At 45.1% G+C, this 144179-nt stretch overlaps 1 long non-coding RNA gene across 1 annotated transcript; it reads left to right on the top strand.

The window, feature by feature from the left end:
- Positions 1-83893: 83893 nt before the first annotated feature.
- LOC125393632 (uncharacterized) lies at positions 83894-86568 on the top strand. The gene is made up of 3 exons (XR_007229879.3): positions 83894-84224; positions 84973-85109; positions 85270-86568. It is a non-coding gene; the product is annotated as an uncharacterized LOC125393632 (long non-coding RNA).
- The last annotated feature ends 57611 nt before the right edge of the window (positions 86569-144179 follow it).

Genomic DNA, 144179 nt, shown 5'->3' with positions numbered 1-144179 from the left:
CAGAAGTACAAGCGGAGCAAGATCTGGTAACCTGCAGCATATGGTCTTGAAAATCGGAAGGTAATAAAGATGCTGTCGCCAGATTCAGCATTCACGCACAGGAGGAAACTGGGTGCAAATAAAAGAACAGGGAATTCCACGGTCCTATCCCAAGGTCTCCAACCCCTACCACAGTGAAGATGTGGGAAATCCAGTTAAAGGCAAGTGGAGACACCAGAAGCTATCACTGGGCTCTCTCTAGAGATGCTGGCTGGGACCCTGGTCCTTGCAGGCACCATCAGAAGAATCCACATGAGGCTCACAGAGCTTAGCATGGAAGGCAGGCAGGGGTTATTTGGGAGAAAAGTGGAGGTCCCTCAAGGGGTGAGAGTAGACTGTCACCAAAGGGACTATTGCAAGCAGAGCACACTAGAACGGGGTGAGGGTGGGCAAGAACCAAAGGGAATCAACATCCTGTTCACTTCTCTGAAGCAAATACCCCCCCCCCTTTTCTCATCTTGGAATTCTGTGCCAGACCAATGACAGAAGCTCTGAGCCATTTCCTTTCAGTGCTAAAGTAGAACCTAGGGACTTGTTCGTGCTAGGAAAGCCCTCCACTGCTGAGCTATACCCATCTTATTTCCATTTTGAGAGAAGGTCTAGCTAAATTGCTTAGGCTGCCTTAGCCCTTACCCCACAGCCCAAATGCTACTTGACCTAGTGATGCCTCAGTCTCAGGCTCCTGAGAGACCACGGTTCCAGGCCTGCAGTACCAGGTCTCACTTTCTTTCAATCAATTTTTTTAATGATTGAATGAAATCATTCATTAAACAAAATACTGAATTATATATATGCTGACTTAAAAGTGTTTTTTTAAAGGATCGTGTGGCCATGAGAAAGGGGTTCAACCTTCCTACACCTCAAAAGTAATGATGCTGATTCTTTGGAAATTCAGTCCATAAACTCTTCCATTTCAGGAAATAGTGGAAGACTTAACACGTTCATAAGAGCATTGTTGGGGCTAGAGAGCTGACGCAGTGGGTAAAAGCACTTGCTTGGCCTTACCTCTTACAGTGCGAAGATCTACTTTGTTTTGACTTTAAATGTATCGGGAACTGTTAATGAGAGCGGCTGTACCCACCCATCCCCGTCTCCATACTACTGATGTGAGCACCATTTCTGCCCCTGAATATTACAAAGACGGACAGCCACCTTTGTCATGTTTGCTAACCATGCTCTGATTCTCACGCAGCAACAGGCACTGGTTGGAGTCATGTGGGCTTCAAAGCAAGACCAAGCTGCAGTAAAATGATGAAAACTAGGTTCTTTCTGGCAGCCCCCATTAAACGCTGTTGGGAAAATCCACACCCTTGAGTGTTTTATGATCTCAATTTGACTAGTACTTTGTCTCTTCTGATTCACTTCGCCAGGGGCGTTGCTTTTAAGAAAATGAAAATCAGTTTGGCCCAGAAAATGCAGCGATCACAGAGCTTGCTGGTGTTGGACAGGCAAAGTCTAGTTACAGGTTCTCCGCCCTTCAAGCTCAGAGCTCTGCAGAACACATTCCCATACAACATTCAAAGCTTAGAATACTTTCACATAAGCACATTCTCTCCCTTTTCTCTTTCCTGGCTGGAGCATCTTCATCCTTTCCAAAACTATAGTTCATACTGAGAAACCCTCCTCCCTTAATTTAGTCTTCAGGATAAATTATATACAAACAGAAAATCCATCTTATTAATAGATCGTGGTGTAGTGCCAAGAAGGAGTCAAGATAGGCACCAATGAACACTGACCTCGACTTCCAGAATCTCCAGTGTTCCCGGGGGTTGTACCCACCACTGAGATGTTCATAATGTAAAATTTATGCATGATGAGCTTCAGCGGTAGACACTTGCAACACATGTCATCTTAAAAATAAACTCTCTGTTCTTCAGGCAAAGGTGTCAGAGGCAGTGTTGCTTGCTCTTCTGACAAACAAGGTTAAAGGAGAAATGGGTGCAGAGACGCTAGCTCAGAGCCAAGCCTGGTGTGGGCTCTTCACAGCCTCCATCCTTCCCTTTGTCTCCATCGCAGCACTCAGTGCCCAGCAGCTCATATCCAACCAGCTACTCGAATATCAAGTCCACCACTGCAATGGTCAGCAGGGTCCAGGAGTTCCTCACTCTGTGGGTTGTAACTGTGTCCATGATGGTGCAGTAAAACAAACCGAAACCCAACTGAATGGAGTTTTGTTTTTTAATTTGATGTTGAAATTGCTTTACTTAAACAATATTCATACATGGCTACATTTTGTTTTTCCTTTCCCGGCTTCCTGTTGACTCTCCCCCATGAGATGCTCATGTTCCTCGTCTCACTGTTCATGTTGTTCTCTTGTGTCTTACACTGGTGCATTGGAACACAGGTTACACCATAGCAGTGTTCATGTTACTTTAAGTTGTGGGGAAGAAGGGGGTCAGAGACAATCTTAGGTGGTCTTCTTTAGGCAGCATATCCCGTTCTTCTAGTCTGGCCTGATGCTCACCAAGTAAGCTAGGCTGGACAGTGAGCCCCTGGTATCTGCCTGTCCCCACCTCTGCAGTGCTGGGATTACAAACCCCCAAGCCTGGCTTTTTAAGGACCTGGGGCTCACACCCTGGCCTTCAGGCTTGCAAGGGGTGTGCTTTGCCTGTGCTATCTCCCCAACCCTGTGCTACTGTAAATCTCTTTTATAGCTGAGTCGTGGAGAGTCTGTGCTAATGTTGGTTTCTCTGTACAGAGTCTTGCTTCACTACAGTTAACAGCAGTCTTGTTTGCTATTGGTTGATTGAGTGAAAGAAAGCATTACATCAATCCTCATTCACTCTGTTGATCATTGAAGTCTCCTTGTAATGTTTGGACATATGTAGCTCTTGCCATCTTCTTATTGCTATAGAAGAGTGTAGAAGCAGAAGCTCTAGTCCACTTACCTATGGAAGTCCTCTACTGTGGAACTCACAGCTGCAGTCCTCCTCTGTGCACCTGGGGTCCTCCACTGCACAGCTCACAGCCGTGGTCCTCCACTGTACACCTGCAGTCCTCCACTGCACAGCTGTGGTTCTCCTCTATACAGCTCACATCTGTGGCCCTCCACTGTACACCTGCAGTCCTCCACTGTACAGCTGCGGTCCTCCACTGCACAGCTGTGGTTCTCCTCTATACAGCTCACAGCTGTGGTCCTCCACTGTACACCTGCAGTCCTCCACTGCACAGCTGTGGTTCTCCTCTATACAGCTCACAGCTGTGGTCCTCCACTGTACAGCTGCGGTCCTCCACTACACAGCTGTGGTTCTCCTCTATACAGCTCACAGCTGTGGTCCTCCACTGTACAGCTGCGGTCCTCCACTGCACAGCTGTGGTTCTCCACTGTACAGCTCACAGCTGCGGTCCTCCACTGCACAGCTGTGGTTCTCTATACAGCTCACAGCTGTGATCCTCCACTGTACACCTGCAGTCCTCCACTGCACAGCTGTGGTTCTCCTCTATACAGCTCACATCTGTGGCCCTCCACTGTACACCTGCAGTCCTCCACTGTACAGCTGCGGTCCTCCACTGCACAGCTGTGGTTCTCCACTGTACAGCTCACAGCTGCGGTCCTCCACTGCACAGCTGTGGTTCTCTATACAGCTCACAGCTGTGATCCTCCACTGTACACCTGCAGTCCTCCACTACACAGCTGTGGTTCTCCACTGTACAGCTCACAGCTGCGGTCCTCCACTGTACAGCTCACAAGCTAGGACCCTTCCTCGTGTCTTTTCTGAGTCTGGTGATCAACGTCTTACTCCCATACCTTACTATTCCTTAGCTCACTCTCTTGTTTTGGCCAAGCATATTTTCCAATATCTTTCTAAGAAAATATTTTCAAGAAGTAAATTTGGGGGTGTTGAGCTATGAAAATATTTGCATCTTACTTTCATATTTAATAATGACTAGTTAGATGGATATTGAGTTCTAGATTGAAAATTATTTTCTTTACAACTTTATTGAAAGGCAAGTGTCATAGCTCCTGTCCATAACCCCATAACTCAAGAGTTTGAGGCATGAGGATCATAAGTTCATGGATGTTGGCTTGAACTACCTAGGAAGACCTGTCTTGATAACAAATAAAGAAAATATAAAGCTAATAAATGATTAGACTTGAAGGCGTTTCTCCAGTGTCTTCTGGTGTTTGATTCACAGAGCTCTGTGAAATCCCAAAGTCATGCTAACTATCTCTACTCCCACCGTGTGTGTGTGTGTATGTGTGTGTGTGTGTGTGTGTGTGTGTGTGTGTGTGTATGTGTTTCACATCTCTTGTGACAGTACACCCTTGGGGAGGCTCATTGAATGGACTGTTTTGATCTAGAAAGAAATTTATGTCCTTCTTCCACCAGGAATATTTTTGAGCTTCTTTCCTGGAATAGATGTTATATGGATGGATGAGTGAATGGTAGCACAACCTTCTTAGCACTTCAAGGCTCTGGAAAGTCTCGGGTATGGGATGTTAATAATGGAAGATCTCTACAACGCCCTGTATTCCTCTGTCCCCTACACCGAAAGACCACGAACTTGAGCTTTTACAAAACAATTTTCTTCCTCACAATTTTGGGATCAGAAAAGTTGAAGGCCAAGGAGTCAGCAAATTTGAGGTCAGGTGAAGGTCAGGTTTCTGGTCCTAGATGATCAGTGTTGACTTGCTCTGTGCCCATACATAGAAGGCTGGAGGTCTCTCTTTCGGACCTCTGTACAAAAACTGAGTACCTTTCTGCGGAGAGTCCAACATCTAAACATCAGGAGATGCCGTCTTCAGATGCAATAACTCTCTTTCATTGTTTGTGTTAGATGAGATCGTCTCTAGCATTGAGTGATAGATTTTAAGACAGGGAAGGGTAGGCGATGTCAGTAACAAGCTAGGGGGCTGAACGTAGATTTGACCTTGTTACTGAATAAATCCTGCTGTTATCTGGAGGTTTTAAATGACTTGTCCTTTGTCATCCTTATGGTTACATTTAATCTCACCTGTGAACGATTTTATCCTTTTGAGGGGAAAGAAAATCATTACATTTGAAATAATTGGTACTTTTTTTTCTTTACTGTCTGCTTTTTTGGGTGAAATAATTTAATGAAATGCTTTCCTGTTTTGAGCTTTGCTTCCTGGATGTTCCGTAGGATCTCTAAAACTCTCAGCTCAGGGTCGCTGCAGGGGTTAAACAGCACCTGGCCTGTGGCAGCCACACCCCAGTCATCAGGTACATAGTTCTCTCTTTAGAATGCAACCAAGTAAACAAACACTAATTCCTAATTCCCTGGTCATCGCATGGCATTCTATTATATGTCTCCCTGAGGAATATAAAGGACTGATTTTTTAATAGTTTATTTTAACTTTATTTTATGTGCACTGGTGTGAAGGTGTCAGATTCCAGGGAACTGGAGTTACAGACAGTTGTGAGCTGCCATGTAGGTGCTGGGAATTGAACCCGGGTCCTCTGGAAGAGCAACAACCATTGAACTAACTCTCCAGCCCCCAAAGGCCTGTTTTGAGTTCACTAAGATTTTTTTTTCTGTAGTTAACTTTTTAAAATGACTTTTAAAAAATGCATTGTTACAGAAATCGCTATTCTTAGAGCCAGAGGTGTCCTAGCATGTGACCATGTCTTTATTTATGAAAAATGGCAAAAAGCCACTTGTTAAGTTCATATTCACTGTCAGACTTAACCCAACGGCTTATTTTATGTCTTAAAAATCTCTTATGTAGTCATGCACCCAAATAATGCTTAAATTCTTGTTAATTAATTCTTTCCTATTGCTCAAGAGCCTCAAATACATGCAAAAATATGCACCTTTTCTTTTTTCATTTGTGTGTGCTTGTATATGGGCGCACATACAGAGGTTACACATGGATATATGTGTTTGTTTGCATGTGTATAGGCACACATACACAGGGGTTGCACATGGATATGCATGCATATTTGCATGTGTATGGGCACACATACAGGGATTGTACATGGATAATTGTGCATGTTTGCATGTGTGAAGGTTCTCACATGGGGTTGCACGTGGATATATATGCATGTTTACATGTGTATGGGCACACATACAGGGGTTGCACATGGATATACATGCATGTTTGCATGTGTGTAGGTTCTCACATGGGAGTTGCACAAAGATATATGTTCATGTTTGCATGTGTATGGGCACACATACAGGGGTTGTACATGGATATACTGCATGTTTGCATGTGTGTAGGTTCTCACATGGGGGTTACACAAAGATATATGTTCATGTTTGCATGTGTATGGGCACACATACAGGGGTTGCACATGGATATACATGCATGCTTGCATGTGTGTGGGTGCACACGTGGGGGTTACACATGGATATACATGCATGTTTGGATTGTGTGGGTGCACATACAGGGGTTGTACATGGATAAATGTTCATGCTTGCATGTGTGGGTGCACACACGGGAGTTGCACGTGGATATACATACATGTTTGCCTTGTGTGGGTGCATGTATCAGGGTTGCACAAGGATATACAAACATGTTTGCAGAGGCCCTAGCTTTATTTTGAGAATCTGCCTCTGTTGATCTCCCTCTCACCTTATTTATCAACAAGGCATGCTCTCTTCACCAAACCCAGAACTTGTCAGTGGGTCTCCATATTGCTCCGGAGATCCCCATCTCTGCCATCTGTTGTGGGGATGACAGACTAGCCATCATACCTACATGTCATTTTTAGGGTCTGGGAATACAGTTCCAGTCCTCAGGCTTGCAGGCAAGCGTTAGCTACTGACACTTCTCTCTAGCCTGGGAATAGCCATATTTTTAAAAGGGCAACTAAGGAGCTGAGAACCTAACCTCAATGAAGCGTGAGGTTCCTGACAAAGGCATGTGCCTACCTTACATGCAGAAGATTCTAAGTTCAGAGCTTTGGACTCCTTGGGGGAAGTGACCAACAGATCCCATGTTTCCAGAATTCACTCACGTTCTAGGAATAGAACCACTTTTCTTTTCCATTGCTCTTTTTCTTTTTACGGTGCTAGCTAAAATCTCCAGAACTGTTTGGAAACGTAGCCTGCCCGCTAAGATGCTGTCTGTGGTGCACTCTGGCTTTGGTCGCGCTAAGGTGGTTCCTTCACTGAGTGTTAGAGTGTGAACACTGAGGATGAAGTGGTGTCCTTGCCCTTTGGGTTGGTTCCTGGCTGCTACTGTAGAACTATGCCAGAAATTTGACGGCTTAAGACAATGCAAATGCATTTTCTTGGTGTCTTTGTACTCCTAGGGTGGACTATTGGTCATGGTTAGTGTATTGGGGGAAACACAAGCAGGAGAAAAGATGGATGGAAAGAAAGAAAGAATATGGGATGAAAACAGATGATGGATGAAGATGGATGAAGAGTAGATTAGATAGATGACAGACAGACAGTCAGATGGATAGATTCACTGCGATGACTGATTCATATGATTATACGAGGCTTATACAACTCTCCACAGCACATCTTCTCCACAAGCAGGAGGAGCAAAGGGCCAGGTGAAAGCCTCCACCCGGTTGGGAAGACCTCAACTCCAAGGAATCTGATGGTGTGGCTCTCTGCTCAAAGACCTGAGGATCTGTGGCACTGCTGGCAAAGGTCCCAGAGTCCAAGAGCAGATGGGCAGGGCATCCTAATCCATCAGAGACAGAGAAAATTAGCTTTTTTGTTGTTCCAAGCAGCCCTCGCTGACTGGATGGTACCGGATCACACAGGGTGAGAGCGAATCTTCCACACTCGGCCCAATGATTCAGATGCTGGTGTCTTTTGAAAACACACACCAAACCCAAGGCAGAAATGTTACCTTGGGAACCTTGTCAATACTCCTAACCCAGACAACGGGCACAGAGTTAACGAGCACAGTACCACAGTATATTGGTCTTTCGTACATTATTTAATTTTTTTCATGATGTTGCTTAATTTGGTTTGTTCTATATTCATAGTTTATGCTATCTTCAGGTGTGTGTGTGTGTGTGTGTGTGTGTGAGAGAGAGAGAGAGAGAGAGAGAGAGAGAGAGAGAGAGAGAGAGGATGGAATGGCTTGCTGGGAAGCTGAAAACCCACAACTACTGCAATCATCTTGTGTCAGCTGTGTTCAGTGTTCCCATGATCACCCACGGAAGAGGTGTCGACAGTGCCTGCTTTCTTCAGTTTGCATAAATGTTGGGATCTTGTTTGTTCTCCTCCCCCTTCCCCCACCTCCTCCTCCTTGCCCTTTCTGCCTTCGTTTTTCTTCTTTTCCCATCTTCTTCCCACACTCTTTTTAGTTTTGAACTACTCTGGCCTGTATGTGCTGCTTGGATTTTGCTTCAGAAGGTAAAAAAGTGTTTCAGAGTTAGGCTTCTGTGAGCACACGGTAGCGCAAAGAGAAATCCCACCATCATGGCAGCCTGTGGCCTTGGTGTCTTGTTTGGTTTTGCTTTTCACTTTAAAAACTATTTGTCTCTCTTTCTCTCTCCCTCTCCCCCTCTTTCACACACACACACACACACACACACACACACACACACACACACACACCACATTTTCACTGACTATTGAGAAAGGCTTTGTCAGGAACTCTTAGCATCCCAGTCGACACCAGTGTCCTCGTATCTTTCCCTAAAGGACGGAAGTCCACACTAATCTCCACTGTAACCTCTCCTGTTTTCCCATTCTCACACACATGCCCTCCACACACACACACGTGTTCCCTTGATTGCATTAACTGTGACTAACAGTGCATAACATTAGCGCTTCTGTAGTGTTTGATAAATGTGATCAGTTTCAACCGGGGCAACACAATACTGGGGAATTCTTCAGTCAGAATTTCCCTCTTCCATTCCACGGTTATCTTAGAGAGTTGTGAGATGACAAGGTGCTTCTCCAAGGAAACTCCCTGACAGGTCGAACTGAGGAGCTGGGGAAGAGGAAAAGACAAGTCAGGTTTCGGCTTCCGGCTTCCATTCAACAGGCGTTTGTTTGTTTGTTTTACAGCTCCTGGTACAACTAGCACTCTACAAATCTGGGGGAATGACTGTAGACCAGAATGAACCCCAACTTCTGTAAAGAGAAGTCAAACATGTATACCTTAGCGGACCGGAACTTGAGCCAAGTGATGGAGTTTTTACATGGGGCACTAGGTTGGAGATGCACATTTTAGAGTGGTCAAGTCTTTAGGGCGACCTTGAAGACTTCCTAAGCTAAAATAAGAAATGTAGAGAGGCCAGCAAAGCGACTTTTCACTGCTGTTGACATCAAGTAGCCTGGAGTGTGTGTGGCCGGAGTGGGGGTGGGGGGCTCTGTTATTACCTCAAATACTGAAATAAGCATGGATTCTGAACCAATAAGAATGTATGTAACACATGTGTGAACACACACACACACAGAGAAAAGAAAGAGACAAGAGTGTATGCTAACAATATACTTATTGTTGATTTTTTTTTCTATGATGCCCTCATAACAGCTATGGGTTAATGAGAATATATCTACAAGATTTGGTAACAATGTACTTTTTAAAAAGACCTGTCTTTAGGTTTTGTTTTGTAAAACTCATCTATATTGAGTTATGATTCATTTAGTCATGCGTGCTGGGTAGTTCAACCCAGTTGGGGGAAATGTGACCCAGAAATGGACTTTCTCAGCCTCTCATAAAAGTAATTTGTCCCCTGTGCCACCCTTGTGACACTTACACGAGGTCCCCAAGTCCGCCCACACTGTCACAATGAGAGGAGCTCCTTCAGAGTAGACACATAGTATTCTCTTGTGTGTTACATTTTCTTTACCCAACCCGCAGCCAGCTGATGGGCGTTTAGCACCATCCTATGACAAAGGGAGACCAAAGATGTTTCTCTGACGTACTAACATCCTTGTCTTTAATAAAATTCTCTCTTTTGTAGTGGCGCCGTCTGTGAGGAGCTTCCCAGACTTTAATGAGCACAGGGTCAGAGTGGGAACTCTTGCTCCATGCAGGTTCTGAGGCAGTGCATCTGGATGGACCCGAGACTCAGCATTCTTGGTCAGTTCCCAGGTGACAATGATGTGTCTGCTCTCTGAGCCACACATCCTTACATCCTTCCAAACCCACTCTGCCTTCATCTGGCTATGTGGTCTTGCCTACTCCTTTTTATCAATTTTCCTACCACAGGTACTGACTTAAAGAAAATCCAACGTGGGAATTCTGCAATAGCAATGATAAATTCAGTAGTTATGCTCACTGTATTTGTTTGTTTATGGTATTTTGAGACAGTTTCATTATGTAGATCTGACTGTCCTAGAAGTCACTATATAGACCAGACTGGCCTCGAACTCACATCTCCCTGCTCCCAACCTCTGCCAGGATTAAAGGTGTGAGCCACCATGAACCCTAGTGGCATTTCAACTGTATTTTAATAAATAAAGACTGCTTGAAGATCTGAGAGTAAAACAGTCCCACTGGTCAGACTTACAGACCAGGTTATGGTAACACACACCTGTAATCTCCGTAGCCATAATGACACACACCTTTAATACCAATAGCCACGTTAGTTGCCGTAGAAACTGGGCAGTGCAAGCCTTTAATGACGATGGTGCATGCCTTTAATCCCAGCACTAGAGAGGATTATAAAATGGGGCGAGTTCTCACACACAGTCCTTCTGAGATTCCTGGAGGCAGGATTGCCATTTCAGACTGAGGTCGAGGCAAGAATCAGTATCTGGCTGTTTTGCTTTTCAGATCTTCAGGTTGAACCCCAATTTCTGGTCCTGAGATTTTATTAATCGTGCTTCAGTGAGCCACCTTTGCCCAACAGTTATTCTTATGCTAAAAAGACTTCTCAGGGCTGGGGGTGCGGCTGGTATAGCTGCACTTGCACAGCCGGGTGAGGTCCTGGGTTCTGTTCCCAGCACCATCAAGGGCTGCCTTAAGTAGTAATTCTAACTCACAAGGGGATGCATTTAATATTGCTTGTATATATCACTTCACTGAATTTAAAAGCCTCTGTTGATCCCTTTCTAGGTAAAGGCTTCTTGCAAGGAACCTTCAAAAAAAAAAAAAAAAAAAAAAAACAAACCATGACTCAGCCCTACTGAAGTTTGCCTGTGAAGTTATTATGGGAAATATGTAAAATTTATTACCTAGTATCAGCAAAGTTTTCATGTAAAGATGAAAACTTACATGGAAGAATATGGTTTCTAATGACTTCTAGAACAAAGTAGGAGCTGCTTATTTTGTCCTGTGACACAGCCTATGTTGACCCCCAGCTCACTACGTGATTCAGGATGACCTTGAGCATCTGATCCTCTTGCTTCCACCTCTCTGCCTCCCCAGGTGCTGGGATACAGGTGTGTGCCGCTACATTGTTCTATGCTCTGCTGGGGACCAAACCCAGGGCCGCACATATGCTAGACAAGCGCAGGACCAACTGAGCCAAATGCCTGTCCCCTGTTAGCTATTTTTCAACTTTAGGAGAGGATAGAAACTCCTCCGGCTTGACCAGTTGGCATACAGGAAATCTTTTCCCTGGTAAAATGTAGCCACACCACAACCCAATAAACTCAAAAGCCACAAGAGCCCTGTTTTGCTTCTGGTACCACAGAGCATGTGTTCCGCTGAGCATCAATCGTGTGGCTATGAGTCAGGACAGCTGATAACAGCTCCTGTCTTTGGGCCATGCCAGTGAACCTTGTTGGACTCATCTGTGATCCCTCCTGCCACCTCCTCTGTCAGAGTTCTTATATGTCACACAAGCAGATAATGGGCTGTCTTCGTGTGAGCACATTGACAGCCCTCCCCCGCTTTTGACAGGTCCCTTGCACCCTTCCCCTGGTGGCACTGGACATTCTCTGCTCGGGAGACCCCTTTGATGTCACATGATTACATCGACACTATTCCCAGACATTCCTTTATCTGTCCCACCTAGGGGGCACTTTTATTTTTGAGTTCCTCATAAAAAGCAGCTCACTGTGCTGTCTTGGGTTCAAACATGGGCCAACCTCAGCTCACTCACATCGTCTCCTAGTTCGAGTCTAGCCTTGTCCCTCTCCAGTAAGGTAGTAACTGTCTGGGTTCTGTCTTAAGTCTGCTCCGTTGACAGACATCTCTTCCTAACGTATCTTTGTTCTTTCTCGGGTGTGGATATGAGATTTACCAATTATTAATCTGTTTACTTTTTGAAGGCATCTAGCCTGGCATTGCCGTTAGGTTCACTATTTGCAAACTTGCTTTGTGGTTTTATTGATAGCACTCGGGTGGAGATCTCCCTGCTAATATATGCAAACTCACAGCTCCCAAGAAGCTTTCCAGCCCTGTTAATGAGCGGATTAACAAGAGCGCTGCAATGTATTTAACCTGCAGCACTAGCTCTGTTTCAATAAGACTTCAACAGCCTATTAAATGGAGTGGGGGCTCAATTAACCCACACAAAGGCCACTCTCCCCACCGTGGCAGGGAGGACCACATTTAGCATCTGCCTAGGCAGCTTGTTGGAAGCTGGGAATAAAGAGAGTGACATGTTCTTGCCTGGAGCTATGATACAACTGAAATGGTGATTCTGGTTCATCTGGACTGACTGAATAGGTGACAGCATTGAAACCCACGAGTGTCTCGCCATATGACAGTTTCTAAGAGAAGAAAAAACAACTCCCTATATTGAGTGGTCACTCTGTCCCCTGTGCCTTGTTTCAGGGGACTTCCCTCATTGTCCCTGGGTCAGCTAGTAGGAGACACGGATTATGGATTTGAGGATGGCGGGTGTGAGGGTGTGATAGATTGTGGTTGGGGATGAGGGGTGACACAAAAATAGCCCAGGAAATACATCCTGCTGTGTCCCAAGAGCGTCTCTTTCTGTAGGTGGGAGCTTGGAGCGAGTTGTCATCTCTTGGGAGCATGCTCCTCTCCCAGGTGGTCAAAGGCTGACCATTTCTTTCTGGAAATCAATGTACAAGAAACTCATCCAACTGGATAGCTCGAGCCTGTCCCTTGAATCTTGTCAGGACGGCTGTTCTGTGTGACTGACAGAGTAAGATACCTACCAGGACATCCAAAAAGCCTCAGTAACTGCAGCACGCAAGTCAGAAGCAAGTTGACTAAGTGAGTAGTTAGCCGTCTGTTTGCTTAGGATGGCCTGAGTCTCTCATGGTGATAACACCCACGTCTCTCTCAACTTCCTACTTGTGATTTTTACCCCGTTCATTTTTACCGCACTGTTAGTCTCTTTCCAATGTACTCTGTCACCCTCTGTGACAGACAGCGTGACCATTGCTTATTGCATCCATCCCTTCTTAGGATGCAAATTCCATATGGGCCAGAGTTTTAGTTTTGCTTATAGATAAGTGTTAAGTACCTATAACTAGTCTCTTTAGGTTTCAACAAATACTTAGGAAATGAGTGATAACAAAGAAGAAACATAGCTTGTGGACTGATTTTAGAGCCATAACTAAATGATTCATTGAGGAAAATCCTTACAGTGAAACTACTACCCTCAAAAAATTAGGGAAAAATCGTTAAGTACTAGGAAGACAAGCTACATGAAGTCCCCAGAGTGGAGTGGTCCTCACAGGTCCCTTCTCCATCCTCTTGCACCATTGTTGGCAAGGGAATGGAAGGAGGAATTTCAACACTGGATTAGTCCTGTAGTGTGGACTGCATGCCTACTAAACCCGAATCCTTTTACTTGTGTTCTGGGTGTACTCAAAATTCTATTTTCTTCACCAAAAATTAGAGGCAAAAAGTAATGAAGCATTTGATCAAAGGTACACGCTGGAGCTGATGGGAACACAGCGTGAACACACCACATCCGCTGCCTAATGGGAACACGGCAAGAGCACGCCACACCCATTGCCTGATGAGAACACGGCAAGAGCACGCCACACCCATTGCCTGATAGGAACACGGCATGAGCATACCACACCCATTGCCTGATGGGAACACAGCGTGAGCATGCCACATCTGCTGCCTGATGGGAACACAGCGTGAGCACGCCACATCCGCTGCCTGATGGTCACGGGGCATGAGCACGCCACATCCGTGGTCGTTTTGCACAAAGCATTAAGTATGGACTGAAAGCACAATGGTGGACATGTTGTAGATATCACACACTATGCTGCTGGTTATGTGATTCACTCTAATAGAACACTAACAAACATTTTACTGTGTGTGTTCTTTGCTTTTGCTTCTAGGTCAAAAGCTGCGATAGCAGTGGTCAGTGCTCTATCTCCTTGAATTCTGTCCTGAGAATCCTAATGGTTCTTTCTTCATTTGCATGTTCTAGTAGCCTCAGAGCTAGGATGGAGGCTAAAATTACTTTCCTCTTTGGATTTCTTGGTGAGAAGGTTGGTACCTCTAGCCATTGCTGGTCTTGTTTAAGCACTGAGATTCTTCAGAAAGTGCTATGACAGGAATCACATGACTAGAGCTCCATTCTCACCCTGGCCACCCAGACACCAAGTTCGTGCTGTATTCTCAGAGATATTCCCATGAACATCTTGGTTCATAAAGACACTTGTCTGATATTTTACGTTCCAGATTTAAGTCAGGTAAAGGACTGAGTTGAACCACTAAGTGTCTCACTGGTGCGACTTTTCCAGAACTAACATTTTCCTAGTTCATACCAGAGTGTAGTTGAAAAGATAACTTTTATTTTTTAGTATTTATAGTAGATCTGCCCTGCAACAAACTTTCACAGGACTGGCCTTTTGAATGAAGTCTCCCCAGTCTCTCTGGAGGACTGACCTTATTCTAACTGCTGTTGGGTCGGGGGGGTAGATGGAAAACCTTCACAGCCGCTGTCTAGGGGAATATCAATCACTTTTTACCAACAAGACTTTCCTTGTACACGAACACAACCTCCCGCTCTGTAACATAAATCCACTGCCCCTCGTTTGTTTTGCAGAACTGGATCTCTCTACTGCTGTTCATCTCTTATTTAAAACACAGAAATAGGATGAGGCTCAGTCGGTGGAGTGCTTGCCCTATGGTTCACGAAGCTCTGGGTTTAAGCCCCATAAACTCTGCAGGTTGGTACTCACCTGAGAGCCCAGGATTTGGGAAGCATAAGCAGAGGATCAGCAGTTCAAGGTCATCCTTGACTATGTAGTAAGGTTGAGGGTAGCATGGAATACCAGAAACCCATTTTTTTTTAAAAAAAAAAAAGCATCTCTCAAATAACTAGTGTTCTTTTCCTATATAAACTGCAAAATGTCTGCAAGACATCATAGTGGTAAAGCAAAACAAAACAATACTCAGAAGTCTGAGGCAGGAGGATTGCTACAAGCTTGAGGTCGGCCTGGGCTTCATAATAAAACCTTATTTTGAAAGAAAGGAAGGAAAAAGAAGGAAGATGAAATTGAAATCAAACTCATTGGCATGTAAGCAGTACAAGAGAAATTGAGGCATAAACCTGTCCCAAGAAACCAGCTAAAACCAGAAATAAGGGAGCTCTAACAACCGTCTAGTTGTTTGGAAAATTGTTCAGCATCATCTTTATTGGTTTTAGTTGGGGTAGTGCAGGTCCCAGATTCGACTTGAAGAATAATTAAAAGTGTATGGATCTGCCAACCAGGTGTTGGTGGTGCACACCTTCGATCCCAGCGCTCAGCAGGCAGAAGCACGCAGATCTCTGTGAGTTCCAGGCCAACCTGGAGACACCACATTTAAAAAGAAAAAAAAAAGAGTGCAGGGGGAGTGGATGATGAGGGGGGTGTGGTGCAGGCCTGTCTAACCAAGGTGTGGTTAGAAATACGGGATGCTGTGAAGAAATAAAACCCTTGAGAATTGTGTTCCCTGATAACCTCGCTGCCAGGCACCCAGAGCAACTCTGCAGATTTAAGACAGTAAAGCACAATCGCTGTCCTCATCGGTTGCGGGTGGCCATAGGAGTCGCTCAGACAACTTCAGTGAAGTGCAACAAATACCAAGTTGTGGGGTCCCCTGGCAGTGGGACCAGGCCTTATCCCTGGTACATGAACCAGCTTTTTGGAGCCCATTCCCTCTGGTGGGATACCTTACTCAGCCTTGATGGGAGTGGGGGGGGGGGGGTTGGTCCTACCTCAACTTGGTTTGCCAGACTTTGCTGAGTCCCCAAGGAAGGCCTTACCTCCTCTAAGGAGTGGATAGGGGGGTGGGATAGGGGAGTTGGGAGCGGGAGGGGGAAGTGGGGCTAGTATGTAAAAATTTTTAAATTGTAATTTCAAAAAAGAAAAAGAAAGAAATAGGATCACCCAGTCCCAATGAATACATCCGTAACACTACCTCTGTATCTAAGGCTCAGGGAATGTTTCAGAAGAGGGGTCACAAAGATTATAAGAGTTAGCGAAACATGGAGTTTGCTGAGAGACTATGTCTTCTAAGCATGTCAGAAGCTACACCCATAAAGTCCCTCACATGACTCCCAAAACGTGAGCTAACCAAGGATGAGAGCTGCAGACATGCTAGTGTGAACAGAGAGCACCACGACTTCAGCCGCAGGCAGAGATCGACAGGCACCTAACGTTTAGAGCAGAGGGCAAGGCTTCCCCAGGGAAGAGCACACTATCCAATTATCTGGACCAAGCGGTCCGTCCTGAAAACATAAATACAAGTAACATAAGGCACGCTGAGCAGGTTGCATTTATGTAGTTAAAAGTGTGCGCCCCTGTGCGCATGCGTGCCCGTGCGTACGTGCATGGGTGCGTCCAAGCGTGCGCGCATGCGCATGTGTGGATAACAATGACCAATGAGAAAGGAAACCGTGAATTTGAAAGAGAACAAGGAAGGGTTTATGGGAGGACTTGGGGGGAGGAAATAAAAGGGGAAGATGATATGGTTATAACCTCAAAAAATTAAATAGGTCATTTTAAAATACAGTATTCTTAAAGAGATCAGATCAGATCAGCTCCCTGTGAACATGGGCGGCCCAGAACTGAAGTGGATAGATAACGCCTCAAATGGACTGGGTTTCCGGCTCTCTCTGTGATGGAGCTGCCTTTTCTTTTCTGTATTGTTCTTGTCTGTGTTGTATTTTATGTCTTGGCTCAGTAGACTTTCGGTTCCTCTGCAAAACAGTAGTGGAAACCGCCACACTCTTGGCTTAGTGTTCCAACCACACAGAACTAAAGACTGGGTGCTGAACCCAGGGCCCAATGTGGAGTACCCCCAGTAAACTTACCAAGGTCACCTGTTTCTGTTGTCATTAGGTCCTGGGAACCCCAGTAAGTCATGTTTGCCAGTTACTGTTGTGTTAAGTGTGACAAGCCTGTGACTCACCGGGGCTCGCCTACTTGCTGGTCCTCATTGTCTTCCCTCTCCTCTTCTTCCCCAGCACCTATCTAACCCTTCATTTCTGAACCTTCCTCCCTTCAGGGAAGAGCACAATCCACAGGAAAGCCAGGGGAAAAGCAGCCAAAGCTGAGGTTGAAGAGGACCCCAGGGGACTCGGACGTTCAAGGGCATCACTGACAAAGTTCAGAGCAGCCAGTATGGTAAAGAAGAACCAACTAAGTTTAAGAGCAAGTGAGACAATTCTGTATTTACCTGGGTGCTTGGAAGAGTAAGCATGGCATCTGGAAGGAGAGATAAAGGAGACCAGGACAGGAAAGACTGAAGCATAAAAAGTGATTACTATCTTGCTGTTGTTTTAACAACAAAAGATCATTCTTGAATCAGCCTAGTTTGTAGATACAAGAGATGTGTCTGGAGTCCAGAACGTCACTGAGCACATTTATAAAGCTGATTTTACTTTCCAGATAGAAGTAACTAGTCTAAAGAAAACAACACCTTGTGGCTCTGAGGGAAACAATTAATAAATGGAACCTCCTGAAACTAAGAAGCTTTTGTAAAGCAAAGGACATGGCCAATAAGACAAAACAGCAGCCTACAGATGGGAAAAGATCTTCACCAACCCCACATTGGAAAGAAGGCTGATCTCCAAAATATACAAAGAACTCAAATTGGTCATCAAAAAAACAAATAATCCAATTTTAAAAACTGGGGTACAGACTGAAACAGAGAACTCTCAACAGAAGAATCTAAAATGGCTGAAGGACACTTAAGGAAATGCTCATCTTCCTTAGCCATCAGAGAAATGCAAATCAAAACAACTCTGAGATTCCATCTTATACCTATAAGAATGGCCAAGATCAAAAACACTGATGACAACTTATGCTGGAAAGGTTGTGGGGCAAAGGGAACACTCCTGCATTGCTGGTGAAAGTGCAAGCTGGTACAGCCCCTCTGGATATCAGTGTGACAATTTCTCAGAAAATTAAGAAACAACCTTCCTCAAGACCCAGCAATACCACTTTTGGGTATATATCCAAAGGATGCTCAACCATGCCACAAGGACATGTGCTCAACTATGTTCATAGCAGCATTCTTTGTCATAGTCAGAACCTGGAAACAACCTGAATGCCCCTGGACAGAAGAAAGGATAAAGAAAATGCAGTACATTTACACAATGGAGCACTTACTACACAGCAGAAAATAAGTAATGACATCTTGAAATTTGTGGACAAATGGGTGGATCTGGAAAAAAAATCATGTTGAGTGAGGTAACCCAGACCCAGAGAGACAAATATCATAGGTACTCACCCATAAGTGGCCTTTAGACATAAAGCAAAGAAAAACCAGCCTACATTTCACAATCCCAGAGAACCTAGACAAAAAAGAGGACTCTAAGAGAGACATACATGGATCTAATCTACATGAGAAGTAGAAAAAGACAAGATTTCCTGAGTAAATTGGGAGCATGGGGATCCTGAGAGAGAGAAGAAGGGGAGGGGGGAGGAAGGGAGGGGAACAGAAAAATATATAGCTCAATAAAAAAAATTAACAAAAAAAGACCTTGTGGCTTTGTTGGGAGGTTGGAGAAAGCAGATTATAAGCTCAACTCTAAGGAGGGTTCTTGTTGGGGTTTCTGTCCTGCCTGGTTCCTGTAATCATTAAGTCCCAAAGAAATCAGAGGCCTACATTATTTATAAACTGATTAGCCCCTTAGCTCAGGCTTCTTTTTAACTCTTATAACTTATATTAGCCCATTATTCTTGCCTATGTTAACCACATGACTCAATACCTTATTCAACGAGGCAGTCATATCTTGCTTCTTCTGTGGCTGGGTCAGAAATGTGTCCTCTTCCCAGAATTCTCCTGTTCTCCTTGACCCGCCTCTACTTCCTGTCTGGTTGTCCAGCCTATACTTCCTGCCTGGCTACTGGCCAATCAGCATTTATTTTAAATATAATTGACAGAATACAAACAATTGTCCCACACCAGAGGGTGGTTCTAGCTTGATTTCTGTCCTGTAACAAGCATCATGATCAAAAGCAGCTTAGGGGAAGTCAGGGTTTATTCCATTTTACACATCACAGTCCACCATGAAGAGAAGTCAGAGCAGGAACTCAAGCAGGAACCTGGAGGCAGGAACTGAAGCAGAGACCATGGAGAGCTGGCTGACTTGCTCTCAGACTCACACAGCTTCTACAGCATACTTCTACAGCTCAGGCCCACCTGCCTGGGGATGGCAGCACTCACAGTGGTCTCGGCCTGCCTCCATCAATCATCAATCAATGGCCCCACAGGACAATCGGATGGAGACAGTTCCTCAGCTAAAAGTTCCACCTTCCAGGTCTGTCAATTTGACAACCAAGGTCACCACCACCGGGTTTTTCCATTTGTTTCCTGCCTGTGCTCAAGTACATCTTTCTTCTTTTTGTGTATAACATTCTTTTGCTGTTTTTTAAAAGAAACATATTTGTGCTGAATTAGTACATTTACTGAAAAGTGTGAGTGTTCAGCATGTGGGCTCACTCCTCACAAGGAACAAGCTTGTACAGCCAGTGCCCTGATAGGAGACAGAACTTAACAGATAGAACCTCCTAGAATATTTCTGCTCACTCTTCTTGCCTTGCCGAGAATACTGAATAACAGTCCTAACCCCCTAGCAGGTTAGACCAGTTTCCCTACTTCTGTAGGTTGTTCAGATGGAATCAGTGTGTGTGTGTGTGTGTGTGTGTGTGTGTGTCTGTGTGTCTGTGTGTCTGTGTGTCTGTGTGTAACAGTGGGATGGGGGGAGCTCAGGTTTCCTTCTCTATACTGTGACCACGCTGGTTTTTGACACGGTGTCTCTCTCTTGGCCTGGAACTCATAAAATAGGCTAGACGGACTGGCCAGTAAAGACCAAAAGATCCAACTGTCTCAGCCACCCCAGTGCTGGGGTTCCAGGCACACATTGATAGGCCAGGAGTTTTTACATGTGTTCTGGGGATCAAACTCTGGTCTTCGTGTGTGCATGGCCAGCACTTTGCCAACTGAGCCATCCCCCTAGCCCTTCCTTTGTGATTTTCAGTTAAGAGATGAGTTTGTTTTTTAAAAAGAGAAAGATATAAATGAATCCAGAGACTACAAGGCTAAACTGATGCTGTAGTATCATAGTTCCCTAAATGTGATGTCTGCGTTTATTTAGACAGTATTAGCACTGTCTTCCCTCTCTTTTCTTTTGAACTTTGGTATTTTGTTATTCTTTTTCACTAAATGACTAGATAGTAAAGTTAAACTAAAGAAAATTTTTCATCTTTGCATTTATTTGGGGTTGCTACTCGGTTCTTTTCATGAGAGTACTGAAATAATTTTTGTGGCTAGGATGGTCCTTAGACACGCTATGTATGGGGAAGCTAGGAAATCACTGGAGAAAGCACAGGTGCTCAGGCAACCAAGATGTTGTTGCTCTTGGAACTGACAAGCTGGCCGTGCCCTTGAACTGGCGGGAGAAGACTGGTTTATGTCTTTCTCCAAATGCAAGGGAAACGAGACTGTTAGTATGCCTTCGATTCTGGGATAAAGATGAAAGCAACACGCTCACATGTGTTTTGATAGGTCCATTGCAGCCTGTTCAGCTGGGGACAGAGCTGACCATCTGCTAAGATGGCCTTTGTCTTGAGGTCTATCATTATTCCAAATTGTTGGAAGGCAGTCTTGCAGGAGGTGAGGTTTTGAATTCCTGATGGTGTGTGAATTTTATCCCCAAGGTTTCTTCTCTCAGGGATGAATTGATTTGCTGGCCAGAAATGAGGCTGAATTCCTACGTCGGGTTAAAGGCTGCTGACACAAGGGTGTTTGGTAAGCGGCCTGCCCCAAGGGCTTCATGTGCATACTGACAAAGCCTGCCTCCCTCCCCAGCCCAAGCTTGGCAGTGGCCAGTCGTGAATGCAAGCTGTCTGGGAACAAAGCAGAAACCAATCTAGCTTTCACCTAAAAGTAAGTGGAGCCGAGAAAGAAAGGCTCCTCATCGTCACTGAAGTCTGCTTCTGCCCCATCCAGCAGGCAGACTGCTACCTGAGGGACTTGAGGGAGCTCCCGCTCTCCACATTAACCTTCCCATTTGCCCTGATGCCTAAGACAGGTCACTTTGCTAAGGCTGCCAAAATAAAGCGCCCAACTAGGTTGGACAGATAACTGTTATCCATCTATCCCTGGAGCCTGCAGATCCAAGACTGTGGTGTCTGTGAGGTCGGTGTCTCCTGAGGGACTGTCTTCTTGACTTGCAAGGAAGACATCATCTCACGTTGTCAGCCTAAGGCCTTCTTACAGCACATCAATCACATTGGATTCGGGTCTACCTGTATTACTTCGTCTGACCCCAGCCACCTCTTGAAACCCCAAATACAATCATGAAGATGGCAAAATACAGTCACATTCAGCAGTCCTGGGGTCAGGATTTTAACAACAAATTTAGGGAAAGAGGAATGAGCACACAGTTTAGCCCAGTGCCTGACATTCTAGGTGTTTCTTAAGCCTGATAGTGACATTTCTCATCCCAAATAAAACATCATCTTTTGCCTGGCCTTGGAAAACTTTCTGGATTAAAATAGAGTTTCTAGCCAAGGCTAGCCTTCCACATGCCCTGGATGCAAAGCCAGAGAGAAGAAAAGGCAAAGGGACAATGGCAGCTCAGAATATCTACAAGAAAAGACTTGGGTACGAGGAACCAGAGTCCTGGTCCACACAGAGGACGAGGCAGACAGAGGACAGAAGAGGAGAAGAAGGAAGAGAATGAAATTTTTCCTCTTTTGGCTAGTGGTTGACTCTTGCTGGGCCTGATGGGGGAACAAGGCAGCGGTGGCTAAAGGGTCAGGAGATGGCTGAGAGTCTCCCATGCCACCTTTTCTCAGACCAATAGGACAAAGGGGCAAGATCTAGAAAAACAAATTCTTCCCATTCTGGGAAGCAAGTTAGTTCAGTTTTGGGAACAGTCATTGTTTAACCAAATTGGAGGAGCTTCACCAAACAGGGGACCACTAACACAGGTGTGTCTGCTTTCGATGTCAGCCGCAAGCGTTTTCGTCCTGGTCATGTATTTCAACATGAGTCCTCTAACCCAGGGCTTTGAATTACAAATCAGCAAATGGCTAGTCTAGGAACTCTGGAGGAAAGGTTTGGAAAACAATTATGGTTATGGTTATTTTTAAATAATATCTAAGGTCTTCTAATGAACAAGTGGATAAAGTATGGCAGCATTTTGTAAAGCAAGCCAAGCATTAGGAGATAGAGTTTATTCAATACTCTGTATAGGAGTGAAATGGGAATTATTGATTTGATGACTGAAAATTCAGTAGTTCTTCAAAGAGACATTATTAAGACTTGGGAGGGAGGGGGAGCGCATAGCATCAACATGGACTGTTTGTTTGTGATTGTAGAATTTTCTACTTATAGTAGGAAAAATGGGTAATTTGACTAATTTCTTACAAGACCGTTAGTAGAAGAGCATGCCTGCTAGCATTTGAATGAATACTAAAGAGTGGACATTTCTCCCCAGATGATGTATATTGGGAAAAGAGAAAGAAGTTCTACTCTCTTAAACAAAAGTAATCTAATCTAATGTGAGGGGCCAATGAGGAACAGCTTGATTTTTTTAAAAAAGATTTATTTCTTTTTATTTTATGTACATGAGTGTTTTGAGTATAACACTCTGAGTATATGTAAATTCACATAATAACTACAGAGACTAACTAAACCTACATAATGTACCCTGAAGGGCATTAAACACACCAAAGCCACATAGTACTGGGGCTGTTGAGACTCCCCAAGAGTTGATGCCTGCTGTGGGTGGGAACTGTCTGGTGGGAACTGTTTGGGTGGGAACTGTTTGGGTGGGAACTGTGTGGGTGGGAACTGTGTGGGTGGGAGCTGTGTGGGTGAGAGCTGTGTGGGTGGGAGCTGTGTGGGTGGGAGCTGTCTGGTGGGAACTGTGTGGGTGGGAGCTGTGTGGGTGAGAGCTGTGTGGGTGGGAGCTGTCTGGTGGGAACTGTGTGGGTGGGAGCTGTGTGGGTGAGAGCTGTGTGGGTGGGAGCTGTCTGGTGGGAACTGTGTGGGTGGGAGCTGTGTGGGTGAGAGCTGTGTTGGTGGGAACTGTCTGGTGGGAACTGTTTGGGTGGGAACTGTCTGTGGGAGCTGCAGGGCAGGCACCAAAGGAACTTGCCTGTTAGGTCCATGATGTGATTCCTGGTGCTTGGCCACAGTCAGGAGGCTTAGCTGACAGTGGCAGTGCTCGCTGGGTAGCTCCAGATGTTAATGTTTACCAACCATTCTCTCACATTGCCTCCCAAACTGTTCCTCCAGACACCCCTAAGATCAGGGTGGAGTCAATATGACTTCCCTCGGATCTAGTGGTTAGTTCCTCCAGACACCCCTAAGATCAGGGTGGAGTCAATATGACCTCCCTTGGATCTAGTGATTAGTTCTAGCTGAATGTTTTCAGTCCAAACTGAAACCTTTTCTGAAATTTAGGGTTATATGTTTTTAATAAAGCTCATATGTTGAAGTGGTCATGGATCATGTTAAGCACCAAAGAGGCTAAACATAGCTGATGTAAACATAAATGTAAGCTGATGTTTCTGTTCCTCTTGGTCCCACAGCCGTTCAATCCCAAAGAAACACACAGAGGTTTATATTAATTATAAGCTGTTGGGCCTATTAGTTCAGGCTTATTATTAACTAGCTCTTACAACTTAAATTATTCCATAATTCTTATCTATGTTCAGCTATGCGGCTTGGCACCTTTTCTCAGTAAGGCATTCTCTCTCATCTTGATTCTGGATAATGACTGTGGCTCTGCCTTTCTTCTTTCTAGAATTCTCCCAGTCTGGTTGTCCTGCCTATACTTCCTGCCTGGTTACTGGCTAATAAATGTTTTGTTAAAAACCAATATGAGTGACAAATCTTTACAGTGTAGAAGAGCATCCTCCCACAATTGCCTCCATTATCCACATCCACCTAAGTGTCACCTCTGCCTTCAGGGCACAGCGTGGTCTTCTCACAGTCACCTCATCATCGGTGTTCTTACAGAGGTGAAAGACAAGACATTTCTTATTAAATTAATATTTTGTGCGTATGGATGTTTGCCTGTGGGTATAGCTGTGCTCCATCTGTGTGACTGATGCTCCTGAGGCCAGTAGCAGGTATCAGGTCCCCTGGAGCTGGAGTTATAGATAGTTGTGAGCCACCATGTGGAGGCTGGGAAGCAAACCTGGGTCCTGGCAGAGCAGCCAGCGTTCTTGGACACCAAACCAGATCTACAAAAAACAAAACTTTTATTTTCATTTGTTCCCAGGGCTTTATAGAATAAAACTATATTTAATATGTTTGTCTAATTTCAAAGAATATCCTTTCTGTTATATCACTGTTTTTCAAATGTTCCAGATAAATTTTGTATCCTTAAGCAATCTGATTAGTTACATTAGGTGTAAAATTTCTTAAGGAGTCATAGTTAACATCTGCTGTCAACTTGACACACCATCAGATGGTCCTCTGGGCATGTGTACAGGGGTGGGGAGAGGGCATTTTCTTGATTATTAATTGATAGAGGAAAGTCCAGCCCTCTGTGGACAGTATCATCCCTAGGTAGTGGGCCTGGTCTGTAAAAAAAAGGTAGCTAAGGGGGTTAGAGAGAAGGCTCTGTGGGTAAGAGCGGCATTCTGCTCTTGCAGGGGTCCTGGGTAAGGTTTCCAGCACCCACATGGCACCTCACAAACAACTCTAACTCCAGTTCAGGGATTCTGACAACTCTTTTCAGACCTCCAGAGGTATCAAGTGTGCGTACAGACATGCAGGCAAAATATTCATATACATAAAAATTTAAAATCTTTTTTGTTTTGTTTGTTTGCTTTGTTTTGTTTTTCAGGACAGGGTTTCTCTGCGTAGCCCTGGCTGCACTGGATCTCGCTCTGTAGACCAGGCTGGCCTCAAACTCACAGACATTCACCTGCCCCTGCCTTCTGAGTTCTGGGATTAAAGGTGTGAGTCACCACCACCCAGCTTCAAAAATCTTTTTTAAAAGCAAGAAAAGACAGTGTGGGCAGCCGAGAGAGCGTAGAGAGGCAAGCCAGTAAGCAGTTCTTCCCCACAGTTTTACCTTCAAGCCCCCACCTTGTGCTCCGGGGCTGGGCTAGTCTGTGTGGGTCTCCTATACTGTGTGTCCTTCCTCTCCAATCCCACTTACTATATCTGTATATATGCAGTTGTATTCGTCTCTGAGGCAGAACTCCTTTCTTTCTGTTAGAAAACTTTTGTTAAGGACCTGTTAGAGGCTGGGCAGACAGTAGACAATGTAAAAGTCGTTCTGACTCAGCAGGTTGGAGCTCCTCTTGCAGGTGACCAGAGTTCAGGTCCCAGCCTCTGCATCGGGCAACTCACAGCCACCTGTAACTCCAGTTCCAGGAGATCCAGCACCCTCTCCTGGCCTCTGCAGGTACACAGACACACAGACACACAGACAGACACACACACGCACACACACACACACACAAAAGCAAAGATAAGCTTTTAAAAAATTAGTTATGGCATTTTGGAGAGATTGGAAAAAAAATAAGTGGAAAGGAAGGACCTAGAGAGAATAAATAAATATAAAGGCAAGTATTTTCTCTATTTCACATTTCTCTTCTCTTATTCATCTTCTCAGAATAACCAAGCCTTCACTGCTGAGAAAGTTTGAGCAGATAAGAGAATGAGGTCACAGTCCTGTGTTTTGAAAAATCATGCCCTCCTTGCGGGGGAGGAGGAGAATCTGTCCCAGAAGCTGGCCGGCACAACATGATTTGAAATAACCTGGCAGTGTGAGGTGGCTCTTTCTAAACCAAACAGTTCATTTTTGGCAAGTCTTACTAACAGCTGAGGAGCAATTGTTGGGTTGCTTGTTAGTCCCAGCAATTAAATAACAATCATTTAAGAGCGGTATATGGACCAGTTGGGAGCAGTACGAGGCCGCACGTTGGGTGTACAGTTGCCTGGACCTGCCGCGCCTGCTGTTGATAAGGCAGCAGATGGTCTAATAGACTCCATCATTGAGCAGTTAAATTGGTAGGGTCTTAGTTTAATAATCTTGTGTTCTAATGATTGAGGCAACTGATGAAAGGCAGGGCAATTACTTGTTCTTGTAATAATGCCCAGTTGGCCTGGATGGAAGGGCCACTCACTCCGGCATGGTGTGACATAATTAACTCCCGTTCACCAGAATCATGGCTAGGGAGGTTACCTCGGCAATACACATCTCACCTGGATGCTAAAAATCTAAAAGCATTTTCCGAGTTGAAAATGAGTATTAAGTGTATAAAACACACGGAGAGAGAAAATCTTGTAACCTTATGTTGGTGCAGTATGACTGCTTCGCGTTGAATCATTGTGTTACAGATTCTAAGAACGGTTGCTGCGAATAAAAGGTACTTACGTGATATGAACCGTTTACAAGTGAGGAAGTCGTGCAAGGGCTTCCTGAGTCCCAGAGAAGGTCTGGTGGGCAAGAGGAAGTAAGAGGACACCAAACCTAGGTTGGGGACATGTCCATGATGTGGTCTTCAAACTCATCCTACCAAATATCTTCCTGGTTGCTTGGCAACACATTTCATCAGTGCTTCAACTATGTGTATAACTAATATGATTCATGAACTAAAATTATATCTTATATTGTTCACTTCTTAAACCTTTTCTAGAGATAAATCGAAGAATATGGACATTGTTAAAATATAAATACTACTAATGCTTCCGTGTTCCCCAAGATTTGATGTAATTTAAACAAAGTAAGAGTCTGATGAATATGTTAAGTATTTTCTTCAGAGATCAGTGCATCAATTGGCTTTTTATGCCAACAACAAACACATAGTAAAGAAAGTGTAGCCAGCACAGTAGCGCACACCTTTAATCCCAGGACGTGGGAGGCAGGAGCAGATGGATCTCTGTGAGTTCAAGGCCAACCTGGTCTAGATGGTGAATTCTAGGCTCCCCAGAGCTACATAGTTAGACCCATCTGGAAAAAATAACAACAACAACAAAAATGTAGAACACAATACACCAGCTAAAAACCACTCAAAATAAAGCAAAATACTTAGAAGAATAAACTTTAAGAAGAGCATGTAAAAGGCTCAGAGATGGCTCAGTGGTTAAAGCAACTTGCAGCTCTTACAGAGGACCAGAGTTCAATTCCCTGTACCCACGACAGGTGGCTTACATCCGTCCAGAACTCTAGCTCCATGGAATCCTATCCCACTTCCTGTTCTCCACAGAACCCAAACACACACTCACACAGATGCACATGAATAAGAAGAAATATGTATGCCTTAATTTACTTTTCTCTTTCTGTACAAAGCAACTTAAAGAGGAGAGTGTACCTGGCTTATGCTTCCACATCCCTGTTCATCATTAAAGGCAGGCAGGACTGGAACTCAAACTGGGCAGGACCCTGGACTCAGAAACTGATGCAGAGGCCATGGAAGAGAGCTGCTTATTGGCCTGCTCCTCATGGCTGGCTCACTCCGCCTGTTCTCTTAAGCTCACAGGATCTCCTGTCGAAGGGTAGCACCACCCACAGTGGTCTGGGCCCTCCCACACCAATCATTAATCAAGAAAATGCCTCACAGACTTGCCCCCAGGCAGTCTAAGGGGGGTGTCTTTTTAGTTAAGGCCCCCTCTTCCCAGATGACTCTAAACACTCATCAGTAGAGAGAGGGGACTGGGTTATCCTGCTTAGGCTCCATCTCAGCCCATGAAAGCCAGCTTATGACAGTTCCGTGAGGGGAGTGCCTGAAATAACTCTCCAGTGTCAGAGGCCACATGTAGGCCCAGAGCAAAGTGTTTGCACCACACACTCCTTTGTGAGTAATCAGTAGTCTCCCATTGTACAGAAGTGGGGTGTAGTTTGCTGCAGACAGATTAGCCAAGTGGCTTATGAACCAAGGGGTGGTAAGCTGTCTCACAGCTGTGAGTTGGAAACAGTGTCTATTGAGGTATTGGCTACAATACATGGGTTCTAGCTGACTCCCAGCCATGTGAGTTGGAAATAGTGTTCACTGGAGCATTGGTAACAATACGTGGGTCCTAGCTGAGACTCACAGTGGTGTGAGTTAGAAATAGTTTCCACTGAGGTGTTGGCTACAATACATGGGCACTGCAAAGAAAACAGTGTTTTCTTCTGTCGTCTCCTTACTGCTTCATAGATGATGGGAAGTATCGTCTTCAACACTCACTCCTAGTCTAGCCTGGAAGTGGGCAGTTTATGTTCTTAATAACAAAGAGAACTCTGCCACACTGCCTTCCTCACTCTGCCCCTTCCCTGCGGGGTCTCAGCTTCCTCTTCCCTATTCTCTCAGTGAATTCTTTTTAAGCTTTGTTCTTTATAAACATTTTTATCTATATAAAAGTTCTATAGTGTGAGGCCACAACAATATATTCTCCTGACCATGAGTACTAGGGGTCTGATCTGAATCCTGCCTCCACCAAACAGCCAGCTGTCAATCAAACTACTTACTTTAAAACGTGCAGACGGTTATCTGATAATAGATGAGTTATTCTGACTTGAGACTTTAAACCAAATGTCTGATGATCCCTACAGTCAATGCCGACTCTTCCTTCATCTTGCCTCCTGACCAGACCTATCAAACCTGCCTTGCTGTAGCTTCCAGACAGCTGCAGCAGATGTGGGCTTCAGTTTTCCACCAAGCACTGACATAAATCCCAGCAGGTATTAGGGCTGTGTTGCTTCTGTTTCTATGTGTGTAGCCTCTTGGCTTCTGGTTACAGTGACACATTTGTTTATTTGAAGCCACAACACATTATTTCTCAAACTGGGAAAAACCTTCAAGGCAAAAAGAAAAGCTACTCTTTCTAAGTCTAAGAACATTTTCAACTTTAGCCTTCTTTAACCCAACAAAAAAAATATTCAGAGAAGAAAAACAAAGTGTTTTTAAACAAAAAGGAAAATATAATTGAAAATCTTTTAGGGACAAAGACAACTTCATGGTGTCTCTACCTTTCGTAGCAACTGTGATAATGCTGGGACATTTGCAAAGCCATATACGATCCTTCAGAACTGTTGATGAGGAACCAAAAGGTACTGGGTAGACAGTACTGGTGAGCAGACACTGTCTTTTTTGGGTGCTAATGAAGTCATGTGGATTTGATTTCAGTATTTTCTTGAGAAGTCCACATGAGGGAGTTTTGGCATGCCTCGTGGGGCAGCTGGCACATAGGGGCTGAGTTTGGGGTCAAAGCTGTCTCCTGCCCATGTGGACTTCTCAAGGTGCTGCCAACTTTAATGGCAGCACCAACTGAATTGCATCAGGAAGCAAGTCTCCTATATACTTGACAGCATTCGACCATGTGATTTTGAGTGGGAAGGCATGCTAAGGGGCTTGTTTGCAGAAAGACTGTTCAGAGCTGCTGCCACGCTGAGTAAGCTATGGTCTCTATGCGGAAAGAAATCTCTCACTAAACTCACTTGGAGACATTTACATTCATCTGCAGTAACTTATCCTTTATACTCAGTCTTTTGGGGGGAAGAGAGTTTATTTAATGGGTGAAGGGATTATGAATGAAAAGATAGATAGATGATAGATAGATAGATAGATAGATAGATAGATAGATAGATAGATAGATAATAGATGGAGACACACACACACACACAGAGAGAGAGAGAGAGAGAGAGAGAGAGAGAGAGAGAGAGAGAGAGAGAAGGGGGAAGGAGGGAAGGCAGTAGTTACCTCTTCAGAAGAGTGACTGACAGAGAGTATACTCAATCTTCAGCTAGCATGTTGTATACACAGAGTCTAAGTCACGGTAGAACTTCGCAGTAAATGTCCCTGCTCAATAAGAGGAAGGATGAAGCCAAGTATGGTAGCCTATGCCTTTAATCCCAGCACTTGGGATACAGAGGCAGGTAGATAGATCTCCATAAGTTTAAGGCCAGCCTGATCTACAAAGTGAGTTCTAGGCTAGCCAGAGCTATACAGTGGGACCTTGTCTCAAGAAAGGAAGGAAGAAAACAAAAGGATGACTTGATGAGGAGCTAGAGAGATCTCTTGGTGGTTAGAACTTGCTGTTATTGAAAAAAATTGGGATTTGGTTCTCTGCATTCATGTCTGGCAGCTCATAACCATCTGTAACTTCAACTCCAAGGGTTCTGATGCCTTTTTCTGGCTTTTACTAGCACACACACACACACACACACACAAATAAAAACAATTTTTTGTACGAATGGATAAATAAATGGATTAGAACTAAGCTTCCTACACTGGTTAATAGGATAAATCAGTCAGTCTTTGGTTAAAGGACTCAGAAACCAGAGAAGGAAAGACATAAGCATCAAGCCTTCTTCATTCCTTGATGGGTATGTAACGGACCATCACTGGGCTTTCCTTGTCTTTCATCTACAACTGAGAAGAGTCATAGCATCAACTTCATGGTGCAATCATAAGATTGGCTTCAGTGTTCACATAAACATCACAGTGTCTGCTGTGTAACCAGCAGATTTGCTGTCACCCACATCAATTAAATTCTATTTGCAAGCAAAGTTCCCACAAATAAAATTTGGGCCAAACGACATCTTAGCAAATTCTGCCCAACTTTTAAAGATGAAATAGCATCAATCCTTTCCAAGAATTTTAAAGGGGGAGCGCGTTTGTCAAGTCCCTCTCTGAGGCGAGCATCAGCGAGGGCCCAGAAGTGCATTTATAGGAAAGGAGACTTCTGCTCCTGTTTCCAGAAGGAAAGGCCACTTTAAAAACCTGAACATATTGATGTGTTTAAATCTTTTAGTGAAAAGTTAAATATAGCACAGCCATTCCTCAACCAATGCCAGGATCTCAATGTTAGTTTAACATGTAAAGCTCAGCGATCGTCTGGAGAGACGGCTCAGACATTAGGAGCACCTGCTGCTTCTGCAGAGTGCTGGAGTTCAGTCCCCAGCACTTGTCAAGTGGCTCCTCACTGCCCACAGCTCCAGTTCTGGGGATCCGATCGATGCCTCTGTCCTCCACACAACGCCTTTGTCCTTCACACAATGCCTCTGTCCTCCACAGGCACCCGCTTACACACGTGCACACCCACACAGAGACATACACAGCCATGCACTGTAAAAATAATAAAAACAACTCTTTACAGACCAGTAGCTCACCACATTGTTATTGTCAAAACTCCAACTTTCTCACAGTAGACACAGAGGAAGCAATTTATTCAACAAAAACGGACTTGCAGTCTGAGACCAACAACTGATGTAAAAAAAAAATCAACAAAATAAATAAATAACTTCAAAACAAGTTTAAAGTTAAAATTAATTTTAAAATAAGGAAAGAAGAAAGAATTGGCTAGCTTGATTGAGGAAGCTAAATTTTGTTAAATACTTGAACATAATGGACAAGCCCCTCAGCCTCTCATACTCTAACAAGATCAGGAACAAGCAGCTGCAAGGCACTTCATTAGTAACAGACAACTGGTCTACCAGGTGTGAGAGAGGAGCCAAGAAACCTAAGTAATTACTATATCCCCCTATTCTAGCAAGTACTTAGAAACTATTGTGAAAGGCATTATTGTAGTCAAACATAGATGGAGGAGATGCTCAAGAAAATACTGGAGACCAGTGATGTGGCTCTGTGGGTAAAGGCACCGGCAGCCAAGCCTGATGACCTGAGTTTGGTCACAGGTCCCAAATGTTGCATGGAAAGAGGCAGCTTCAAGTTACTCTCAACCTCCACACCCTTGTGTGCATGGGCCCACAAACACATAAATGAAATATAACGCAAATATTTTAAAAAGGATATAGGGGTGTGTTTGGGGATACACACCTGTATAGACCCAGCACTTAGGAGGTAGATATAGGAGAATCAAAGTCAGTCTCACCTGTGGAGAGTTCAAGGCCAATCTGGGACACACGAGATACTGTGGCCCTGTCTGAAAAACTAAATGCCCATAAAAAGAAATAACAAGACCAAGTAGACCCAAATCCAAGGAGATTAAAGAGGACTTTGTTAGGGATGCCCCATGTGCAAGGCTGCCAGGCTCAGACACACACCCCTCTCTAGACACAGGTGGTAGCAGATTGGTCCCCTGGAGCCAGCATGGCACTCAGATCAAAACTGACTGTAATGATGCTCAAAGGACAGAAGTGGTGAATCATCACCCACCAATGCACATCTAAAAACTCCTAAACCAAACCTCAGTGAATCAAATGCAGAGAAAATTAAAATCATGAAATATCTCATTTTCAAACATGAAAAGATAATAAAAAGCTAAATTTGTTTTCCTACTTCCAACCAGTCTTCATTTTTTTTCTCTTTTCATGGTGGATAAGTGAATTCAATTTTCTAGTATTAAAGAAGCAGGAATCATTAAGATACATAAATAAAGCAATTGATTTTTTAAATAGAGTGTTTCACTTTTGAAAACACATTAACCCATCTTTAGTTCTGTAGTATTTTAAATGAGAAGACATTGTTAACCAAAAAAAAAAAAATGCCAAAAAAGTCAACAAAAATGTTACAGTATCTGGAGAACCACAAGGTTACAAAGAACATATGAGCTGATATTTAAACTGAGACAAGGTGCATTCTCAAAACAGGAACCACTAATACATTTAAAGTGCTCAACACAGGTATCCATTGTTTCATTTGTGCCTCGAATTTTACCTCAATGTACTGACTTGAGGTCCACCTGAGAGAATATGTAAAAGCAGCCAGGATAATTGGAGAAGTAGACCCTTGGCAAGAGATTAGCACTGACAAACGTATTACTAAAGAGGGCCGAGAGACAGGAACACCTGGGAAGTTCATACACGGTAAGGAGACATGTTCATGTTGGGAAGGGCACAGAAGCAAGTTGCTTGAAGGCAACTGGACACCCATACACCAATAAGGATGTTTCTCACATGTAAATAAGCCTGTCTGAATTAGAGACCTAAATGCAGAAAAAGATATGAAAGCTAAGAATCAGAACTAAATGAGTGAGAGAGGCTTGGAACTAGAAAAACGTAAAATACAAACGTGATAGTTATATCTGTGTAAATATATTTAAATTTTTTTTTTGCTTTTTTGAGACAAGATTTCTCTGTTTAATCCTTGCTGTCCTAGAACTCACTTTGAAGACCAAGCTGACCTCGAACTCACAGAGATCTGCCTGCCTCTGCCTCCCAAGTAGACATGTCTGTAATCCCAGCACTCGGGAGGCAGAGGCAGGCAGATCTCTGTGAATTCGAGTCTACTCTGGTCTACACAGCTAGTTCTAGAACAGCAAGGACTGTTACACAGAGAAACCCTGTCTCAAAAAAACAAGCAAATAGAGAAAGATGTGTGTTACCACCGTCTGGTTCTGAAATGTTTTTAAAGCTAAATTTAGGCTACACTAACCTGTTAGAGAGGTAAAGCATTTGCATGGCAAATCCAAGACTCTGGCTCAATTCCAACACACAAGGCAAAAAGGTCCTGGGGCAAATGAAGAGAGAATACAATATATTTCAAATAAATTTTTAGCCAGGCAGTGGTAGCACATGCCTTTAATCTTGGCATTCAGGAGACAGAAGGGGAGGATCTCTGAGTTTGAGGCCAGCCTGATCTACAAAGCAAATTCCAGGACTGTCAAGGCTGCTACACAGGAAAACCCTTTCTTAAGAAACTAAAAACAAAAACTAAATAAATAAACCAAGTCTTTAATATTTGAATGTTTATATAACTCAATATGAAAATATCAATCTAATAAAAAAATTGATTAATAAATCTGAAGAGACAGCTCACACAGAATTAAATACTATTGACCAGTAAATGAACAATGTAACAGTAAGGTTTGGCAGTGGTTAAGGACATGCAATTAAAAGTACTAAGAAATCAGCACTCACACACACAGTTAAAAGTACTTGGAAGTCAGCTCTCTGGAGGCAGAGCCAGTTGGGTTTCTGTGAGTTCAAGACCACCCTGGTATGCATGGCTACATAATGACTTCCAAGCCAGCTGGAGCTACACAGTGAGACCCAGTCTCCATTACCCCCATCAAAAAACAATATACACTAATCAAGACATGGCTGCATATGCTTGCAAATCCAGCATTGGGGACAGAGTCGGGTAGATCCTGGTCACTTGGTGACCAGCCAGCCTAACCAAGATGGATAGATCCAAGCTCAAGACTCCTGAGTGTCAAAGGAGTAGGGCAGGGCATGACATGGGGAAATTCCTACTTCACAGGGATGGGCGCGTGCACATATGCACGTACACAGAGAGCACTTAGAAAATTAAAATAGCAAATGAATAGATGAGAAGCCACCAGGAAGCAAACTGAAGGTGTGTTAGGACATGTTCCATTTGTTAGCTGATTTGAAGTTAAACTAAAACACTCGACTAATAACGAGATGGTTCTCACACCTGGCCGGGGAGCCTGGGTTCACAGCTTCTCCCTCTCCACGAATGCTTGTTTCTCTACCACCACCACCCACACTTAGAGGAAACAGCTGCTCTCTGGAACAGAAAAGGGCCAGTCTTCCCACCTAGGTAGCACCTCCTATGCTTTCTCCATGCACACAAAGCCAAATTTAGACACAGATGAGGGTCTCAGACGGATGTGATGAGACTGGAAGTCAGTGAGCCCGTCACCTGACGCTGGTGGATTAAGGATCACGCAAAAGGACGTTCCTGCCTTCAGAGACCGGTTAAGAAAAGATGTTTAGAATACAAGCGTCTATGGCGAGGTACCGTTTCCAATTCGTTGTCCCCCTGTGGCTGCGGGAAGGGAGCATTTCATTAGCAAAACCCCAGCCCCAGTAAGCGCTGCCATCGTATTGATTCTCCCAGAAAGCCCACTGTGTCCTCAGCACCCTCCTCTGGTCCAATCGATACTCTGCTTCAAGGTCCAAAATGGTTTCCTGGCTTTCATTGTAAGGTCTTTGTGTATGTTCCATTGATTTATCTCTTTAGGGCAATTTAGAGGGAGGAGAAAACCAAAAACAGGGATGACAACATCCAAGGAAGAACCAGTAATGAAGGCTGAAGATGAAGGAAAGGAAGATTTTTCTGTTATCTACTCAGACACGGTCTTGTGTAGCCCATGCAGTCCTCAAATTGCGTAGCCATGAAATACCTTGAACTTTTGATCCTCCTCCTTCTCTATCCTGGGTGTTGGCTTTACAGGGCTTTCTCAGTTCTGTGCTTGATTCTCTAGAAGTTCAGGCCGAGGCTTTCTGTATGCAAGATGAGCCCTCTGTCACCTGAACTACATCCACAGCCCAGCGTACCTGTACATGTTAAGTTCCGATTTCTGTTGTTGTCTTAGGGTTTATTTCTTTGTCTTTTATGTATGTGGGTGTTGTTCCAGCATGGATAGATGCAGGATATGCATGCCGTATCTTCTGCCGCCAGAAGAGGGCATCAGATCCCCTGCAACTGGATTTACACAGCCGGTTGTTCACTGCAATCTGGGTGCTGGAATTCAAACAAGGGTCCTCTGAAAGAGCTGCTAGCACTCTTACTACTGAACCATCTCTCCAGTCCTACCGTTGGCCTTTAATCTGGCTTCCCCCTCGAAGTTTGTGGTGGGACAGGTATTGGCATGGCATTTCACAGAGATAGGGGCTATGCTCAGCCTTGCACAGACCGACCGTCTTGGGCGCTTTAGCTGTAGCACCTCGAGATCCTGAGGTCAGAGTTTTGGACAGGGAGTGCTGATGTTATAATTTCATATGGGTAAGGAAAGGACACCCATGTGTCACTTCCTCCATGTTTATGGCGTTGAGCCAAAGGGCAGGTGACCATGAGACAAGGGTTTCTCAGTTGCTACACCTGGCTTTAGAGTTGGTTCTCTGAGACGGGCAAAAGAGTGTGGTGGCCTGTGCCAATAATCTCAGAATCTGAAGACTGGGGCCAGAGGACCAAGAATAGGCTGAACACATAGCAAGTCGTGGGCTCCGCAAACCGAAGGAACAGCAGACAGGAGAGGAGGGAAGGGAAGCTGTGGGAAGGGTGGAGGGGGAAGGACTTGTTTCTGTGAACACAGCCCTGGTTCCCCAAGACGCTGTTCCCTGCGTGTTGCCAGTCTTCCCTGCTTCGAGGTTTTCTACTACTACTCTGAGGTTTTCCTACGAGTCAGCAACTCTCTGTTAGCAGCTCACACTGAAGCCCTTTTCCTTCTCAGAGGCACGAGCCTCACCCTCAAATGGCACTCAGTAGAGCCTACCCCAGGTTTGGTTAGAAGTTAATTAGAGCCATGCTGCATCTTGTCCCGTCACTCATTAGAACACACTTTTAAGAAAAAAAAATTAAATCACTTAGGAAAGGGAACTTCTGGCCAGAGAAGCTGTGATGTTCGGGATGTGGTACACTCGTCTAACCTAAGAACCTCTCAAGGAGGCATGGAAAGAGCCATGTGCTGCTTCCGGTGAGAGCTGGAAATGGTGGCACCCACATGGAAGCAGTGAAGGTGATGGCATTAACAAGGAAGTCGGGAATCTTGTTTTTCTCAAAGCTTTTTTCCTTCCTTTCTTCTTTCCTTCCTCCCTTCCTTCTATCCTTCCTTTCTTTCTCATTCTCTTTGTAGATGAAGGGAAAGAGAAGGAGGGTACTATCACTGACTCAAGTAAACTTCTGGTTTCCCCTTAGGGATTTCCTGGGCTCTCAGTCTGATTTTCTGCAAGAAAATAGGATGGGGTGTAAGTCAGAGTTACCCCCCAAAGAGTGCAAGTTCCTTAGACTAAGAATATATAAGCTACGTGGAGCCTGGAGGTGGGGAAAGAACAAAGAATCGCTTTGTGCTAACACAGTATCGAGCTGGGCCTAGCTGCACCACCCATCCCTGCTCCACTTTGCCAAGTCTGTTGTAAAGAAAACCAGCTGAAAAAATACCCCCCGACCCCGCACTCACTCAGGAGCGTGTGGAAGGGATGCTTTCTCGTGCTTTGGGATATGACTGTACACATTGTGTTAGTTTTAGTAAGGTACGCATCTCGGTCTGCCTGGGTCTGAAGGGCTTCTGCAGAGGGGTCAGGCACACACTGACTCCAGGCCAGTGGCCGATGATAGCCAGACATCTCCAAAAGCCTTTAAAGGACTCTTCAGAGTGGTTAGCTGGTGCACACATGCAGCCTACAGCGGGGCAGCCGGTCCGCAGGGGACAGGAAAAGAGCTGCCAGTGCTGTGATATTCTAGAAAAGCTGGGGCTGAGATGAGGAGGAGCCCAGTGTCACCAGGGGCTGGAAGGATGGCACGAAGAAGCACAGGGAAGTTTCGGAGGTGCTGCGCAGTGACTCTGTATAACACGACAGTGATGGGCAGCATTATAAAAAGTTATCACAGAATACACAGTGGCCCCTAAAGTAACCTAGCACATGACAAGGCCATGCAGTACAAGCTCCTCCTCGGTGGGGACTTGTGAATCTCTGGAGGCTGTGCAGTTGGTTGGTTTATTTTGTTTTGTTTTGTTTTTTATTCTTTGGGGGCCCGCCATCCAGCTCCCACATAAATACACGGGGATTTATTCTTACTTATGAATGCCAGCACCCAGGAGGCAGAGGCAGGAGGATCTCTGTGAGTTTGAGACCAGCCTGGTCTATGGAGCAAGTTCCAGGATAGCCAGAGCTACACAAAGAAAACCTGTCTCAAAAAAAAAATAAAAATATAAATATAAAAGTATTTCTCCTGGGGCCAAATTATAAAGGAGGAGCCCTGTTTAACAAAACTCCTCGCAGGTCCCTGTGCACCTGGGAATGAGAGGCTCTAGCCTAGTGGTCAGTTTGCTTGCTGTTTTGATCTCAGCAATGGGATCTCCTCTCAATATCTTGCATTTTAAACTTTATCAGGAAGCAGTGGCTCTGGCTACATACAAGGTAACCATGAGATGGCCGATGGGTTCCTTCCCTGCCACATCATGGAAGTTCCATGTACTCTCTGAATTTTTATGTCAAACAAGAAAGAAATGCAGCAGAGATAGCAAAGAGAGACAAAGACATCCAATCCGGCCGATTCTCCCCACTTGCGAGTCCTAAGGCACCGCACCAGGCCAGCCTCCAACAGAGTTGGCACATGCATGTACTCCCAGTCCTTGGGAAGTAGAAGCAGAAGAGGTAGAAGTTTAAGATCATCCTTGGCACACAGAGAGTGTGAAACCAGCCTAGACTGTGTGAGACCCTGTCTCAAAAATAACTAAACTTGGGGTTGGGCAGAAACCTGGTGCTGGGGAAATTTCCAAGAACCCACAAGGATGACCCCAGCTTTGACTCCTAGCAATAGCGGAGTGGGGGCCAGAACTGGCCTTCCCCTGTAAGCAGATTAGTGAATACCCCAACTATTATCATAGAGCCTTCATCCAGCAACTGACAGAACCAGATGCAGAGATCCACAACCAAGCACCAGGCCAAGCTCTGGGGATCCAGTTGAAGAGAGGGAAGAGGGAGTATATGAACAAGGGAGGTCAAGATCATGATGGAGAATTCTACAGAGACAGCTGAATCAAGCTCATGGAAACTCATGAACTCTAGACCGACAGCTGTGGAGCCTCCATGGGAACAAACAAGGCCCTCCAAATGTGGGAGACAGTGATGAATCTTGGACTGTAGGACCAGGATCTATCCCTGGTCCATGCGCTAGCTTATTGGAGCCCATTCCATATGGTGGGATGCCATGCTCAGCCTTAATGCAGGGGGAGAGGCTTGGTCCTGCTCCAACTTAATGTACCGGACTTTGTTGACTCCCCATTCCTTGTTGGGAAGAGTGGTAGAATCTTGTAAATAATAATAATAATAATAACAATTGAACGTAATGGATCACAAAACAACAAAAGTCACAAATCTGGAAAAGGACCTGGTAGGAATGGAGGTAACACAGGGTGGTGTGGGGACAGAGTAATCCCAACACAGTGTATACATGTTATGAAATTGTCACAGGACAAAATTAACTGATGAAAAATTAAAAATAAAACAATAAGTAGAGTCAGGTGTGGTGGTGCATGCCTTTAATCCCAGCACTCAGGAGGCAGAGGCAGACGGATCTTTGTGAGTTCAAGGCCAGTCTGGTCTACAGAGTTCCAGGACAGTCGGGACAATACAGAAAAACCCTGTCTCAAATGAAAGAAAGACAGTAAGTAAACAAAGTATAGAATAAAATTAGCTGGTAAGGTAACAGGACAGGCTGTCCTGTCTGGGGAACAGAAAAGGAAAAAGGATAAAATAAAGACAAAGCCCTGCACACAGCTCACCCTCAACTGTGCAGAACCCACAGCCTGCCCCAGGTCCACTGTCTTTCCATGGCATGGCCAGGATGTCTATGTGAAACTCCTCCTGACAGTCTGGGGGCCGCTGTCCTGGTGCAGACTGCAGGAGAGGAGACATTCCTCTACACCTGTGTGTGGCTGCCTCCAGCCACATCCCGGCCATTGAACCATCGTAATTTGGCTGACCTCCCTGTGGACACCTTTCACTCACAGGACTCACTGGTACCTCAGACAGCATCCTGGTGGCGTTCTTCACAGCCGCTGGCAGTGGCCTTTAATTCATCTGGTATTTACCCAGGGTGAAGCCTCCTCTGGCTATAACACCTTTGTTGGTGTGAGCTGAGCCCGGTTTATCTGCTGCGCCCTCACCTTCAGGGTTTCACACCAATTTCTCAGCACAGAACACTCTCCATCCATTTTCTGTTCGTGCTTTTGCACTTACGCTCCTTGGCCCGCTTCTGTCTGGAGCATCTGGATGTCGGTCTTTCTTGCTCCAGATGTCTTTCTCCCGCACACCCCCTAACCTCACAGCCGGTGGCAGGTTGCCAACGTGGCGAGCTGGTAGCCAGGCTGAGAAAGCACAAGACATTTTATACTAGTATATTTTTGAAAAATATGATGCTTTTAAAATACTCTATTATATATGGCTATGTTTGCAAGCCTTTCCAAAAATCATAGAAGGAGTTCTTGGGGAAGAAGTTGGCGCTCACTGTCTCTGCAGGTACATTTTGGAGTCAAAGTAAGAACATGCTGGAGAGCTCATAGTTGTACGTGAAGAACTATTACCCTAACCCTAACCCTGACTCTTGGTATCCTTGCCTTTCTGACTGGAACCTTTTTTGAGTCACTTAATGTTTGTTGCTGGGACAGTACTCTTGTCTAGACTAGCCACACAAAGCTCCTACTAGCACTTGGGGAGATAATTCACTGGGTAGAGTACTTGCCTCACAAGTATGGAAATGGGAGTTTGGTGCTCAGAGCTCAAGTCAAAAGCTATGGTACGTGTGGCGGCGCGTGTTTTGTAATCTGAGGACTGTGGAGGTAGAGCCAGGTGGACCCCAGAACCTCCCTGCCCAGCCAGTCTAGCCTCCTTGCCTGGTTCCAAGCCATTGAAAGACCCTGTCTCTAAAAGCAAGGTTGGGGCTGGAGAGATGGCTCAGCGGGTAACAACATAATACTACACTCGAAGAGGACCAGAGTTTGGTCTGGAGCCCCTACATTGAGTGGCTTACAACCACTTGTAACTCTGGCTCTGGGGGATCCAATACCTTCTTCTGGCCTCCAAGGGCACCTCCACTCTGCGAACAAATCCACACTCAGACACATACAAATAGATAAAAAATTAAAATAAAATCTTTTTTTTTAAGTCACTGCAGCTGAGGCCCAATGGTTAGGAAGTCCCCAGCACTGTACCACAAGTGGAGTTAGATATCAGAGCATTGGTCCCTACCCTGTACCTCCACATGCCCAAAACAAGACCAAACAGACAGCGGCGGCGGCAGCAGCAGCACTTCTGCTTCTAGGTTCTCATGGGTTGCATAAATGAGTGAGCCAGCTTGAATCTTCTTACCTGCAAAAGGAAAAAAGTCTGTTTTTACTTTGACCCACAAAATCAAAGTGGTGCAGAAGTCTAAGTTTTAGTCAGTTGTGTCTGACACATACACACACGCACACACAACAAATGTGTTCAGAGAGATTTACACCTCGTCTTCAGATCCTCTGAAGCTCAGTTGGCTCAAAGTACTTGCCTTGTAAACGTGGACCGGAGTTTGATCCCAGAACACAACATAAAAAGAGTCTGGCGTGGGAGTATGTGCTTGTAATCCCAGGGCTGTCAGGGCAATACCAGTTGGATCTCTGAGTCTTGCTGGCAAGTTGGCTAGTCTAATGGGCAAGTTCCAAGACGATACAAGACCTTGTCTCAAAAGACAAGGTGGAAGCCGGGCGGTGATGGTTCACACCTCCAATCCTAGCACTAGGCAGGCAGAGGCAGGGATCTCTTGTGAGTTTGAGGCCACCTTGTCTACAAAAGCTAGTTCTGGGACTGATTCCAAAAAGCTACAGAGAAATCCTGTCTCAAAAAAAAAAACAAACAAACAAAAACAAAAACAAAAACAAAAAACAAACAACAACAACAACAAAAACCCAAGGTGGTCAGTACTATCTTCATACACACACACACACACACACACACACACACACGCACGCACGCATGCACGCGCACACTGCACTGAATATACCTAACATGTCCATCGCTCAACAGTAGGTCCACTGCGTAGACTGTCTACACAGTCAATTGAAAGCTGGATTCATTGCCAAGGATCTGGCCATGGAAAAGACCAAAACACAACGTATGGCTTCTATGAAGTCTGTATCACCTCTGCACCATCAGAGGATTGAAAAACTAGAAGTCATGCTACCATCAGTCAAAGACTAGGTGAAGGTGAACTAATTGGTCATTGTCCTTCCTATCTCTTTGAAGTCTAGAAGTCATCCTGCTTCAAATTCTATTGATGCTTCTTCAGTCCTAGCTTCTGCCTGACTTCACCCTGATGCCTGTCTTCACCCTGGCGCCTGCCTTCACCCTGGTCCCTGTCTTCACCCTGGTCCCTGTCTTCACCCTGGTTCCTGTCTTCACCCCGGTCCCTGTCTTCACACCAGTCCCTGCCTTCACCCTGGTCCCTGTCTTCACCCTGGTCCCTGTCTTCACCCTGGTCCCTGTCTTCACCCTGGTCCCTGCCTTCACCCTGGTCCCTGTCTTCACCCTGGTCCCTGTCTTCACCCTGGTCCCTGTCTTCACCCTGGTTCCTGTCTTCACCCCGGTCCCTGTCTTCACACCAGCGCCTGTCTTCACACCAGCGCCTGTCTTCACACCAGCGTCTGTCTTCATACTAGTGCCTGTCCTCACCTGGTGCCTGTCTTTGGAAATGTAAATGAAAGTGGAAACACAAAGTGAAAATTGTTTTAGAATAGCATATTTTCTCATAAAGTATATTCAGTACTATTGTTTTTTCAACTACAAAAAAATCCCACAGTGGTAAAATATATGTGTGTATACACACATACACATATATACATACATACATATATTCCCCCTTTGAGTGACTGTTGGCCACTGTAGACGGATGTGAGAAAAGCACAGCATAGAATAATAAGAGCAACTAACTCCAATGTGCAGTTCTCAGTCGCTTGTGACAGTTATTCTTGGTTTTGATCTGTTCTCAAAGGATGAAGAAACACCGGGTCCATCCCCACTAGACCCCATTCTTTGTTTCATTTGAATATTGATGCAGGCATTGTTTTCTTTCTCCTAGTTTTTCCAAATCTTCAGTTCTTTGAGGAGACAAGCAGGGCCCAGCTAAACCTCCAAGGAAGTACTAACTTCAGTGAGCAGCTCGAAGGAAGTCCTGATTCCACAGGGATTTACTCCCATCACACCCACACCGTATCTGACACCCTCTGCCTCCTCCTTCAGATGCACCGAGCAGACTGGATGCTGCTCTACCTCTACGGAAGAGGCTTTCTGGGAGCAGCATCTGTCTCCCCAAACAGGTCCTGGGGCTGTGCTGGCACGCTGGTCCATGGAGCCCGCCGCCTGGCAACTGTTTGCCTTGGCTCCAGCTGCTCCATCCCCAGGAAAGCAGCCTTCTCCAATCCACCTTTCAGGACGACTTTTTAAACTTTCCTCCATGCAGTTGTCCGTGATAAACAAGTTCATGCCCTTGGTGTGGCGTGCTAAAGAGATGAAGCGGCCCACACTGCCTTCTGCATGAAAACCGTCTAGAATACACTTTTATTAAGTGTAGAGACACTCCTAGTAAGCCAGATTCAGTCTGCTGGGTGAGGCGGAAGCATCGTATTTTCAAAATTCGCAGGCATTTGATTCTGCAACAACTGCTGAACGTCTGATAAGCAGCCACAGTGGCCAGCTTGTCCTCCTTTGTCCAGGAGCTTCCTGGGTTTGGAACTGAAAAGTCTTGAAGGAGTGAAGTGTTAAGTAACAAGAAAGCAGAGGGACTGAGGGGGGGCGACCCAGTTGGTAAAGTGCAGGCCTTGCAAGAATGAGGGTCAGAGTGTGGTCCCCAGCACCAGTTCTTTTTAAAAATCCAGGCATAGCATCATATTCCTGTAATCTCAGCCCTTAGAGGGCAGAGAATGGCAGATCCCTAGAGCTCATTATCCAGCCAGCCTCCTGGCCAGGAAGAGACCCTGTGTCCACAAAGAGGAGGACAGCACCTGAGATACACACATGACATTGTCCTCTGGTCGCTACATGCATGCGTATACATTTGCATAGCATACTCTGAGATGAGCACACACACATACATTTCTACACACAGGAACACATACACACACAAGCCTGCACACACACACACACACACACACACAAGCAGAAGTTGGGTCTAACTGGGAGAAGAAAGGGAAGTAGCTGGTGGGAGCAAGGAGCAGATACATGGGGAACACAGTGAGGGAGGAGACTGAACAAGAGCAGAGTATAATGGTATACACTGAAGATGCCCTGGTAAAAATAATGAATTTGAATGCTAGGCTAAGCACTTTTTAAAGACCCTGAAGGTTTCATGTCCCAGATTTGCCAGAACAGCAGAGCACCCTAGACTTGAAAGCCTTTTAGCTTCCTGGAGCAGGCCTGAGACACTCCCAGACTCTGCAACCATTCTGAAGAAACAGCCCAGGCCCCGGCTCCCAGTCTAAAGCCCAAGCGCAGCCGCTCTTGAGTCGCGGTGTGACTAGACACTGAGTCTCTCAGATCCCATCCCGACACTGCCCTGTCATTGTAGGGATCTTCAAATGGCCTAAGAGGACACTGAAGTGCAGGACAGATGGCGCTACTGGGGTCACTGTATGGATAGGGAGGAATCCCCTCCCCAGTGCCTGACTGTCTTCAACTCCAATCGCACTGCCTGCACTCTGGGAGGGGTTCTCATCACACCATGAGTTTGGGAATCGTACACTCAGCAGAGAGCTGAGCATAGAACCACTCACTAGTCATGTGCTCCCTTCAATGTGTGGATTTTATTGATTTTTGTTTATTTTGAGCCATTATCACATTATAAAATTTATTTGGAAAAACAGCTCAATTTGCCCCAAGTTCTGGCTCCTGGGACTAAGTCCTATACAAGCCTGAGCAGGCACACATGCGCATGTACTCTCTCTCTCTCTCTCTCTCTCTCTCTCTCTCTCTCTCTCTCTTTCTCTCTCCAACTTTCCCTCCCTCCTTCCCTCCAATTCTGTAACAGGGACCAGGGATCTGTTTGTGCCAATGGTCTTTGGGCAACATGTTGAGATCTACCGTACTACATAGATTTATTAATTTTTTTCACATTTCATATTCCTATAGTAAACATGAATACTATATTCAATGTATATATTTTTACGGTATTCTGTTTCTGCTTCCTCCCCAGGCTGCCCCTTAATCCCTTGCATATCATCTGCTGAATAAGAAGAATAATATCCAGGAGAGCAAAATATTCCTTATGGTTTAACCAGCATCTCTGTGAAGATCTACACAGAGACCATGAGGAATCCCTGCTTCCTGGCTTGCTTGCCTCAGACTCACGTACAGCCACCTTCATTACACCTCCCCGGGTCACCTGCCCACAGTGGGTTTGGATCCCCTACTTCAACCAAAAGCCCAGAAAATGCTACACAGACATGTCTACGGACCAGTCCGATGGAAGCAGCTCCTCAGTTAAGGTCCCATCCATCCAGACGACTCCAGTCTGTGTCAGATTGGCAATCACTGACCAGCACAGCATCCTAGCCACCCAATTTAATGCCAACAGACACTGCCACAAACCAGAAAAAGAATGGAGGCCCCAAAACTCTGGGAACTCCTAGAGGAGACAAGAGTTACCATCTTACACGGAGTTGTCTTAGCTCTTTCGGCCATAAACTTTGACTGTACAGTTCATACAGAAGCAGGAGGCAACTGGCACCTTGTTCTAACTCGTGATGGCTTCAGCAGCTTGATAGAAACAGCTTGCCCATCTGGAGGTGAAGGAAAAGAAACGAACAGATTTTTAAAATAATTATTCATAAGATGTCAGCTCTCATAACAGTGTTTCCTGATTATCCACCAACCTGAGGGGTCTCGCTCTGCTCCCAGAATAATGTGTGACACACTGGCATCCTGCTGGCCAGTGGTGACAAGGTATTCAGGGGACAGGAGGGGGTCTGTCAGGCGGTGCCTGACTGCCCTTTGTCTATATCCACTGGGAGGTTCTCAGTATATGTTGGGGTGCGGGGGAGTGTGTAGACAGATGCCTTGAAAGATAAGGATCTGATCCTCAGTACCAAGTACTGGGGAACAGGAGATAGACAATAAATAGCGGTCCAAAGAAATACTGATATTCTCTTGATGGACTTACTTAGACATCAGATAGGATAGAGATTAAGAGACAATAGCTTGCAGGAAGGCATGAATGCACAGACTCCCAGAACTAAGAAGGCTGGGTCATTACTTCAACATGGCACCGGTTGCCTTTCAGGGTCTGTTTGTTCAAGTAGCTTTACCCACAAACCGTATGGCGGAAGTTTATGGCCCAAAGAGTATAAGACGAACAACTCCGTGTAAGACACATAGCTCCTGAACGCCTCTGAGAGTTCCTCGCAGAGCCCCTGGGCTTCAGTTCTCTTTTCCTTCTAAATCAGCTAGAGCTACATTCAGTTCAAGTTCATTGAGGCATCCTACCGCAGAACTCAATCCCAACACACACACTGTGGAAAAAGAAATCACCACCACCAATTCCAGAAGGAATCCCAGAGGAGACCAAGCATCACCTTTTTTACCCCGAGTTATTTGTACGATAGTGTCCTGTTGTGGAATATTACTCTAAGAGTTGTTACATTTGCTTATGCTGTGGAATAGTTGTTTAATAATGCAAAGGTGTTGCACTCTATGTTGCATTTGTTTAATTCTGTAAAGCTGTTCTTTGCCTGCCTAAAACACCTGATTGGTCTAATAAAGAGCTGAATGGCCAATAGCTAGGCAGGAGAGGTAGAGTTGTTAGGTAGATGGAATAAATAGGAGAAGAGAGAGAGGAGAAAGACACTAGGGACCAGTCAGCCAGCCACAGAGCAAGAAGGAAAGAAAGATATATATAGAATAAAGAATGGTTAAAAACCCAGAGGCAAAATGTATTTAAAGAGAAATGAGATAATTAATAAGTTAGAAAAACTGGTTAGAAACAAGCCAAGCTAAGACCAGGCATTCATAAGTAAGAATAAGTCTTTGTGTATTTATTTGGGAGCTGGGTGATGGACCCCCAAAAGAGTAAAAAAAAAAAAAATCAACTACAGTGTCCTGTTTGGTCTTACTGTTGACTTGGCACAATCTGATTCCACCTGATATAATGGTTTCAATGAGAAATGTCCCCTACAGGGCCAGGTATTTGAGGACTTGGTGGTGCAGCTGTCCCCTTGTACACTGGAGGGTAGGCTTTGGGAGACTGGAGCCTCGCCCCAGTCCCAGTTCACTCTGTCCACTTTGTCTTTGCAGTTAAAGACTATTTGCTCCGTTTCCTGCTCTTGCCACCATGCTTGCTAATGGCTGCCATGACTCTTGCCATGAGGGACTCTTATCCCTCTGGAACTAGAAGCAAAAACAAAAACAAAAACAAAAAACAAAAAACAAAAAACAAAAAAACAAAACAAAAAAAACCCCACACTTTTCTTCTGTAAATTTCTTTTGGTCGCGGTATTTTACCACCACAAAACAAAAGTACCTGATACACCTAGGAAGAGAGAGCCTCAGCTGAAAAATCGCCGCCATCAGATCGGCATGCAGTCATGCCTGTGAGCAGTGGTTTGGCAGATGATTAGCGTGGGATAACCCAGTCCACTGTGGGCAGCCCCATCCCTAGGTGGGAAGGTCTGGATTATATATAAAAATGATTAAGCATGAGTCAGTGAGTGAGCCGGTGACCAGCATTGCTCCATGGTCTCTGCTTCCCTCCCTGCTTGAGTTCCTGTCCTGACTTCCCTCAGAGATGGCCTATGACCTGGAAGTGTGAGCTGAAATAAACCTCGTCCTCCCCTAAAGTGCTTTTGGTCGGAGTGGTTATCACAGCAAGAAGAAAGCTGACTAGAACAGACAGTGTGACTGTGTCAAGGAAATGAGAAGACATTGGGGAATTGCAGAAACAGATTTTAGATCTTACCCTGTGGATGTCATAGCTGTGTGACACTGAGGAAGTCACCTAACTCTAAGCTTACTTTCCTTCCTTCTTTCCTTCTTTTCTTCTTTCTGTTCGTCTGTCTGTGTTTCTGTCTGAATAACTTTTTCTTTCTTTCTTACTATCTTTCTTCCTTTCTCTTTTTTTGTTTTTGCTTTTTGAGGGAGTTTTATTGTTGTTGTTGTTTTTAGTTTTAAGACCCTGGTTGAAATGTGTGGTTACAGGACTGGAGAGACAGCTCAGGGGTGGAGAGCACTTGTTGCTCTTGCAGAGGTCTGGAGCTTGATTCCCAGTACACACACTGCATGGCTCACCAGCTCCAGGAGATTCTATGCCCTCTTTTCTGGCTCCTGAAGGCATGTATACACACACACACACACACACACACACACACACACACACATACACACTTTAAAAATACATTTCAAAAAACCATAAATCTATGATTCTCTGTCTCAAAACCTCCATTAAGGAAACTGTATCTACTTAAGACATGGTAAGGACAGTAAGGGTTTCTCACAATGCTTTGTTTCTTAATTCACCTTAGTTACATAGTTATATTCAATGTGAAAAATGTGTCAATGTGAACATGTGTTCATAATTAGAGTGATTAGCTACAGATATTATACATTAAGAATATAAAATTCCTGTTTGTACGATCTCAGCTTAAATTAAAGAAAACGTTTAGACTAAAAAAATACATTTCAATTTTAAGAAATTAAAGGTCAATCTCTGTGATTGTTTCTGTCCTTCTTAGTTAGTTTCTAATAAGTTTCCATCTAATATGGACAGTGTCTACCCCATTGGCTGGTTCCATCTACAAGCAGACTCTGAAGTGGGGGGATCATTTATCTGGGAGGAAATGCTAGGGACCACTAATGAATTTGGAAAGTGACCCAGGGAAGAAAAAAACCATTACAGGCGTGTTAAGGAAGCAGATTTCATCATGCAAACCTCACCCTCTGCCCCCTGGGAAAGCCCTGGAAGATGACACAGACTACTCCTTACCTGGCATGTCTCGTCATGAGTTCAGCAAACAAGGAGCACCTCTGCTAAGAAGGGTCTTGGGTAAGAGCATCACCTCTGAGGGACTCTGTCCCTCTTGCCCTGTCACTCAGCCTGTGGAAGAAGAGGCGTCCCTTCACTCTTGACATATTACACTGGGTGGACAAGAGTCACGTGTTGTGCACACAGTCAAGGAAGAGGACACAAAAAAGTGTGACCCACAGGGAATAGAGTCACTGGGGACCCCCGGGGGTCTCTGCGGCAGATCCACAGTGCACACTCATGAGTACGGATTTGCCTCCCGAGCTTTGAGTCGTCTATTGCTGTGTGTATTATTGCATCACAATCGATTCAGACCAGAATGGAGACTCACAGTGGACCTCACTGGAGGGTTAAGAAATCAACCCAGACTTGACATGTCATGGTGTCGTGGTGACACCACTGTCAGACCACATGACCTGCTTGTGGCTGTCACCCGTTTACTCCAGTGAATGTTATCACGGGCAGGCTGAGCTGATGCTTTTAATTTGGGTTGAGACTAGAGCTGTGCCGATGATCTGGCTGCTGGCTAGGCTTGGGGCTTGAGGTGTCACAATCCCCTACGTTTTTACTACCAAGAGGAAGGCTTTGTTCTCCCGTCATCTAAAACCTTCCAAGCTGATGTATCCTCAGTAGAAAAGACTATCATTGGACACCGGGGTTTTCTGTTTTTGTTTGTTTTTCCAGGAGATGGGATTCTAAGTCAGCTATGGAAATACAGAGATAGGCACCTTCAAGTTCTGGGAACCCTCTAAGTGTTGACTGAAATTTGGGTCTCCTAAGGAGTTTCTGAATTAAAGGGCTCATAAAGGCCCATAGGCGGTACCCTCCATGGTGCCACCTGAGCAGGCAGCTCTTGTGGCTTCCCACCTCCAGGTCCAACCCTGGTGGAAGGAGCTCTAGACATTTTCCTGAGGTTTTAAATGCCTCATTTAGGAAGTCAGACCCTGAGAATTTTGAGGCTAGAACTAGCATCGTAAGACAGACTCCACCCAGAAGCTGATAAAGTCTTATTGTCAACTGTTGTAGATGTGCTTGACCACACCATTGATGGGAAAGACTCAGTTGATTCTAAAACTTAGAGGAGACTTGACTCAAAGGCCACAGGGATCCGTCCCCAATCTTTGTGTAAGGTTGGGAACACCTTGGCAGTACTTGTCAGTGGTCAACTCAAGTATGCTGCAGGTGACAGACCTACAGAATCTCAATTATTGCTAATACAATTAGCCAAAAATTTTAATAGGGAACTGACAAAACTAAATGTAACTATGATCTCTTATTGTCAACCTAATTGAATTAAGAAATGCCTAGGGCATTGGTGAAGCTCACCTTTGCGTGTGTCTGGGAAGGCGTTTACAGACAGCATTGATGGAGGAAAGAAGGGAGAGGGAGTAAGAAAGACAGCCCTGAAGGTTGGTGGCACAATTCTGTGTGCTGAGGTCCTGAAGAAAATAAAAATAGGGAAGGAGAAACCCAGCGGAGTGTCTCAGTTTCCCCCTTTCTCCGCTTTCTGGTCTACCCAAATGTGAGCAGTCAGCCATATGATTCTGGTGCCACAGTCACAACCCCCCACCCCGCTCTCCCCAACACCATGGAGCCAAAGTGAGCCCTACCACTTTAAACTGCTTGCTGCCAGCTGTTTGATCAAAGTGACCAGATCAATCTAGTCCATCCCAGATAATGAAGAACCTTGCCGATTTAGACACGTAAAGTCCACCATGGCAGTGGCTGGCTCCAAATGTCTTCCTCTTACACTTTATTTATTACCTGAGAGATCATTTTGATTTGATTTAGTTAGTAGTTTTTAATCATTTCCCTGTTTTGCCTCTGGTTAGCTTCCAACCTAACAGCTCCCTCCGGATGTTTTCCGGGCCACTGTATCATGTTTATCCCTCCACCCACCAATCCCCCGCGCCCCACTTTCATAACAGTTCCATGCTCTGGTTTGGGTCAATTGTTTCATGGATGATGGAGGAGGTCCTTACTCGGTCGTTGGAGCCTTGTTCAGACATACTGCTGGTATTGCTAGACACCTCTCCCTGCCTTGGAGGCCATGCTGGTGATCCCTTCTACCAACACCAACAGGTAGTGACGGGACAAACAGAATGAGTGGTAGCTTCCTAATGCTTCTGCCAGGCGTTGAAGCAAAGTAGGACCGGAGCTACAACTTAGTGGTAGATCCCTCGCCTAGTATGTGTGAGGTCCTAGGTTCGATACCCACTACCAAAAAAAAAGATGATGTGTCTGCCAATATTTGTTTTTAAAGTTTGGTTCCATTATAGACTTCATCTTGTAGATATCACATCATTAAACACATAAGGAACAGAATCGACTTTTCATGCCGATCCCTGACATAGGCTGGTCCAGGCATTCAAGCTAGTGAGACATAACACAGTCTCGTGCCATAGAATTGCGAAGTTGCTACTTTTTCTTGTTTTCCTTTTTTAAGGTTTTGTTTTTAAGTGTGTGTGTGTGCATCCATGTGTGTGTGTGTGTGTGTGTGCATGTGTGTGCATTGTGCATGCATGTATGCGTGCATGCATGTGTGTGTGCATGCATGCTGTGTGTGTGTGTGTGTGCAGGTATGTGCATATGAATGTAGATGCCCTCAAGGGCCAAACAGGGGCATCAGAGTTTGGGTCCTCAGCAAAAACAGTCTACACTCTTCTCAGCCCCTTGAGTTGGGTTCGATTTGCTGGCCATCACGGAATTTGGAACATTTTTCTGGCATGTGACCAACTTGTCATCAAGAGCATCTACGGTCTCCCACTGATGTGCAGTCAAGGGAGCCCGCCTTCCTTGGAAGTATTCATGGATCTGCGTGTTACACATGGGGCTGTTTCACGGTTGCTTGTTCATAATGATCTGCTCCCATTTGATACACAGTTGAACAATATACTCATAATTTTATATAGAAATGCCGTTGAAAAGTGACAATTTTTCCAATGTATTTATGGACGAGAGGGAGGATTCCAGCAGTGTATGAAAGGGCTAGTCCTTGACTTCACCTGGCCCTGAGGTGAAGTTTGTCTCTCTTACAGGCCGCATGGTATCAATGAATTTAAACTCTCTGAGACTGTCTCCCTATCGGTATGAATCGCTGTAGTTACTGCAGAGATTAAGTTTAAGCAGCCAAGCGAAATGCTAAGCATGAAACAAATGCCTGGTTTTGCTATTCCTGTTACTATTTCAAATAAGCTAGAGATACAAAGCAGGGAAACAGCTGTCCTTTAAGGTTGGTGAGGAGGCGCTGTATGGTAGCAGTGTCCCGGGTGTTTAAATGTTTAGCAGTCCTACTGAAAACAGTAAAAGGAGTGTCTGGGACGATGCCTTAGTCAACAAAGTATGGTGCAAACATAAGGACCTGAGTTCAACCCTCAGCCCCACATTCAACAAAAAAACTGGCACATGCCTGTAATCCCAGCACCAAGGAGCCAGAGACTGGAGGATCCCCAGTGCCTGCTGGGCAGCTCACCTAGCCATGCCAGTGAGTTCCAGGTCCAGTGAGAGACTTTGTCTCATAAGTGGAGAGCAATGGACAGTGATGCTCACTGTTGACCTCTGACCTCCACATACACTTCCCCCCACTCCGTGCACATGTACACATAGAAATACTTTGTACACACAACTGAAATTAAGCTAATATATTCTCTGTACTCCAATATACATGATAATGTTTTAACATGTAGCCAACATAAAAAGTGTTACTAGGTACAGTGTACTTTATAGGCCCTTCTTATTTAAAAAAAAAAAAAAAAAAAAAAAAAAGATTTTGCACGGCCATGGTGGGCGATCGTGGGTGCAGTTTCCACAGAGACCAGAAGAGGGCATCAGATCACCTGGAGCTGGAGTTAGAGTTGGTTTGAGTCCCTTGATATAGGTGCTAGGATTTGAACTCTGGTCCTCTGCAAAAGCAGCCAGAGATCCTAATTGCTGAGCCATCATTCCAGACCCAACATGTCTTTCTTATATTTTTAAAACCTGTGTGTGTCCAATCCAGGTACCTTTTTATTTGGGCCTGCCACATGTAGAATGAGCTAATGGTTTTAGACAGGTTCACAAAGGCGGTATTTCTGCTGTGAGAGCGGCAACTCTGGTCATAGGGTATTAACCAACACCTCTCAAACTTCAGCATATGTCAGAGTTACCTAGCGCTGTGGCTGCCCTTGTCAGCCTGACAGGACTAAGATTCTCCTCGAAGGAAGGCTTCTGGGCTTGCCTGTGAGACTGTTTCCAGAGGGGGTTAAATGAAAAGGAGAACACCCGTTCTCCCATTGGGTGGCACCTTCCAACATCTGGCCCAGATACAGAGGTTCAAGAAGCCAAGTTGTGCGCCCGCCCGCCTCTGTGTCCCTCTGAGCCTCTAGTGTCACAGCAGTGTGCCCGCCTGCCTCTGCGTCCCCCCAGCCTCTAATGTCACAACAGTGCACCTGCCCGCCTCTGTGACCCCCCTGAACCTCTAATGTCACAGCAGTGTGCCCGCCTGCCTCTGCGTCCCTCCAGCCTCTAATGCCCACAGCAGTGTGCCCGCCTGCCTCTGCGTCCCCCCAGCCTCTAATGCCCACAGCAGTGTGCCCGCCTGCCTCTGTGTCCCCCCAGCCTCTAATGCCCACAGCAGTGTGCCCGCCTGCCTCTGCATCCCCTCAGCCTCTAATGCCCACAGCAGTGTGCCCACCTGCCTCTGCGTACCCCTGAGCCTTTATTGTCCCCAGCAGTGTGCCTCCTTGCCTCTGCGTCCCCCCAGCCTCTAATGTCACAGCAGTGTGCCCGCCTGCCTCTGCGTCCCCCCAGCCTCTAATGCCCACAGCAGTGTGCCCGCCTGCCTCTGCGTACCCCTGAGCCTTTATTGTCCCCAGCAGTGTGCCTCCTTGCCTCTGCGTCCCCCCAGCCTCTAATGTCACAGCAGTGCGCCTGCCCGCCTCTGTGACCCCCTTGAACCTCTAATGTCACAGCAGTGTGCCCACCTGCCTCTGTGTCCCCCCAGCTTCTAATGTCACAGCAGTTGCTGTTACCATCTCCTACTAGCGTCCAGCTTCAGCCTCTTTGGCCTTCGCCTGCTTCACTACTAAATGTACTGTTTTCGAACAGAAAAGACTAGATGCGTCTATCTGGACCAAAGAGATAAAAATGAAAGATTTTTCTATGATGCTGATCAGTTCTTACGTGCACTGACCCCACACAATCATGGAGTAGAAACTGCTACTCTGTGATCTACACCGCCATGTTTCTCGTGGGGCAGCTAGACACTAAACCTCACCTCATCTGGGAAGCTTGGCCCAATGGGGCCCTATTGGTTTAACACAAATTCCCTTCAGCCCCGTGCCTTCTTGACTCTCTGTTTAAACAGCCTAAGCTCCGGTGTTACTATATGTCATAGCTACCTCTGTCAACTTGACAGCCCAGGAAGGAGGAATCTCAGTGGAGGGACTGCCTCCATCTGACTGGCCCAGGAGATTACACCGGGTCCTTAAGACAGTCTGACGCGATGGTGTTGAGGAATTTGACTTGTGCTAACACCACGCTAGTCGACTACCATCTTCTTCCACAGACCACATTAATCTCCTCACATTTTTCTGTATGTATCACCCATATTGGAGCAACAGATCATTTGTATAAACAGGTATCTGCAGGTTAGTATTCACTGGCCAGATCATCTTGGTGATGGTTGTTTTTGGTTGTCAACTATATCTGAAATGAGCTGCTATAATCCGGAAATGGAAGGCACACTTGGGACCCGGATCTTGAGGCAGGAAGACTGCATACCTTTGATCTGGACCGCACAGGCATTGGAGCCTACTTCTTCAGGATTCCAGCATATACAGAAGACCAGCAGAGACCCCCAGCCTCGTGGGACTGAACAACTGCTAGATTCTTTCCATTCACGGTGAGCCATCGGCCTGCAGCCGGTAAGCTATTCCAATAGATTCCCTTTTACTTCTATATAGAGAGAGATTCTTTCCATAAATTCTGTGACTCTAGAGAACCCTGACAAACACAATCTTCAAGAGTTCTTGCTTCACTTGCAAGTGGATGATTATGATGGAAACTGAATTCATCTTATGTTCATGGAGTGGGTGTCCACCATCTTGTTTTATTCAATGGTTCCAACACTCCTCCGGCTTCACAGCTCCCTGTGAAGCCTCTTAATGAGTTTCAGAGGTGTTGGAAATGTTTTTTATTCCATTTGGCAAAACTCTTCTCTAAGAAAAAAATTTTTTTTCAAAAGCCAGTTCCATCTGTGCTTTCTTCTAGAAGACAGGCCTGTTTTCTTTGACACAGGCTTTGCTTTTTAAATTTCAAATTACAGATAGGCCCAGTGTCCCAGGCCTGTAATCCCAGCTGCTCAGAAGACTAGAACAGAGGGATTCCAAGTTCAGGTTTTGCTTGAGCTACAGCATCAGTTAAAGGACGGGCCAGGCTACTTATTAAGACCTATGTCAAAATAGAAAATCATAATAATTATAGCAGTAATGATAATAACTGTAGGTTTAGGGATATAGCTTGGTTCCTGCATGTAAGATCAGTTCTCAGTAACTCAAATTTAATTAAATATTGATTACAACTTTTCATGACTGAAATTAGATCAACAGAGAGCAGAGTTCACATGCTATTTCTCAGGGGTAGTGTTTAGTTTGGTTTGGTTTTAACACAAGATCTCACTACATAGCTCTGACTGACCTGGAACCAACTCCCACTTGCTTCTGCCTCCCATGTGCTTCGATGCTTTGTTTTGGGTTTTTCATTGCTGTTATTGTTTGAGACAGGGTTCCTCTGTGTAATAGTCCTAGCTGTCCTGAACCTTTGTAGACCAGGCTGGCCTCAAACTCATAGAGATCCACCTGCTTCCATCTGCTTCCCCAGTACTGGAATTAAAAGCATGAGTAAGTACCTAATGAGCCATTAAACTTGAGGAACAATTAAATTTTTATAGTAAAACTTTTTTAGCAACCAATCAGCAATTTCTGTGATGTCAGCAGAGAGTGTCTTGTGATAGCAGTGAATGACCATCATGTACACGGCAGCTCATAGTATCCGGAAATTCCCAGCTGCGTGTGAAATGCAGCATCGTTTGGTAAAACAAGGAAACGGTGATAGTTGGATGGCAAAGCACAACCCACAGTTGAGCTGAACCTCGCCAAGGCGGATTTCTCCCTTCGATGTTCCGGGCGTTTTCTAATGAACACATGTGACTGTTACATCCAGTCTTGCTTGAAGTTGCTCCTTTTTTTCACAAGTCAAAGCAAAATGACAGGCTTATTCCTGCTATGAAAGACACTCTGCTGGACTGCCCAGAAGACTGTCACAGCATCCAAATAAACACAATAAAAATGTAAAAGATGTCGCCAAGGAAATCAGACGAGCCAGGTATGGAGGGCACCACCTTGGCCCTGCCCTCTGAGACTGGGCAGACATAAGATACGGCAGCCACACCCCATATTGGAGGACACGCTGACATCTGAAACCACCATGCTAGCAGAGAGTAACCAAGACTGTTGGCATTCAGAACCAAGTCTAGCCAGGCATGGTGACACACAGCTTTAATCCCAGCACTCAGGAGGCAGAGGCAGGTGGATCTCTGTGAGTACCAGGCCAGTCTGGGCCTTGTAGTGAAAACTGTCTCAAAAAATAATAATGAAGTAAATAAATAGAACAATACTTGGTCAGTTTTTTTTCTTCCTGAGTCCCTCTGGTGACGTGGCTGTTTAGTTACTGTGTGTGTTCATAGATAGCTCCCATCCTCTTCAAGATTATAGCAGTGACCTATATTTTGCTACTTTTTATGAAAACTCTCTTCAGTTTCATTGGCTTCACTTTAATGCATAATCCATACCAGGAGTCCCTTTTCCCCAAAAGCTACATACATAATCACCCTCTGTGTGATATCTGATAATATGCCTATATAATTTCTATTGATTTTCCATCTATTCATTTATCCCAGACACATAGTTTCACTAATTTGTAGGCTTGGAACAAATTTTCTAGGTTCTTTGCTTTGGTTCCTTTTTCAGAAAATATTTTCTTTCTTTTTTGACAGAAGAGGGCCTATGAGACAAGGTCTCATGATGTAGCCAAGGCTGTCCTAAGATTTACTAGGTAGTGTAGGCTGGCCCAAGATTTATTCTGTAGCTAAGGGTGCCTCCTTGCTCCTCTTGCCTTCTCCCTCCCATGTGCTGGATTTACACACGTGAGCTGCCAGGGTTTACACATGTGAGCCACCTGGGTTTACACACGTGAGCCACCAGGCCCTGCTCCATATGGTTTCTGTCATGTTTTTTTCAGATGTGAAGTATAGGGTGGAAGATGCTGAGATAAAGGGAGAGATTCAAGAGTAGAAGACGGAACTGTTGGGACTGAGTAGGTGCTGATGAGGCCCAGAGCAATGTGGAGTCCCTAAAGGAGGGTGGTCCTCTGACTCGTCTCTCAGATCCTGGGGCTGGACTTGTCCTTGGTACCAGACTATGCATCAGAAAACTAGAGCAGGAGAACGCAGGTAAGGAGCCCACAGAGATGGGAGCTGAGCGTCTTCCACGGCATGCTTACCCTTTGTTTAGTCTACTTTGCTCCCAGAAAACCAGGGGTGCTGCATTCAGCTCTAATCCCGGCACTTGGAGACAGGCAGGGACTGTGACAAGAGCCTGTCTCAAGATAATAGCCAAAAGGAAGGATTTGCCCAGGTAAATGCTAGGTTTTGAAGAGAATTTGAAACGGTAAGATTTTCCTGTTCTGCTGATTTCTCCTAAATCTGTTTTTTTTTTTTTGCTTCACACTGCCCCCCACAGAAACCTTGCCTCCCACCAACTTTTGTGAAGTGTCATGTATTCTTTTTACTAAACTTGAATCTAGATTCAAAGAAGCCTTTGATTTCAAAATTGAGAAGTTTCAGTTTGGTTTCATCTTTAGGCTTGGTGGGTTATAGGAACTCAAAACAAAAAGAAAGCCCTCAATATCCCCAGCCTCCATGTTTAGGACAGAAGGGCTGGAACACCTGCTATTTGCTCTAAAGGAGATTTCCATCATCTCACCTGACCTACGCAGTATCTCGACTTTGGTACACACAAGAAGGACAAGGGAAGAACTTGTTATTTTCCCATGTAAAGGCTTGGGAGAGTCACCCCTAAAGATACTGCAGTATGGCTGCACTTGGCCAGCATTTGCAACTCTAGGTCTATATCACCATGAACAAGATGAGCACCATTCAGGTTCTTAGGACTGGTGCCTCAACAGTCAAAATGGTATGGCAGTTGGTAACATGATAGTCCGAGCCAGAACAGAAAGAAGGTCAAGCTCAAAAATGTTCAAAAAGAAGGCAGCCCTCAGCCTTCCTGCAATTTATGTAGCTGAACACTTGAAAGACCAGTGCCGCTGCTAAACAAGGTGGAGTCCTGGTCACTTACTGACACCCATCTGATTTCCCAGAGATGTCTTGACATCCCTAAGTGTTGTCCACAGGAGCTGCTGACAGTGTCAGCGTCATGGGCGGAGTAGAGCAGACTCCTCTGAGGCCCAAACAGGCCTGGTTAGAGCAACCACAGACAAGCACCAACCAAGATGTGGTCTCAAACTCATCCCAAAACACACACGGAAAACCCGTCCCGCAGAACTAACCAGCAGAATCAACCATAGGAACTATAGTCATATTAAAAAGAAACAGAAGCCAGGTGGTGGTGGCACACGCCTTTAATCCCAGCACTCAGGAGGCAGAGGCAGGAAGAAGATTTTTGTGAGATCAAGGCCAGTCTGGTCTACAGAGTAAGTTCCAGAACACCCAAGGCTACTACACAGAGAAACCCTGTCTCAAAAAAACAAAATATTAAAAAAATTAAAAAAAGAAACAGAATATAAGAGGAAAACTCAGATCTACAGATACATAAACAAAACATTTATAATGGGACTTTTTTCCCATTCTTTCTAGATAAGGGCTCATGTACCCCAGGCTAGCCTCCCATTTGCTATGCAGTCAAGGCTAACCCTGAGCTTCTAATCCTCCCACCTCCACACATAACCACACCCAGTTTTCTTTGGTGCTGAAGAAGGAGCACGGGGATTCACATAGACTAGGGAAGATTCCACAGACTCCAGCCACATCCCCAGTCCACAGAACGTTTAGAACCAACACAGAGAAGGAGAGGTGCGTGATCTGAGCTGCAATTTCATTGCTCTGTTTTTTCTTCAGTTAGTGGCGCCCACCACTAACCTGAGCAGGAGGGGAGAGAGTTTAAGTGAAATTTCTTTTTGTGACTTAACAAATGAAATGCAGGACAATACAACTTTGGAAGTTCAGAATCAGAGACTCCTAGTGCCCTTCTGCCTCTATCAGATCCAGAAACATCCCACGTCACTCACGACGTCTGTCTGACCTACTCCAGTGGAACTATCCCTCTGAGGTAGCGGTCTTTGTTTTCTGCATGGTTCCAACTGTAGAGACATCTTCCAGGACTGACAACTCAATAGGAAACGATTTGTCCTGCAAACCCGAGGGTCTGAGTTTGATCCTTACGACACATTTCAAAGGCAGGGGCTGTGGCTTCTGCTCGTGTTCTTGCGATAGAGAGGCAGACCTCGGCACTCGGCTTGCTAGTCAGTCAGTCTAAGCTAATCAGAGTCCCAGGTCCCAGTCAGAAAATTTGTCTCAAAAAGCAAGGTGGATGGCTCTTGAGGAATGACAGCTAACCTTGCCTCTGTGCACACATGTTTACACACGCACATGCACACGCACACACACACACTATATTTCAGAACTCTGACAGGCAGCCTACTGAGAAGAATTCACAGATCAAAACCCAGTCTGCCTGCTGATTCTGCTACCCTCAGATGTGTGAGCTTAGATAAGTCACTTCACTTCTCCAGCCTCTGTTCCCTCCCTCATAAGCGTCAACCATAGCACCACCAGAGCTCTGGACTTTTGAGACGTCCCAGCAGAGAGGAAGTACTGGGGACCTCAACTCCCAGACTGTACATTTCTGATGATATCACTGTCTCTTCTTATCTGTGTGAACCTCCAATTTGCCAGTTCCTTCTGAAAACTGGATTCTCAGTCTGAACCTGTATATCATGTGTTCCGACTTGTTCTCAGTATGAACCTGTATGTCATGTGTTCTGACCTGTTCTCAGTCTGAATCTGTATATCATGTGTTCTGGCCTGTTCTCAGTCTGAACCTGTATATCATGTGTTCCGGCCTGTATGTTGCAGAACATGAAGCCACTTAGAATCAGCACTGGTTCTGTTTCTTCTAATGTGAAAAGTTTACCTTTTCAATCCCAGATAATAACTTGAAAATTATTTTCTTTTTCTTTTTTATTATTACTTTTTATGTGCATGGTGTTCTGCCCGCATGAGGGTGTCAGGTACCCTGGAACTGGCATTATAGACATGTAATGTGTGAGCTGCCCTGTGGGTGCTGGAAAAGCAGCCAGTGCTCCTCACCCTGAGCCATCTCTCCAACCCCTTCTTTGTTTTTCATATAACTGAATTCAATTTATATTAAAAATTCTTGTGCTATTGAGTGGCAAAGAATTCATCTGAATGAAATCAAATTAAGCTTTCCCCAGAGTTGCTTCAGAATTCTGGAACCATAACCCACAGGGCTCAGAGCCAGGGCTGTGGGGACAGAATAGGGGATGGTGCGTTGTTTTCTGGGAGTGTTCTGCACCATTGCGTACTTGAGTTCCCTGCTCCCTTCCAGTTTTTTACTCGGAGTTTACTGATGGGCCAAGGCTGCATCCCTCCGTTCCACCATGCCATTCTCATCGAGGCCCTATAGCAGCCCTGGTTACATAAACCAAGAACTTGTCTGCTGCATCCTCTGAGCCATTGAGAACTGGGCTGTGCTTTGGAACCCTAAGAAGGTCTGCTGCTGTGAAGTCATGTAAGAACACAAAAGGCTCCTTCTGGGTCATACCACTGACAGGTTAGGCTTCCCCAGCAGGCCCAGGGAGCGTTATCTCTTCATTCCCATCCCTTGGATTCCTTTCTGCTCTCCCATTGCCAAACTTACCCAACATCCTCGCGCTCTTAACCAATGCCCTCTCACCGAGGAAGTCACGGGTATCGGTATCACCACGGCCCCGCTGAGTCCCTCAGTCCTTCAGGACAAGAAAATGCATTCACTTGTGGATTCACCCATCATAAAGGCTTCAAAATAGGCCTAAGCTGGGCTGAAAACTTGAACACATTTAAACACTACTTCCGCCTACGACCCCCTTTCCTTGGGGAGGTTATAGAGAAAATACCTAACGCTGTAAGCTGGATATTAAAAGAAGCAAGAGAAGAGCCAGCAGGGTGGCTCAGTGGACCAAAGCATGTGCTACCAAGCCGGACAACCTCAGGTCAACCTCCAGGATCCACGAAAAGAAGGAGAGAGAGAACCTGACCCCACAAGTTGTTCTTCGACTTCCACACTCTAGGTCTGCATACACTACCACGCACTAAATAAACGGGACTGAAAGTTAAAGGAGAAAATTGTGATAATAAAAAATAGAAGAAGAAGAAAAGTATCAGAACTATAGATTAACTTGAGTTAACTCTACTATGGTCAAATAAAAATTATTTTCTTAATGACTACTGTTAGGATGCAAAGCGACGAAAGAGATGTGGGGTGCATGACAGCAAGAGATGTGGGCCTTATCGCTTCCCACTTGATGCTGTCTTGTCCTCTCTATTTCACCTTCTGCTTCATTTCTTGGGCACTGAGAGGACCACATTACTGTAAGCTTCTGCCTGCCCTGCAGTCTCAGGTCCTTTCCACCTTTTACACTTTGTAAAACAAATCTAACCGTGTTATTTTGCTAAAAACATGCACCATTAAAAACTGATCTTCTGGAGGCCGGGGAGAGGACAGGCATTAGACTCCTAGCACCACACGGTGGCTCACAATCATCTGTAAGACCAGTCCCAGAGAACCTGACACCTGATTCTGAACTCCAAGGGCACCAGGCACACACAAAGTACTTGGATATACGAGCAGGCAAAACACCATAGACATCATTTGTCTTACTTTAAAAAGAAAACTTTCTCCGGGATAAAATGTGAAACCCAGGGGCTGGAGAGATGGCTCAGAGGTTAAGAGCACTGGCTGCTTTTCCAGAGGTCCTGAGTTCAATTCCCAGCAACCACATGGTGACTCACAACCATCTATGATGAAATCTGGTGCCTTCTTCTGGTGTTCAGGCGGAATGCTATATACATAATAAATATATAAATCTTTAAAAAAAATGTGAAACCCAGTATAGTGTGTGAAAACAATTCATTTAGTTCTGGAAACAGTTCTGACGCGTGTCTTTCATGGTCTCAGTCTTACAAAGACAGAAAGAAAGGCACTTTAAGCAGTCTTAAGCCACCATGGCTAAAACCACTTATCAGGGGGAGTTTGGATTCAAATTTGGCTTTCTGGTCTTTAGACCACTAGTGTTAGTAATAATTTTCTAGTCTCACTAGTAAAGCTTTCATCTCGCATGATGGACCACTCTGGAGCAAGACTGCAGCTCCCATCCCTACCTTTCTTAACACCACTGCAGCAAGTAGTGACATTGTGTCCTGTTGTGTTCCTGCAGTAGAGCAAGAAGGCGAGAACATTCACCTGTCTGACCAAATCTGTGAGTCAACCGGGCCTTCACTTCCCACTGGTGACAAAATGCAGGCCATATTACCCTCATCCACAGCACACGGTACTCAAAGACTGAAGACAAAGTCTAAGTGACAGCTTCCTGGTCATGCACCTCGTCCTGAGGAAGTACAGCAGGAATCTCGGCCTTGTGAGTGCTCTGTCCACACACCATAGCATACCCATTGGCAGCAAACATGTGCACACATGTGCGCAAACGCACGCGCGCACACACCCCATCAGAGGCATATCCGCAGCAAACATGTGCGCGCACACACACACACACACACACACACACACACACACACACACACACCATAGGAGGCATATCCGCAGCAAACACACCAAAACCCTGTGATAATTTCTCCAGACGTAACAGGCAACTTCACATGTCTGAACATTTTAAAATACAACAGTTAATCCCATCTCTAGATGTCTGTAACTGAATGGGGGTTCACAGGCCGACCTCCGAAACACCAAGGGCACTTGTGAGGTAGACTTTGCTCGAGGGCTTTCAGTATCTAATTAGAAGAACAGCACTTGGACTCGGTGGCTTTTTCTTATCTTTCTTAAACCGAAGGCCCTTTCCAGCCCTTTTAGCCCATGAGCTCTTCATATAAACTTGAAAATTTTTCCTGACAGCATTTCCTCTGTGGCAACTACCACACTGAACAGTGAGTTTTGTGTGTGTAGAAAATAAACTCAATATCCTGTGTATTAAAAACACAGAGAAAAATATGCAGAGCATTTTATCTTTGAGAATATTTTAAGTAAAAATTATTTTACTTCCAAAAGACAAAAATACTTTTTTTTGCTTTGTTTTACATTCATATCAACCTCTGTCCATATCCCATCTTGGTTCTCCCAGCTACTAAATTTGGGCTATTAAGCCAACTGTATACATTCTGCTATGGTTTATCTTGTTTTGGTTTTGAGTGAGAGTCTTGTGTATCTCAAGTTGTCCTTGAACTCCCTATGTAACCAAGCACACCAGGCTCTCCTGAAATAGTAACATTCAATGTGGGGCTTTAAATGGACTTTAACTATTTAATATGTAAAGCCTTATCCATACACGCCTTCAATACCAGCCCTTGGAAGAGGCAGAGCAACCACTGTGAACTCATGGTCCATCTGCTCTTTACAATGAGTTTCAGGTCAGCCAGGACTGTAAGTAAGACCTTGTCTCCAAAAAACAACCAATAAAATAAAATAAAACAGTGATGGAAAAATCCCACCTGAATAAAAGAAAAGATATACCATGTTCTTAAATTGAAAGTCTTAGTGCAGTTACAATTTTCTGAATGTGAATCACACCATCAATACAACTGTAATGGAAACACCCTCAAAATATTAATAACTATCAACAAACTGATTCAAAATCAGAGTACTAAAGCTACTTGATTATAGCCTCTCACAAAACTACAGTAAATACAGAATGGATTCAAGGCCTAAGTATAGAGCCCTAAACCTAAAGACTGCTAGAAGAAAACAAGGGAAAAGCTTGTTGACAGCAGTCTGTATGAACGTCATAGAAACATGTAGATGACAAAGGCATCGATAGACACGTAAACTCTCACTGAACCGAGAAACTCCTCCACAAGCAAAGGAAATAACCAGCTGAGAGAAGACAGCATAAAGAAGAAAGCTGCAGACCATAGAGCTCATGAGAGGTTGACGTCTAACATGTATCAAGAGCACAGGCAAGTCAACAGTAAAAAATTAATCTAATTTAAATGGATGAAATATCTGCAAAGTTCTAAGAAGGATCATGGAAGAGGAAGATGAGAGAAGAGGAAGAAGAGCAGAAGGGGAGGGGGAAAGAGGATGAGGAAGTCACATACAAATGGCCAACAGGAAGATGAGCAAATGCTCGGCTTCAGCAATCATTTGGGAGGCGCCAATTAAAGCCACAGCATTCTATCATTCTCACACTTGCTAGAATGGCTATTACTGTAAAGGATAAGATGCAACTCCCAGAGAGGTGTGGAGAACAGGCAACTCTTGTAAATTAGTGCTGCCACGTGGAAACAACATGGAAGCTTCTTTAAAACTAACAAATTAAAACTATTCTCCAATCTCACGCTGCTATTACTAGGTGTGCAGCTGAAGAAAATGAAGTCAAGAGGTCAAAGAGATAGCAGCTCTCCCATGTTAATTGCAACATAATTCACAGCAGGCCAGACTGCAATCCACCTATGTGGCCATCAGTGAATAAGCAGGTAGCAAAAAAAAATAAGTGGGTGACATCCTTACACAACAATATACAGCCTCAGAGAAACAATGAAACTGCATTTGCACCAACTGGAAATTCTGGAGGTCATTACGTTGCGCGAAAGAAGCCAAGGTCAGAAAGGCAAATGCCTACAATCGCATTTTCTTAAGCATGGAATCACCAATAGCTGCTGATCTCATAGAGGCAGAGTGGAATAGTGGTTACCAAAGCCTGTGGCAGTGTCTGGGGAGCTGTCAGTCAAATGATGCAAAACTTTAGTTATATAGAATAAATTTAAAATATCTGTTGTAGAACACAGCTACCATAATTTGGTATAGGAAATCCCTCTGTATAAGTGTTGCTTTTATTGGTTAATGAATAAATGTGTTTCAGCCAGTGGCTTAGCAGATTAGGGCAAGGCAGGAGTTCCAAGCAGACAGAGGAGGAGAGAGTAGGCAGAGTCATAGAGAAGTCATATAACTACTATAGGAGACAGATACCTCCAACAGAGCCAACTTTGCCAGTAGGCCACGACCTCGTGATGATGCACAGATTAATGGAGATGGGTTAGTTTAGGTCTAAGAGCTAGCCAGAAATATCCATAAGCTATTGGCCAAACAGTATTGCAATTGATATAGTTTCTGTGTGGTTATTTTGAGTCTAAGCAACCGGGAATGAATGAGTGGCCTACACCAACAACAGTTGATTACCATCACTACATTATCCTTGGAAATTGCTAAGGAAGTAAGGACTTGAGAGATGGCTCAGCCATCAACAACTCTACTCTTGCAGAGAGGATCCAAGGTTGATTCCAAGCACCCACATGAGACTGGCACTCCCATGCACATATCTCCACACAGACTCACTGACATATACACAATTTAAAGTGATATAAATCTTTGTTAAAAAGAAAAAAATCAAGGTTGGTGGCACATGCCTTTAATCTGAGAATCTCTATGAGTTCAAGACCTAATCTCTATAGGGAGTTCAGGAGAAGCAGGGTTACACAGTGAGAGCCTGTCTCAAAAAAAGAAAGGAAGGAAAGAAGAAAGGAAGGAGAGAGGGGGAAAAGAGGAAGGGAGAGAGGAAAGGAGGGAGGGAGGAAAGGAGGGAGAGGGAGAAGGAAGGAGAAAGGAAGGAAAGAAAAAGGAAGGAAAGAGAAAGGAAGGATAGAAGAAAGGATGGGAGGAAAAAAAGAAAAGAAAGGCAGAAAAACAGAGTCAAGTATTTTTATAAGAAATGATTAATTAATATTAATTCCTGGGTTAATTAACTCCATTTAACCATTATAAATAGTATTTTATCTTTCAAAATATTTTATATACAAAACACATAATTTGTCAACACAAAATAAGTTACTTTAGGAGAACAATAATAAAGAGCTGGAGGGTCAACAGTGATCTCTGTCCCGCCTGGTCCTGCAGTTGTTCAGTCCCAAAGAAACACACAGAGGCCTACATTAATTATAAACTGATTGACCTATTAGCTCAGGCTTTCTTATAAACTAACTCTTACATCTAACAGTGATCCATAATTCTTGTCTGTGTAAGACACATGGCTTGGTACCTATATCAGGGAGGTGATCTCATCTTGCGTCCTCTGTGTCTGGGTAACAGCTGCAGACTGAAACTTTCTTCTTCCCAGAATTATCCTGTCTAGTCATCCTACCTATACTTCCTGCCTGGCTACTGGCCAATCAGTGTTTTATTAAACTAATAATACAGATTCAGGGTACAGACCATTGCCCACAGCACTTCCCCGCTTTTTTTCAAAACAAGAACTCTGAATCTAATCTTTATTGCTGACCATTATCCTTAGTAACTTGTAACCAACACTCTAAACAAAGACAAGCATCCATAATCCATTTCTGGGAATGTGGATGTAGTTTTCTAGGCTACTTCCTGCTGATTGGGGCACTGATAATCTTATTGGGACTTAAAGAAAATTTAGGATTATGGTCAAGTCCTGACTGGAATATTCTGTGAGACTTGATCATCTCAGCCAGCAGTCTTGAGGCTGTTCGGGATGCAGAACTCAGAGGAAACTCTAACAGAGGTCCTCTGGGATGCAGAACTCAGAGGAAACTCCAACAGAGGTCCGCTGAAATGTTGGATGATCAGGGCCATCCATTCCTAACGATTTTTCAGGGGATCTTCCTTGATCACACCTGATTTTTCTTAACCTAGAATGGATCTACAGCCTCTCATTTCCTGTGAAAACAAAAGCAAAACCTCTTCTCCAAAGTAACATATCTTTTGACTTAAGTTTTGCAGTCAAGGCATTTTCAAAATATATGTTGGATTAATTTCGCAGCATTTACAATCAGATGTCTTTTAGCAGGTGTTGCTCCTTCCTCAACCACCAAACAATTCAAAGACAACACAACATACAGTATCCAGATTCTCTGTGTATTTTCTATCTTTACATGGCTTTATTTTAAACTCTATTTCTTTTATTTTTATTTTTAATTTTTGGTTTTTTTGAGACAGGATTTCTCTTTATATCTTTGGATGTCCTGGAACTCACTCTGTAGATCAGGCTGTCCTTGAAGTCACAGAGATCTGCCTTCCTCTGCCTCCCAAGTGCTGGGATTAAAGGTGTGTGCTACCATAACCAACTTCTCTCTTTCTTTATTTTTTAAGGACTTTATCCTTTTCCTTTTCTCTTCCAAGCCTACATGTATTTTTAAACACACTGTAAACTGTTTAAAGGTTTTCTTCATCTGAACCTATCTTTACTGTTTACCTCTCTTTTTCTGATCACACGAGTCTTTGATTTGCTAAGCGAGACTGCTGAGACTGAAGCTGTGGCTCTGATATCTGAATCCACTCCATTCCTCAGCTTTCTGTGAGTCTAACTTCACAGCAGAGGTACTAACAGGAGCCATGTTTATTGCCACAACTCTGTGGCGTTTCAAGGTCCCTGCCACCACCAAGAAGCATGATGTCGGCTATTCATAAACATCATTTAAGTGTTTTGTGGCAGGGTGTCTTAAAGAACTGCAAGGTTTTGCAGCTAAAGCTGAGTCAGGAATCCTCTCTTAAATGAGACATACTTGCTTCTAGCAAACAGAGCCCACCTAAGAAAGTGCTGCTACCAAGAAGCCATGTTTACCTCTGTTCTTTTGTGTCTAGAATTACTTCCCAAGCTTTCTCAGGTTTTAAGGGGATTTAGTTGTCCACGATGGCACCATTTGTTGACAGAGGTTTCTATCCCACCTGGTCCCGCAGTCGTTCCTTTCCAAACAAACACAAAGAAGTCTACATTAATCATCAACTGGTTGGCCTAGTAGTTCAGACTTCTTATTAACTCTTATATCCTACATTAACCCATAATTCTTGTCTGTATTAGCCATGTGGCTTGGTACTTTTTATCAATGAGCATTCTCATCTTGCTTCCTCTGTATCTGGCTTCCTCTGTGATGACTGCAGACTGAGTCTTTCCTCTGTTGCGGTCGCCCCGACTATACTTCCTGCCTGGCTACTAGCCAATCAGCACTTTATTAAACCAGTAAAACTGATGAACCTTTACAGGGTACAAGACCATTGTCCCACAGTGCTAGAGGGATGACTTGGTGGTTTAGAGTTCTTCCTTCTCTTCCAGAGGACCTAAGTTCAGTTCCCAGTACCCACATCAAGCAGCTCACAGCCACTTGGAACTTCAACCCTAATATAACACTGTTTCCTGGTCTCCAAAGGCATCCTGAAATATACTGCAACACACATACATACACACACCTACTCTCTCTCTCTCTCTCCCTCTCTCTCTCTCTCTCTCTCTCTCCCTCTCTCTCTCTCTCTCTCTCTCTCACACACACACACACACACACACATACACACACACACATACACACATCTACACACTCTCTCTCTCTCTTTCACACACACACACACACACACACACACACATAAATGTAAATAAATCTTCAGCTCAAACCCCATGGGATCAGTTAGCTAAGAACAGAGATTTTTGTTGCCTTCATCCATCTTGAATACCCAGGGACTCGCATGTGGTATGAAGTCAGAACACTTCAATGGCTGGACACCATTAATATCTTGAGTGTTTTCTCCAAGAACTTGAGAGAATATTGCATCTGAAGTGTTGAGATTTGATGTCATGTGTGGTCAGAGGACAAAGAAGAGGCTCAGATCTCCAAGAAGCCAAAACTAGGGGCTAGAGAGAGGACTCAGTGGTTGAGAGCAATGGCTGCTCTTACAAAGGACCTGGGTTTAGTTGCCAGCACCCACATGGTGGCTTACAACTGTCTGTAACTCCAGTTCAAGGGAATTTCAACTTTTTTTTCTGGCTTCTGCAGGCACCAAGCACCGATGTGGCACATAAACATACATGTGGGCAAAACACTCATACATATAAAATAAAATTAAAATAAATCATAAAAGATATAAGTCTAGTTGGTAGTATGCTAGCTCACCATGCACCAGGCATAGTGAGCGCCTAGAAACTCAGAATGTGAGAGGTAGAATTGAGAGGATCAGAAGTTCAAGGGCATCCTCGGCTTCAGAGTGACTACATGAAACCTTGTCTTTAAAAAAAGAAAAAAAAAAAGATATGTAAAGATTCTGAAAGATTCTGAAATGAGGTCTTTATAAAAATCTGAAATATTTATTGTATCCCCTCTTCTCCTCCAGCTGTGTATCAAAAGCTGGCTAAAACACTGAACAAGAACTCGCTCATGATCAGAAAACACATGCTTTGGGTCTCACAAGGCAAAGCTACTTCAATAAATTGTTAAATTAGCCTCAAAACATCACGATGAAAAGCAAAGCCTTTTGCTTTGGTGGCCCTCTTTAATTAACATCCAGATTATTAGACTAAACTATAGGTCACTGTCATTCTTGTAAAATGGCTAAGCAGTCGTGAGTTCTAATAGTAGCCTTTATCGCTAAATTCATGCTAAATCCATGGCCATTGAGGGCCTCTGAATATTTCTGATTTTCTAGCCTGCAGATCCCAGCAAGGAAGCAATTTCAAATCAGAACTGGTACAATACCTCTAAAAATGTCCCTAACCATGAGGGAAGGAGAAACGCCTTGCCTCAATCCCTTCCCCAGCTGACCCCTGCCCTGGTCCCTGCTTGCCAAATCGTTTGCTGTGGTTTTCTGATGTGAGCTATTATGTGCCCAGGAGAGTCCCAGAGCTGAGATGTGAAGGCAGTCTCGCAGAGCTCCACCAGAATTCCCAGAAGTGAAAGCTTAGCCTGTGACCCACCAAACTCCCTCTTTTTGTAGTTAATCAACTGGCTAAATCCTCTCAAGTGAAAAAAAAAAAAAAAAAAAGGAAAAAGAAAAAGCCGCGCATTTTGTTGTCTGTGACTTGCTGGGACTGTCCGCCCCTCACAATGGCAGAGTCCGCATATTAGGGATGAGTGGGTCCTCACACTTCATCTGCTTCTATCCTCAGCTGCCAAGTGGGTCCACTGGGCCCCGGAACCCAGACACTACACTTCCCACACTTCTTGTCCATTATTTATGGGCCCCTGAGTGCACCGGGGGTCCTCGTCAGCTGTCCCCATTCTCGGCAGCTGGGCTTCTAGAAGGGTGTGAAAGATGTCTGTCCTTGTCATCCTATCACTGGGATGCTGTTAAGAGCACAAGTGAAGGTGCCAGGCTAGTAGCTTAGGAAATGAACAAGAACTGACAACAGGCATTGTAAATTATATACATACTCTACATAGCCAATGACGCCATCAACAGAGAGAAGAGGCGGCCTTCGAAATGGGAGACAAATCATTCCCAGCTATGCATCAGATGGGGGATTAATATCCAGAACATATAAAGAACTCAAAAGTTGAGTTCTTGAAAACTGATTCAGTGGCTAAGGGCTCCACGTGTGCCTGCATTCACATGCACACACATGTTCACAATTTAATTTTTTAGAAGAACTCAGAAGTTTACAGTACCAGGGGCAGGGGTGGGGTTAGTCGTTTTTCTTTGAGGGCTTGGCATGGGCTGCCCATGCTTCGGTGGATAACCCCTGCCCCTTGCACAAACAGGAAACTCTGATTAGACACAGTATGCTGTATAACAAAAAAGATATGAAAGTGATTGTGGAGGGTCTGAGGAGAGGTGGGGGAATAAAAGATTCATATAACCATAATACATGTATGCAACTCTCAGAGTAAATTTTAAAATATTAATTATAGGTGTTGGAAAGATGACTCAAGGTAAGAAAAACAGGTGGTGATGGTGCACACCTTTAATCCTAGTACTCAGGAGGTAGAGTCAGGTGAATTTCTGTGAGTTCAAGGTCAGCCTGGTCTACAGAGCAAGTTCCAGGACAGTCAAGGCTATACAGAAAGATGCTGTCTCAAAAAACAAAAACAAACAACAAAAACAACAACAACAAAAGTTAAAGAACACTGGCTGCTCTTGCAGAAAACCCAAATCCAGGTCCCATTACCCCACATAGTGGCTTACAACCATCTTTCTGGCTCCAGGGGATCTGACACCCTCTTCTGGCTTCTGTGGGTACTGCACACACAAATAGACATATATACAGGCAAAACATCATATACACAAAATAGATTTTTAAAAATCATTTTGAAAAGTAAAATAATAATAGTAATAATAAACAATGACAGAACAACTAAAAACACAAACACAAATAACCCAACCATAATTGGTAAATTAACTGAGCAGGCACTATTCAAATGAGGAACTAGGAGTGGCATATATATATATGTGTGTGTGTGTGTGTGTGTGTGTGTGTGTGTGTGTGTGTGTGTATGTATATATATATATATATACATTCAATATTTTTAGCCATCAGAGAAATGAAATTGAAAATGCCACTGAGAATCCTTCACATGCCAGTCAGAGTGACAATATTTAAGATCCCAAACAAACCAAAGGAGCAAGTGCTGGTGAGGACAGTGGAGGCAACCAGGTACTGTTGTTAGAAGTGTAAATTAGCTCAGCTACTGTGGAAGTCAGTTTAGAACGCCCTCAAAAGTTTAACAATGAGCTACTGTCTCATCCAATCATTCCTGTGCTGGGCTATCCCTGAGGGAACGCAAGCATTCCGTAGGACACCTGCATATCCATGTCTGTTGTGCTGTGTTCACAAGAGCCACACAACGGAGGCCCCAAGAAGAACGAAGCCGTGGAGCTTTCTGGAGAAAGAATGGAACAGAAATCACTGCGTTTGGTGAGATAAGTCACTCTGACGGACAGATAGAAAATATGAAAAAAGAACAGAACAGAATTACAAATGGCTAATAAGTACATGGGAAAACATCAGTATGTTTTGTCATTGGGAGATGCAAATCTAAGCTCCACCAAGACTCCATCTTGGAGTGCCAATGGCTCAGTTGGTTAGGTCAACCTACTTATGAGATTCCATCTCACCAAACCAGGTTATCTTCAGGAAAACTCAAACCAACAAGTGTTGGTGAATGTGCAGGGGATGGAAAGGAACCTTATGCATCCAACTCATCTCTCTCCACAGATCTTAGTACCTGGGACGTGACAGAAACTGTCATTAGAGAAGTGCTCCGCTGGGCATTGAGTCTTTGCCTGCTTAGTGTGGCCTGACTGGAGCTCAGCAGCTGCCAGGTTTATCAGTTTCTTTACGCTCCACTGGGATGGAATACCCGACAACAGAAACTTAAGGAAGGAAGAAGTTGGGGAGCTTATGTCTTGTGGGTATAGGCCATTACAGTGGCAGGAGGATGGGCAGCTAGCCACCATGCATCTTCAATCGTGTGTACCATTATTCTCTATTGTCAGTGTTAGGAATATTTTCCTAACCCGAGCTCTCTGCCGACGCAAATTCCCAATCAAGCCAAATCAAAACAAGCCAAATTAAGAAATATCCAGGTTTAATGGGAGTTCTGCGCTCTCGGGAGGCCCCGAGGGGAAACCAGAGGCCTCAAATGCAACCATTGGGAGGAAAGAAAAGAGACCATGTGTTCCTCTTTTGGGAGTTCATTCAAATACTCTGTGGAAATGGCCTGCTGGGATTTGGAGTCCAGACCAATATAACTCTCAGGCCTGGGATAGATGCGAGGGACTGGGGTCTACACTACCAACTTAACACTCGGGCATTCCCCTCTCCCACTGCTTTCCTCTGGCCTTCCTCTGCACACAGACCCCGCCCAGCCGAGCTGGTTCCTTCCTTCTAATGAGCCCCCTTCTTCTGGCTTATCACGTGTGCTCCATTACCCTCCTATTCCCCACCATCATTGGATTTCTTCTCCACTCTCTCAATCTCCTTTCTCATAGCCTGATAGCCTAAGCGCCATCCTTAAAGATAGTCAGATTTATCTTGTTTATTCAAACCTACTCGTTCTGGGCTCTATGCTGTGGCCTAGTGACAGGATGAGGACAGGATAGGGCTCTTTCCCTTTGATAACTTGTACTCATCCGTCACTAAAAGAGTTACTTGGTTCTGATCGCATCACAGATGCTATACAAAAAAACTGGAAGTGATCTCCTTGTAGTCTGAGGGGGGATTCCTATTAGTGGCTAAAGTCTAGGTTTCTTTGTTTTGCAGTCCTGGGGATGGAACCTAGGGTCTTCCACAGGTGAGGCGAGTGCTCTCCCACTGAGATATCTCCCCAGACTTTTGCTTTTTATTTTACCTTTTATTTTAAGACAGGCTCTCGGGGCTGGAGAGATGGCTTAGCGGTTAAGAACACTGACTGCTCTGACTGAGGACCCAGATTCAATTCCCAGCACCCACATGGCAGCTCACAACTGTCTGAAAATCCAGTTCCAGGGGATCTGACACCTTCACACCAATGCACATAAAATAAAATTAAATAAACCATAAAATAAAAAATAAAAAAAAGACAGGCTCTCACTAAATTGCCCAGGCTGGCCTTGAATTCACTCAGTGGTTCTGGTAGGTCGTGACCTTGATATCCCTCTGTAAACCCCTTGAATAGCTATTGTTATAGGCCTGTGCTACCAAACCCAGCTTAGTGGTTGTATTTAAATGTAGATCCACTTCTTACTTATCTTCTTTCTAACTTCAGACACGAAGACTCTTCCTCCGTCTTTGGTAGGAGAGCCTTCCTCCAGTTCTTCAGCCTGGGAGAGTCTCAGCACAGTGGATGTCCAGCACCCATGGGACGAAGACACAACCTTCAGTTACAACAGAAGACACAACCTTCAGTTACAACAGAAGACACAACCTTCAGTTACAACAGAAGACACAACCTTCAGCTACAACAGAAGACACAACCTTCAGCTACAACAGAAGACACAACCTTCAGCTACAACAGAAGACACAACCTTCAGCTACAACAGAAGACACAACCTTCAGCTACAACAGAAGACACAACCTTCAGCTACAACAGAAGACACAACCTTCAGCTACAACAGAAGACACAACCTTCAGCTACAACAGAAGACACAACCTTCAGCTACAACAGAAGACACAACCTTCAGCTACAACAGAAGACACAACCTTCAGCTACAACAGAAGACACAACCTTCAACTACAACAGAAGACACAACCTTCAGTTACAACAGAAGCACCGGTTCTCAGTGGAGACAGTTGGAAATGTGGGAGAGACTGAGCACCGCCCAAAGTTAGAACTATAAGTAGCTATAAGTATCTGCCGTTTTGTCTTCATCTATGAAGGGTGCAGGAATCAAAAGGACCACAGGGCTGACGAGAAGGGCAGAGGAAGCACATGAGTGCCCCACAGGTCTGCCGCCAACACATCCACAGCAGGACAGTGACCAGAGCCTCCATTTTCTTCCACTACATCTGTAGATCACAAGGCCTGACAGAATCCCAAGCAGAATACAATAGATATTAAACATTAGACTGAAGTTCTGAGAAATCTGGCAAATTCTCCTACGCTGAGAAGCACTGGCATGGGGAGATGAGGGAAACTAAAGGGTTAAAATCCTGTGTCGCCGCTTCCAGGAAGGAGCTCAGCATTTCCTGGTCCCAAATCTGTCCAGTAAACGTCATAACGGCCCTGATATTCAGGAGCTCTGGAATCACGTCTGTTCGAGGAGAGTCTATGACCTCAAGATGGGATTCAATTCTTAGCCTCCTGATGTTGCCACTTTATATTTTCAAAATCTGAATCAAAGGTGGTTTGAAAAATAATTCCGCTTTTCAGTGGAATTAAGAGTGTAATCCACGCCGTGTGGCCTGCAGCCCTTGCAGAGGCTCTGAGTTTTCATCTGCTCATTTTTAAGTGGTTTAATTTTGCCTCTGATTGCCAGGTGCTAAAATATGAACCTTCACACTTGTGAGTCACCAAATTTAACCACGCTGTGGCTCTACCCTCAGAGAGTTTCCTAGGTGTGAACCCAACTGTGCCCTGGACCCACAAAAACATTTTAGTCAAGATTTCCAGGGTAAATTCTAGCCCACCCTTGTCAAAACCACATAGGCTCCCACCTTGCCTCCTTGCAGCAGACCCTGAGTTTGTCGTGAGCTTCTGATCCTGCTGCTCAAAGCTGACTGTGAGAACTTAGGCAAGTGACTTCGCCCTCCTGAGCCTCAGTTTCCTTCTTAGTGAACTGTGTGCTTAAAATAACTCAAAATTAAATGGTGTGTGCAGTGCCTGGTAATGACGAGGCACTCTCATCCCCTCAGAAGGCTTAGAATGCCAATTGGAAAAATAAAATGTGGGACCTTAGAAGCAACCAAAACATATGACATCTATAAATAACAAACGGGACACGGCTCTAGTTCTAGGGTGTGGGATCATCATATCTCATTCATCTAACTTACCATCAACCTGTGTGTTTATGTGTGTGTGTGTGTGTGTGTGTGTGTGTGTGTGTGTGTGTGTATACATGTGGAAGCTGGAGAGCAGCCTCTTGTGTCTTTCCTTAGGAATATTGTCCACCTACTTTGAGGCAGAATTTCCCACTTGGCCTGGAACTTGCCAATTCAGCTTGGCTAGCTGGCCAGGGAGCCCCGGACAACTGCCTGTCTCCTCCCCGGTTTGGTGGCTACAAGTACATGCCACCACACCTGTCTTTTCCTAGGTTCTGGGAATAAAAGTTAAGTTCTTGTGCTTGGATGGCAAGAGCTTTACTGAGTGCCCTCTCTTCAACCTCTAGGATGCCATCTTTTTTGAAAGCATTCTCAATTTCAAAGGTGCAAAATGTACAGAAAATATGGATGTTATGGAAATGGGGGTATTAGAAGTGGCAACTGTGGGAAGCAATGTCCTCCAGATAGGCTCAAGGAAAACAGGAAAGCAGACACACAAAGACCTGCTCCTAGTCTTCCTTCCTCTTTACGTTTCCCTTGTTCCAGTCACTGATGTCTTTGGGGGCCGGGCAGGCACACGTGTGAAGGTCAGAGACAATTTTTAGGAGTCCATTATCTCCTCCCACTGGATGGAACCCAGAGACCAAACTCCTCCATGCTTAGCGGCCTTTATCCTCCAGTGCCCTCTCCTCCTCCATCATCACCCTCACCATCATCCTTCTCTCCTTCTTTGCTTAATGCCGTCCACATCATTTTCTAAAACTCCCTCGGCTATCTTAGGACAAGGTAGAAGACAGCTTTCTGGGTGGAGCAGTGACTTAGCTTGTCAAGCCAGTTTGAGTCCTAACCACCCCACAAGCAAACCCATCAGACTAAAAAGGCAGGGTCCTAGGCTCCACTGGAATATCACATGTGGGTTCACAATCTGAGGGGACAGAACTCACAGCTAAAGCTCCTGCTGGACTAATTCCCTCCTGAGAGACTTATTGGTGGACAGAAACAGAAAATTTACAAGCGCTTCTCAATTTCCTCTCCCTTTATTCCCCCTGAAGAGCAATCACAAGGCAGGAGCACCAGCATCTCCCAAGACAGCCATGGTCATGGCACACATGCAGCTGTGGTGTTGTGCCATCCACTCTGCAGCATCCCATCAGCCTGTGCTTGTGAATAAGGAAACCAGAAATCATTCTCTGTCTAACCCAGAGACACCAAATGTCTCTGAGTTTCAGAAACACTGTAGTTGAGTACATTTTTTAAGATGGAAGACTGAAAGACCTGAATGACAAATGGACCACCGTCTAATCCAGTGAATGATACATTGCAAGGGCCAAGCAAGTTTTTTACCAAATGCATGCATGAGGCCAGGCAAGTTGGAGAAGAAGAAAAGATGCAAACAACTTAACTTTCAAGCACCCCACCCAGAAATTTTTCACAGTTGAAATTCAGAGAAAGCTGGCTCGTCTTCCTTTCACAGAGACATCAATGACTAAAAGTGCTTTATCCTTCAGCTCAGGTGCTTATAACTTAGGTGTCCTTGCTCCTTTTGAATCTTCTCCAAAGGATGAAGTTTTTAATATGGAATCCTTAGTAAGTAGTGATGGTGGGAAGCAGAAATACATGGATGGATGGATGATGGGTGGATGGATGGATGGATGGATGGATGGATGGATGACGATGGATGGATGGATGGATGACAGATGGATGGATGGATGGATGGATGGATGACAGATAGATGGATGGATGAATGGATGGATGAATGGGTGGATGGATACAGAGAAACTTCACCTACAAGTATCTTGGTAGCTGCTCCCAAATAACCATTCAGAGACTTATTATTAATTATAAATGTTCAGCCAATAGCTTAGGCTTGTTACTAGCTAACTCTTACATTTTAAATCTACCTCTGGCATGTGCAATACCTTCTTTCAGCACAGCACGTTCATCTTGCTTCTTTCTACATCTCTCAAGACTTTCCTGACTCTGTCCTCCTTCTTCACAGCATTCTATCTACCCCAAAAATCCTGCCTAGCCAATGGTCAATAAAATTTTTGTTAACAATGAGAGAGGCACATATTTATAATGTACAAAGATTGTTCCAAAGCAGATGATGAATGGTGATGGATGGATGGATGGATGGATGAACAGATGGGTGGGTGGATGGATGGATGGATGGATGAACAGATGGATAGACAGATGAATGATGGATGGTGATGGACAGATGGATGATGATGGTGATAGATGAACGGATGGATGGATGGATGGATAGATGGATGGATGGATGGATGGATGGATGGATGGATGATGGATGGATGATGGATGGACGAATGATGGATGGACAGATGATGGATGAATGGATGATGGGTGGATGATGAATGGGTGAATGGTGGGTGGATGATGGGTGGATGGATGGATGGATGGATGGATGAATGATGGATGGATGAATGATGGGTGGATAATGGGTGGGTGGAAGAATAGATAAATGTTGGAGGATGGATGGAGGATGGACAGATGATGGGTGGAGGATGATGGATGGAGAATAGATGGATGATGGATGGCTTGATTGATACTTGGAAGATGCATGTCTGCCTAGTGTTGTAGAACTCTGCACTGTGGTACTCCTTTCACAAGTCTAGGATGTGAACCCCATTGTCCAGGTCTCTGTACTTTCTGGTTTGTACATGTGAGTGTGTTAGCCAGAGCATGGAAGACTACTATACAGTCCTGTGTTGTTCAAGTAGCCAGAAACAAGGTTAGCAAAGGAACTTTGGTCTCGGTGAAGTGTGCTGATAGATAGCTCGTGGGGGCACGGGGGTGGGAATTACCCTGTACCAAGAGTGACACAGATTGGAACTTTAAATAATAACAAACTTCTCTAGAAGAAACAGGGAACTGAGGGGAAAAGCATCAGAGGTTGTGGTTGGCAGCCGTGTGCACCATAGTGTTCCAGCCTCTGGGCTGTTGGTTTATAATTCAGATGAAGCAGTGGAGAGCTTAGCTGGTATTGGCTGAGCTGTAATAGTCAAGTGATTAGTCAAATGCTAATCTATATGTGCTGCTGTGAATGCACGGCTTACATGTGGCTAACACTCGCCATCTGTTGAAGTCATCCAGGGGACTGACCTTCAATCCAACAAGTAAGCCTTGTCTAATCCACTCAAGGCCATGAGAGGAAAACCTGGGAAAGAAGAAATTTTATCTCAATACTCAACTCTTGAGTCCCAAGCCTGTCGATCTGCCCTACAGACTTCAAACTCGCCACACAGCAGAGTGTGTTGGTGGTGTGTGTAGTGGTGAGCAGAGCTGCCTTCCACACTTGTCACACACCGTAAGACGTGAGCCAGTTTCCTAAAATACATCTCTAAATAAGCAAGAGCTCCTGTGAGTGCAGGGTGCATCACACACACACACACACACACACACACACACACTCAGGCCTCCTACTGGAGGTTTCTCTGGAGACATTTGGATGCTGCGGGAAAACACACATAACTGAAAGGCAGTATGCCTACCTTCTTCGGGCAGTCACCACATCTCTAAGTGCCTACTATGTGTCAGACAGAACAGTTCACCTCGGTATGTGTGCAAAGTCGAGAAAAAGAGCCGGAAGAGTTGCCAGGAGCTGTGGTTTACAGACCGCCCTGCTCTTGGAGGTCTAGCAAGAGACTAAGCTGCATAGCACTGGCCCCACCATCCCCTAGTGTTGCATTTGTTTTAACGGGGAGCTCAGTTTCACCAAGTTAGCAGAGATCTAACTTGTCTATGGGATTTTTTGTTGAGTCATTGCCAATCATAGTTGTATAAACTGGTGCCAATCATAGTTGTATAAACTGGTATAATCTCGATCCGTTCCCATCCCTTTACTCATTATCCACACACTGTGAGGATAGCAATTTCCCTCACGCTTGTGAAACTGGAGTCTGCCTAAATTCAATGGAACAGATTATCAAACACTTTCTGATTTGCACAGCTGAAGCAGCGGAGAGAGCACTGGCTGCCTTTGCGGCTTGTAAGGGAAGAGCTGCTTGAAACCCTCAGGGTCCTGGGAGGAGAGCTACCTCAGGGGGATGCCTGTGGAAGTCAGACTATGTGCACATGGCATGAACAAGCACCCTCGCACAAAATACATAAATAAAAAAGTTAATAATTAGTACATTTTAGAAATTAATTCTTTCAGTAGACCTTTACATGTTTTACCATGCTGGGAAGCAAAATACATGCAATATGAGATTTACCATTTTAATCTTTCTGAATTCCATTTTTAAAAGTTTTTGAGAGCTTCATACATGACTACTATATTTATATCACTCCTCTCCCTCTCCCCTCCCCACTCCAGGTCTACCCATGTGTACCCAATTTCCTCTCAAGTTATTGACTTCTTTAGTTATTATTGTTACACACACAGATGTGTGTGTGTGTGTGTGTGTATGTGTGTGTATGTGTGTGTGTGTGTAACCTGCTGAGACCATTTAGTGTTGCTCATATCAATGTGTGTTTAGGGCTGGCCTCTTGGGGTCTAGATAACCTCTCAGGTACTTTGTTCCCAGCAAAGACAGACTGTCCCTCTCTCAGTAGGCATTAATTGCCTCAGCTGTCATCTAGGAGTGGGGTACCATGAGATTAGCCCGCCCACACTGATCACTGATGTGTCAACTGGTGGTGTCATTTGTTTAGGCAACCAAATCTGGGGGATTTTATAGATTCTGTTTCCCTGTCACACGTGGAAAATGCTGACTAATAGCAGGCGCCCTGGCCTGGCTCTGAGTATTGTCCGCCCTCCCTGGTTTCCTAAGCCTTCGGTGTAGGAGTTGACTGTAGGGTGTCTTTGGGAATAGGCACCCTAGGGTCTGTTGCTCTCTGCACTGTAACTCATTGTGAATTTCTGGGATGGGTCTGCATGTCCTGCAAAAAGAAACTCCTTCTGTAAGGGGTGAGAGCTTCATTAATCTTTGGATATAGTAATAAGTAGCTGGCAGTGGTGGCACACATCTTTAATCCCAGCACTCAGGAGACAGAGAACGGTGGTCTCTGTGAGTTTGAAACCAGCCTGGTCTACAGAGCAAGTTCCAGGACAGGCAGGGCTACATAAAGAAATCCTGTCTTGAAAAACAAAGCAAAACAATGAGAGAAAGAGAGAGAGAGAGAGAGAGAGAGAGAGAGAAAGAGTATTTAGTATTGAGTTAGGAATATGCTAATTCAGCAAAGCGACTGTAGTAGGCTCTCCTCTAGGTTCCATGACGTCACCAGCCACGGGTAACTGGCTAGGTTTACAGCACCTGGCATGAATTCCCTTCTATTAAAGTGTACATTTCTCTCTGGGCATGGTAGTGCACACCTTTAATCCCAGCATCTCAAAGGCAGAGACAGATGAATCTCTGAGTTTAAGATCAGCCTGGTCTAAAGAGCTAGTTCCAGAACAGCCAAGATTACCATCTCAGAAAACCAAAATACAAAATAAAAATTAAAAAGAGTACATTCCAGTATTGTTACTGACTTGCTATGCTACTCAACCAACACATCCTTCTAGAACTTTTTCTTCACTCCTGGAAGGTGGTCCATATTGAATAAGCAATTACTACTCAACATCCAGTCCCCTCTACCCCTGTTACGCATAAATTTGACTTCTGCCTCTGTGGATTAACCTATCATGGACATTTCACAGCACCAAATATGCAGTATGTGTCTGGCTTCGATAATGTTTTCAGGGTTCATCTTCAGGATAGTACAGATCACGACACCATTTTATTTGTGGCTGATCAAATTCTGTGTTTTGGATGTCACACATGCTATTTCCATTCACCCACTGACAGGCACCTTGTTTTCATCCTTTGAGGCCACTATGAACATCCAGGTACAGGTTCTACCTACGGCTAGTGAGAGAGCTCAGCAGGTAAACCCGAATACCCTGAGCTTGACTCCTGGAACCCGTATAGAGCAGGCGTATAGTGCAGTGCTCAGCTCTGTAAGGTCAGCATTCTGCAGGAGACAGGAGACTCAGTGGAAGTGCACACAGGTGGGGCAGCCCAGGAGCCGAGATGATGGGGAGGATCCTGTATCGATATGGGGGAAGGGCAGAACCAACTCCCAAAGCCTGTCTTCCGACCACACATACACACACACACACACACACACACACACACACACACACACCACGGTAAGTCTTTCTAAAACACTAGTGTCATTTGACGAATTCTCTGGGGACTCCCTGGGTCATGTGGTAATCCTATCAGCTTGTTCCATGTGGAGGCTGAGGCTGTGCATTCTCCATCTCCTCTGACAGACTGTCGGAGTCTGAGTGTCCTGTTATGGTGAGTTAGAGTCGCTGTCCAGTACAAAGTGGTCTCTTACATGGTGCTGACATTCACTTCTCCTAACAACTAGGCGTGTTGACCACCTTTTCTTGTTTTGTGGCCATTTGCCTAACTTTGGGGTACAAATATCTGCTCAAGTCTTTTGCCCACTTATTTCCTATTCCCTTTATATATTGGGGGGCAGGGGGGCACTTCATAGCCAAACCACAGCACTTTTCTTTGCATTGGTTGATTTTATTTTATTTTTTCTTTTAAGATAATGTTTGTTTGATTTATCTTTTTATTTTATGTGCACTGGTATTTTTGCTTGCATGTATGTCTGTATGAGAGCATCAAATTCCCTGGAACAGATAGTTGTGAGCTGCCAGGTGGGTGCTGGGAATAGAACCTGGGCCCTTTGGGAGAACAGAACAGTGCTTCTAACCACCAAGCCATCTCTTCAGCCCGTTAGTTTGATGTTCTGTGCTTTCAGTTCAGGTCGCCTGTGTGCTTCTAAGAACTTGTCTACTTCATGTAGATCTTCTGCTCCATTACACAGCGGCTCGCATTTTCTGTCTGTGACGTTTTCTCCTTCGGCAAGGTTGGTAGTAGTGTCCACTTTCACTTCTGACTTCCGGGCCTTGACTCATCTCTTTTTGTTTCCGTCTAAGCAGAGTTTTCGTTCGTCCTTTCCAAGTATCAGCTTCTGGTTCTGCTGTTTTCCATCCTCTGTTTCATTTATTTCCACTACCGGTTCTTTCTGCTGCTTTCAGCCAGTCCTTCTTTCTCCAGCCCAGTGGTTCCCAGCCTTCCTAACGCTGCAGCCCTGTGACCCAGTTCCTCGTGTAGCCGTGGCCCCAACCATAGCATTATCTCATGGCTGTAATTTTCACAACTGTAATTTACTACTGTTGTGAATCATAATGTAAATATCTGATATGCAGGATATCTGATATATGACCCCTGTGAAGGGGTTGTTTGACCCCCCACCCCATCAAAAGGGGTCTCAGCCCACATGTTGAGAATCACTGCTAGCTCTTCGTTGACTAAAGTTGTTTGGTTATTCATTGGCGATCTAGCTCCCTTCTCTTTTCTAAGATTTATTTAGTTTTTGTGCATGGATGTTCTGCCCGCATGTTTGTCTGGGCACCACCTATCTGCCTGGCTTACTGATGGTCGTGAACCACCGGGCAGTTGCTGAAGATCAAGCCCAGGGCCTCTGCAAGAGCACCAAGTGCCCTAAACTCTTGATCAGTCTCTCCAGGGCCTCGCTTCCTTCTTTCTAAAAATTCTTGTTTGTTTGTGTACGTGTGTGAGTGCCTGTGTGTGAAGTGTTCCAAAGTGCAGTCATACAGAAGCATCAACTCACATATGTGAATGACTGATTCTTTTCTCCTTTAGGAAAATGGTTCAGGAAGTCAGGGAAGAGTTGAAGAGGCTCAGGTGCCTTAAGGGGAAGGAAGGGCAGCAGGCATGTTACTGTTGCTGAAGCAGCCTACCATGTTTTGCTGAGGTTTTGCTGCGCTAAGCGTAGTTTATGGATCCTGAGTTCCTGGGTCTTTCTTGGTTGTGTAACAATGATTTTCTCACGCTTGTGTAGCTCTTTGCTGTTTGCGATCCATCAGCTAGGGTTCTCTCCCTTCCCCCTTTCTCCCTCCCCTCCCTCTCTCTTTTAATACAAATTCTCAAGTAGCCCTGACTGGCCCTGAACTCAGGGCCAAACTATTAATCCTCCTGCCTCCACTTCCCAAGTGCTGGGACCCCAGGCACGTCTGTGGTTTATGGGGTTCCAGGGCCTCACGTACACTAAGCAGCCACCCTACCAACCAAGTTACACACCCAGGCTTTGTATTCCTCTTTAACATTAGAAAGCAATGGTTCGGAGTGCCGCACAGGCATACGTGTGCTCAGCTGAAGCTGAGCCCATCCACATACATCTTATGGCCACATGCCTGGCTGTTCTTTACAGTTTGCAAAGTCATGTGACCTTGAAAAAGTCCGAGCGAATGTCTGATACTTTCTCCAGGGTCTGCTACCTTCAATTACTAGTGACAACAGCGCTAGTAACTTAAGCAAGGGCTGCCACTTTGATTTGAAATCTATCTGCGGGGGCTGGAGCGTGGACTCAGCGGTTAAGAGCACTGGCTGCTCTTCCGGAGGAACTGGGTTCAATTCCCAGCACCCACATGGTGGCTCACAACTGTCTGTACCAGGGGATCCAGCACACTCACACAGACACACATGCAGGCAAAACATCAATGTACATAAAATAAAATAAATAAATAAGTTGCTTTAAAAAAAAAAAAGAAAAGAAATCTATCTGCAAAGTGAGTTCCACGCCCACCATACAAGCAACTTCATAACCAGATGCACTGCTTCCGTTTATAACAACACCCCCTTCTGCAGCTCCACAGCCTGTTCTGTTCCTGTGCCATCCATCTCTAAAGCCTCCTGCTTCATACACGGCTCTCACTGGCTGCCGGAGAAGGTGATGCTAGTGCTGAGACCTGCTGTGGTTAAGGCTTGGCTTTCTCCACAGTCAGTCATAAAGAACATGAAACTGGCACTTTCTGGAAAAAAAGGATGAAGTTTGAGACTGTCATATTAAGTGGAGACTAAGCCAGACACAAGAAGACCAATAGTGCATGTTTTCTCTTGCTTGTATAAATACATAGACCTTATATGCACATATGTATAAACTCCAATTTACAGCATAGTTCAATTATCTTCTGAAACTATGAGGTATGTATACAAACAAACACCCAGGCATGTATATGTGTGCATGTAAATGCATGTGTGCATGTATGTGTGTGAGAGAGTGCGCGTATAAGAGACAGAGAGAGGAAGAGGAAGAGAAAGGGGGGAGAGAGAGAAAGAGAAACAGAAAGGAGTCTGGGGGAAGGGAAGAGACCAGTTTGAGGGGAGAAGGAGAAGAAAGGAGGGTTTCTAAAGATGAATATGGTCAGAATACATGATACAGCCGAAGGGAATCTCATCTTTAGGGAACTCATCACTTCATAGAAGGACGAATTAGTGTATCTAAGTGCTGTCAAGAGCAACCTTGGTGTAGCCTCTGCATCTCTCTGAGCCAGAGCCTTCCGTCCGTAAAAGAGCAAAGGGGCAGTTTGCAAGGTCACTGTGAGCACCCAATGTGAAACCTTTAACAATCCGAAGCCTGGCACATTGGTCCTCGGCAAATGGGGTTTTCCTAGAGATGCTTTCTGTCTCCTGGGGTTCTAGCTGCTGCTCCCTTTCAAAGCATCCCCTTCTTCCTTATCTCGTGCCATCCTCACGAGGGGGCAGGCTACGGGTTATCTCTGCAAGCCGACGCGCCAGACAGTCAGTGGAATGGATCCGACAATCAGTCATCCTCTGTGTAAAACACACTTAGAAAGGAAAGATCGCTAGACAGTGCTCTCAGTTGGGGGAAGCGAAACAGAGCAACAACAAAACCCCCACAGGGCTAAGTTGCAGCCATCTACTTTGGTAGATCTGCAGATGAAATGTCAGCTTGAGAAAAAAGTCAACAGCCGTAAAAGAAAGAAGGAAAAGAAAGCATGCACAGAACACTGGCAACGCATGTCACTAAGTGCAGAACGCCGCTGCGTGTTTGTAGCCCTGGGGCAGGTAAGCATTTTTTCCTGTTTTTCGATGTTTGAGTTTAGCTTCTTCCTTTATTAGGTAAAACCTGTGATGCTGGAGGTGAGATAACACACGCGCATATTCATGTTGATGTAAAAATATGTCTGCTTTTCTGTAAATATAAATGGTAGAATTCATTTTCTAGATGAATGGAAGATCATCTGCGATCAGGACATTTACTCCTTGTGGACAAGGATAAACGGAGCTCGAAGCCCAAGCCTAGCTTGATGGCTCCATTTCCTCCCAATTCAGAGCTTCTAAAGGACAGCGTATGCTTGTGATTACTGAAGAGGTTATCATATTGTGCTTTTACAATGGCCAGGGTATAGGGGAAGGAACACACCTTTTTAGTTCCAGACCTGGGAGGCAGAGGCAGGCGGATCTCTGTGAGTTCAGAGCCAACCTGGTTTACATACTGAGTTCCAGGACAGCCAGAGCTACATTGTGAGATTCTGTCCAAAAATAAATTACAACATCCAGTTCCCACACTGGGCCAAATGAATCCACGCCTGAAGGGATGAGGCCCGGCTGCATCAGCAGCTTCTCAAGTTGTCCCACTGTGAGCCGGATCTGAGAACCTAGAGCCATGTCCCTGAAGTCATAGCCTGGATGAGACTGAACCTGCATCTGGACGCTTGCCAGCTTCCTACCAATGTGGACTCTCTTGATCCTTGGACCACTCTGAGTTTAAAAGGCTGTGCAAGAATTCCTAAGCATTTTTACTTTATTTCATTTTACAAAATCACTTTAGGTTCCTCCTGCTATAAAACCAAAAGTTTGGGCTCGAGGGACTTTGACCTCATTGCCTCTGCAGACTTGCACAGATAGTGACCAATTGGGAAGAATCGTCCGTGGTTCTCCGCGAGCCATGTCACTGTCACCTGTCCGTGTTTACTGAAGCTAAGGAAGATGGACGTTGACTCTCCATAGGGCAGAGTGAAGCAGAGCCGTCTGAACCTCTATGTGCACTGAACTTACGGGCATGATCAATTTAAAGATCCAAGAGCTCCAGAGATACCCCTACAGAAACTGAGAGACTTGGGTTCCACAGATTTCCAAAAGGAGACTAGAGTGGGTTGCTGTAACAGTAATTACAGTAATCAGTAAATGGCTCCTGCATGCCCGGTGCTGTTCTGATAATCACATAATCAAAGTCTGTATCGTCTTCGCATCCATCCTGTGGACTAAGGACTTCTAGTCCCAGCTTATAAACTGAGAAAACTGACAGACAAGGAGTCAGAAGACGGCCAGGAACGACGCGTGTGGTGCTGGGCAGCAGTTAAATGTTGGGGTCCTTTCTTCAAACAGTGTGTGACCAGAGAAAGGAAAGAAGAGAAAAATAGAATCAAGAAGGAGTAGGCCTCATGGATAATACATTTAGGATTCCCAGCCTGAGAACCTGGCTTCAGATTCTGGACTTTAAATAAATAGTTTGAATGCAGGAGACTCCTGAGTCGCACTTAAGTTTCCACTGATAGTCTTCAAGGATGGTGTGTGTGTGTGTGTTTGTGTGTGTGTGTGTGTGTGTGTGTGTGTGAGAGAGAGAGAGAGAGAGAGAGAGAGAGAGAGAGAGAGCGCACTCGCGTGATATAGAGAATGAGTAGAAGTTAGGAATTGGTTCTCTCCTTTCATCGTGTAAATACTGGTAATCGAACACAGGTCCTCAGACTTGAAGCAAATACCTCTACCCACTAAACCATCTTGCTAGTCCTTTGGGGCTATCATACTAGTTGAGTTAAACTTTCTGAGGATTTTTTAAAATTTAATTAAAATAAAATTACATCATTTCTTCCCTTTTGTTCCCTCCCTCCAACTCCTCCTGTGTCCTCTCCTCCCCCTCTTACTCCTCAAATTCATGGTCTCTTTTTCTTTGACTATTATTGGTCCATATCTATGCAGAAAGACGTAAATACAAACTGCTGAGTTCACTGAGCATTGCTTTTGAATGTCCATTATTTCAGGGCTGACTACTTGGGATTGGCTAAGCAGCTGGGAGCTGATGCACGAGAAAGACTAATCCTTCCTCTCTGCCAATAGTCTTTAGTTGCCAGTACTTTTTTGTCGAAGGAGTTTGGGGAATCTTTAGTACCATCTCCCAAATACTCTTTATTATGTTATGATATATTTTAGGTCCAGCATGAAGTCCAAGGAAGGACCTACATTCTGACAAGCACACCCCGAGTGGTTCTAATACACGGCCAAATTTAGGCTCGTTTATAGAGCAGAGCCAGAGGCTATCAAGTTGGATTAGATTTCTAGTTCTCCGTTACGTATCTCTATGTCCTCATTCATTCATTCTGTCAGCAATAAATACAAGGACACTACCTATGCTCACTCAGTCTCTAGAAACTTGGCAACACACAGAGTAGATAATAGCCCATCCCTCATGAAGTCTACCTTCAAGTGCAGCCCACAAGGAATGCAATAAGGGGAAATTTTAAATCAGTGTACACACAGAAGTTGCAGCTGTAGAGCAACAAGAAGAACTCCCACCAGGAAGATGAGAGCGGACTAAAGATTTGAAAGAGGCAGTGGCTTATGCAGAGACCCCTGTGAAGGGGACGCCTGCTCCTCAGAGGAGACAGCAAGCCTGAAGGCTCAGAAGTGAGAGTAAGTCTGGTGTGGAGCTGTGGTAAATGCCTGAGAGACAACTTGTGGAGGAGAGAGCAGCTTGGCGCGTTGTTTCAAAAGTTCATAGTTCCCCACAGCAGGAAGGTGAAGAGCCTTGGTCCGTGGAGGTAGGGGCATAAATGTTACACCAAGGACAGAGGCAGACCGGAGGTCAGTAAGTTTCAAAGGACTCATTGCTAGTGATCTGCTTCTGCCATCCCACGTCCTAAAGGCTCCACAGCCTTGAAAATGGTGCCTCCAGCTGGGACCCAGCTTTCAGAAAGAGACCACGGGGGCTTTTCAGAGTCCTGACACCGGATGCTTTAAGAGAGCAGTGAGACTAGCAGAATGTAGGGGAACTAAGAGCAAGAGAAGAATTCACAGAGAACTCTGTAAACCAAAGGATTATGGGAAAGTCCTGGGAGATGCTGGGTGTAATCTCTGGTCTATTTTGTGCCTCGAAGGGTTTCCCAGTTGCTGGGTTGGGAAGCAGTCTCCGAGATGAGGGCAGAAACATGGAGACCAGTCTGAAGACTCTCACAGCTATCCAAGGGACAAAACACGGTGTGTTGGACCCCAGCAATAGAAGTACAGGCAGTGAGAAATGAATATGTTTTGAATAAATTTGGAAAATCAAGAAAAATATGATTTCCTAAAGGTTTGAGCGGTAAGATTAAGAAGTCAGCGGGGGCTGGGTATATGGCTCAGTGGTTAGGAGCACTGACTGCTCTTCCAAAGGCCTTGGGGTTCAATTCCCAGCACCCACATGGCAGTTCTCAACTATCTGTAATGCTAGTTCCAGGAGATCCAACACCTTCATATGGACATACATGCAGGCAAAAACATCAATGCACATGAAATAAAAATAAATACTTTTTAAAAAGAAAAGTCAAAGATCTTCAGTAGTAAAATTTACTTCAATCATTAACTTATTTTATTTGTATTTCTTTTGTTTGGTTGGTGTTTTTTATTTAGTCTTGTGGGTAGGTACAGAGCTCAAAGTGGCTATGTAGCAGGAATACTAGGACTACAGGTATATGTAGCCACACTTGTTTTAGATAGCGTTTGGGGACTGAACCCAAGACTGCGCATGCTCGGTAGTCTTAGCTACAGCCTCGGTTGGTTCATCGGAAGCATAATTCCTGGTTCCCGTGCAAAGCCTTGGGAGGATATTGGTAAGCTTGATTCTAATGACACAGGGACAACAAATATTCACCCGAGTTGTCATGGCAACCAGAGCCTGGTGTATAGTAGGCTACAATTCATAGAGGCATTACAATTATGAGGACCCTTGGCAAAGATGGAAAAGGAGTTAGGCCACACGGGTCTGTGTGAATGAAATACAAGGTGTTAGTCAAGATGGAGTGGAATGGAAAACTCTACTTAGTTTTCATCACCATGATTTCCCAAACAGACTGACATTCTTGGTTTGTTTCTTTCTCTACCATTTCCTTATTGTAGATGGCGCAGTAACCTGCTACAGCATCGGGGAGTCATAGCCCGGAAGCGTGGACCTGACTCTAGGAAAGGTTTAGCAGTGTCTTTGGGGGTTAGGATGCTATTGCTTTTAAAGGTGACATTTTTGTTGGGATTAGACTCCCCCATCCCCCAGAGGTGGTTTGCAACTTCTGGGGACATTTTTGAGTTGTCATAGTGAGGCTGGGAAAGGGATGTGCAGGGTCATCTGATGGGTGGGTGTCAAGGAAAGTAGTTAACTGTCCTGGAAGGGCCAGAACATTGCTATCTCCCCCTGCCCCGCCACTGCTGCAGAACCCTCCAAGGGCAGCCACTCCTGAGGCTAAAAGCACAAGATAAAGGAAAGGAATCACCTCAAACCAAACAATAAAGTGGGCCACGTGAGAGAACTATTGTCCCCATCCACGAGGGTCACGGCGTCTTGCGCCTGAGCAGGGTCACTTGGACTTTGCTCCAGAAATGGTGCTCCTTGGAGGCGGTCGTCCATTCTTCCCGGTGTCTTCACCAAAGAGGGAGGACGCCTCTTCTCTTCTGGTTGAAAAGCCTTGACCGGGGATGGATGTTCTAGAAGCAAGCGAGGAGAATCTGATTGAAGACGTTTTATTCTGGGAAAATTAATGGGCAGGCCATGCTCAAGAAAAGAGACAAATTGTTCTTTTGGCTCCAAATAAATGGTTGTTTTCCTGACACTGCCTGAATTTAAATGGTCCTCAGTTTGACTGCGAAATTAACACCTCTTTGAGGTTAATTGTGGGGGTGGGGTGTCGTTCACACCTCTTCCAGAGCTATTGTTTGCCTGGAATGCAGAGGGAACAGCGCAGCAGGCAGGACCCCTTCCCTAACCCGGCTGGTACCTTGATCAGCCCGGCCTTCTGGTCCCTGGAGTTCTGGCTGAGGCGCCGCCTCACTTTCAGAGCTGGAGTTTCCCACAAGAGATATCTACCTCATGGTCACAGAGCCAGAAGCGAAGAACCTGGCATGACATCCTAGCTATTAGCTAGGTGCCTCGGGGAAATCTTCAAACTCTGAAATCATCCAGGTTGGATTTGGGGTTTTTGTTATTATTATTTCTTAGGTTTTGGTTTTTTTTTTTCAATTGGGCACGTATACATTGTACACAGTGTTAGGCTTCATAAACCCAGTCTTTCAAATTATGTGTTTTTACAGTATTCACCAGAGTCAGATTGGCTCCCAAGTCTTCCCATCCAATTTTACCCTGCCTACAGTTTTCTTATTTTGATCTATTTTCAGGTCCTCTGTGTGTGTGTGGGAGGGGGGGGGGAGACAGACAGAGACAGAGACAGAGACAGAGAGACAGAGAACACATTACGTTTTCTTTATCCACTCATCTATAGCAAGTTTTTGAGACAGGGCCTCACACTTGTAGCCTAGGCTGGCTGTGAACCCACACTCTTCTGCCTCGGGAGCATTTATTTTTCTAAGCTTCCTTCCTTAACTAAACTCTAGGAGTTTATGTACCCTAGAGTCGGTGATTTGACCTAAGGGTCTTCAGTCCTGTGTCCGGGTGCCTTTCCTGTGGGGTAACAAGGAAGGACCGTAAACAGGTGGTCTTGGGGAGCAGTCCACTTGAACAGGTGCTGTGGGAACCCCTTTCTTCTGAGGGGGGGAAAGCGTGTCGATGTGGTGTCACCAGCCTTTAAGGAACCCTTCACAGCATGCGCTCTGAAGGCTGACAGAAGCTCACAGTAAGCAGACGTCCATGCCTCCACCCAGTGAATCTCCCTGCACTGACGGCAACAGTGAAGGCTCAAAAAAGTGATAGCAGAGCTACCAAGGAGAGAGAAAGAGAATACGATGCTGGCGGAGTATTTTTGTTTTAAAGACAATAATACATGCTTATAATATAAAACTTAGATATCAGACTAATAGAAGAAAATTGCGTTATCTATAAACGGCAGATCCAACTGCCCATGACTGGATTGTTCCTGTTCAGCTATTCCTCCACAAATATACTTTCTCGAAGAAGTCATTCTGGGCCTGAGAGGTGACTCAGCAAATAAAGGTGCTCTCTGAACAAGCCTGACGCCCAGTTCTGTCCTCAGAACCCACACAAAGGTGGAAGGAGAGGCTGTCCTCTGACCTCCACACATGTGGTGAGGCCATGCCTTCCCCAGCATGTGTACACATAATCATAACAAAAACAGTTAAGTATAAATAAAACCAGAAGTCACGCTCGTCTATCTGTTACTTCCATCTCCTTCATCTAGAAACATGCACATTATAAACACTTTCTGAGGATTTGTTTTTTTTAAAAAAATCTGCCCTGATCTATGATCTGTTTATAAAAATTTCTGTTACACAATTTGTATTCCTCATTTTCTTCCTTTTTATCTTATATATTTATTTGCTTGTTTTTCTTTGCTTTGAGAGTCTTCTGCAACCCAAGTTAGATTCCTTTTTTTAACCAGTTATTATCTATCTATTTTATGTGCATGAGCATTTTCCCTGCGTGTTCTCTGTGTGCTCCATCATCCATGCCTGTGAATGCCAGAAGAGGGTGTCAGAGGCCCTGGAACTGGAGTTACAGATGCCTGGCACCGTCACGTGGGTGCTAGGATTTAAACTTGAGTCCTCCAGAGAAACAATCAGTGTTCTCAACCTCTGAACCCTGTCTCTCTAGCCCCCAGGGCAGACTCAAACTAGAACTCACTAGCAGCAGAGGCTAACCTTGATTAGCCTGCCAAGTGCTGGGATTATAGGTAGACGCCAGCCTAATTCTTGGCTTCTAAATGTCTACGGATAGACGCCTACCTACAGTTAATACCTTGTTACTTCATTTTTGTGCACATATTTGATTTACTTACGATAAATTCTTTTGTGGCACTATCGACAAGAGAGGGGGTGCCCCCTCTTAGGTTCTTGGCATATGTTCCGGGCCGTTCTTTAAAAGCCACACTCGTGTTATCTCATCTTTGTGGGCTTGCGTGGCATTTCAAGCCCAGGTAGTCTTTGACAATACAACAAGGGTTTAAAAAGTGAAGCTGGTTGAGTTGACTAATGCCTCATAAACTGTCACAGAAAATCTCAAAGGTGACATTTATAAAGAATAACTTCTGGTGTTCTTATGATCTCTGGTGAAGAAGTGGGTGTCAGTCAAATAGAAAGGGCTTTCCTCTGAGGGGCCAAAACCCCCACTTTGACACATAACAAACCCGAATTTCAGTTAGAAAGCTTTGAGCAGCAATGAATGTGGGCTTAACTGACTACAGACAGATTTTAAGTGTGAATACTCTATCCTAGAAGTTTTCTGTTTTTCAGATAAGATATCAGTGTGTGTGGTCTGGATGGCTTGAGGTCAGGATCTTCCTGGGGTCTCTTAAGGGCTGGTGGTACAGCCATGCACCGTAGCGCTCAACTTGAAATTCTTTGTTCTGTTTTGTTTTGTTCTGTGAGATGCGATCTAATTATGTTGTCTAGGCGAGTTTCAAGCTCCAAATTCTCCTACCTCAGCGACCCAAGTATCTGGGCTTACCACCCCCAGCTTTGGAAATCTCATTCCTAAACCATGGGTCAGAAAGAATAGGAAGCAGCCTAAATGTCCATCAGTAAGGGGGAAGATAATTTAATCATACTTTAAGCATGAAATAGAATATGACTCGGCAGATACAATGCCGAACTCTGTTTATTTGTTTGTTTTTTGGAATAGCATCTCACCACGTAGCTAGCTGGGCTGGTTATTCTTTCGCCAGTTTGAAAGAAGCTAGAGTCAGCTAGGAGCAGGGAATGTTGATTGAGGAATTGCCTTCATAAGACTGGTCTGGTGCCAAGTCTGTGGGGCATTTTCTTGATTAATGATTGAGGTTTGAGGGCTGGGACCACTGTGGGTGGTGTCACCCCGGGGCAGGTGGTCCTGGATCCTACAAGAAAACAAGCAGAGCAAACCGTGAGAACAAGTCAGTAAGTCACAGTCCTCCCCGGTCTCTGCTTCGAGTCCTGCCTCCAGCTTCCTGCCCTGCCTTGAATTCCTGTCTTGGCTTCCCTCAGTGATGATCTGTGAAATGGGCAAGCTAAGTTAGCCTTTTTATCTCTAACCTTGGTTTTGGCCATGGTGTTTCACCACAGCAATAGAAAGCAAATTAATACACCAGCATTCCACTCAATCATCCTGGCCCAGGCTTTCTACTGCTAGGATTATATATAGCCTCTCTCTCTCTCTCTCTCTCTCTCTCTCTCTCTCTCACACACACACACACACACACACACACATGAAAACAGACATGTAGAAGGGAGGCTGCCAAGTGAGCAGAGGTCGAAGGGAGGTGGAGAGGGAAGAGAGCGCTCGTATCCTACCTGTGTCACCGAAGGACGACTGGGGGACAGGACGGGATCAGCAAGAGAGGAACATGAAGAACCAGGGAACACAAATAAAACTGAAATATAATGACAAGCATGTACAAACTGTGTCCCAATGAAGCACGTTTCTTCATATGTTAAGCAAAAATGTTAGTAAAAAGATTTGAAAAATATCAACGTCCCTCAGTTTTGTCATACCTAGACTTGATTTTTTTTTTTAACTACTGATTTTAAAACTATGTATGTTCTTCTGTGTCACTCTGGAAGAAAGCTGCCATGAGACTCCATTAACGCCAGACATCATCTACTGTCAGAGACACAGGGGGTGGGGGGAATGTGAACAGTGTGTAGAGTCCTCTCTATATAAGACAAAATTGCCAAGGGCTCAAGAACTCATTCAAGAATCAGCCGGGGTCTGGGTTTTGGCTAAATAAGTCTTTAAACTTTAAAAAAAAATTCAAAGGGGGAAATAGATGAAATATTGTAATTATTCGGTTCTGTATGATGAATTAGTTTTAACTTTATACTGCTTTGTTCATTTGACAGATACTGTTGTCAATATGTGTGCTTTGCAGAGGACTTAGACCATGGTGTTGGGAGAGTCATGTCTTACAGCTCTGTTCTAGCCATTTGACCTGTCATTCGTACACTTGGCGTTCGTTCACAAAACACTTGCTGAATTAGGTCCTCTCGGTTCAGAAAACAATCTCTTACTACTCTATAAAAGCAAACAGTCCATGCACTTAACTCTTGACTTTCTACCTGACCACATCTGGGTAGCAAGTTGTGAGTGTCCTCAGGTTCTTCCAGCTTCTGCTTCCTCCCTGGAAGAAGGAATGAAGAAAACAGGCATTGCTCACTCTGCTGCCGGCCAGTGGCGCTCCCGAGTTTGCTGTGAACCCCTTGCGGTAGGTCAAAATGAAAACTAACCTGCTGGTGACAGTTTCTAACTCTTCCCTTGGCTTAAAGAAAGGATTATTATCAAGAAAGTGTTCAAAACATGAGAGAGAGAGAGAGAGAGAGAGAGAGAGAGAGAGAGAGAGAGAGAGAACTAAAAAGCATCACCAGACAAAATGAATAAAGACCTTCAGTCACATCTGGATTTCAGAAAAAGTGAATATATTTGTAAAAGCCTGCACTCTGGAATCTCAGCTAAACCATAACATTTTGCCTTAAGTGTGCGCTAGCATAACATGGGAGATTATGTGGGACTCACTTACATTAAAATATTATGTGTATCTGAAATTCAAATTTTAACTGTGCTTTCCTTCTCAAACTATGTTAAACCCAGGGTAAAACTCATTTAGGGAAAGAAAAAACAAAAGCAAGGGTCTGGTGAGATGGTTCTGCAGATAAAGGCGCTAGCCTCAGGACTCATGTCGGGTGCCTGGGCGCCACATGGTGGGAGGCGAGAAACACTCCAGCAGGTGTCCTCTGCACGCATGTGCGCGCGCGCACACACACACACACACACACACACACACACACACACCCCGCCCCAAAACAAATAAATAAAAACTTTAAAAGAAATGAAAAATGAACTGGAAGCCATGTGTAAGGATAAGAACCAGGGAAGAGGCAAGAAGAGGTGGCTAAAAATGAGAAAGGCACAAACCGAATCAGCAGCAGCTCAGGGGCAGATACATTCGACCTGGATGCTGTCTGCATTTGCCCCATTTCCTACCGGCACGGAGAGGCCTGTGCTAAACGGGGTCCGTTTTCAAAGCACTGACCAATGGACTTGGCCACAGCCGCCAGGCTCATCAATGTTGGCACTGCCCGCTCCATGTGTCTCCAAGGGTTTTCCTGGACTCCGCCAGGAAAAGTCAGCAGGAGCCATTTCTAAAGCCGGAACTGAGACTATCTCTGCAAATCTGAACATGGCTACTGCTGTCTCTCTCCATGGTCAAAGAATCTCAGGGTCATTTTTAGGTGTGGACCTGTGCAAGATATCAATCAAGTCAAAGCTCCTTGCATCAGCTTGAGGGAGAAGCCGAAGGTCTCAGACCCTCGAATTAGCAGTCTGGTAGCTTGGGACACCCTTGCACAGGGTCATATCCCTTCTCTGAGGCAATTTACCCTCATCACCTTCTAGAACACAGGCAGACCCATAGTGCTTAAAAACACAAAGCCAAAAAGACCTCTTCCTGTTCATCTGTTACAAAAATAGAAGGAAGTGGGGTGCAGGGAGGCAGAGGAGAGGTGTCGTGCAGACATTCCTTGGGTTCAGGGCACACTCCACAGTGTCTCACACCTTCCCTGGTTGGGTAGAGAATCGCTGTTCTAACGCTGCTGCCTGCCTGTAGGTCGAGGGAGCTTCTCCCTGGTTAAACTTGTCGTAGTTTCTGAGGTGAGAATTTAGTTACTGTATTGTTTTCCACCAGGCATTTAGATCTCTCGGGGTTTAAAGTTACTTCCTGCTTTGGTGAACACAAGTGTTCTGGCTGGAGGCGAAGCATGCAAGCCCACACCGCTGGCCCTCTAGGAAAGTGTCTCCAGGGGCTTCTAATCCAAGGGGCTGCCGAAGATCAAAGAGCTCCCTCAGTAGACCTGGGTGGGTGCTCATGGATGCTGTGCTTCTTGTGGTGCAGCTGGGGAGGCGGTATGTCCCTCCTTTGGAATGTGTGTTCGAGGGGGGTATACACAAGCATGCGGAGGCCAGAAAATCAAGCCCAAGTGTCATTCCCCAGGTGTTATTCACCTTGTTTTGGGAGACAGGGTCTTTCATTGTCTTGGACCTTGACAGCTCAACTAGACTGGCTGGTCACAGAGCCCCAAGGGTCTGCCTACTTCAGCCTGCCAGGCCGCCCTGTGATTGTGCAGGTGCACCGCTGTGCCTGGCTTTTCGTGTGTTTTTATTTATTATTTGTGTTTGTGAGGGGTGTGAATATGGGCTCACACATGCTCCAGCACACACTGAAGCAATGGCGTTAAAGGAGGCAGAGAGAATATTATCTCTCCAAACTGCTTCCAGAGTGTTCTGCTTACAGAAGGGAAGTGGGGTGGGGGTGAGAGGGGGATGACACAGCTCCCTGGGCTGGCCACAGGGAGCTCCAGCGACTCTTAGACATATGGAAAATTTAGGCACCAGGCTTTCCTAGTGTTGAGGACTTTGGCTATGTGTGCGGGCCTGTTTCACCATATTGGGTCCCAAAGAGCAAGAGAAAGTATTGTAAGTTCATTGAGCAAAATTTAATGTGGTTCAAAAACCTTCAGAAATAAAAAGTCAAGAGAAACTGTCTATTCCTGTTCCCGTGTAAGATGGCAAATGGACAGGTGTGCAGAGCAGACCACGACTGCACCCAAAGGCCTGAGGTCCTGGGCCTAGCTCTCCTGGTCTAGCTTCCTGGGAAAAGCCTGCCAGGCCTGTCTGTCCAGATTCCTCCTGGTATTTCTGTGAAACAATCCTCCCTCCTGGGTAAGGGAGGGTTCTGGGGAGTGGAATTTTATGGGAAGGTAGAGAAAGGTCCTTGGGCTTGTGACCTGCTTTGAGCCAGAGCAGTTCTAGCTCTTATAACTGGCCTTGGGGGAGAGGAATTCTGGTTTGTGGTTCAGTACAGGACAGGGAAGAGTTAGGAGGAGAGAAGATGGGAGAGAGCCTGAACGACCTCCCTCCTGAGGCCCCATGGAGGCCCATCCTCTGGGGTGGTGATGGGATTTGGAGGCTGGAACCAGGACATGGTTTGACTGACGCTGCAGAGCAAGGAAAACCAGGCTGAAAACCAGGCCCAATGCGAGGAGCGCACACGGAATCCCGGCGCTGGGGACAGGGAGCCAGAAAGTGAAGAAAAGCCTTACAAATCAGTGAATCAGGAGTCCCAAGGCTGGGAGCACGCTTCCACGGTAGAGTGTTTGCTGGCCCGTCTGAGACCCTGAAGCTAATCTCTCAGCTCTGTTAGGGGACAAAAACAAAGATAAAAAGAAGTAAAGAAAGGAAGGAGAAAGAAAGAAAGAGAGAGAGAGAGAGAAAGAAAGAAAGAAAGAAAGAAAGAAAGAAAGAAAGAAAGAAAGAAAGAAAGAAAGAAAGAAAGAAAGAAAAAGCTGGATGGTACTGATGCACACCTTTAATCCCAACACTCAGGAAGCAGAGGCAGGCAGATCTCTGTGAGTTCTACAGAGTGAGTTGTGAGTTCCAGGACAGCCAGGATTATTACACAGAGAAACCCTGTTTAAAAAAAAAAAAAAAGCATCTCAAAAAATATAGACAAAAAATAAGATATCTTTTAAAATTTTTTCAGAATGAAATGTCCTATTGAGGATCACTATTAAAAAAGAAAACAGAGCCTAGTACCAAAGCACCAAAGGGAAATAGCCCAAAGTTAAACAAAAGAACCAAAGTCAGAGTCACCCCAGATTCCTCAGGAAAATATCGATGGAGGAATTCGGAGCACAAATGGTTTCCAGACAAGGCAAGCAGCGTAGATCAGGACCTCTTCCGGGTATCAGACCTTCAATCTCTGATTTCCTAGGTGCTTTCTCAGAAAAGAAATGGAAGGAGACCAGAGTTTGGGAGAGAGGCAGAGAGCGACTGTCCCCCTCCCTCCCTCCACCGCCAGCTCCTGGGCCCCTGCCTCCGCTGCTTCTCCCCGCCCCCCCCCCCCCGGCCCCCCGCAGCTGGGGTAGGCCAGAGTCTGAGAGCCCTGGCTCAGTGATGGCTGCACTTGTTTTAGTTCAGTTTTACCAGGTGTCACTTGCATAATCGAATCATACAACTTATCAAGACTTCTTGTAAGTTACAGCCCTGTAGGCCATAATTGTTTTCCCTACTGCTTCTTACCTTGCCCCAGTGCTAGGAATCCAACCTGGGGCCTTGTACTCCCTAGACAAGCTCTCTCCCTGTCCACATCCCCCTCCCTCCTTCCCCTTCCACACACCCCTCCCTCCTTCCCTTTTCACCTCCTCTTCCCTCCTTTTCCCTCCACACCCCCTCCCTCCTTCCCCCTCCACATCCCCTTCCCTCCTTCCTTCCCCCTCCACATCCCCCTCTCTCCTTCCCCTTCCACACCCTCCTCCCTCTGTTCTCTTAAGAGGCACCATTTCCCGCCTCTCTCCCTCTAGTACCAGCATTGCCCATCTGCATTTGCTCTTGTGTGTGTGTGTGTGTGTGTGTGTGTGTGTAGCCAAAGGGCAGCTTCTGTCCTCCTTCAGCACCATCCTGTTTATTTTATTTTATTTTATTTTTTATTTTTGAGACAGGGTTTCTCACTGGCCTGATATTCATCAACAGGCCAGGCTGGGTAGCCAGCAAGCCCCAGGGATCTGCCTGTCTCTACCTCCCTAGCTCTGGGATTACAAGGGTACACTACCATGCCTGACTTTTTATTGTCTTTCTTTCCTTATTTGTAATATGAGCTCTAGAAGTTGCCCTCAGGTCCTCATGTTGGAGGTAATGTGCACTTGACCTGCAGAGCTATCTGCCTGGCCTCATGTCCCCAGGGTAGCCTTCTCCTCTGGACTTAATGGTAACCCCATCTCCAGGATCACTGCCCCTAACAGCCACAGAACCCACACCCCTTAGCTGAATCTCTTTATCATACAGGGTTTTTTTATAGCCCTGCTTTCCTCTGCTCTAAAACTCTGGTTTCTGATTCTTGTCATTCAAGATGGTTTGGTTTGGTTTTATGTGACCTGCTGGTGGAATCATGGGTTTGTAAGTAAACCAAAAGCAGAAAAGTAGCAAAAGTAAAATTGCCTATAATCAAGACAATCACAGAAATGTGTGACTAAGATTTTCAACAGAAACCCAAGAGACCACGAAGGCTTGGGACCAACCGGAGAAAGTGATAAGAAGTGGATTTATCAAGGCAGCACGCCTGAGACAGAAAAAAAAGCTTCAAGATCAAAGAAGTGCTCAGCCTTCCTACTTCAGGCCCAGATTGGCAATTAGCCTGACCCACCTTCCGCAGCGACCACAGAAGGGCTATACCGGCAAGCAGGAAGTGCCCGCCTCAGAAATCTTAAAAGCCCCCCCATGGAAACTTGTAGTCTTTCATCTGCCTAAGGCCCTGCCTGCACTCTCTACAGGAACAGACTCCCTTTGAATGCCCCCTCTGAAGGCTGACAGATAGCTTCTCTGGGGACAGCTGGTCCTGTAAACACTGTGTCTCCCAGCCATGCAGACCGACTTCCAGGTGAGCATTGACAGACACATGATGGAGAGTCATCCCCCAGGATTTGTAAAAATCCTTACAGGTGGACGCTGTGTTCAGGAAGCGCTCTGCTTTGAGATGCTGCTTCTGAAGTGGCAATGGCCGATGCACGGAGCCCTGCTCTGTCTTTTCTACCAAGCACAGATGCTCCAAAAGGGACCCAAGTCTCACCAGCCAAACTTTTGTCAATAAGATTAACTTACAGTCTAGGAAAATCAGTCCACTCCACACCCAGAAAGACTTCTCAGTGTTCATTCCTGCTTCCCCCAAATCATGTACTGTCCTCTAAGCTGCCTACCTAACACCACACTCATACACACACACACAAACACACATACACACCCTGTAAATATACACACATACACACACAGTGCCTCACACACTGTAGACATACATACATACACACTGCACATTCACACACCTGTACAACATGCATACACAAAACACATACATACATACATACATACATACACACACTATACAAAAACGGCACATGAACATCCATACATACACATATGCACACATATCCCATAGCACACACATAAATACAATACTGTGCACCCACTCCCACACTATACATACATATCATACATTCATGTACATACACATACCACACAAAACACATATACACATACAAACATATACAAACCATATGCACCTATCTTCGCACACGTGCATATGTATATACCACTCCCACACACACCTGCATACATACACTTATCATGTACATACACATGCATATATACATACATGACACACAAGAAGTATGATAGTTTCTTTTGGGGTTTGGTTCTTGAGACAAAGTTTCTCTGTGTGGTCCTGGCTATACTGGAACTCACTCTGTAGACCAGGCTGGCCTCAAACTCAAAGATATGCCTGCCTCTGTCTCCCATCTGCTGGTATCAAAGGTGCGTGTCACCATGTCTTGCTAAGTAGAAAGGTTTCTAAGCTTCTAAATCCAGCTGATTCTTTAGGTATCCAGTTCCTGTCCTGTGACAACCGTGAGCCTTGAGCTGTCTCACCTGTCAGTTTGTCTGTTGTCCGTCACCTCCGATAGTTGAGTATCAGACCTGAGGGTGGAGGAAAAGACTTTCTTCCCAATCTGAGGTACTACCTAAGAAGCAGAGCCTATAGAATATGCAAGGGGGAGAAGGTGTATACTGGGGACACCTAGTAGCCTCTATCCCAGTTGTCTTTGAGACATCCTGCCACAGAAGCTGTTCCTGCCTCTTAAGAGAAAGGCTCCATCAAAGAAGAATCCAGGCTTCCTGTGCTTGTGCTGGGTGCTGCTGGGTGCTGTTTTATTAAGCATATAAATGCTTGACTCACATGTGAGAAGCTTGTCTAAAGATAAAGTCAAGGAACAGAGGCCCAAGCAGGGTTTCAGAAGGCAGTGGCGAAGGGAGGCAAGCCTGCGGCACACAGAAATAGTGCATCGCGTTTGCACGGGGCTGATGGCTAGCTAGGTGGTAGAATGGGCATTTGGTACTAGAAATAGCCCTTGAGAGGTGTCAAAGAAGGCAGGGTTCGTCGCTCATGGAGATGCCAGAAGACCCCAAGAGTACAGCTGTGGTTAAGCAGGTTGCAGGTTATCTCTGGTGACATCTTCCTGCCCTTCCCTTAAGCCTCTGCCTTATGTAGGCCAGCCTGGCAATCCTTTCTCACTTTAGAATTTATCATCTCTTCAAGAAGGGATTTCAATGTGCAGCATCACTAAGAAATTACATCTTGGCAACCATTCCATGACGCTGGAGTCCCCACGGCTCTTCAGCAGTGTGAACAAGGGGATAAAGAAGGATGAAGGAGGGAGGAATTGGGAGTGTGGCTAGAACTGGGAAGAGCCCTCCCACACTACGGTAACCTCTCAACCAGGATGGGGTAGAACCTGGGTGGGTCAGACCTGCCTCTGTGCTTCAAGCCCAGCGAAGGGACAGCCATGCACGCTGTAAACAGAGAACTGAGGTGTTTGTTTACAGCCACTGACATTGTGAGCGCTCTGACCCACCACCCTGCCCTAGAAGGGCAGGTAGGCTCCTCTCCAGCCCTACACATAACCATGGAGTCTCCAAACAGACTTCTTGGAGATCCTTGAACTGTGAAATAGAGGTGACTCTTAATTGACTCACACTTGAAGAAGTCAAAGCAGACTGTGTGGCCTGGCAGCTGACCCCTTTCTAGGAAATCAGAAGTGTGAAGAACTAAATAGTCCTTCCGTCCCTTGGCATCGTGTTCTGATCTAGCCATGATGTCAAGAAAGATAGAGTCCCGGTTAGTCTTAACTGTCAACTTGACAAACCTGGAAGCAGCTGAGGAGACAGTCTCATCTGAGGAGCTGAGTAGATCAGGTTGTTCTGTGAGCATGTGGACGTCACGCGAAGGCCCAGCCCTTTGCGGTGGCACCACTCCCTATGCTTAGCGGGGCAGAGGGGGAGCTCCTGAGTTTTGTGAGCCAGGAGAGAGCTGGAAGGAGCCAGCAGGCATTGGGGCTGCATTCATTTCTCGGTGCTCTTGCATATAGGCCTGCTAAGACCAGCTAGTTGCCTGACTCTTGACTCAACTTTCCTGGAATAATGAACTGCAGTTGAGAGGTATACACCAAAATAAACCCTTCCTGCCCAAATTCTATTGATTTTTGGTTAGTGTGTTTTATTGAAGTAACATAAATGAAATTAGAAGAGATGAGAGCTCTTTCCCTTTTAAGGACTGAATAGTTGTATTCCTTTATAATTGTGTGCTTATGGTATGGACACAAGGAATCATATGTCTGCCTTATTTTTCTGCATGTCGTCCCTGGATTACATGTCTTGCCAGTATGGATACTGCTACAATGAACATGGGGTGTGACTGGCTTTGACTGGTGCACCGATTTCATTTCCTTTGGATATTCTGTAGTAATACGATTCCTGGTTCGCTTGAATGGCTTTCTGATCTATCAGGAGATACACTCCTGAGAGTGGGCCTGAGAGTGTTTCTGGGGGCTTAACTGAGGCCCACCCTGAGTGTGAGTGGCAACGTTCTTAGGCTGGGTCCTCGACTGAACACAAAGGAAAAATGAGAGATCAAGCCGACTTCCAGCATGTATCACCTCTCTGCTCTGACGGCTGTGTGAACCTTGTGGTCCCGCCAGCATTGCTAGGGTCACTTGAGCCCCACCCTCCCCGATCAGGGTAGACTGTATCTTTTCAAAGTGTGAGGCAAAACCAACACTCCCTTCCTTGAGTTGTTTGTGTCCAGGGTTTCCCTACAGGGATCCACACAATGTCTGTCAATCAATCGATTGATCTCAACCCAGCACTTGGGAAGTAGAGGCTGAGGGTCAAACGTTCAAGGTCATCCTTGAGTTTGAGGCCAGCCTGGATACAGGAGACTCCCTCTCAAATGAGAAAAGAAGGGGAGGAGAGAGGTGAAGAAAAATAAGCTGCTCTTCATTGTGGTGCCCTGTTTTTGATGGTCCCAGGGACACTCCTGTCTTCTCCTTGGTGGTCTCATCTTCCAGGAGCATCCTAAGAAGATTAGACAGGTTGTCCCGGCATCCTTCTCATCCCGCTGCACCAATACTGAATCCCCTCCCGAGAAAAGGCACGGTAACTACTCTGGGCCCTGTGCATGCTCCCTCCCGGTAGTTTCTGCCAGCTCAGAATAAATAATGACATGACATTCTTCCATTCTCTGGAGGACTCTTTTCTACCAAGGCAGGGTTTCTCTGTGTAGCCCTGGCTATCTGGAATCTGCTCTATAGACCAGGCTGGCCTCTAGCTCACAGAGATCTGCCTGCCTCTGTCTCCCAAGTGCTGGGACTAAAGGCGTGCACCACCATTCCTGGCTTCCTGAATGGCTTTTATTAGACTCTCAGAGTCATAGAAGATTTCAGCCAGAAATTTCCAAGGCAGAACTCACGAGCAACAACTTCCTCGAATGTCCCTGTGCTCCCCTGCAAGGAGGCTTGCCCAGTCTTGGGGGCACATGGAGAGACACAAAAGTGTGGGAGCTGCTTTGTGGATCAAGAAGCTCAGTGGATGAATCCCTTTCCGGCTGCCAAATGCAGATATTTCTATGGGTGTACAGCTTGGACTGGGAGCTAGCAGACCTGAGTTATTGCTGGTTTTGAACTTGGGCCTGTGGTTCCTCTCTGCATCCGATCCATCTTCTAAAAGATGACACCAAGTCAGTTTTATAAAGTGAGGCACTAAGAGGAGCCATCAGGCAACTAACGGGATATTGAAGTATAAGCTTAAAAACTGTAATGCTTGCCGGGTGGTGGTGGCACACACCTTTAATCCCAGCACTCGGGAGGCGGAAGCAGGCGGATCTCTGTGAGTTCGAGGCCAGCCTGGTCCACAAGAGCTAGTTTCACGACAGACTCCAAAGCTACAGAGAAGATCAAGGATATTTTTGCCTTCAGTTTGCCAGGTCTCTACATCAATGGAAGCACCAGTTACCCAGGCTATACCTTTAATTTACTGGGTATCTCAGCACAAGTTGCATCTGTCATGTGTGCTTTGATTAATTTATCCATGGATTTTTTTTCTTCCTAAAATTTATAGTGTAACATAGATAAGATATGCTTAAAATTGGGCCAGCTGCGATGCCTCAGAGGTAAAAACATTCACTGCCAAGCCTGATAGCCTGACTTTGATTCCGAGACCTCACATGGTAGAAGAAGAGAACTGATGCTTTGTTTTGTTTTTGGTTTTTTGAGAGAGGGTTTCTCTGTGTATCCCTGGTTGTCCTGGAACTCATTCTGTAGACCAGGCCTGCCTCTGCCTCCTGAGTGCTGAGATTAAAGGCGAATGCCCCCACCATCCAGTGAAATCTGACTATTAAAAACTGGACTCTGGCTGAGCGGTGGTGGCGCATGCCTTTAAACCCAGCACTCGGGAGGCAGAGGCAGGAGGATCTCTGTGAGTTCGAGGCCAGCCTGGTCTATAAGAGCTAGTTTCAGGACAGGCTCCAAAGTTACAGAGAAACCCTGTCTCGAAAAACCAGGAAAAAAAAAAGTTGTCCTCTGACCTCCACATGGACACCAACACACACACACACACACACACACACACACACACACACACACACACACAAATAAATACATCCAAGTGTGTCACCTCAGGAGCCAACCACCTTGTGTTTATTCTTTGTTATCTTGTTGGTTTATTTAGTTTTGTGACAGTCTCTCACTGGCTTCGAACTCACTAGTGGTCTAGACTGACTGCCCAGCAACCTAGAGAGCCTACTGTCTTCACCTCCCCATGTTGGATTACAAGCAGGTTTCACCATGCCCAGTTTGCCCCTCCTTCCCCACAGGGTTCTGGGTCACAAACTCAACTCCTCCTGACTGTATCTCAAGTGCCTTACCACCTGAGCTATCTCCCCAGTCCCCTAAATTAGCCTTTCTTTCTGAGTCTTCTTTAACCATTTAAGTGATGGTTCTCCATCTGGCCAATCCTGCTCCACAGAAGATTGACAAAAGCTGCCAGTATTGGGACTGTCACAGCTAGGGAAGTGGTCGGCGCCTCTGGGGCTCAGGGAGTAGGGGTCAGGAAGCTGCTAAACCTCACATCCATGTACAGGGCAGCTCCTCAAACAGAACTCTGGCCACACACGTGAACAGGGCAAACTGAGCAACGCGACTTGTCAGAACCTAGAAATTTCTTGGTGTGGTAGCTACACTTCCTAGACAAGCCCCTCCCACCAAGGCTCTGATTGCCTCCCTTCTCTCTGGTGCTGACAAGAAGGTACTTCAAAATAGCAACATGCAAAGTCTATCTTAAACACACCAGTCAAGAGATTCAGAGCTAAGATTTTAAAAATTCGAGGCTGGCACTCTGCTGTTAAAAAAAGACAAAGCCTAGAGGTGCCAGGGTGTGAGCTGGAGACAATGTGTCAAGCCCGACCTTCAGCTCCAGCCTCGCTACTTTTGGCTTTTGTGGGCTCAGGTCAGGGCTCTTATCCTGGCGTGGCTGTTCTGTGGTTTCCTTCCGAGTTCTATAGAACTCGAGAAACAAAGACTAGCCATGTTTAAAGCAGGCCTGGGGTGATGTAGGCATGAGCTATTTATGGGTTAGAATCTTCATCTTAAAATACTTATTTTATAAAACCAGTGGGATGTGGTATTTAATATTCTAGAAGATTCTTCACAACTTAAAACACAGCTATTGTTTGGTTGGGCACGTATCTGTTCACATCCATTGCTTATTAATTTAGGAAGGTTATACTTGCAAAAGATAAGATAGTAGAACAGAAAAACAAGGGAGTGAGAGGCGAGGGGGGGACGATCTCACCCCCACCTCTACTGTGTACATTTTAAATCAATTCCCTGAATCGCTTTAGTTGCCTTTTTGTTCGTTTGTTTTGTTTTGTTTTGTTTTTCGGAGACAGCTTTGGAGCTGTCCTGAAACTCACTCTGAGGACCAGGTTGGCCTCCAACTCACAGAGATCCTCCTGCCTCTGTCTCCCAAGTGCTGGGATTAAAGGCGTGTGCCATCACCGCCTGGTCATTTTCCTCTTTAAAAAGAAGGAAAACAATTTCTACCTGAGGGACATAGTTTCATATCATTTATTAATGGGGGGAGGGTTAGAGGGGTAGCATAATCTGTAAAGTGCTTGTCAAATAAGCATGAGGACCTGAGTTCAAATCCCCAGAAACCACACTAAGAAATGAAAAGACCAAGGCGTGACTGTACACACGCTTGTTACCCCAGCACTGGGATGATAAAGACAGGCAGGTTCCTGAGGCTCACTGGCCAGCCAGCCCAGCCTAATGACAAGTTCCAGGTCAGAGAGAGATTCTGTCTCCAAACAAAGCTGCATAGCTTCCTGAGGAATACTCAAAACAGACCTATGGCCTCCACGCACACACATGCATCTCCATATACACATGTGTACCCACACATTTATGATCATGCAGTGCACACACACACACACACACAATAAATTAAATGTCAACCAGGATTCTGATGCCTTTATTAAAGCAGTGACTCCAAAAGAGCATGTAGCTCAGTGGTTAGGGTACTTCTGGGCCACACATAAGACTCTAGGGTCCGTCACCCTGAAATACTGAAAAAAACCTAGGCATGGTCCTGAACATCTGTCATGCCAGACTGTAGGGGATGGACATAGGAGGATCAGGAGTTCAAGATCATCCTCGGCTTATATAGAGAGATCAAGGCTAGCCTGAGTGAGAAATGTCAGGTTTAGAAGGAGATAGAAAATAAGAGAGAAAGGAAATGAAAGCGGGTGTCTTTCTTTAGTTGTGGAGTTCAACTATAAACACTAGCAAAGGAAAACCAAGAAACTAGAGGCCATGATGACAGGGCGGCTTGCCTTCAGGTTCAACTGCCATAGTGACTCCCCTGAGCACTGAAGACAGGAACAGGTGGGACGTCAGGAGTCATCAAGTCCCGGTAAATGGCAGGACCGTGAAATGTGAGAGTGTGACCAGAAATGGAAAGGGGTGTGAGAGGCTAGGTGGCCTGTACCGGTCAGGTCTCAGCAAGGTTGTGAGGCCACATACCTCAGTGGAACGCAGTATCTGTTTCTTCTTATCAAGCACACAGGCCCGCAGGTCAATCAGGGTTCACCTAGGCTGTTCCTGCCCCGAAGCTTTCAAGCTTTCACAGAGCGGAGCTCTACTTTAGGGAGTTTGACTCCAGGCTGGAAGTTTGGCTCAGGTTTTGTTCTTGAATGCTAATTCAGAGTCAGGCTAAAGGGGGCAGCAGGAATCCAGTGTCTGTTCTCATGGAAGAGCCAAGCCTAGTCCTTAAAAAAACACAAGGAAGACCCTGGCTCCTGTCCTAACTACTCATTTCCTCTTCAGAGCAAATCACACTGCGGCAAAGAAACAGGCTCTGTAGGAGGGCAGGGGGGAGATAAGGCAAAGGTATGGACCCAAGCTTGCTATGGGAGGGAAGGGTTGGGAATGTTTAAAATTAACTGTTGCAAAGAATGCATTGCGATAGGAATACTTCGGAAAGAGCGATGCGTTCGGAGCCAAACCAGCCCATAGAATAGACTGGAGAAAGGCTATCGGAGCCAAACCAACCCATAGAATAGACTAGAGAAAGGCTACTAAGGGTTCTCAGGGGAGGGACTGGACAAGAGATGCAGGAAAACAAGAAAGACTTCCAACACAGCCTTTAAAGAGTGAATTTATTGGTGGTTGGTGAGGAAATGGTAAGAGAAACAGCCCTGGGGTGGGAAAGCTTGGGTCTTGTAGCCTAGTTTGGAAAAGCTGTTCAGACCAGGGCACATGTTCACTGACCACGTACTGGAGCCAGACAGGCTGCTTTGGAATCTGCCACCACCCGTCAATTGTCACCGTGAAGACAGGTTTGGGTTTTTATCTCCATCTTGAAGATGAGATAACCGGTTAAGAAAGTTGGCCAAGGTCACGTGGCTAGAAAGCAGTAAAACCAGAAGTTGGGTGACAGTGGTCATCTTCAGAGTCCGCCACAGGTTAGCATTCATTTCCTTGTCCCTTGCTCTGTTGTATAAAAGAAATGCTCGTAGTTCTTTTTTATTATTGTTTTAAGACATTTGAGCTATTTATTGCTGTCAATGAAATTATCTGGTAGGGAGAATTCTTTTCTGCACGATAGATTTTTAGATTGGATATGTAAGCTAGCTTAATTAATGTTCTGGTCAACAGACATAGTCATGGCTGCCCTGAGAATCACACCAAGCTGCACATTGTGTCCCCGAGATTAATTAGTGGCGATTTTCTACTTCTCCTGAGCCTAACCACACCCCGGATGGGAAGAGAAGGGGGAGATAAGAGCAGGGCCTTGGAGGTAAATACAGGCAAACTATGTAGTATCCACGCATGTAAATGTCATGGTGAAACCCACCACTTACTATACATGCTAATAATTAAAGAATAGCATTTGAAAGATAAGGACTTCAGATTGCCAGAAGAAAGGAATACCTTGAGTTGAAAATGTCCTTCCATATAGTTGCAACACTAAGCAGACATTGTCCAACTGAGCACAAGCCACAGACCCCAAGGCTCTTCTCCATGACCAGGAAGGAGGATACCAGGTCAATGCACAGTTAAAAATTTGCCTCTTAGTTACTCTGTCTGGGTTACCCACTGTCTCGTCATAGCCCTGCTCTATAGTGCTGAGATTCAGTCTCTAGACAATAAAAGTCTCCCCCAGTCTGTGTCTTAGTCCTTTGAATCATAAGGGTTTCGTTCCTCTCTTCCCATGTTTCCTCAAATATTTAGCTAATTTCTGAATTAGCCAAATGACTTGCTGTGTTGGGCAACAATCAGAGAAAAGAGAAAAAGATGTTCCATGGGCTGGATATCCCCAGAGAATGTTCTAATTTATGCTAAGGGGAAGAAGCAGGAGGTCCTGGCCAGGGTAGGGTATAAGATCATCTTGATTCACACTACAAGTGCTTTGTCCCGGATGACTTAGAAAAGACACAGCCTGGGGGTGTGTGGGGGGGGGGAAGGCTGGAGAGATGACTCAGCAGTTGAGAGCTCTTGGTGCTCTTGAAGAGGGCCAGAGGTCACTCCCCAGCACACACACATGGTCCCAGTGATACCTTCAGTTCCGAAGAAACTCCTGCCCTCCGTGGGGACAATATATGGTCCACATACATACATATACATACAGGTAAACACTCAGATACATAAAATAAAATCAATTAAGCACAAAAAGCTCCTTTCATATAAAAAATTTGAAAAAAAAAAAAAAACCAAGCAGAGATGAGGGGCAGGTGTCCCAGACGACTTTAAATAGGAAGACGGAAAGCCAGCCTTCTTTCCCTGGCCTGAATCTCTAAGCCTTTCCTGGCCCTCTTTGGGAAGAGGCCACTGCCAGTGGCTGTCTTGAAAAGGCCAACACATGCCCAAAGTCAGCCCTGAGCACGCGGGACGGTGGACTATCGTCAGGACGGTATAACTTTCCGCATTTTACGTCTCAGTCATTTTCAGCACGCGGGCTTGCGTTTAGTTTTCTAATCATGGTTTACTTCACAGACACCATATTGACAATGCTCATGTTATTTTATTAAGGCTGAGACTGGGAAAAAAACTAAACAAATAAACACACAAATGAACAATAAACCTTGTGGATTTTAGGGGTGACCTTATTTAGGTTCCCTGAAAGCCAACAAACCATTCAGTTATAGAAGGATGAAACGATCTCAGTATTCACCATGTGACTTGGGAGGAACGCCCAGGACAGTATATAAAGTACGTGAAGGATTCCCAAAAAAAGAGGAGCGGCCTGGTTAGATGGCTCGGTGGATAAACTCTTTCCACACTAGCCCAGCGGCCTGAGTTTAGATTCCCAGAGCCCATGTTAACGATCTCTTCCTGGGTAATTCTAGGTTGTATCCAATTGACTAGCCTTCCGTTTTGTTGCCGCTGCTGGGAACACCAGGCCTGCAAGCTTTTGCTGATTTTCCTGTCTCAGCCTCCCACTTCTTGGTAGTGTGGTATAGGGATTACAGTAGAAAGGGAACTCTTAAATCTGTTTTATATAATGTCATTCACAGAAGTCTGAGGGCACATGTGTATTGCTTTCTCTCCCTCCAGTGCCTCCCTACTCACACTGTAGACACAGAATCTGGGCTCCTGTCAGGTCGCCCCTCTGTCACTTTGAAACCAGGGGTTTCCCATACTATTTAAAGGATTATTTGCCATCTATACTTTTTGGCAAATATTCTCTGGCTTGCTACATCACAGCGTCTGGGTCTGTATCTTTTCTGCTGAGACCACAGGCCACAGCATCAGCATCCCTCTGAGGTAGGAGCCTTCTGCCATGGGCTGGCCCTGGTACACCCAAAAGTGTAAGACACTTACTTGAGAGCTGGGGAATAGGAATCAGTTTCCCAGTTTAGATCTTCACAAAAGGGACAGTTTAAAGCAAGTTTGGTCCTACAGTCCTGTACCCTCGACTGACCTTGAACTCACAATTTTCCCTATTCCACCTCTCAAGTACTGGGGTGAGGACGTGCTCCCTACGCACCTCCTGAAGAGTTCTAATGACAGAGATCTTTCCAAGTCCCCACTAAGACACACCTAAATTAAAGGCTTCACACTAGAGTCTGGATGAGATACCCCCAGGAGGAAAAAAATCAAGATAAGATAAACTCTGGCCACAGCACTGGTTACTGCAGAGATCCCTAACCCAGAACCTTGACTCATCAAAGTGGCCAAGATAGTCTAAAATAGCTTGAATTCAAGTACACTGGTCCAGGTCTTCATTTCTCTCTTCGTTGTCCAATAGAGAAATCCTGTATTTTCCTTCCATTCCCCAGGCTTTGGAAAGATAGAATTAAATCCCCACCATTTCTAACATATTTGTTTTATATGTTATATTTCTAACATATAAAACACAGCAGACAACCAAAAGTGTGAAAGGCAAGGCTCTGTGGAAATGGCCTTGAGAGGCGAGCAGCCCATTCGGAGTGGAAATGCGTGGGCTGGCTGGCGGTGGGAGTTTCTCACTGTGGAGTGTTTTTACAGATACTTGCAAAAGGGAAAAAGAGGAGGTGAAGTGTGGAGATAGGGCTAAGATTTCTCTAAACACCAGATTGCTAGTATTCTACGGAAATACCACTTGCAAATATTAAAAATCCCCTTTCAGAAGTCTCCATGTCAATCCGATATGAAAATGATACCCGTCCCCAAGTCAGTCACGTGTGGGGAAAGACGGGTGACAGCTGGAGAGAAAGGGAGGGCGCTTTGATCACAAAGAATTGTGGGATTAGTCGGGATGCCTGTGCCTTTGCTACAGGGACGATATGGATGGGTTTGGGGGTCACCAGATATATTGCTAATACTTGAGTCCTCGCTGGGTGGCAGTCTTTCTTGGTTTTGTTTTACTTTAGCGTTTTATTGAGTCTTTGTGGGTTTCACATCATGTACCCCAATCCTACTCATCGTCCCGTCCTTTTGTATCTGCCCTCTGCCCTTGCAACCTCCCCCAACAAAGTAAAATAAATTCTAAAGAAAAAGGAAATCTCATCGTGGAAGCTGTCGTGTGTCACAGTGAGTCACACAGTACACCCTTTCGTCCATACTTCTTTACTTGCAATGTTCATTCCAATGAGTCATTGGTCTGGTTCGAGGCCTCTGGCTTCTGCTACACCATCAATACTGGATCCTCACTGGGACTCCTCGTGGATATCCTGTTGCTGTCCTATGCCTTGGAGATCGTGCTGCTTTGGATCTGTAGGACCTAACCCTCCATGTGCTGCAGCAGTTTGTGGATGCGCAGATGGTAGGGTGGACCAACCCATAGCCCGGGATCTAGACTTGGATGATACCTGAGTTGGCCAACCAGCCAGCTCTCTCGCATCCTCACCACCTGGGAGAGTTGTCTATCACATTGACTAGCTTACCCAATGTCTCAGACAACAAGAGGGTGGGGCCAGTTCTCCTGCTCTCATACCTGGGGGCCAGCTCACTCACACCCATGCCACTGGGGTCAGCTCCACTGTGTTGCCCAGGAGAGGTGCAGGGCCCACTCTCTTGAGTGCTGCAGCTGGTGAGGGCCAAAGCCTGCTCTCCAGCTCTTAGGACCTCCCCGCTCCCAGGCCAGCTCTCCTGCCTGCACCAGCTCTTACCCCTCCACTCCCATGCCAGCTCTCCCACCTGCCACAAATGGTAAGGGCTGAGGGAGGAAGGCATCTTTCCCTCGTCCATGATTGTGTGGCGATCTTAATGGGTCCTTTCTTTAGAAGATACTCAGTCGTTGTCATCCTACAGACAAATTCGTTATTATTTCTGGTGACATGTAAGTAAATGAAGTTAGTTTAAGGTTTAAAGTGGCAACCCTTTACATAGCCTCTTTATTTGTCTTTATTTTGGCATTTTTTTTATCAGAGTATACTTATTTATCAAAGGTCTAAGCTCATGGTGCTGGTGGGATTTAAAAAAAAAAACCAAACAAACAAACAAAAAAACCATCAGTTTCTTAGACCTACGCACCTGAGGGGTTTTCGGTATGAATTTGTTCTCTGAGAGTGTTCGAGCACATGGATGCACCACATGTGTGAAGGTCCAAAAACAGCTGGTGGGACCTGGCTCTCTCCTTCCACTGTGTGGATCCCAGGAATTGAACTCAAGTCACCAATATTAGGAGCAAATGCCTCGACTCACTGAACTCTCTCGCCAGCCCCTGCAAGAATTTAAAGGTATAACATGCAACATTCAAAGCTATTTTCCTTCTTCAGGAATTATTCTGTTTGTTTTCTGAAAACTAACACCTTTGTATACCATGTACTAGCATGGATGCAGGCCCATATCCTGTACTGACTAAATGTCATCCCAAAGGGAAATACAAGCCTAATAACAAGGTTTCTTTGGTTGAGAAAAAAATTCAGTGACCCCTAAAGTCTACTGGCAGAGTTAAGCCAGATAATATATGAAATATATAATAAATGAAATCAAGAAAGCAAGATGTGTGTGTGTCTGTGTATGTCTGTATGGGTTCCTCTGTGTGTGTGTGTGTGTGCACGCGCGCGTGAGCACCTGTGTACCTGTTTGTGTCTAGTCTCTCTCTCTATCTCTGTCTCTGTCTCTGTCTCTCTCTCTATGGTTATTTGTAACTGTGTGCACATGTATGTCTGTGTGCATGCATATGACTGGCACTTGGACCATAAATGACCTCATAGAGTCATTTGACAAGAGATAACTAAATTTCCAATGATTTATTCATCCCCTCAGAATCAAAGAAAACCTATGGAGAATCCAACAACAACATCAAGGAGAATAATAAATGTAGTAGAAAAATAGAGCCCACTCGTGGAGAGAAACAATCCAACTGACAAGCCATAGCGCAGAGGGAAAATGACCGAGAGTTAAAGGGCATTAGAAACAGTAGTATGCACAGTTGAGCACAGCACAGCCTATTTTATGACACCCACCTCGGAGAACACGAAAGCCAGTCCTAGCTGGTGCCCTCCCTGTGTGTGAGCTGCGAGCGCTGCAGGACTTAGGCAGTCAGTGTCGTGCCACAGCTCGCTGATCCCACGAGACTGTTTAAACAAATGTCCTCCAGGACATCTGCTCCTACGTGACGGGTCCCGCAGGTTCGACACCTCACATGTCTGCCTATTTTAGTGACTTTGTCCTTGGCATTGGCCTCATTCTGCTCTACCATGGTACCTTTGGTCATTGTCTCAATTCCCCTTCAACATTTCTTTTTCAAGGCACTCGATGGTGGGTAGCTGCTAGGGAAGGAGAGGCCAGTTTTCCTTAGGCTGTAGGTTCTGATAGATTGACCACAGACTAGTGAGTAGTCCCACATCCACGCATGTGTGGGCAGCACTGATTGTATTCAGTGGGTGGGTGGGGGGATGCATGAAACTGAGAAAGGGCTATAAGAGAAGATCCAGCAGGAGCTGGAGAGGGTAGTTAGGGATGAATATGATAGAATTATGTTATATGTATATACGTGATTCTCCAAGAGTAAATGAAAAAGAAAAAGATCTTCCTCAAAGATTAATACTGTGTAAATATGTTCCGGGAACCCTTCACCTCAATAGATGGTAGCTGAGCAAGGATTCTGTAAGAGCTGTGCCACGACCTCTGTGCTTGACCTCAGGCTTGCTGAGCAGCCTCACATTCTGTATGCACTGCAGATACTTGCTAGGGTTTGGAGTCTCCGACATACATGCACTCCCACTATACTTGGGTGCATGTAGCTACCTGAGGTAGTTCCAGGAGCTGGAAGTAAGGAGAAGTAGGAAAGCCACAGCAAACATGTGAATGCATGGGAAACTACTGCAGACAACAGGGGCCCAGTCCTCGCCTTGGAAAGACTAGAAACTACACATCAGAACTGTTCTGCCAAGAACAAGATGTGGTAGCACACACCAGACATCCCAAACTCAGGAGGCAGAGACAGGAGGACCCGAAGTTCAAGGTCATCTTCACCTACACAATGAGTCTGAGAGTGGCCTGGCCCTACAAGCAATTCCCTCTCAAGACACCTGACCCCCTCAAGACAAAAACAATGAAAGAATTACTCTTCCATGAAACAAAGAATCTGGAGCAGTTTTCTACCAAATTGCATGCTTGGTTGATTGAGGATCAACCCAGAATATAGAGACCAAAGCACTCCCTTGTGGCCAGAAAGCACATGGAGGCAGAAGTCACCAGAGGCACAGGTGTGACAAGCTACCTGTAGCTGACTTCAGCCAAGTGTCAGAGGAGTCGCCAGCGGTGTGATGCGAGAGAACAAGGAAAGGGACAAAGACAAAATCTGATGTCGCTTACACTCACTAAGCTCATAAAAGTGTGTGCGTGTGTGTGCTCACGTGTGTGCTCATTCACATATACATATATGTGTGTATGTGTACATATAATCTCTAAAATAATTTAAAATTCACCAAAGGTGCCTGCATGCCTGTAATCCCAGCACTTAGGAGACTGGGACCTCTAAGTGCTGCTGAATTCCAGGAAAGGATTACCAACTGAAGACCAATTTAATATCTATAGTGACAGAGAGAGAGAGAGAGAGAGAGAGAGAGAGAGAGAGAAGAAAGAAGGAAGGAAGGAAAGAAAGAGAGAAAAGGAAAGAAAAGAAGAGAAAGAAGGAGCAAAGGGGTGTTAAAGAGGAAAGGAAGAAGGAGGGCAAAGAGAAGAGAGACTATCCCAGCAGATTATTATTGGGAGACAGAGGCAGGCGGATCTCTGTGAGTTCGAGGCCAGCCTGGTCTACAAGAGCTAGTTCCAGGACAGTCTCCAAAGCTACAGAGAAACCCTGTCTGGAAAAACCAAAGAGAGAGAGAGAGAGAGATTAAACTTGATTCACTGAGGGCTTATAATAAATACCTACTGTGTTGCCTACAGCTTCTCACATTGGAAATAAGGCAGAGAACAAGAGTCATTGACCTGGAGCGAGCCAGAGAGATGACTCACCAGGTAAAGTCACCAGTTCTGATGACTTGAGTCCCATCCCTTAGACCCACATAGTGAACAGGAGAGCTGACTGTTACGGTTGTCCTCTGGCCTGCGTGATCACACCAGGCACACACGAAAGAAGGAAGGCCCGGGGAGTGAGGGAAGAAAGGACATTTAAAAGTTTCAAAATAGAAGAATCACCAGACCCAGGGTGTTTACAAGGTGTTAAACGAAGGGTGCTGTCTGGCCCCTGTCCGTGTGTCTTGCTTGATCACCCGCTGGTTTGTAGACAGATGCCTGAACTTTGAACCCACTTCACTTAGTTTTTATTTCCAAAAATAATAATTCAGGTTTGAGACAAACTTCCAGCTAGTTCTTCGCTGGTGGGAGGGACCCAGGCAGTTTTTGGAGCTGTTTCTTGTTGTCGTTTATAGATTTCCAGGTACCTCATCATGGAGATTAAATATGGAGTGATTCGGTACCGCGCTGCGCTTTTGCGTCTGCCGCTTCTTTTTCGGGCTCGTTCTGTTCCTCTCAGCCCTGAAGTGCTAGACCAAGGCTTGTCAAAATGACTTCTGAGAGTGACACCCTCTGATCGTGCCTAGTCACTCTTAGGTATTTTGATGGCCTGTCACACAGACTTAACACTCCACAGACTCACGAAAGATACCCACTCTACCTCTTCCATAGCCATCCTGACCTGGTCACAGCAGGAGAGAGACGGGGTAGCCCTAGAGAGAGACAATGGCCTCAGCGTGGTGAGCAGCGCAGGCTCATGGAGGAGAAGCGGCTAACACCTATGCCTCCTTTCAACTGCTCCACTGGACCAGATCTCTGCTGGTCTCCTGCCCCCTCTCTGAGCTCCTGAGGAAGTGTCTGAACTCCTTCCCCGCCAGGGCCTGTGCGGTCCATTCCTAACCCCTTTGATTTAACTTTGTATTATCACCCTTGTCTCTAGTTCTTGTCTCTAGTTCTCATCGCCACAGCCACATCAAGACCAAAACATTCTGAAACGTTCTAGCCACATATCCCCACGGCCTGCTCATCCATTGCTTCATCTTAGGTCTCAGCTCAGCATCATTCCTGACAACCGTTCCCCATCCCTCCGCAATGCAGAGACTCCCCTTCCCTTACCCACCAATGCGTTGTCTGCTCTTTGCCACAGCAATATCACACCTTGTTTTTGTTTGTTTGTTTTCTTGTTTGGTTTGTTTCCTTTCTCCCCGTAGGAGCGTGTGCACTAGAACCCTGGTCAGTTTTATCCGCCATCACCAGCATCCAGAGCAGAGCTTCTCATAAAGACTCTGTCAGTGACTGAGGAGAGGAAGCCTAAGTGCACCTTTGCCAAACACACTGGACGTAGAGACACTGCAGGGCGAACAATTACTGGTCTGAGAGGTTCACAATACTCCTCTTCACACACAAAAGGCCACCATAAACACGGGTGTGGGGGGGGGTGCACGCTCTCATCTTTTGTTTGTTATAACTCCACATTCTAGAAGATTAGATCCCAAAATGTTAACGGCACTTGTCTCCTGGTCACAGAAGTACCAGAGATTTTCTTTTTCATTGCCTGCATTTTCTAAATGTTTCATTTCCCTTGGATTAATTTTTTCATTAATTATTATTCAATACTTGATCTTAGCTGAAAGGACAAGAATCAATCACTATTATGCACAATTTATATGGAAAATTTTAAAGATACTGAGACGTAAAATAAGCAAATTAAATGGAAACAGTTGCCCACAGGGATAAATACAGCTAATATAATAAGAATGCTAAATACTAATAGTTAATTTGGGCTGTAGTTAACTTAATTTAGCAAAGAAATAAGTGAAGCACTCCCCTCTCCATTTCTTTGTTAACATGACTCCCACACTGTGTGAGCAGGCCACCGAATATCCTGTCACACCAAACCCATGGTTTCTGTAATGTGGAGCATAGGGCCTTTGTATCAGATAGCTCACTTTTTCATGGTTCTTTCTGCAGGGGAGTTTCCAAGTTGGCAATGTATGGCAATGTCTACTGAGGTGGTCTGTAGTCCCCAGAAGCTCCCACCAAGTCTGGCCACTTGGCGAAGGCTCTGGCATGCAGTGTCGATCTGGAGTCTTCAGTGTTTGACGAGGGCCCTGTAGACTAACACTTCTCAGCTCAGGAAGGAGACTATGGGATCCTATCTCATTCTGATCTAAAGGAGGGAAGTGAAGGCCCCAGATCACTCTGCTAAAGATAGCCACCTACAGAGGAGGCTGAGAGAGCTGAGCCAGGTCCTGGGAGCTACTCCTCAGACAATTTGTTGATAAGAAATATTACTATCCAGTGTAGACAGGACTTTCTAATTCAGTGCCTGGTCACGTGCTATCCCATATAGTGTTTGTAACACGGTGATGTCAGTGAGTCCTGCTGACAGTGGACAGAGTGAGCACATCATATGCTTTAAAGCTCACGACTATCACAGTTACTTCAGCTCTGGACTCAGGATCAGAAGTCTCCATGAACACAGGCTATTGTCTCTTTTATTCACACCAAGTAGGAGGTGATGTGGTAGTGGGTAAATCTGAAGGGTCTTAAGGGGTAGAATTAGGGGTGAAAATGATCAAATACATTGTATAAAATTCTCAAAGAGTAAAAATATGAAATTTTCCAAAGAAATAGAAAAAGATGTTTTCAATTCAAAATACAAATTTCACTAGCTATACCAACATCAGGAAGAAAGCACAAATTTCACCGATTGTACCAATATCGGGGAAATGCAGCTTAACTGTGCCTAACTAGAAAGACATAGATATTATATTTCTAATTCATAGCTTCTGATATTATTAGTAAGATGCCAGATTTTAGCAAATTGAAAGACATCAATGTTCTTTCACATTTTTGGTTCCTTTTTCCCCTTTCTATCAGTAATTCATTGTTGTTGAAATTTTGTAAACACTGAAAAGTAAAAAGAAGCATAAATGTATTACTTTTTTTAAAAGTTTTATTAGTTCTTTGAGAGTTTTGTAATCTGTGTTGATCACATTTACCCACTCCCCCAACCCTTTCACATCCATCCCACCCCCCACTTACACAATTTTACATCTTCTTTAAGGAAAAAAACTCAGGTTCGGTGTTGGATGCCTGTGTATTCTTGGCGTGTGGCTTCCCCTGCGGTGTAGTGAACCTGCCAGGCAGGGGCCACATCCTCACAGAAAATTTACCTCCTCTGCCAGGGGTGGGGCTTCAAGCCTATCTCCCCTCTCCGAGCTGGGGTTTTGTCAGGCTTAAGGTCATCAGCTCTTGGGTGTGCTCAATCCATCTGAGATCATATTTGCAGCCAGGATGGCTGAGTGGACTCAGACACCAGACCCGAACCGTCATTCTTAACCCTACCGTCTAAAGATGCTCTCAATGCTGACCTACTTCCAGTCACTATTTTTTTTTTCATTTAAGACACATTCATGCACATTCAAGATTTATGCAACTAATGTGGACTCTTAGGGTCAATTCATTTTGTGAAAAAAATATATATCTTTCCACAATGATCTAGCAGAATTAACACATCAAACTTGGTGATATTCAAATAAAGAACAAACCATGACAGCATGACATCTTGTTCGTGTCTGCCTTATTCTCAGTCCCAACACCTTCTCTTGACGCCAAATCCCACATTTGTTTATTAAATTATTCAACGATAAATATATACATCAGATGCCTGCTAGACTGCAAGGACTATCTAAGTATTAACGTATAACATCAATTACTAAGACAAGATTCCTTACAACTAAAAGATAGCAATGGGCAAAGTCGGTCAAACATATTTTGAATGATAACCATACGTGGTGACCTCAGAACCAAAACATAATTCAAAAATACCTTTTGTTGAATAGAATCTAAAAATCTACAGAAGCATAAAATAGAAGACATAAATAAAGAGACAGAAAGCTTGGATATTTGGTGATGGAGTGCTAAACCTTTCCCATCCCCTGAGATCTCTCAATCCTGCCTTCCAACTCCTTCCTTCGGAAAAGGAAGATTGGGCATAGTAGTGTGTGGTGGCGAACGCCTTTAATCCCAGCACTTGGAGGCAGAAACAGGCAGATCTCTGTGAGTTTGAGACCAGGCTGGTCTGCATAGCAACTTCCAGGACAGCCAAGGCTAAATGGTAACGCACCATCTCAAGAAGGCTTGGTGGTTCAGAGCACTGGTCTTCTGCAGGACTATGGTTCAGTTCCCAGTGGGCACATGGCGGCTCACAATCATCTGTAACTTTCGTTCCAAGAGATCTGAGGCCTCTTCTGATCTCTGTGCAATCCTGCACGTATGTGATAGCATGTATTTGCTCAGGCACACACATATACATAAAAAATAAAAACAAATATTTGTATTTTCAAAAGTCATAACCCCAGCTGTAAAAGTTCCAACACAGAAGTAAAAGTAAAGGTGGCGTGATGCCCGCCCTGAGACCAAAGGCCAGACCCGCAGTAGTGGCTCCCAGGGACAGCAAGAGACGAGAAATCCTGACAAAAGTTTAGAAGGGAGATTCTAAGAATAGTTAATGAAATCAAAGAAAATATAAACAAACTCATAAGTTCAGATAGACAGCTGAATAATATGAGAAATTCAAGATGGGTGTGGTAGCACACAGCTTTAACCCTGTTGTTTCAGGAAGCAGAAACAGGCAGGTCTCTGTGAGTCTGAGGCCTACCTAGTCTACAGAGTGAGTTCCAGAACATCCAAGACTAAGTAGTGAGACTATCTCAAAAAAACTCAAAAAAAAAAACAAAACCCAAAACCAAATAAATGAAAGAAGGAAGGAAGGAGGAAGGGAAAAAGGAGGAAGGGAGGGAGAGAAGGAGGGAGGGAGGGAGGGAAGGAGGGAGAGGGAGGGAGGGGAAGAGGGAGAGAGAGAAATTCAGTATAGGGGCTTGTGAGATGGCTTGGTGGTTAAGAGCACTGGCTATTCCTCCAGAGGACCCAGGTTTGAGTCCCAGGAACCCACATGGTGTCCAGTAACTGTCTCTAACTCCAGTTCTAGGGCATCTGATGCCCTCTTTTGCCCTCCATGGATGTTAGGAACACACATGATGCACAGACATATATGCAAGCAAAACACCCACATATATCATAATAATATTTCAAAAACACAAAAATAAATAAATTCAGCACAGGTTATAAAACAGGAGTTCAATAAAGACAGAAACACTGAAATAGCAACAATAAAAGTTAATTAAAGGTAGAGGTTGTTCCTTGGTCTTGAACGTGAGTGCGTTCATAACTGTGGTAGACGTGACTGCTTCAGAGACGGGCTCGCAAGGGCAAGGCCCACAGGGTCTATCTGGTTTTCTCGGAATGCTGTTTTTAGGACCCAGCCTCTGGGCTGGGATAAAAGTTACGGAGCCTTGGGGTTTACTTGAAGGCAAACTTCAAGGTGGCATTGATTTCTCAACTTTCCCTCTCTCTTCCTCTTTCTCCCAGTGGTTACAAATTTCCCGTGTTCTACATAAAAATTGTCTATGATTTCTGAGAGTGCATAATAGACGCCAAGCCATCAGACACCATGGTGGCACCTCCATCTGACTTCCCGAACCACGTATCACAGGCTCGGGGGTCCATCCTGTACTTGGGCTCTTTGCTCTGGCACAGCTCCCCTACCAAAAACTCCATTCTTGTGTTCTGACAGGCATAGTCCTAATTTATGTATTCTCATTGTTATGTGTGTCTGTGTATATGTATCTATATATGATGTGGGAGGTACACATGCCACAGCATGTCAGAGGTTAGAGGTCAGAGGTCAACTTTGTGGAGTAAGTTCTCCCCTTCCACCCTTCCCTGGGTTTCAGAGATCAAATTGTTTGCCAGGCCTGTGTGACAAATACCTTCACTCACTGAGTCATTTTGGCATCCCTAAGGGTTATATTCCTTGTCACTTTCGATGAAACCACTTCCTCAGCCCTTCCAAAGATTTTACAGACATCTCTTCCTTGTGCTCTTCCACGCTGTGTGCAAACATGTCTGGAGCTGATTCTATTTACTGCACTAGAACCTGGTACAGTCTGCCAGGTGAACTCTCGGAATGTTTAGCACAACATGTAATTATGTCTGTTATGGACGGGTTTATTTCTGCCTGGGTTACTGCTGTGTCTCTAGCACCTTGGATAGAGCCAGGTATGCAAAAAGGAGATTAATAAATATTTGCCAAACCAACAAAGAATTTAGCACCTTCAACCACGAGGGTAATTCATTTGTCAACTGATCACAGAGATAATTAGATTCACACCTCAGTTACCTATTGCATCTTTAAACAATAACAAAGTTGCAAAATATTTAAAAGGAATGCAATATAGTTCTGACTTTTACTGAATTCAGACTGTGGAAGGGTCTGGAAAGAGACTCAGCGGGTAAGAGTACCTGCTGCTCCTACAAAGAGCCCACCCACATGTGGGTCTGGACCCAGCAGCACATCGGGCAGATTACAACCCACTAGGACTCCTGCTATAGAGGATCCAGTCCATTTTGGCATCCAGGGACACTGAATCACACACGCTTGTACCCCCACAGACAACAAAGTGGTCCTCCCGGCAGAGCTAATAACACAATTCCATGGGCTGATTCTGCCCTCAGCAAACCTGGCCCACCTGACACAGACTCCTCAAATGACTGCACCCCACTAACTGGGGGAGGTCAAGCCCAGCAGCCTCAATAATTCCAGGTGGACTACAGTTAAATAAAAGTGGTTTTCTAGGCCAACTCATTCTCCACGAAACTGACAATTTCCCACATCACAGAGAAATTTTAGTGGAGACTGAGAAGTCTGAAGAGACAGCTCAGCGGTTAAGAGCACTATCTGCCTTTGCAGAGGACCTGGGTTCGATTCCCAGCACCCACATGGCAGCTCACAACCATCTGTAACTCAGGCCCCAGAGGATGCCATACCCTCTTCTGGTCTCTGCAGTCACTGCATGGACATATATGCAAACAAAATATTCATACACATAAGAAGTAAGTCTTTAAAAAAGAAATGATTAAGAGGGTAAACTTCTGTGTGATAGGAAGAGGCCTCTGCAGTCAGGTGGGGGGTGTGGAAGGAAGAGGAGAAGGCTCCCAAGGTCCAGGTTACTTCCTAAGTCTAAACACTTCTTCAGAATGAAGGGTAAGTGTTGTCTGTCCAGTCACAGTAGGGTTTTCTAAATGCAGGGTAGAAAGCAGGCAGCGCAGCAGGGGAAGATGCTCAGGCTCAGAACTACACAAACAAACCTAGCTGCACACCACACACACACCACCACCACCACCATACACCCCTACACATACTATAAACCACACACCACACACACACACACACACACACACACACACCACCACCATACACCCCTACACATACTATAAACCACACACACTACACACACATACACCACCATACACCCCTACACATACTATAAACCACACACACCACACACACACACACACAACCACCACCATACACCCCTACACATACTATAAACCACACACACCACACACACACACACACACACACACACACCCCACCACCACCATACACCCCTACACATACTATAAACCACACACACCACACACACACACACACACACACACACCACCACCATACACTCCTACACATACTATAAACCACACACACCACACACACACACACCACCACCACCATACACCCCTACACATACTATAAACCACACACACACACATACACACCACCACCTTACACCCCTACACACACTATGCACCACACATACACACACCACCACCACCACCACCATACACCCCTACACACACATACAACACACACACCACATATGTGCACTGCGCCACATGTACACACACTATACACCACACACACACCACACATACACACAACCACACGCAACACAACACACACCATACACACACCATATACACCACAGACATATCACAAACACACGTATATGCACACACAGTGTTTCTAGAATAACAAGAGGAAAAGAGTCCAGAACAAATGTCTCCCCTCTCATCACCCATCACTCTCTCTAGAGAGCAGGAAATTTACCACAAAAGCAGATGGTGAGATATCGGAGCACATGATTTTTTTTTTCTAGTTTTCTCTCAGTTGTCAATTAGGTTTATACTGAAAGAGCGCATTTGTGACTTTTTAAAAAGAGTGGGCTATTTCGAGAAGGTAAAAACTGCAAAACCTGCACCCCGGCATCTGTAACTTGTCCTCTGTCCAGAGTGAAGCCACATAGAGTGGAGGGTGCCTGTGTCGGTGATGTCCACGTTAGCGATGCCCGCGTTTGTTTCTCTCACATGTGAGTTTGCAGGGCAAGTGTTAAAGAGAACAAGTCTTCAACATTTCACACCTTCGCCACAGTTCAAGATGAAATATCTTCTCGGGAAGAGTTATGGGTTTTAATGAGGTCAGAGCACGCTGCTAGGCTTAGAGTCAGCTCACAAATCAAGCAGCTAGGTGGGCAAAACCCAGAGGTACCTCCTTAAAAGTGTTCCCAGAGCAGCTAGGTGGGCAAAACCCAGAGGTACCTCCTTAAAAGTGTTCCCAGGCCTTGGCTCGGGGCCCTGCAGAAGGTGACAGACTCTTCATTTCTAGAAGACAACTTAGGCTCTAGGCCTCTTGAGGAAAATTAAACATAACCTCAGCAATCAATACAAGGAGGTTTTCTCACTGACCACTAATCTCTAAAATCCCACTTGGAAATTGTCTAATCAACAGTTATATAGTAACTAACACTCACCTGGTACACTTTAAAACTGGGTGTGTGCCACATGTGTGCAGGGCTCATGGTGGCCAGAAGGTGTTAAATCCCCTGGAGTTGGAGTTACAAAGTAGTTGTGAGTAGCCTGTTGGGGTTCTGGGTTGCACACTTGGGTCCTCTGAAAGAGCATTCCACAGAGCCATTTCTCTAGCCCATATACAATATTTTTTGTGTGTGGAAATCTCAGATAGCTGAATAATTAAGAGCTGGACATGCGGTGCGGGAAGAGGAAGGCAGCTTTAATGAAGTGGGAAAAAGCTGGTCTCAGTCCTTAGGCTGAGAGCCCTGAGTGAGGGAGCAGGCCAATCTGATTCCAAGCTAGCTGTGCTCTGCCTGTGTTGTATAGAAATGAGGAGATGTGGAGTCTTTCAGTGCCCCCATTTCCAGCCGTCCACAAGGAAGAACAGGACCACGGGCTGAGTCCTCTCAAAGACTAAACAAGACTTACTTACTAAACAAAGACTTACTTCCCAAGTAAGGCTTGGGAAGTGATGGTAGCGGGGTCAGGAGTTAAGGTCACCCAGATCCTCAGAGTGTTAGGCTAATCTAAGGCAGCATGAAACCCTGTCTTCAAAACAGTTTCAGAGCAGATGTGGTGACTCCATTGGTAAAGTGCCAGCCCGGCAAACCCAAGGACATCCAGCACCCCAACACCCTAGCACCCAGCACCCCAGCACCAGGGAGGTGGAGACAGGAAGACCCTTGAAGCTTGCTGGCTTATCAGAATGTCCAACTGGTAAGCTTCAGGGTCAGTGAAAATTAAGGAAGACGAAGATCGGTGATGACCGAGGGTGTCACAATGACACACACAGCAAAAAGAACTGAGATTCAACAAGACCTTGAGCTCGGAGATGATGGAGGGAGGAGATCAGAGTTGTCCAGGCTCATCTTGGACACAGAAGACCCCGTCTAGGGCAGTGGTTCTCAACCTTCCTGATGCTGTGACTTTTAAAAACAGTTCCTCACATCATGGTAACCCCAACCATAACATTACTTCATTGCTACTTCATAGCTACAATTTTGCTACTGTTATGGATCAATGTGCAGGGTATCTGATGTGTGACCCCCAAGGCTGGTCACCGCCCACACGTTGAGAAAAGAAAGCACACTTGCAGTCAGCTGCCTTTCTTGGCTCACCAGCATTCAGTGGACTCCGGCCGTCTTCATTTTTAGCATCTCTATTTCACTCACTCATGCTTCCTGAGAATTTCCTAGAGTCAAGACTGACCTCAGACTCTATATAGCTAAAGATGATCTTGAACTTCTGATCCTCCTGCCTCCGCTTCCAGAGTGCTGGGATTCCCGACGCTCACCACTGGGTCTCGTTCAAGTCTGTCTCAAGTGTCTGTACCTGGCACGTTCTACAGGATATTCTCACGCTCAGCTGCCTTCTCTCCCATCTTCTCTTCCCAGATCCTACCACCTTAAGGGATCATAATAATATTCATTTGACAAATATTCGTTGAGCTTCTGGTCTACCGCTGGGGCTAGGACTAGACAGTAAAAAGAAGTTAGGTTTATTTTAAGGCTTATCTTCTTTCTTCTGGACCGTTTCCCTGGTGACTTCCTCCTGGGCCCTGGTGTACTGCGGCAGCCTGTATGTGTCACCTCCAACATGAGCTTACAGTGTGCTCTATTTGCTGTCCCCCAAGTCACTCTGTCTCCCCAGAAAACAGAGATAGGGACTCTCTGACATGTGAATTTAGACTGCCCTGCCCGAGTGCAGCCCATGGTGCTCAGCTGTTTGAACTGGTGGGAGCTGTGTTGACTCAAACGAGACACGCTGGTCCTACGTTGTTGGCTCTGGCTCTCCTGGTGAACGGCTAACAGCTTAGACTAACGGAATGCTTTCATTTGATCTACTGAGCTAACTCAAATGCTCCGTAAAGCATTGGGGTGTAATCCCGCATACAGGTGGAAGAACGACTCTGTTAAAACAGCTTTTGGGTTTGTTCTCTCAGCTGTGACTGTACCACCCCAGACAGTTTAGAGGTAAAGTTTGTGAGACTGAGGCTGGGGCTGGGACGAGGCTCCGTGGGTAAGAGGTCTTGCTGAGTTGGGACCCCAGCACTTGCCTGAGTGTGCATGCCTGAACCCCAGAACTGGGGAGCAGAGACGGGCAGATCCTTCGAGCTTGCTGGCCAGTTAGGTGTAGCTAAAGTGAGGTTACCATTCCTTGAGAGAACCTGATCTCAAGGCCCTAAATCAGAGAGCAACAGAGGAAAACCCCTGATTTCTGGCCTCCACGTGCCTATGAAAGGGCACACCCCCACACACATGTGCGCACCACAGACAATAAATATATAAATAAAATACAGGGATGCTGCTGCTGTTGGTGGTGGTGGTGGTGGTGGTGAAGAAGACGCTGGCTCAGTTCTCATTAAAGTCAGCTGATGGGTGGAGCTTGAGGCCAGCGGCTCATCACACGGGGATCAAGATCCTAAGATGATTGGTAAGTTTTCTCCCTCCAGGTCCAGCAGTCATCCGGGAAGCATGGACAGCAGGTGAGTGGCTGAGGGGTAAGAGGTACAGATGCACTAAGACTATAAACCAGGTAGAGGGAAAAAATGTGTTTCAGTTGGAGTTGGGACAAGGCCAAAGTGCAGTGGCTTATGGAAAATTCAGCAAAGAGCCTCAGGGAGGTCCCAAGTAGAGGAGGCCTGGGCAATGGAGAGAGGCAGAGGAAGACCTGCAGGCCTGTGTGAAGGGGAGTTCTTCTGCTGAGGACCTCGGGGAAGCCATTGAAGGGCAATAAGTGACAGAGAGGCACAATCCAATCTGTACTTGCCTCAGCGGGAAGTGCAATACACATCCTTATCCAGACCCTTCACGCCTGCAGCAGGGATGTGTCTAAGGTTGCTGGAATGACAGAATACCTCGCTGCCCCACGAAGGGAAAACGGACTTCAATATTGTTATTTTATGATTTTATTTCTGGCAACTGGCACATCATAGGAAGAATTACCATAATTCCTCAGACAGAAAATAGAAGGTGTGGACACTTCTAGAAAGAATTCTTCTGAGAATGGGTTCAAAACCTAGGGTACATGTGCACACACACACACACACACACACACACACACACACAAAACATGAAAATAGAAACAGGGGCTGCTTAGGAAAGGGAAGGAGAACAAGGGGGGAAGGAAGGATCAGGAGAAGGTGGAGGGGGTGAACATGAGCAGAGGCCATGATGTATTTATGTGATCAAACTGTCATCATGAGACCCATGTTTGACAAAAAAAAAACACACGTTTGTCACTTTGGAAAGCAAAATAAGAATGGCGTGCAAGATACTTTAATCTTTACACAGCATGAGCTGTAAGGGCTGGCGAGATGGTTCAGAGGGTGAAGGAATACATGGTCGGCCCTGAGTTCAACCCCTGGGACCTACATGCTGGAAGGAGAGAGCTGCCTCCCACATGTTGTTCTCTGACCCCCACAAGTGTGCCTCCCACACAGAATTAATGAACTTAAACGTGATAAAAGTTGTAAAAATGTCAGAGACATGACAACCTACCTGGAGAGTTTAGAAAACCTTGGGAATTATCTCGTTCAGCTGCTCTCAAACATCCTGGCCTTAGGAGCACTGATGCCCTTAAGAACAGTGAACTCACAGTGATTTGGGTTGTAAGTTACTAATATGAACTGCACTGGAAAACTAAAATCAAGAAAAATTGGGCTGGGTGGATGGATCAGTGGTTAAGAGTGCTGGCTTCTCTATTCTGAGGACCCAGGTTCAATTCCCAGCACCCACATCCACTCACAACTGTCTGTAACTCCAGTTCCAGGGGATCTGACACCTTCACACCAGTGCACATTAAAATAAATTTTAAAAAAGAAAAAAGAAAAATTGAAAGCACCAGAATGGACAATCACTAGTTCCCTTTCCTTGTCTACCAGAGCCATGGTGGCAGGTCACATATTTCTTTCAAGAAAATTCCACCACAGGCTCCTGAGGATGAAAGAAAAGTAACAACATTTAGCGTTGATGTGCCGCACTCAGAATCATTAACTAGCTAGAGAAGTTGGCCAAGACTATAGACCAGGTCACATGGTTGGTGGAGTTGGAGCTAATATCTGCTCACTGACATCATGGTACCAAGAGGGCCACCTGTCATGCAACCATTCCTCGGTGTGGTGGAGTAAGATTTGTGAACTGCAGCTCTTGGAACTCAAAACATGGTGCCCTACAATATCTGCCCTTTGAATGCTGAGTGTTTTTACCTGAGAAGATGAGCAGGATCACAGACTGTGACCTTTCCCCATCCTCTCGCCAAGCCTCTATGTCCTTCAGAAAGGAGCCACTGAAACCAGAGTTCTCCCCAAGGCTAATTGGTGGGATTGGAACTCTCCCCTAAAGCAAGCCATAAAGTTGGGGAAGAAAATCATTCCAAAAGGGTTCTGCTCCATCCCCGGAGGGAAGGAATGCTACACAGAAGAAGCCACAAAGAATCTGAGCAGACAGGCCTTGCTGGGTTCAACCTTGGTCTATTGCAAATCACAGATCTAAACAGCTGTCCATTCTTCCTCAAATCTAAGCACAAATGCATCCATCCCTGGGTAAAAAGTCTTCTTGTCTGGAAGCTTTTGTGTCCTACTAACTTTGATTAAATAATTCAAGATTGGAGTCTATGCTTGGTGGTGACCTTCATCATGGGTGTCAGAAGACATCACACCTCTCACTCGTCCGTGACCAAGCAACTGTGAATCTTTCCTAGCTCTTGTAACAGTTGCGCAATCATCCAACATAGGTGCTCTTGACCAGTCAGCATCTCTTAGTGGGCAACCATCCCATTTTACTTGAAGATGTCACAGGTTTGATGCTGAATGATCGGTCAGGGGCTTCCCTCAATCCTAGGCAAATCAGGATAGTTGATCACTGTAACTGTCCCCAAGGCTGTGGAGCCTTCTGCATCCAGATAGTAGAAAATGAAATAGAACAGAAAGCACACCTAACTCCTAAAATCTTCAACCCCAAAAACAAACCCATCTCATCTACTTACATTTCATGATGGAAAGTAGCTACATGGATGAAGGGGGCTGGTCCCAGAAGACAAGTGGGGCAGCTGGGGTCTTGGAAGGGGAGAATGTAACTGTTGAGTAGACTCTTTGATAAACGTTTAAACTTTTTTCTTAGATTGATTTATTTTATACTGTGTTTGCCTACATGTAAGTATGTGTATCACATGTGTGCAGTGCCTGCAAAGACCAGAAGAGGGCATCTGATTCCAGGGAGCTGAAGTTACAGGTGGTTGTGAGCTGCTATGTGGATGCTGGAAAATCAAACCCAGGTCCTCTGCAGGAGCTGAAAGGGTCTTAACCACTGAGCCCTAACTCTTAGTTATCTTTCCCAAAAAAAAGAAATGACTTTTATTCCATAACTCTGCTGCAGAGAAGAGAAAGAAGGCATCACAGAGTCCATTTATACTTGAGATTATACCATGAAAAAACTCCCACTAAATAGTAGTGCTGATGTATCACCAGCTTAATTCTGAGGCAGAGGTCTTGCTTTAAAACACTGAAGACGGGCATAATGGCTCAGGCCTTTAATCCTAGCACTCTGGAAGCAGAGGCAGGTGGATCTCTGAGTTTGAGGCCTACTGTGTTATCCCCTCAACCCACAAAGTACATTACTTTTCAAAATAGTTACTCCTTAGGAATATTGGATAATACTCTTTACTCTTCCTATTGTAAAAAAAAAATTATTTAAAAAGCAAAGCCAAAATATCCTCCTCATTTGATGTGAGATATGTATCTTTGTATCTCTGAGTGTGTATGTCAAGTATTTCGCTGGGAACTTCTTTCACATCTTACATATGAAGAAAGAAAAAGGAAAAGTCAGTTTTAAAGCTCCAAGTTCTTATTCACAGAAGGTTAGTCGATAAAGCACACAAACAATGAAAGGGAAAATTGCTCCAAATGGAGGAGAAATTGTACTTGTTTAGATTCATATGAACACACACAGTGAGCTATTGAAGTAGGCCACCAGGTAAAAGCACTTGTCAAGCCTGAGGATCCACATTGTGGAAGGAAGAGAGAGCAAGTTGTCCTCTGTCTTCCTCATGAGCACATTAATGCTCACATGCCTGCATGTGTGCACACATACTTACAAGTTGTCCTCTGTCTTCCTCATGAGCACATTAGTGCTCACATGCCTGCATGTGTGCACACATACCTACAAGTTGTCCTCTGTCTTCCTCATGAGCACATTAATGCTCACATGCCTGCAGGTGTGCACACACACCTACAAGTTGTCCTCTGTCCTCCACATGAGCACATTAACGCTCACATGCCTGCATCTGTGCACACACACCTACAAGTTGTCCTCTGTCCTTCACACATGCACATTAACACGCACACCTACACGTGCACACACAGAGAATGTAAAATAAACTCACATTGCATTTTCACAGACTTTCCCAATCATAAGTAAATACACAAATATATCCCACAACATATAACCTAAGTTTTTGAATTGCTTCTGGTATTTTCTGTTACCTTCGGGGTTTAGCAAAAATGTGTATCAATATTCATCTTATTTTGTTTTTTTTGCTTGTTTAGTTTTTCAAGACAGGGTTTCTCTGTGTAGCCTGGGCTGTTCAGGAACTCACCTGTAGATCAGGCTGGCCATGAACTCACAGATATCCACCTGCCTCTGCCTCCCGAGTGCTGGGATTAAAGGCATACACCACCTGGCTTCAATATTTATTTTAATTAAAATAATTTCAATTTAGTTTAAGTAACTTAAAATGTCTCTTTAATTATTAAGTACAGTGATTGGTTTGCCTTGACTCAAGCTCCTTTTGCTCCCACACACCGTTGCTCCCCTCCCGAGCAGAAGTCAACTCTATGAGCCCATGGGTATGGAAAGTGCCTGTTCGCCTGAAACCAGGTCAGTTTTCTCAGGCCAGGCCCACACCTTTCTTTGCCTGTGGCCCTACATTTGCGCTTTGCTGGGACTTATCACCATCACTGGGGGTTGGAAACTTCCTCTGGTGGTACCTTAGGACATAGGAGTCTATTTTTATTGGAGTCGATCTAGCTCATCTGGGTAGTGGTGATGCTTGCCTTTAATCCCAGCACTTGGTAGTCAGAGGCAGGTGGACCTCTGAGTTCAAGGCCAGCCTGGTCTGTAGAGTGAGTTCTAAGACAACCAGGACTACACAGAAAAACCTTGTCTCAAAAAGAAAGAAAGAAAGAAAGAAAGAAAGAAAGAAAGAAAGAAAGAAAGAAAGAAAGAAAGAAAGAAAGAAAGGAAAGGAAGGAAGGAAGGAAGGAAGGAAGGAAGGAAGGAAGGAAAGAGAAAAAGAAAGAGAAAAAGAAAGAAAGAGAAAAGGAAAGAAAGAAAGAACGAAAGAAAGAAAGAACGAAAGAAAGAAAGAAATTTTAAAACATTGACCCAGCTTGCGTCTATATCAGTATTAGCGAACTGTTAGTACTGTTCAAACCATACTGGGGCTGGAGAGATAGCTCGTGGGTAATAGCGCTGGTTGTCTGTCCTTCCAGAGAAGTTGAGTTCCTTTCCAAGCACCCACAGGGTCTGACATTCTCTTCTGGTCTCTGTGGGCACCTGCACTCATGTGCACATATCCACAACAACCTACACATCAAAGCAAAATAGAGAATTTACACTACTTCTGATCTAAAAATTGGTAGCTAATACTGGGAGTTGTAATGCCTAAAGCACACATTCTTCTGGCATTGACTTGTATAGAATTTTGGCTCATGCTTAGCCATACACAGCCCATCTGGTCCGAGAGAATCACTTGCTGAAAAATGATTTAAAATATTTAAAAACAGCCTCCTTATATTCTTTATTGAAATGTTTTATTTGAAATAGAACTTGCCCAAAGAACATAGAGAAAAGTGTCAGTTCTTTGTGTGTCATTTACTAAAAGGGTGTCAAGAAGTGTGTGCATGTGTGTGTGCAAGAGAGAGACCGAGAAGGAGTGATTTGAACATATGTACTATGTTGTTAAATGAAATTAAAATAGAAGGGGAAATGGGATTTACATAGTAGATAGATAAAAAGATAAAGAGATAGAAGATAGATAGATAGATAGATAGATAGATAGATAGATAGATAGATAGATAGATAGATAGATAGATAGTACATGTATGCATAGTTTAGTTTTTGAACAACTTTCTGGACCTGACATACTAAATTACACTAAACTTGTGTGAGGTGTCTTTAGTTGAAATAGAAACATCTGCTATGTACTGAAGCAACGCACTCTGAAAGCAGAGCAGCTTAAAGGTGGGATAACTCAGGCTTGAAGAACTTTCCAAAGAAGAGGGGAATTTCTTTGAGTTTTTTTAATCTCTTATTTTATTTCAAAAATAGAATTGAACAAGAGACTGTCTAGAAAGTAGAGGAGGAAAGAAAGAGGGGAAGGAGGGAGGGAGAGAGGGGGGAGGAAAAGGAAAGACACAGCAGCTATTATCACTGAGGTGTGCTTTCTTCAGCTCCAAAACCTTTCCTTCAAAGGCAACAACAGAAACTGTCTAACCTTTCCATGGCTCTGAGAAGTGGACAGAACTTGCAGACTTAAAGAGCAATTGGTATTCATTTATTTTGTTTTTCAAAATCCACAAAAGAGTGGTCCCTTTGATATTCTACTAAAGCCACGGGTAAAAGAGGAAAGTTAGCCAGTCCCGGGCGGGCGGGCTTGGTAGACCTTGTCAGCATTTAAAAGCCACAGGCAGCCCTAGCCTTCTAAAATGGAGATGGGCCCCCTCCAGTCATGAGTCTGGCTTCCTCTCCAGTCCTCACTGAACATTACCACCCCATCAATTCCCATATCCACTTCACTCTCCCTTCTACTTGGGTTTGGCCTTACAGATTTAGCCCTTTGTCTCCATGAGAAAGGAAACTGGTTCAATCCCAAAGCCTCCCTGGGTCCCTGGGTCCCTGAGCTGTTTGTAGCTACAGGCCTGCCAAGTGCCTTTCCTGAATCCAGACGTCCCAGCAACTCCGGGGCTTGCAACTTGAGAGATAAGGTCTAGGTGGCCCTGGGGAATCCTGTGGACTGGGGTCTCTTCATGCTGAAATGAGCGCAGACAGACAGCAAACTGGGTGCCTTCAGCTTCAGTAGCAGCCTCATGGGAATGGGTGTGGGGGAGGGAGAAAATGAGATTAGGTCCTCGGGTTTTAAAAGGGGGTTCAAAACCTCCTTACCTGCCTTCAGGATAGTTTTATGAAGGAGTTGAGAACAAAATTCAGCATCTTTCACAAATAAGAAAATTGAAGTTTGGGCCATCACAGTGGTTCAGTAGGTAAAGGGGCTTGCCACCAAGCCTGATACCATGCAGGCTTGTTTCACATGGTGGGAGGAAGAACTGATTCCTGAAAGTTGTCCTCTGACCTCCACACTCAAGCAATAAAAAAAACACACATTTTTATTTAAAAATAAAATTGAGGTTTGTTGTGGTCCAAAGACCATTAAGATTGAGATTCCAGATGTGTGACCCTAGATCAATTAAGTACTTAGTACGCGTGTTTGTTGATGGTTCTATAACCAGTAAGCTTTCCACAAGCAAGGGCAATGTGAAGAGTGAGGTATGCTCAAATAAAACTGTATGTTTTCTTGACAATGACCTGGTATAACCCACATAATAGAATATTTTTAAAAGAAGAAAGGGGGCTAGGAAGGCAGCACCCTATTTTAGTAGGAAGAGAAAAAATCTGAAAGAACTCCAATCTGTCATTCAGCAGACGACAAAGACAAAGAGGGAAGACGCGGCATGAAAGGTTGTCTTTTGTGTCCATCTCCAAGTATTCACAGATGGGTAATATGAGAGATTAAATGTATGGCCCAGACTTCCAACCGGAGGCAGGAACTGCTAGGAAAGGAAGCTAATTCATCTTTAAAGAGGAGTTGGGCCCTTTCTTAGAGACCACTTTGGGATGTGGTATAGAGTAGCCTTTCCCCTGTGACACCCATCCAGTCCCTTTGACATGATGTTCCTAACATGGACCCAAGACTAAGACATGGCCTGGCAGTCCGCTGGGGAGAGGGAGAGAGAGAGAGAGAAGAGAGAGAAAAGGGGGGGGAGGGGAGAAAGAGAGGAGAGAAGAGAGGAAAGAGAGAGGAGGGAGGGAGAGGGAGACAGAGAGAGAGAGAGAGAGAGAGAGAGAGAGAGAGAGAAGAGAAGAGAAGAGAAGAGAAGAGAAGAGAAGAGAAGAGAAGAGAAGAGAAGAGAAGAGAAGAGAAGAGAAGAGAAGAGAAGAGAAGAGAAGAGAATCCTAGCCTGGATTCTCCTAGCTTGGATTCTCCTACTTTTGCCTTAGCGATGAAGATTCCCTATTCGCACCTTCCTTCTATTGAGGAAAAGAAAGAAAGTCACTACTTTTCCCCCTCAAAAAAGTAGCAACCTGAAGGCAGCTTTGGGAAGTTCCTACCTTGATCCATGACTGTCTCTAAGGGATTACACTCCAGCTTTGGACCTGTTTTCTCAAGACGACAGAAAATCTCCTGCTGTGTCCAGTGTTTCCTTCGCTAGGTCCTTTAGGGTTTTGTCTAGTGTCTAGGTCCCTAGCTCTTCACTGTCACGTAGAAGTAGTAACATCTACACAGCAGCTAATTAAATCCAGGCTCTGCTATCACTGAGGACAGAATGGTAACTAAACAGAGTGGGGCCTCACGAAAAGCTTAGTCCAGAGTGGGATGCTGGCATTAACCAAAGAGTCAGACAGATTTCCCTAGAAGTCTCAGGGTTCTTGACAAACAGAGGATGGCCACAGGGAAGGACTCTTCTGGGGGAGGTAAAGCAGGAAGAGAGTGAATCAACCTTGAGAATGGAAGAGGAGGGGAGACATTAAGAAGGTGTCTCCGTTTTCTAACAACATAGCTGGATAGATGGGAAACTTCCCACAGATGGGAAACTCCGCACACCAAATCTGAGGGACAACCATGAATGTGACTGGATGTGTTGGTCTGAGGCCACTCTGAGACTCTCAGCCAGATCCATGAGCTCAATGATGCATCAGACTCTCAGACCCCTTTGACAATCATGTGGATTAAATGTTGCTATTTTAGACCTTTCAAAATAAGCCTAGTCTGTTAGCATATGATTCTCTTTGCAGAGAAAACCAAGCTGTAATAATAATCAGCGAGCATTGTGGGAATCAGGCCACTTTGGGCAATTATATCCATCAGTTCATTCAGATGCACATCTGAATATCATGTATTGAATAAGTATATATTATAATTTTGTCATAAAAATATATAATTGACCTGAAAATATTGTCAGACACTTAAGTAATCATGTGGGTGAGGTGTGTATGTGTGTGTGTGTATGTGCATGGTATCTGTACACGTGTGTGTGCATATGTATATATATTAGTGTGTCTGTGTGTATTGCATGGTATCTGTACACGTGTGTGTGCATATGTGTATATATATATAAGTGTGTCTGTGTGTGTATGTGCATTGGGTGTGGGTGTTGTGTCTATGTATGTTTGTGTACTAAAATATTCATGTAGGAAACATCCTGAAACATGATAAATTTAAGCACTAATATCTGAATATTGATGTGGGTGTATATAAGCCTCCACTCAACTACTAACATGTTTTATTTATTAGGAACAGCTAGTTCCAGAGTTTCAAATGCATGGGCTTTCATCATATCCTTTAACTCAGAGGCCAGTATCAGCTACTTAACGACGGTTGCTCACAACTGCCTTCCTCGAGCCGCGTATCAAAGCAGTCCCACCCAGGAGGCCCTTGCTCACCCATTCATCATCCTCATATTTGCTAACAAACCCCAAGTGGTTTTCATGGGCAATGGTTGATGGATCCTCCCTGACACGTTGCACACAGGGAACATGCTTGACTCGGTCTTGCAGCCCTCAGGCAATGGGGGAATCCAGGCATCGGCATCCATGCCTGCCAAGCATGCAGGTACCCTTCCCTGTAACCAGTGGCGATGTGTTGGCAAATTTTGGTTCTGGGACACATAAGGTGAACTGAACATTGACACTGGACAAAAGTTTACAAGCTTGTGAATGTCCTTATCACTCATGACGCCTCTAGATGAAGTCATCTGTGTTCTTAACACAGCGCTGGTGGGGCGAGTGAGAACACGGGCAGGAAGGAGCCACACCAGCGAGGCTTCTCAGGATGCCTCGGGCGCTGAGACTCGGAACTGTGCTGTGTGGCTAGGGTATTTCATCCAACTAGCAAAACCTAATGGAAAAGGTGAAGTGGTGTATACACAGGGCAACTATTCTTTTGGCAGGATGGGCTTAGAATATATTTTAATTTGATATTTGTTTGTTACTCATTTTCATTTTATTTTTGTTTGGAGACAGAGCCTTACTCTAGCCCCAGATATCCTGGAACTCACTAGGTATAGATGCCAGGCTAGCCTTGAATTAACAACAGCCTCTTGTCTCAACCTTCCCCGTGCTGGGACTAATAGTGATTGATTGTTTCTGTATATAAGATTTTCAGGTTCCAGGTGCTGGAACAACTATGCCATTGCTACATTCATTTGGAGAGACCTAGGTTATCATAGGGAAAAGAATATCCCCATTACACAACCATTCTTGTGTGTAGCTACTTTCCTGAGCTGTCTCTGAGCAGCGAGCTGTTTGGTGAATGGTCGCCACCAGGTGTGAGGCTCGCTGGTTCAGGATGAAGATGCCACACAGGTATGAGGTGCCAGGTGAGGCAGAGCTACGAAAGTGAGCGAGCTTGTCAAGCAAAGCTGGCCAACTGATGTCCACAGAAAAGGCCAGGAACCATTTCCAAGGGGGAAGTCAGGTGGGAGGGACTCCCAGGAGAGAGACACCAAGAGGCAATTTGAAAGTCTTACTGTGACTTACCAAGAAAGATCTCTTACTTTATTAATTTTTTAAATTTTGTATTAGTAAAGGGGAAGGAGAGAGAGCACACCTTGGAGTGTTTTTTTTTTCTCCCCTGAGTGGGGTTTAGGCTTACCTGGCCAGTGGTTTTACCCACTGAGCCGTCTCACCAGACAACTCTTGTTCCTTCTTACAGGGAATTCAGGGCGTTTGATTTTATTGAAGACTCTGGACATTGGAATTCCTGTCTGTCTGGGGTTTTATTATTAGAGAAGGAATAAAGGAAATGGGGCCATTTGCACTCTGCACCCCACATGCTCAGGAGTCAAGTGTGGCACCGGGAACATCTCAGCTGCCATGTGGAATAACATTTGTTAACAGTGGCTGGTAATCGTGGGCATAGAGGACGGACACACTGGTAATCGTGGGCATAGAGGATGGACACACCCCACCTGGTCTAAAGGTAACTTTTCCTCTTTTCCCCACCAGAGTATAAGTGACCAGGACAGACAAAAATCTTACAAAACCTTCTTTTCTCTCATTTATAACAATGGCATCTTGTTTACCACCCTTAGCACATTAACAGCTTTGCGCTATGTGAGGAGAAACACTCTGAGTGTCATGGTTTAGATTTGGACTTTGGAACCAGGTTGACTGATCCTGAATCCCTCTGTAGTCAGCTCTCAAAGTCTTTGAATTCTCATCTCTAGAATGATTGTGAAAAGGAGGCTCAAAGAACATATGTATCTGAGTTTTGCAGTATGTATATGGTAGAATGAAAATGTGTCCTTTATTTTCAGCAAGAAATTACTCAAAGAATCCTCTGATGATAAAAAACCAGGATATCATAACACAAATTATCGCTTATTCAAAACTGGAGCCAAAAATGCTTCAGATTTTGAATTTTTCAAATTATTTTTAAATATTTGCATATATGTGAGATTTTAAAAGACTTTTTTACATTTATTTTTATATGTTTGTGTGTGTATACATATACACAGGTAGGCACATGTAATGGCATGCTTGTGGAAGTCAGAGGACAACATGCAGGAGCTGGTTCTGTCCTTCCAGCACACGGATCCAGGGGATCAACCTCAAGTCGCCAAGCTTAGAAGCAAATGTCCTTGGCTACTGAGCCATTTCACAGACCCTCATAAGGAGACATTTTTAGACTAGGACCCAAGCTGAAATATGAGATTCATTTACGTTTTACTTAGATCTTATACACACAACCTGCAGTGGACACGTTGTGTGTGTAACTTTGCACATACTTGTGTTTTGGCTGACACCTAACCTAGAAGGTCAGGTGTGACATGTTCCACTTGTGGCGTGATAATGTCACTCAAACATTCCAGAAACTTTGAAGAGACCCATATGATTTCTGTCTCTTGTGTCTGGCTTGTCCAGTAAGCTTGTTTCCTATAGAAGCAGCTCCCTTTTCTCAACTCACTGAACTTAGTCTCGGTAGTAGACACATTGAACTATTCCCTGGTTGTGGCTCCCTGACATTTAATCCTTTAAGAAGCCCGTATCTAGGACTGCCTGCTCTCCACAGGCCCTGGACCAGATACCTGAGATACAGCAGGAAAAAGAGCCAAGAAAAATCATATGAAGGATAGATATCATCACTTCCTTTTTAAACAATCAAAATGGTGCCAGTGTGCTAAGGACGTAGCTCGGCTGGTTGAGAGAGTGCTTGCCTAGCACTGAGCAAAGTTGCTTTCAATCTGCAGCACCACACGAATCACTGTGCTGATAACTGGTGCCTGCAATCCCAGCACTCAAGGCAGGAGACTCAGAAGCCCAGTGTCAGCCTCAACTGCATAGATAATCTGAGTCTGACCTGGGCTACTTGAGATCCAATTTCATGAAAAAAGTGCCAAGGGAAGCTGGGGCTTAGGTATCACTCAGCAGTAGAGCTCATGTTTAGTGTGTCCATGGCCATGGGTTTGACCTCCAGCAAAATAAGACAATGAACCAGAGGCCTCTTTTATTTTTATTTATTGATTTATTGGTTTGGTTTTCTTGAGACAGGATTCTCGATGTAGCCCTGGTTGTCCTGGAGCTCACTCTATAAGCCAGGCTAGCCTCAAACTCAAAGCTCCACCTAAAGCCTTGCACCACCACCAGCCACTGAAATCTCCATTTCTATAAACATAAGAAGCTGATTTAAATAAGCCTTTTCTTTTCCTTACATCTTAAAACCTTTGGTTTATTCTTTGACAATGTCATACATGTATGCGTTGATCCAACCCCCACCACCCAACTCCCACCTCCAACGCGCACCCCGCCCTGCATGCACCTTAACACCACCCCACCCCCGTCCCACCTCCTGACCCCTCCCTTTGCGTATGTGTGGCCCTTAGTCCAATTAATGCTTCCTGTTGGAGCGTTGACCAATCTTGTTGACTTTAGCTTGTGCAGGTAACCGTAGTTACCAATGAGCGAATGAGTGCAACGGCTCGCCGTGTCCAGAAGACAGCATTTCACAGCGCTCAGTCCAAGCCTTCTTTCCTCCCCTCTTCCGCAACGTTCCCTGAGCCTGGGGGGGGGGGGGGGTAGAGATCAACGCTCCATTTACAGCTGAGCGTTCAGCAATCACTTAATTCTCCACACGCTGCCCAATAAGCATGTTCTCTTACTATGACATCTTCATAAACCAGTTGCTGGCATCGCCAATGAAATTTAAAGCGAGTTCAGTCAGAGAGAAAACCTGGAGATATAAACGCATGTCGGGATAGATTTCAACCTTTCTTAGCTGGCTTGCTAGCTCCAACTTCTGTAGCTTTTATTATCACATCCTTAAACGCCGAGCCTAGGCCTTACTGGGATAAATAACCTCAATGTTAGAATTTACCACAAGGTTCTTCTGTTTGTGATTTGGGTCTTCAGGGCATCATTTATTTCTCTTCCACTGCACTGCACAGATATTTTCTAATTAATATTTTTACATTCCAAGTCATTATTTTATTCACGATATTATACTGACATGTCTCTAGAATCACCAAGATCCCTTGTTGACACAACTGATTAATGGAAAAGCCGTCACTTGGCTTTAGTAGTCCCTGTGCTGAGACAGACACACACCAGAGATGCCAACCGGCTGTATTACTGTTTTTTTTTTTTGAGCCAAAGAGAAAATTTTCACACATTTTCTTTGCTTCTCATCCACCACCTTTCCTGCCAAAATAGTATACTGCCAAATCATGATAAGAAGAACGGTAGAAATAAGAGCTATCCAAGGGGCTGGGGAAATGATTCAGTCAGTGAGAGAACTTGCTATGCAAGCATGAGGATCTGAGTTCAAATCCCAAGAACTCAAGTAAAGAATTGTGCCTGAGACCCCAGCACTGTGGGGAGGGGCCAGAGAAAAGAGGATCACTGGGGCTTACTGGCCCCAAGAGCAGCTTCAGAGATACAGAGTGGTAGAGGAAGCCCAACCATCCTCTTCTGGCCTCTGATTTCATACATGTGCATACACCATAGTATGCACAAAGTCTATTTAACAAGACATTGTTCTTTCTGGGGTGAACACACACATACATACACACACATGTGCACATACATCTCAAACACATACCTGGTGGAAAGAAGGCATGAAGAAAGTACTAGTAACTTTGTCTCAAGAGTTCTAACCCCCTAAAATAGAATAAAAAATATTGTAACATGATAAAGATTTAGTTAAAAATACATATAAATAGTCCTATTGTGGACTCTTACTATCCTGGACCAACATCTATCTAATATGACATTGAGTTGACACATTCTGAGATAATGAGGCAAAGGAAGGGTTACTAAAGAGAACGGGTAAAAACAGTGCAGATGCTAAGCCCTTGGCAAACCCCCATAGGTGCCTCAATGTCAGATGGGGAGTTAGGATCTTTTATGATAAATGTCAAGGGTTTGATGTTACACAAGGGCCAGGTAAATTCTGGGTGGAAACTGGGCCATGACACTGGATGGGAAAACTAGAGATGAGTAGTCAGGAGCAGGGAGACTGTACAGGAAGCTGGGGTGCTAGCAGGTAGCCATCAGGCCATTTCACCCCATGTGACACAGAATCCAATCAGATAGGAGGTTTTTATTGTCTGTCTGGAAGAACAGGCATGATCTCAGGAGTACCTCGTTTCTATCAACATGTGTGTGGGGGGGTGTACTTGTGCGTGCAGGTGTACTTGTGCGTGCAGGTGTACTTGTGCGTGCAGGTGTACTTAATGTGTGCAGGTGTACTTGTGCGTGCAGGTGTACTTGTGCGTGCAGGTGTACTTATGTGTGCAGGTGTACTTGTGCGTGCAGGTGTACTGGCTATGTAGGTACATGAATCCTGTCTCCACTTCGCTCAGTGCTGGAATGACAATGTTATATCACCACACTCAGCATTTTTTGTTTGTCTGTTGTGAGGCAGGGTTTCTCTGTGTAGCCCTGACAGTTCTGGAACTCACTCTGTAGACCAGGCTGGCCTCGTACTCACAGAGATCCACCTGCCTCTGCCCCTTAAGTACTGGAATTAAAGGCATGCACCATCACTACCTGGTCAAAATTCAACATTTTTTTTTCCTAACTCAACAGTTTTTAAAAGTGGTTTCTGGGGATCAAACTCAGGTGAGTGTCTCCCCAGCACCTCCTTTCTAGAATTCTAAATGGCTTCTGGTACCATGAGTCTCTGAGTCACTAGCAGCAAGCCCAATTTCCTTTACCTGAGCAGATCAAAGATAGAATCCACCCAGCCTTGTCTTGTCCACACCCGACCCCCAACCCACAGCTCTCCAATTCCAAAGCTTTCCTTAATCAAACTTCTTCTCATTCTGTTCCCTCAGTGTTGCTTTGGCAACTCCACATGCTCCCTACACTTTGGCAACTTCATGTGCTCCCTACGCTTTGGCAACTCCGCGTGCTCCCTGCCCTTTGCTCCCTAGAAAGTGACTGTCACCATCTTTGCACGGTGAAGATGTGTTGCAGCATCTTCATCTCTGAGAGGCTTAGAGGAAAGGCATGAGAAAGTAGTAACAAGTGTTAAAGCTTCCTTTCTCTGCCTGTCTCTGTGCTTCAAGATTGGACCATCACAGACTCCAGCCAGAGGAGGGAAAGGAGGATGCGTGGGAGAGGAGGGAAAATGTGTGCTCCAACGTCAGAAGACACGGATTCAATTTGTTCTTTGTCCTTCCTTGTGTCACTTTGGGGAGAAGACATCATCTCTCCAGTCTGGGGTATTCTTGATGGGAAGGCAATGGTAAACATTGCTGATCTTATAGGGATGCTCTTAGGATTTCTGGAGACCACACCTTCCACAGAAGAGCTGGTCTTTATGGGGAAGAAGGGAACCTCATCCATTCGGCATGGTTACTAGTACATGGGGAGGTCATGATTGCTACTGGATGTACTTTGAGTTGGCAGAGAGTGAGGGTTAAACTGTAAAAGATAATCCTTATCTATGACTAAGAGTGTATGACTCGCTGAGACACAGTGCCTTCTCTGGGAGACTCATCTTTAAATGTAGGTGTTAATCTAAGGCAGGAGTTGCCAAGCAGGGTTCCTCAGCCGATTGTTGGTCTATCTGGCCTGCAGATGTATTAAAGTTTAATCATTCTTCTCCTCAAAAATATGACATTTGGGAACTAGATAAATGGCTCAGCAGTTAAAAACTTTAACAAAACTTGGCTCCCGGCACTGCCGTTGAATGGCTTGCAACCAACTATGAACTGGATCTAGGGAATTGTCTGACCTCCACAGCCATTGACACACCCGTGGCACACACACACTAAAATCTGAAAAAATGGGAAATTCGAACTGACTGTAGATATATGTTAGTGGTAGAGTGTTCACCTAGCGTGTATAAGGCCCCATGTTTGATAGCCAGCAAGACGCCAGACCAACAACTCAAGGAAATTTTTCATTAAAAAAGAATCTGAGTTTGATCTCCAGAAACAATGTTTTAAAAATGCTGAGTTTTGGTCAGATGCTATTGGCACATGTTTTTAATCCCAGCACTTGGGAGGCAAAGGCAGGTGGATTTCTGTGAATTTGAGACCAACCTGATCTACATAGCTAGTCCCCAGACAGGCAGAGACCCTGTCTAAAAAAACATATATATATATATATATATATATATATGATTCCAAATTCTTGGAAATCCTTTTTAAGACTGGCAGCTGAGGTCCCGGTTTCCAGACGAAGCCGTCTGGCAGAGCTCAGAGCAGCTAGCCCGTCGGGTGTGCTCTGCCTCCTGCCGTCCCCAAGGGTCCCTGTCTTGTCCTGTCTCTTGACTCATTTGATTTTGGAAGCATCACACTAGATGAACTCTGGGCTCTAGGTTGTTCTGGTTGGGGACCTGGAACCAGCCCTGCGGAGGGCACAGATTCTGATAAGGCCACAGGACTTACAGGGGGCGTCTGCAATCCTCCAGGACCCTGAGGCCTCAGGCGACATTCCTTTCCTCCTTTGCTTGCCACACAAGCCGGTTTCGCAATACGGAAACTAAGCCATGCTGAATAGCTGTTCCTGGCATGCACTGTGCTGAAGCGTTATCGCTTCCAGAAAATATCAAGTTTCAGAAAACTCACTGCCCCGGTTTTCCTCTCAGAAGCATCTCAGAAGTCACTTCTAGAGTGAAGGGAGGTGGTGCGTGAACAAGTGAAGGGTGGCCAACCTCAAGTGAAGCATGGGCCCTTTCTCTATCCTGTCTCTCTGCAACATGTTCGTTCTGTGAGCTTTCAAAAGTGACAAGACCTCAGAACACCTCTCCAGGAAGAGGAGGTTTGGAACAAGGATTTGGGGCTCTGGCTAGGCCACAGGGGCTGCTTACATGGCATCTAAGCCTTCCTCTGGCGAGCAGTCCAAGCAAGGAACTCCAGCTCATCTGGACATTTGTCCTGTGTGTCGTACACAGTTGTGTGGGGGTGGGCACATGTGGGAATGGACCTGTGGCCTGGTTACTTAACCCTGAATTCTGCATCTCATACTCTTCATCTCAGCTTCCTGACAGGCCCCTGAATTCCTCAGGGAGGACCAAAATTCCTCTGCTGAATGCCCACACATAGTGAAGAGAAGGAGAGAGAGAGAGAGAGAGAGAGAGAGAGAGAGAGAG

The sequence above is a fragment of the Myodes glareolus genome, chromosome 4 (genome assembly GCF_982192425.1).
Source record: "Myodes glareolus chromosome 4, mMyoGla1.1, whole genome shotgun sequence".
Taxonomy (NCBI): Eukaryota; Metazoa; Chordata; class Mammalia; order Rodentia; family Cricetidae; genus Myodes; species Myodes glareolus.
The sequence above is the reverse complement of the archived record's forward strand: the minus strand, read 5'-3'. Positions and strand labels throughout refer to the sequence as shown.